The following is a 144,179-nucleotide window of genomic DNA, read 5'->3' on the forward strand; positions in this document are numbered from 1 at the left end:
AAATTGAATAATATGAAAATTAGTGGAATTTTGAAGTGGAATTTTCACCCATATATGTGTGCTTTTAAGATCCACCAATTGCCACTATTTATAGGCAAAGTAGCAATTAGGATGTGGACTTATATGGACACTAAACATGAATAATTATAAGACACATGAACAACATGAAGAGTGACACATGATTTTTGGGACACTAAACAATGGACGTCTATTTATTATTATAATATTTGTAATAATATTAAAGGTAACGATCATGGTGATTTATATTCTATTTCAACTTGTTCGTGTAGAATCGTATGAATCTTTTCCCCATATTTTGTTATTTTAGTTTAAATATGAATTAAAAAAATAATAATAAATGGATGACCAAGTTTATATGTAAAAAAAACTTATTTTTGTTTTTTTAGTACGGGTGGGGAATTCTTGTTTTTGTATGCACTAAAAATATTTGTAATATAATCATGTAGGATTCACATGACAAATACTTTAAAATTTAAAAACTAAAATAGATGCATAAAAAACCCAAAATTAGATTTATTGAAATGATAGACGCAAACTATTAAAAGATATATTAAATTAAACAACAATGAAATTTCACATATGAACAAATTTGCCTTTGAAAGAACTCAATACACTAAAACTTTTTGATCGATAATAGTCTTAATCAATAAAGTTACATTGTAGCTAAATTGATTCTAAAAACAAGGGTATTTTTATTTGTAAACAAAGGGTTAAATATTCTCAATAGTTTAAGCCTGATTTGGTAACCATCATTTAAAAAAAAAAATTAAGCATATTTTCTCTCCATATTTTACAATGATTTATATCTTTTTTAAATACAATTGTTGAATTCTTAAGCAAATTAAAAAAAAATAATAAATTAAAACTTTTTTTCTCAAAATTTGACTTAATTTTTTAAATCATTGGTAAAAGGTATATAACAGAGGTGAAAAAATGTCTATAAGCTTAGTTTTCAAAAACAAAAAACCAAAAACCAAATGGTTACCAAACGTGACATTAAATCATTATTAATTTTATTTTTTGAGAAAATATAGCTTCACATTGAATAATGCAATATTACCAAATATTCAAACACACAAACATATCGCACAAATTCAATATACTCTTTGTTAGCATAATTACTTTAAATCTATATTGAATAAATTAATACAAGGATCATTCATGCGAAATTGCCAAGAATAATTAACATACTGAATTCCATTCAGACATTGATGATAACTTCAAGGTGATGATAGATTTAAGATGACTATTGTCTTCCTCAACCAAAACTCCGAACGCAGTTAATGGAGTCACACTCTAGATGGGATTCAAGAAAGACTAATTGTTCATTGTTTTGGTTAAGGGTGTTAAAAAAAACTCGATAACCCGAAAAAATCAATCAACCCAACCCATGCGGTTTTGGTTGAGTTATCAATTCATTTGAGTTGGGTTGGGTTCAAATAAATGAAAATTTTATGGGTTGGGTTAGTTCATAGATTCACCTAATATAACCCAAACTAACCCAAATTTATTGTTAACTTTAAAATATGTTTTTTTATTACTCATAACACAATTATTTATACATATATTGATTTTAGTTTTATTTAATTTCAATTTTCAACAACTCTCAAAATTAGTTTCTTTGCACTTTAGAAAGAAAATTTTCATTATATAAATTGAAGTTGAGTTGTTAATCTTAATTCAATATATGAAATAATTAAATTAGATTTTTACATATTTATGTTTTGCTTTTTTTTTTAGATTTTTTTTTTAAATAAATGACCCGATTAATCCGAACCAACCCAACCCAAATATTTCATGGTTAGGTTGGGTTTGGTTCATTTTTTAATAAGGATTATTTGGATTGAAAAAATTTACAATCCGAACAATTGAATTGGGTCTGAAAAGTCTTTCAACCTAACCCACGAACACCCCTAGTTTTGGTATATAAGGGATCATAGCCAAGATTTCTTTGTATACTAGTTCTATTAGGATTCTCATTAAACTCTAATTAACTAGGAATGACTTCTATCCATTAAGTTCACACTCTAGAGCCTAATTAATTAGATCACATAATATGGTCAATTTAATAAAATAACCAATATGATAAAATACTAATCTATATAATCCATATTTTAATTATATGTATTATTATTTAAATACGTCTACGCTCTTAACCAGAAAACCAAATTTGTTTGTTAACAAAATCCATTTTTTCAATTGATGTATTAACGAATAATAAATTGATGATTTGATGATCTGTTAACCCTCAATTAACAAATTTGAACGTAATATGTTTTTTTTATTACAGAAATGATATTTTGGAAAAAGATAAGTTATTAAAAAATAATAATAATAAATCTCTAAAATGTGCTATCTATTTAAAAGATACCTCTAGTTGCAATATTGTTATCAACATTTCATAAATTTATAATATATATAAACAGGACTATAAAGGAAGAATATTTTTTCCTTCAAAAAAAATGGAGAATATTTTCTTTCCTTTTTTGTCCGAGCATTAATAGTATATGTCTATCTTTTGGTGATGGAATGTAATGTACTTTTGATGGGATATCTACTTTTCCTTTTGCACTTTTGTTGATGTGACATGATTATTCGAAAAGTGTTTGGCTCACCAACATGAGTTGAGTTGGTATAATATACTAACTCAATGTTTGGCCCAACAACTTAAAATATTGGTGGAGTTGAGTTGATATATTTTACCAACTCACCACAACTCTCCATTCTTCCAATGTTTTCAATGGCTCTACACATCGACCACTGTCAACGACTATCACTACCACACTTCGAGACCTAACTCCAGGCTCCGACAACCACCTCCGATGAAAACTTCAACAATTAATTTTGGGCTCCGACAACTACCTCCGATGAAAACTTCAATGATCAATTTTGGGCTCCGACAACCACCTCTGGCAACAAACTCCGATGACTAACTCCGACAACTACCTTCAATTGCAAATTTCGATTAAAATCACCTTCAATGACCACCTTCGAGCGAGCAACTCCGACAACCAACTCCGGATTTCGACAATCACCTTCGACGACAAAACTTCGGCAACCAATTCCAAATCACTTTCATGCAACCAACTTCGAGTTTCGACAACTACCTCCAACTAAACACTCCGATGAAAACCATCTTCGACGATAAACTTAGACGACTACCTTCACGTGATCAACTCCGACAACCAACTTCGGGTTCCAAAAACCATCTCCAACGACAAACTCCGGCGACCAACTCCAATACCACCTTCATGAGACCAACTTCAGGCTTCGACAACCACCTCCAACTACAAATTTTAGTGAAAATCATCTTCGATAATCAATTTCGACAACCACTTTCGATTATTATAAGATCGATGATGGTTAAAGTATGTTGTAGGGTTGTTGATTATATAAATAATAGTATTTTGTCTACATTAAGTGCAATATTTTCACGTAGAAATTTGTAAAATATATTTTTATTTAATTGATTTCATATATCAAATGAATGTTAATGATATTTGAAAAAGTATATATGTAATTGAATAGTATATAGCACATAACAAAAAAAAAAATACAAAACATTTTTGGCAAAAAAAAAATAGTGAAAATTGAGATTTGTTCTCTGACGATCTTCCAAATTTGGAGAAATTGAAAGTGAAGTTGTTGAAGAAATATGGTAGCATTCCATTGGTTGCTAAAATGATGGAGAAGATTTAATTAAGCAAAATTCATGACATAGTAAAAATACAGAGCAACAAGAAGAAGAAAAAAAGAGAAGATGACGATGATGAAATCCATGGAGAAATTAGGATTCAAAAGTTTTAATTTCTCTTTGATTTTTCATTTTATTTAACTATATTCTTGTAGTAAATATAGTGGGTTAATTGTTATTCATTATCACAAAAAAAAAAAAAAAAAAAAAAAAAAAAAAAAAGAGGGAGAGAAAAAGAAAGAGAGAAAGAAAGAAAGAAAAATTTTAAAAATTAGTTGGAAAAATTTTTAGTTCATATTTTTATTTAACACAAGGTTGGGTAGAATTATTGAATAAAAAAAATTCAAAACAAAAATAGACATAAAAATAGCCGATCATTTAGAGTTCAAAAAACTGTACAAAATACCCTAGACATATGAGCTTAACTATGCGCTCCAAACAAAGACATGTGAACTCACCAAATAATTATGCACTCCAATCACAGATATATGAACTACATAGATATATAAGCTCCACAGACATATGAACTCCAGAAATCACATCTCAACTCAGTGTCCCAAATAGCCCTAAGTATCTTTTAAGTCTAATAGGTGCACTTGATGTTGATGGTACGTGCTTGTTACGCAGAGGTGGTTACATATCGAATTGGTGTACTCATTCTATGGGTAATATCCATAAATAAACTTGTAAAATTTATATGAAAATTTGAAAGACCATAAAATTTGAAAAAATTACCAAAAGTGTCCATATAAAAAATGCAAACTAAACCATTTGGAGGGATTGATTCATCAATACATTTCCACGTGTTGTTTTCATGAACCTCTCCCCTTTTAATGTTTGGCTTCATTTTACCTAATTGTTTGTAATTTAAGAATTATAACACATGTGCTTTGCTATTGGAGTATCGAAGTTATGTGGTGATATTATATAATTAGTCATTATTGTTACATTCTTTAAAATAATTTTCATAGTCTTTTGAAGTTCACCGGAATGTAAGAAGTTCAAAAAGTTATCCGTAAGTATATTCTTTAACTTCCCTCCAAAATTCTATGTTCTTCATCGATTTATATAACTTAATATGCTTATATAGCCGGTGACAAAATTTATTTACTATGTATCTTTCTTATTTATTGAAATATCTTCATCTTCTTAAGTATATTTTGAGACTAACTTTATAATATTAAAAAAAGTTTGTTAGAATGTATTAATCAATCTAGATTTTGATGATATCTTGGAAAGGTACGGAAAAAAATTATAAGAGAATGACACAACGAAAACAAAGTTCTAGAACGATAAATATTTAGTAAGAAAATGAGAAAGTATTTAAATTAGAGAAAGAGGACAATTTAGAGAGAAAATAGATTATAATGATATAAAAAATTTAAGGAAAAAGTGTTAGGGAGAATAAACATATAGAATCTTGAATAATAAAAAAAAACTTATGAGCAAATTTTACAGAGGAAAATTAGTGACATAAGCTTAGTTTAAAATTTCAGTTGAAATTTTGGTATGGGAGGATTTCAATTTCGATGGAAATTTCAATTTTTTCTTAAGATTTATAGACTTCTCTTGATTATATAAATTCTACAGTTTTATACATCGATGTATAATTTCACCTCAAAATTAAATTGACGTAAGTTTTATCTTTTACCATCCAAAGCTTTTATTTTCAAGAAACTAAAATTGAGAAAAATAATAACATACATTTATTGTTAACTTCATTAAAATATTTTCACTTATTTTTTTACATCCTTTCACCTCAAAATTGAATTGATGTAAGTTTTGTTTTTTTTTTTACCATCTAAAGCTTTCATTTATAAGAAACCAAAATTGATAAAAATGACATATATTTATTTTAAATTTCATTCAAACATTTTTCTATTGAATTTTTCTATTATTTTATCTTTAAATTGAATTGATGTGAGTTTTGCTTCTTTTACCATCTAAAGTTTTCATTTCCAAGAAAAAAGATTAGAAAAAAAGTTGATATCATTTTGTAATTATTTTTCTATTTATTTTTTAAATTTATGCTCTTGCATTGACATTTACATAGATATTTACACTATAACTCTAAATATTGTCTTACTTTATAGAAACGATGAATAAAAATAGTCAATTTAGTCTAATTAGGTCACAATCAAAGTTTCACTAACTAATTATAACAATTTCCATAAAGTTTCCTCCACTACAAGAAATCGCACTTCTCCCGACGCCACAAGTCACCGGGAAAGGGTGGAAAATGCATCGGGGGATTCACTCCCAACGAAAGATGGATTGTCGGGAGAGCAACTCCCGACGCATAAAACGCATCGAGAGTTGTTCGAGAACTCCCGACGCATGAATAGGGCATCGATAATTCTCGAACTCTCGACGGTTTGTTTTATTCGTCGGGAGTTATGGGAACTCCCACCATGCTAAAATATGTGTGGGGAGTTCCTTCATTAGTTGAATATTGGCTTTTTAATTTTTTTAATTTATAAGTTGTAATTTTTTTAAAATTTGATCTGAATAACCTGTAAAACATCATTAACCAACTCAAACAAATTCACATATAAAGAAAATAAAGAAAACGAAGTCCATAGTAAATAAAGAAATGAAAAGTTACAATATTCTACAATAAAACAAAGTCAAAAGTTACAATATTCTACAATAAAACAAAATCGATACTAAATAAAAGAAATTTGTTTTTAGAAATACATGGAAGAAATAAAATGAAAACGACGTCAATAAATACAGAAAAGAAAACAACGTCTGGAACACAACATCTTCAACAATCGTCCAACCTCATCTTCGAACAGTATCCTACAATAAAACAAAAAATTCAAATGTCATAATCTTTAAATATCCATAACACGTTCAAACTTCATAAACAAAAACATCCACAAATGTCATAATCGTCCAACCAAACTTCATAAATAAACAATCTAAACCAAACTCATAAATAAGAACATAAAACTCAAACTTTTCCCCCAAAACAATCTAAATCGATCTCGATCCACCCTCCACAATAATTTGAACTTCATAAATATTCATAAACACACAAAAACTCCAAGTTCAACGACAAAACGAGTATAATCAAACTCTACCCACACCCCACGATAAATATGAAACCTCTCAAACATCAAAAAACACACAAAAACCTACAAATTCAACTCCAAAACGATTATAATCGAACTCTAGGCACCCCACAACATATTCAAACTCATAAACAAGAACGAACACACTTAAAACTCAAACTTTTTCCCCAAAATAATCTAAACCATTCTCGACCCACCTTCACAACACATTTGAATTTCATAAATATTCATAAACACACAAAAACTTCAAGATTAACGAACGAGAAAAACGAGTATAATCAAAATCTACCCACACCCATGATAAACACAAAACCTCTCAAACATCAAAAAACACACAAAAACCTACAAATTCAACTCCAGAACGATTACATCCGAACTCTACGCACCCCTGCAACATATTCAAACTAAAAAACAAGAACGAATACACATAAAACTCAAATTTTCTCCCCAAAACAATCCAAACCAATCTCGACCCACCACCCACAACACATTCAAACTTCATAAACATTCATCAACACACAAAAACTCCAAGTTCAACAACAAAACGAGAAAAATGAATAGAATCAAACTCTACCCACCTCCCACGCAAACATTGAACTCCAAAATTAAAAAAAAAAAAAAAAAAAAAACATAAAACCAACAAATTCAACTCCAAAACGATTATAACCAAACTCTACGCACCCCCACAACATATTCAAACTCATAAACAAGAACGAACACACATAAAACTCAAACTTTCTCCCTAAAACAATCTAAACCAATCTCGACCTACAACACATTTAAACCTCATAAACATTTATAAACACACAAAAACTCCAAGTTCAATGACAAAACGAGCAAAACGAGTATAATCAAACTTTACCCACCCCTCATGACAAACATGAAACCTCTCAAACATCAAAAAACACATAAAAACCTACAAATTCAACTCCAAAACATTAACAACTAAACTCTACCCACCCCCATAACATATTCAAAGTTCATAAACATTCATAAATACACAAAAACGACAAAACGACAAAAAGCACATCAAAATCCACTTGTTTCGCTACCATAACTGCAGGATAGCAAAAAATTCTTTATCATAAAGCTACTAAGACATAGCTACTTTACTATCATAACTGCAGGATAGCAACATATTGGACAACTAAATAATGAAGTAATCATACCTAATTTGATGGGCCTCCTCTCTGTGTTCGTATCATGTCTTCAATCATTTTTTTCATATCTTCCATTTGTCTTGCATGATCCTCTTTCATTTGTTTATGAACGTCTTCAAGTTCTTTAATCCTCGACTGAGACTGTTCGAAATTGGCTCTCAATTCCCTCACCTCCTTCTCCGTTCCTTGAGTAGATGAGGAACTCGATGAGCTGCTACCCCTTCTTGACTTAGGTTTAAGGCCCTAACCTAGGCCTTTTGAATATCTGGGTCGTCTACCCAAAACCGTCTCACAGATTTCATCCCCTGTTAGTGGTTGGGGACCTTCTGGAGTGGGGTTGGATTGTAATTTTAACATTTGATTATAGACATATTAATTAAATGTGTAAGTATGAGCGACTGAAATTAGAAATGAAAAACAACACGAAAGTAAAATAAAAATTGTTACATGTGCATTTTCAGTTGCCTCGTTCATGAACTTGCCATCTTTAGAGTGTGTGGTTGAACGGTAATTTGATTATAGGTCAACATGTCTTATTTCTCGACCTTTCTTTACCTGCAACTCTGCTTGAATTCGTAGGAACGACTTCAATCCGCTTACGTGGTTGAACGGTAATTTCTCTCTATTCTTCCTGTTCGTCTCCGATATTTCCTACATTTCATCAAAAAAAAAAAAATAACAAATATTCTATAATAGTAAATGCAGTAAATGATACATGCCCTAAATTATTCTAACTTGAAATGCTTCACTCTCGAAGTGGTCACACAAAAAATATCAGTCTTCTTGTTTATTTTAAGCCAACTAGGCAAATTGACACGTGCTTGCTGAGGATCTCCACATTTTCTGTAATGTCTGTGCAAATCTGCTCTAAATTCTTTGAAGGAGTTTTGCATTTTATGTTCTATAAAATGGTTAAGTCGTTGACTGGATAGATCAAGTACAAAATGAGGGTACAAAAGAATAAAGGAAGAATTAGCACATATGATGTTCATGACTCTCAGTCTACAATTGACTCTAAAAGAATAAACTTATAACTTACCAACAATTGACTCTTAGCCAATTCTATAAAGTCGTTTGGAGCCTCAACAAAAGTACGACATCATACTAGAAATGTAAATCTCACGACGACACCAATCGCAATACTAAATCATACCGAATGTTGAGAAATCGGCTTCGTCTCCCCCTCATTTATCACGATTGTAATTCTGCCATGTTTTTTTATGTATTTTTCTAACTCAATGTTCCGCGAATGCTCGCGTTTCCTCCTAGTGGATGCTAAGCTACTATCTGAGGAATAAAAAATTTAAAATAGTTTAGGATGTATTTCAGTTAATAGAATATATTTCAAAATATACTAACCTGAAGTGTCACCTACAGAAGATCCCATGTTGCCTAGATATATATCCTGCTCCTGAAATTCTTCATCAACCTCCTGTTGCCTATTAAAGGTTGACATCATATCTATACAAACATAAAAAAGACAAAACAATATTAAATTAATATGAAATACATGTAAACAGAAAAAGAGAATTGAGTAGATACATGATTACTCATCATCGTCATCTAAATCAAATTATTCATCAGCAGTTGAACTATTATTGAGAGATAATTGTTCTTAGTCATCGTTTCTGAAGTCATCATCGCCATGTTGAATAATTGGCCTTTCCACAACTATAGGATCAACGTCAACTCTGCATAAAGTAACCTCCTAAATGGTTTAATCCACTCGGACTCCACGGACAATTCTAGTAAATCTAGTTGTGTATTTTCAACATCATCCATTTCTGGTACATCTCATATTCACTTATATTGGACTACTTGAACAACTTTCCAATTGCTAATATATTTTATGTCATCAATGTAAAAGACTTGTTGTGCTTGAATAGCAAAGATGAAAGGCTCATCGACATACCAAAAAGCGTGATGTATTGATTGATTTGTACCCTAAATCCACATGTGTCCTATTACTTTTGTTGTTATCCGTGTCAAACCATCTACACTTGAACAAAAAAATACGTCTTCTGTTCGCATATTGGAAATCTAATACTTCGTCTACAACACCGTAGAAATTGTTATCCACACTTTCGTTCCCACTGATCTCTTCGGCCACTAGGACTCCACTATTTTGTGTAGCTCGACGAATATCACGCTCTACAGTGTGAAATCATATCCCATTAACAATGCATCCATTGTAAGAGCGCACCTCAGACGAAGGTCCCGTTGCAAGTGAAAAGAAATCATCAGAGATATCTTCTCTCTCGCGCCATGTAGAACCTGATAATTAATTATATATTAAAAATGACTATAAAAATGAATCATCTCTCAACTTTCAATACTATGTATACCTGAGATCTGAAACAATCGAAAAATTTGTATTGATGTCTTATATATAAGTCAGAGACACTTTGAGCTTTACGACGAATTAACCTCAAGTGTTGCCTAGAAAATTGATAATTTGAAAGTTATATCAAAGGATTTATCATAGAACTTAGAAATTTATAAAGTTTCAAATGTACTTGCAATAGTCTGTTATTTCTTTACAATTGTTGATAATGTCCCAATGTCCGTAAAGTTGACGCCCCTAATGATCGTATCCTCTGCCTAAATAATTCAATTCACCGAATATCTCATGTTCAAGAATGTTATCATCACTTCGTTCATCTCTATTGAATCTCGTTTCAATCCCACTTAGATATCGCGAGCAAAAGTTCCATGATTCATTCATTGCATATGCTTCTGCTGTCCCCTCGGGATGTGCTTTATTATGTACAAATTGTTTTAATGTTCATAAACTTCTTTCAATAGGATACATCCAACTATAACTGACTGGACCCACCACTTTGGTTTCATATGGTAGAAGAACTGCAAGATGTACCATTACATCGAAGAAGGCAGGCGGGAATATTTTCTCTAACTTACAAAGTATTTCTCTAATGTTTGCTTGTAGTCTGTTCAAATCACTTACACGTATTATTTTTGCAAATAAGTTGCAAAAGAAAGTACACAATTCAACAATAGCAGTGGATACATTCTTCAATAGGTATCAATGGAAAATGGCGCAATACCTTATGTGGTATTTTTTTACCTTTGCCATCATTAACTTTGTACCGAGACTCACCACAAACGAGACATTGTTGCAAATCTACAAATTCTTTCTAATACAATACACAATCATATTTGCACACATGAATCGACTCATAACTAGGGCCTAAATCACACAATTTTCGCTTAGCTTCATAAAAGGAAGTAAGTATAGTGGTGCCACCTGGAAATGCTACTTTTAACAATTTCAGCAACATGTCAAACGATTTGTTACTCCAGCCGTTGAGAATTTTGATATGCATCAACTTCACTAAAAATTTAACGACCCGACCCCCTAGGACTTAAGTTAGGCCGTTACTAAATATATGCGTGCATGGAACTTAAAACTGACACTCTTTTATGGTGAAGTAAATGCTAAATAAATAAGATAAGTGCAAAAGGCTTTCATTAAATTCAAATATTAAAAACAACAATAGGGTACCAATGATAATAAATAAGTCTGAAAACGATTCTTAACCGTAAGTTTCAAACATCAAAACTTAAAGTTAAGAAAAATATGAAAAGAACCTTCACATCTCATCCTCTCATTCCCATGTAGCCTCATTGAACTGATGATTCTAGTAGAGAACCTTCACAAGTACTATCTCCTTGCTGCTTAACAATTTTGCCTCTCTAGCGAGAATTTCTACAGGCTTCTCTTCATAACTCAAGTTCTCATTCAACCGTAATGGTTCATAGTCCACCACATGTGACGGATTTGTTATATACTTTCTCAGCATCGAAACATGGAAAACATTATGAACTAAAGGGAGTGACGGTGGCAATGGCAACTGATAAGCTACTGGGCCAATTCGCTCCAAGACTTTGAAAGGCCTGCTAAATCACCGACTCAACTTTCCTTTCCTTCCAAACCTCAAAACAACCCTCATAGGTGCCACCTTTAAGAACGCCATATCATCAGTTTCAAATTCTAGGTCCTTACGCCTAACATCAGCATAACTTTTCTGTCTGCTATGAGCTATTTGCATATGAGCTCAGATCTTTTGTAGTGCTTCATTCGTGGTTTGTACTAGCTCAGGCTCTAACAACTTTCTCTCATCTACCACATCCCAATATACAGGAGACCTGCAACTCTTCTCATATAGGGCTTCAAATGATGACATGCCGATGGTGGCCTAGAACAGTTATTATATGCGAAGTCCATTAAATGCAGGTGAGAGTTCCAACTCCCTGAAAACTCTATCGCACAGGCGCACAACATATCTTCCAATATCTAGTTCAAACATTCTATTTGGCCATCAGTCTATGGGTGAAAAGTTATACCAAAATCCAATCGAGTACCCAATGCTAACTGGAGACTCTTAAAAAAAACTAAATGTAAAACGAGGGTCGTCGTTTGACATAGCTGAAACTAGTACCAAAAGAGGTGTAACAACCCTTTCCATAAATAACTATGAAACTTAAGATGTAGAAAATCGACAACACTTTTACACGTCCAAGCTGAGAACTGTGAAAATGGTCATGAAATTAAGAAAGGCTTATATACTAAAAACATATATCTGAGATTACCATTCGGTCACAGGGAAAACTTCATATACGTACCAGAACAAATCTGGTCAACTGAAAACTGCTTCTACTCTAAAAGCACCAACTGTGATGTCTTTTTTAGGGTCTACATGTCTGAGAATAACTCTATCTAATTAAGTCTCACATTCATGAGAAACTCATCATGAGGCTACTGTCATGGGCTATAAAACTTGCTTGAGCAAATCCTCGTATTATTCTTTAGGTTTAAAACAATCACATATCATTACTTAGACCCTATAGTGGATGAGTCTAAAATTCCCTCTGAAAATTAGGTTTTGAAGTCCCTAGATGCTAAAGCATCAGTCAATTGATAACGTATTTCCATAACCTCGTAATAACCATAATTGATCCCTGAAGTTAGTTTTTACGATAAAACCTTTTTGGTTCATAAGTCCTAGCTTGGATTACTCGTACTCCTTAAAGGTAGTTAACTCATTGCCCATACAAGAGAAAACATACTATCTTATAATACTTCAAACCCACTTTTAGTAACTTCTTGTTATCAACTCAACTTTATTACCAAGTCTATCCCGTATACCAATGGTGATCTTGGACGATCCAACTTCCTTACTTTTATGCACCATTATTGTCTACCTCGTGGATTATTTTCCTTTTTCAACCAAATTGATGGTTTTGCTAGTTCATGTTTCCAACTTGCACACAGTCAAAATCCCTTAAATCTTACTAATGCCCTCAATGGTTTACCTCTTAACTGATAAAGCCTCAACATACCATAGCAATAGTTCTTAAACATCTTCTGTTACTAGTAACTCCTTTTTAGCTTATCCCTTCTCAACCTTTTATTTCAATAAAAGATTCTTGTGTTAACACAAAGTTTCATACCGATCACCTATGTAAGCTATTTTTCCATCAAACTCATATTGTCCCAAAGTTTCACATGATAATGAGATATACTTCTCTTATACCCAAAACAAATACCTTGTAACCCCTCGTATCAAGCCTCCGAATCATACTTAACTAAGAGTTTTGAATACATTAAGTTCCTTTCTCTTTCCAAAAAGTAAACTTCCTTGGATACTTCTCTCTCCTTCACACTCATCTTTGATAAAACTACTAAATTCAAAACACCTCCTTTTCTCTCTCTCTCTCTCTCTCTTTTTTCCTTTTTTTTTTTCCACTTTTCAAATGGAACATAATATCCTTACTAAATTATATTTTACTTAACTCCGCCATAAATCTTATCTCTCTCACTAGAATTTCCATCTTATAGAATTCTTCTTTGCCAATTTGCATACTTTTAAACTTCAAAAAATCTTTGTTTCTTCAAATTTGCCTAACTTGGATCTCTTCATCACAATAAGGCTCTGGGTTTAGTCTAGGTATACTCAAATAGTCCTTCAACCTAGACAAATAACACCTTGCTTTATCCCCTTTAAGTGCAAAGTCATGTCCAACTATTTTAACTTCCTTTAATGACATCAACTTACCTAAATATTCCAAAAGGATTCTTACACATATTTTACCTAGAACATCAAGTTCCTAGTATTACCAAGATGCTTATGACTTATTAATCATTTCCAAAGTTCCTCTCGAAACGTTTGGTCTAATATCTCAGAACCTTTAATAAATCTAGTCTCTTCTTTTTTTCCTTCTTATCCGTAAAACAACTTTTAACTTTATACTTGAGTACGTGGCCTGTGTGTTTACACTACTACCAATTGCACTAACCAACACAAAACATAACACTAGTCCTGGATGAATTCTTGCCTCGATAATTTTATTCCTGGGCTTAAATATATATATACATTGATTCCTAAACTGTCACAACTCCACATAGTTTCATCAATATTTAAGATCCCTGAACTGAGGTATGTGTATTTGTTTGTCTCTAACAGAATTTCCATGAGATAAACTAGTGCCAAGTGACCTCATAATTTACTCTATTTTATTTTTCTCCTTCTGTAGTGTCGTACCTGATAATCCTCTTATAATAATTTCTATCGGGTCACTGCTCTAGTATTAGAACATAACTGGTGTATTTAATCTGAACAAATATTTTAATGCATAACTATCATAATACTTTTAATTAATAAGACGTACCTGACGATGACGAGGATTCCATTCATGGGCCATAGGGACAATCTGGACTTACATTGTAAGTCAGTCTATAGAACCCAAAACATGGGCTCTGATACCAACTGTAACGACCCGACCCCCTAGGACTTAAGTTACACCGTTACTAAATACATGCGTGCATGGAACTTAAAACGACACTCTTTTATGGTGAAATAAATGTTAAATAAATAAGGTAAGTGCAAAAGACTTTAATTAAATTCAAATATTAAAAACAACAATAGAGTACCCATGGTAATAAATAAGTCTGAAAACGATTCTTAATAGTAAGTTTCAAACATCAAAACTGAAAGTTAAGAAAAACATGAAAAGAAATCTAAATCTCATGAGCGGAAGTGTAAAACTAGTCCCAATGACTCGATCACGAATTCCGTTTGTCCATCGTCAGTGCATCTCTACCTTTACCTAAAACAACATGAGAAAGAATGAGTATAAAATACTCAGTAAGTAACCCCACTACTAGGGTCAGGTTAGGCATTTATGTCCTCTAGATGCCTACCTTTAGTGGAACGTATAAACTGTCCTAGTCCTCATGGGACACATACATACATGAAAAATTGAGTTCTATCCTACTGTAGCTAAATATGCCCACTACCTCTGGTGAATCCCGAAGGAAACACAAACTGGTGAATCCCGAAGGAAATACAAACTGGTGAATCCCGAATGAAGCATAAACTAGTGAATCCCGAAGGAAACACAAACTGGTGAATCCTGAAGGAAACACAATATCTGGTGAATCCCGAAGGATACACAAACTGGTGAATCCCAAAGGAAACACAATATCAAGAAACACAAACCGATGAATCCTAAAGGAAACACAAATCTAGTGAACATTCTAACTAATCAGTAAAGTCACTATCACAATCTCGACATCACAATCTCAACATGGTTCTATAACATTCATATACATCTCATCATCATGATTCTACAATATATATATAAATTTCTTCATCACAGCTTTACAACATATATATGCATCTCATCCTCCTCAAATTCAGCAGGATCTCCAATAAAAATAATATACTCAAATCATACTAGTATTCAAACATCTCTATGCACAACTAGCCTTTTAAACTCTCATATCAGCAAGGCATACATAAACATCAAACTATCAATATATCCTTAGCAAGGAATACATAAACATCAAACTATCAATATATATATATATATATATATATATATATATATATATATATTATCCTTTCCTTTTCCTCTTCAAAAATCCGAATTTCAAAATTAAATCAATCTCCCCAGTTTAAATTAAATTTTCGACACTAACCTAAAAATCAAATTAATTCGGCACAAAACCCAAATTTTTCTTTAAACGAACTGAATTTCAAAAATTGACAAAAATGTCCTCAACTATTACAAAATTACTAATTTTAAATTATGAAAAACTCGGGATGTTACAAAAAAAGTTAAAGGACGAAAATTGCGAACAACCAGGATATAGTTCATTACGTGCTTTAGTCATTAAATCATCGAATAAGCTCATGGTATCTCTTTCTTGACCATTAGAGGTCATTTCATTCTCAAGCATTTCTTCATTTGCATCTTCGATTTCAATTGGAACTTGTAGATCATTTATAAGATTCAACATCTCATTTTCTTCGACAACATTACCCTTTATACTATCTACTTCAACATTCTGTATGAATGAGTTGTATAACTTTCAAAACCTCTATATAAGTTTATTGGCTCTCCATGATATACTCATTCACAGTATAAGGGAGATATTCCATATGTTAATAGATGTTGTTCCACGATATCTAATTTTTTCCAAATTGAATTCATACAATTCTTGCATGGACATCTTATTTGTCCAAAATCATTAGCATGAAACTTCGCCATATCTAGAAACTGGGATACTCCTTCTCTGATAACTTATTCCTTAGTTTAATCTATTTTTTTTTATTCATCCTTAAAAATAAATCTTTTCTGACCAACTTGAAATCCAAAACAATAACATGGATTAGAGAACAAAGTACAAAGTCTTTATTAAGCATGAATTTTGATTAATTCAATAAAAAATTCCAAGTTTGTTCGGATAATTTAAAATTTTAAATAATCTCTAATAGGTGATTTGACTTGTGTATACACAACATCTGTGGAATATAATTTATATCAAACATAACCCATTTTCTCATATATACCACATGTCAACTACCTCACAACATTCAAATCAAATAATAAACCTCATACTATAGGCAAAATTAACTAAGCATTAATTCAACCACCTCATCACACATTTCCACCAAAATAATGACATTGTGATATCCAATAAAACACTTCATATGCCTTAAATTCATTAATTATTCCTACCCTTTAGACTTTCCAAATCTCCAAACACTCCGTCCACGTTCTCTTTCTCATGAAAGATATATACACCCACATTTCCTACGACTCTTATATTCTAAGTTAAACTTGTTATGATCAAAACGCATCATAATATTTCCAACTCAATTTCAAAGTTCAACAATGCACCATAATTTTTCCTCCAACCACTGGCGCAAAACAATCAAAGCAAACTTTCAATCATAGTATGTATATTCAATAATAATAACAATAACAAAATTAATATGTATATTCAATAACAATAACAAAAACAAAATTAATATGCATATTCAATAACAATAACAATAACAATAACAATAACAAAATTAATAATTATATTCTATAACAATAACAATAAAAAAATAATATGTATATTCAATAACAATTACAATAACAAAATTAATATGTATATTCAAAACAATAACAAAATAAATATTAGATTTTGATTTTGATTATGCCACAAAAACAATCAAAGCACATATATTCAATAAACAAAACAACAAATGGAGCACTTTATCGGTGGCTACAGAGCAAGTTGAACGAGTTGCGGAACAGGTCGAACGGGCGACGGAGTTGAGCTGGTCGAACGAGTGGCGAAGTTGGTCGACGATGAGCTCAACAGCAGCTGCGAACGGCGTGAGGCGTGAGGCGCAAGCATGAGGCATTCAACGTTTTTAGTGAGGCGTGATGCATGAGGCGCGAAGGAAGAAAAAGAAGAAGACGAAGGAGTGTGCAGCGGGCGTTCGACATGCGGTGGGTGTTATGGATTTGAAGAAGAAGGAGTGTGCGTGCGGGCTAGGGTTGAAGGAGATGTTATATAATAGATATCTTAACGACGCACAATAGCTGTCGGGAGATCCATCGGAAACTCTCGACGAGTAAAAGTCGGGAGTTTGAGTAGTAGCCAATCATCAGGAGATTGTCTCGATGACTAGTATACAGCGTCGAGAGTTAGTTCTAACTCCCGACGCTTCTCTTATGTCGTCAGGAGAGACCCTATCTCTCGACGATTGTTCTCCCGATGACTTTTTTAGACGTCAGGAGAGCCTCTTTTTCTTGTAGTGCTCGATATTGATATTTCTATAGAACCGGGATCTCAATATTTCCAATTGACATTGATATTTCGAATCTTGAACATTAGACACAAAAATTTATGATAGACAAAAAGCATATACAAATATATAGGGTCAATTTTAATTTTAAAGTTATTTTTATAATAAAATGCATTGGAGACACCTTTTATATAGTTAAAAATGATTTATTTTACTAGCATTAAAGATTTATGATCTGAAGTAAGTTTATATATTACTTATTTATTACATGTATAAAATGTCATATATAGAATAAATACTATTTTTAAACTTCAAATTAAAACCTCAACACTCTAGTGTTTTAAATTACCATTCGAGCAATGATACATTGGAATATCAAACAAAAGGTTAACCTAAAATGGTGTTGTGGTACCCGAATTTCCACGATAGATCATTGTCACTATTCTAGGTCACATTCTAAATAATTGGTTAAAATGTTATTTTGATCCCTATAATTTAAAACTGGTTCAATTTAGTTCATGTACTTTTAAATGTTCAATTTTAGTCACTATACTTTTAGTATATATTAATTTTAATCCTGACTGTTATTTTTATTATAAATTTTTAAAAAATATTTTCATCCATTAACATTTTTACTATAAATTTTGAAAATATTTATACATATTGTATTTCCATGCATAAAAATCATCATTTTTATTTAACCAATTTCGATAATAAGTAACTTTGAGGGATTAGATTTAAAATTTATTAAAAGTGGAAGCATATAAACTAAATTTGAACATGCTCCAGAGTACAACCAAAATAGTATTTTAATCTAAATAATTTTAACTTCATAGTTTTGAAAACATTTATAAAAAGGTTATACAGTAACATTGCAACTTTGAAAATAACATGTGTGTTCAAAATAAACGACAGTTCTAGAATATAACTTATAATGTTGAGTAGAAAATCAAAGAAAAAGGAAAAAAAAAGAGAGAGATAAAATACTTTTTTGGTCCCCAAATTTTGTGTCTCATTTCCTTTCAATCCCAAAGTTTCAAAATATTATATATTTGATATTTAAGTTTTGAGTTTTGTTTTATTTTGATCCCAAGTAGATATACTCTATTAACCTCGTTTTTTCACTAAATGCTTTATGATTTAATGTTAATGTTTATTAATAAATATAAAAGAATTATAATAAATTAAGTTTCACTATTTTTCTCGAACACAGTTAAAATTAATTTACTTCATAATTATTTTAAATTATTAGTAATAGATATTAATGACACATATGAAAAGATGAATATTTAGTGAAAAATCATATAAAAAGTAAAAGAATTAAATGTGTAATATTTTGAAAGAGACTAACCCGAATTCTAGGACTAAGAAAATATTTTCGAAAAAAAAAAAGAAAAAAGAAAAAAAAGATAGAGATGTAAAACATGCAAAAATACAAAAGAAGAGGCATTATTATGTATTATTTAAGTTGGGTCCTCCACCTTGTTTGTTTTGCATACTATCTCTTTTCACTCTCTCTAGCCTCTCATTCTTCTTCTCCTCCATTTCTTTTCTTCACTGTTCTGAGTTCTTCCATCCATGGCAACTCAAGGTCAAGTTATCACCTGCAAAGGTACTCACTCCATATACACATTTCATTCTTCCTCTCTATGCTTCGCTTTTGATTCAATTACCTTTGTTTCTTTTTCAGCGGCGGTGGCCTGGGAACCCAATAAGCCATTGGTGATCGAGGATGTTCAGGTGGCTCCGCCGCAAGCCGGCGAGGTCCGTGTCAAGATCCTCTACACCGCTCTTTGTCACACTGATGCTTATACCTGGAGTGGCAAGGTTGTTCTTTCTCTTCTTTGATCTTCTAAATCTTTAATCGATTCAATTGTCTGTCGGTCATTGCATCGCGCCTCTTGTTTCCTCATTTCTGTACTGTTTTTGAATTATTCGTTGTGGGTTTTTGTTTTCGATATTTGATGTGTTCGTGATTTATAATAGTCCTTTTTATATTGGGTAGTGGAAGGGATTTGGATTCAGAATTCTCTTGTGCATTGATGATTGTTAGATTAGGAAATGCTAATCTCTGCGTGTAGTATTTCACTCGAGTTTGCAATGGATTGTGCAGTTGGATAAGGTTGATTTATTTATTTAAAGAAAAAAGTTGTGTGCTTATGATCCATCCTGTTCTTACTAATTTTCCTTTGTCTCTTTTGATAAATTAAATGTTGTCAACACCAGAGCTGGGAAGCTTCATGAGGATCCTGGTGAAATGGGATTGGGTCGCTAGCCATATGCTTTGGGGCATTTAGGATAACCGAAAAGTTTCCTCTTGAGAGGTCTCCTTTATATGGGGTTTTGTCTAATGACGACCTTTGCATATTCCTGATTTAACGATGAATGTTTTGAAGAAAATTTATAAACTTTGGAACTATAATTCCTTTCTAGTGATTCATTGTAATTGAAGTACAACATCAAGAGCCTAAAAAGTTAACTGTATCTCCTCAAATTCTCATTGCTTACATTGACCTAATCTGGTTTCTTTCTTACCCGAACCGTAGAAGGACACTTTGACTGCATTGCACGAACTAAGGTAGCCTTATACTTGAAGGGGGGGCAATTACCCAACCAAATTGAAGAAGGGAAACAAGTTTGTTTCAGTGATTCTATGCTTCAAGTGTGTAGAAACATCAGTTTGGGTAATAGACCTGCTTTTGAATTTTGTCAAGAATTTTTAAATCTCTTAGCAAGCATCCAAAACATTATTTTTGTTAAGAACTCTTCTGGTAATCGTGTTGAAATAATTTATCATATTGAACTAATGTATAACATATTCTTATTTGTTTTTCTTTTTTATTAATCTCTAAAAGAAGAAAATTTTTATTCTAGATATCCAATACCCAAACTCTCATTAAACAAAGGTCTTTGGAGACAACATCCCATTTGATAAGATAACAACCCACCTTCATTTGACTGGTATCCCTAATAGTCATGGCTAGAATCAGTTCTTTGCTTTGCTCACAGCCTTGGGAAAGATTAAGGCCAAAGACATATGTATAGAGCCTCCTTCTTTGTTCTTGACTCGAACTGAATCCTTCCTTTTGAAGGAGTGTTCGTGTTCTCTGGTAGGTTGGATTCTTTGTTGTTTTGTGCTTTATTTTGTGGGAAAGATATAGAACATTTTTTGGGTTTGATAGATAGTGGGAAGATATGTGGGCACATTTTAATGATTCACATTTGGCTTTTAAAATTTGAGGTGTTTAGTATAAAGGATCAACGAAATTTGATAAAATAGTGCTATTATTTTACAACTAAAAGTGAACCACTTTGATAATCAAGATTTCGTTTATTTATTTTGGATAAGTAACAATTACATTGATGGAATGTAATCCAAAAGAGGAGAGGGGGGGGGGGGGGGGGGGGGGTGGGTGTTGACGAAGCCCCAAACACTTCGATATTTAAGATGTCATTATTACAATATCTCTTCCTGGCCACGTAGAAACATATGACCTATGCGTCCTATGTGATAGAACTTTTTGCATATTTCTTTTCAATGTTGCGCTTTATTGTTATTATATTATTATTTTGTTTCCTGCACACGTAGAAACCCCTGCCTCTCAATATTAAATTCTGACTTTTCTGAGGTTCACCTCCTTTTTAGGACCCTGAAGGTCTCTTCCCCTGTATTCTTGGTCATGAGGCTGCAGGGTATGTGGCTTTTTTTTTTTGGGTACTCAGATCTAGATATTCTGATTGTTATTATTATACATACATACATACATACATATATATATATATATATAGTTATGTATGCATGTATATATAAATTTCATTGCTTAAGCGGCAATATGACACTCATGGGCAGGATAGTAGAGAGTGTTGGTGAAGGTGTGACTGAAGTTCAACCTGGAGACCATGTCATTCCTTGCTATCAAGCAGAATGTCGAGAATGCAAGTTTTGCAAATCAGGGAAAACAAACCTTTGTGGCAAAGTTCGTGCTGCCACTGGGGTGGGAGTGATGATGTCAGATCGTCAGAGTCGTTTCTCCATAAATGGAAAACCTATATATCACTTCATGGGCACGTCAACATTTAGTCAATACACTGTCGTTCATGATGTGAGTGTTGCAAAGATTGATCCCACAGCCCCTTTGGATAAAGTATGCCTTCTTGGATGTGGTGTTCCCACAGGTAGTGATCGGTTAAGCTTGCATCAATGTCTAGTACTTACTACTTTTGTAGTTGGACAATCTCTCCAGCCAACTTTTAAATACAAGACAAAATGACCAAAAAAAATAATAATAAAATAAAATAAATATAAATAAATAATAAAAAGGAGAAGAGAAGAGAAAAAGAACCCACCAACAAAACTGGCTTCTAGCAAGTATTTATTGTTTTTCCCTTCCGTATTCTTTTAAAATTCAAAATATTTTTCTAAAACAATAGAATGAGACTTGAGACAACATCATAACAAGCATATAAATTACACAAATTTCATTAATTTTCATACCATTTTAAAAAGATTATAATTATTATCATTCTAATCCATTTTGTCGAACATATCCTCTTGATGTTCATATTTTCTTTTCAAGGTATGAAAGCTACAATTTCTTTCAACTCGAGATGAAAATTATACAGATTTACTACCATTGGAAGAGTTTGCCAACTTTCTGTAACCAAAAGCAGGGGTCCCAGTACTTTTGTGTTGTTCAAGAAGTATAGCTCAACAAACTAAATTATGCTTCTCACGTGTGTTAAAAAAAAAAAAAAAATTATGCTTATTACATAAAAAGATGAGTTAGTGTTCCTTTTCTGTACAAACGATTAGTAAGCTGGCGCAGGAGCAACAAGCATTGCACGACTTGCAGGATTGATTGTTAGTTCTTTGGTTTCTCCGCCTTGCTGTGCTCTTCTTTTTAACCATGTATAGTTAGTTTATCTGTTGAGAGAATGGTTATCCTATAGCTACGGAAAATAGAGAGAAGAAATGGGACGAATTTAGAGAAAGAGATGTATTTGTTTGTTAACGTTTACATGTCAAGTGGTTTTCTATCCAAGGAAAAAGAAAGCAGCTGATGTTCAGTTTGCTTTTTGTTTTTCTGATTTTTCTTTTGAATGAGGGGGGAGCTATTCACGTAAAACAATATCTTTCAAACATAACCTTCTTTTCCCCCATAATTATTAAATACTGTGGCATGTGGTATTTTCAGGTCTTGGAGCTGTTTGGAACACTGCAAAAGTAGAGCCAGGGTCCAATGTTGCTATTTTTGGCCTGGGGACTGTAGGCCTCGCTGTAAGTTTCATATAAGACCTTCCTGTCCTTTTTTGACTGCCCTCTCTTTCCTCTAAATGGATCTCAAGTTGATTCTAATTTAGTGAGGATTTCTTCAGAGATTCAATGTTTGTCGCTGTCTTAAAATGGTTTTAAGGTGTAAAAGAGTTCCAAAACGAAACTTGATTTCTACCCTTGGAACTTGCACCTGGTTTTGTTAGAGGCTTGCATTTCACAAGAGGTATATGTGCCTCCACTGGAAGGCATTGAGACTTGTATTTTGAAGGTTAAAGGAAAATGAGCCTCATGTGATAGCTACAAAAATATTACGGACTGATATTTTGAAATATAAACGTTAATTAATGCATGTAGATATATAATACTAATACTACTACCACAGGTTAAGAATAAATGGAAAAGACTAGAATTATAGAATATGCTGATCCTATGTGTGGTACTGATTATGATGTTAAAAAATAGAATCGTTATAAAGAATGACAATGATAATGAGCTTTAAATGTTATTGATACTGTTATGTTGGGATTTTCCATTTTCCATTTTGTTTTTGTTTTTAGTGATATTTATTAGCTTTTGTCTATATCAAAGCTCATGCTTTGCCTCTCTAAGCAAAGCCAGACAGACAGCCTTTAGCCTCTAAAACGTTGGTATTTGCAGTGGTTTGATTTCTGCTAGCCATTTCTTCATGAACAAAGAAATATAGACCAATCCCTTTTATAGTTAAATGTTATTGATACTGTTATAATGGGGGTTTCCATTTTTTAATGAAATTTATTAGCTTTTTTCTATATATATATATATATATCAAAGCTTATGCTTTGCCTCTCTAAGCGAAGCCAGACGGCCATTAGCCTTCCAAAACATTGGTATTTGCAGTGGTTTGGTTTCTGCTAGCCATTTCTTTATAAACCAAGAAATATTACCCAATCCCTTTCATAGGTATATCCTTTTATCTTATCAACGAAATAGTTTGTTTGGTTAATAGCATCAAATTTCTTGTTGACATAAATTTTACAGGTGGCAGAAGGTGCCAAAGCAGCTGGTGCCTCGCGTATAATCGGCATTGATATTGACAGCAAAAAGTTTGAAATTGGTATACCTCGGTTTCTCACATTTTATGCTCTATTTCTTGAATTTATAATCCTAAGGATAGTCGTATAAAACATATCCTGATCTTTTGAGGTTTATGTTTTTGTTTTATTTTTTTCATTTAATTATGGTGTCATATTTTGTAATTGTTTTCGTGACTTCATTGTATTAACACAAGCATGAAAGAAGCGTGGTGAGTTTCTCCCTAGGGGGCAGGAGAGGGCACTGAGACTAAGGACCAATTAGGGATTTGATTTTAAACCGTTTTAAATTACTATTCTTTTTCTAACAATTTTAGCTTATTGCTTTGTAAATATAAATGTGTTCATTTATTTAAAATTTTCCTGCAGTCTTGATTAGATGAAAAGTTCCATGCATTTTCAAATAGCTTTATTAGTTATCAATTTTTTCATTGATGTGCATTTTCTTATATATGCTATTCTAGTTTATAAAGATAAATAGGGAGACAAGTTTTTTTTTTAAAAAAAGTGCGAGTATATGAGCACGCACAACAAGTTGTCTTTGGGGACTTACACATCTAAGAGTCTTTTCTTTTCATCTAAATTTTATAAATAAAAACATTTTTTAATATTATACTAAGTTAAATTTATTCTAAGAAGCATATACACTACACGCGACACGGACACGACATTGATACGCTGACAAGTCAATTTCTAAAAAAGTAGGACAGCACATTGGCCATTGGGACACTTTCTTAAAAAAAAATAATATATATGTACATATTTTGACATATTGTAAATATTATCTTTAAACATTCGAAAGCACATTCATACATTTCATGAAAAAGGCAACATCAAGGTTTTTGAACGTTTGAGGATGGAAGAGTAAGTCGTCGGTGAGTTTTGAGGATGCAAAAGTCAAAACCCCAAGATTTAGAGAAAAATAGGCCAACAAAGTCTTCCTCCCTTCCACCCTTTAATTATTATTATTTTTTTTTTATTTTTTTAAAAAAATTCAAATACCAATCGTGTTAAATTTGTATATTATTGAATAAATCAGAATAAATAATTAACCTTTTATAAAGTGAATAAATAGCCATCAATAGATCAATAAAGAAAAATACTATAAAGGAAATAATAATTAGGAATAAACTAATTTAGTAATAAACCCAATTTCCTTTTAACACCCTCCCTCAAACTCAAGGTAGTAGATTGGCAAACAACTTAAGATAACTTCTGAAACAAATCAACAGATCTAGGATGGAAATAGAAACCCATGAAGAACAAACACACAAAGTAGGTTGGATACAGAAACCCTCGAAGAACATAACCAAAAACTTATGGGCTAGAAACATAGATTCTCAAAGATCTATAATAAAACCTATGAAGAACTTCTGGGCTGAAAACAAAGATCCTCATAGAGATCTACAACAAAACCCACGAACGACTAATTTAGAAATGAAACATAAATCCAGAAATGCAAATTGAATCAAACTAAACCTAGCAAACCAGACTAATGATCTTAACCAAACTAAACTAGTCTGACTGAACCTGTTTGAAGAACTGAACCCAACGAAGTAAATCGAATCGGAATAAATTAACCAAAAACAAGTGACCGAACTGGATTCTAGACTGAATGGACCAGTTGACATACAACTGAATTGAATAGATGTGGAACGCACCTCTCGAACTGTGCGTGAAAGACAGGGGCTGCGAGAGGACAGTTGTGTGAGATTGGTCGGCAACCTGGCGCCGATAAACAACTGGGCAATGGCGTGAACAGAGCAGAACGATGACACAAGGCGGTGAGGACTGCACGATAGCTTGAAATCTGCAGGAAGCAGGAATAGAGGAACCCACAAGAATGGGATGACGGAACCTAAGAAGCACAGATACTTCTAATTGTGCAGAAAATCGATATCAGATACGGATACGTCCAGATACGTGGTAGATACGTGATTTGAAGTATCTGATTTATTTATTTATTTATTTTTTTATTTTTCCGATATGCGTATTTGCTTTCAGATACACGTATTTGCTTCCAGATACGTGAAGGGGATACGTGGGTCAATTTTCCTTTTCAAATTTAAGCCCAATCCACAACCCATTTTATTTTAGTGCATGTTTAGGAATGATTTTAAAATCATCAAAAATCACTTTTTTTTCAATTTTAAAATCACTTGAAAACACACTTTTAATTACTCAAAATTAACTTAGTTTTAAATTTTATACTTTTAAATGCAATTTTCATATCATCAAAATTAGTTTTGAAGAATTAAATGTGTTTCACGATGATTAAATGACAAAAGTGATTTCAACCATTTTAAAATCACCTCCAAACATAAAAGTCCACTTAAATTGAGTAATCAAAAAAAAAAAAAAAAATGATAAAACATAAAGAATTAAAAAAAATCAAAACGTAATTAAATCTTCGTTTTTCTCTTCTCTCTCACTATTTAAATTATGATTCACACCCCCTTCATCCTAAGCTTCATTCTTCAATCTTCATCTTCTACTTCTTTCCTACCGTCTACTCTAGTCGCTCAACAATCACTCGACGTTATGGGATTTTTTTTTCCGAGTTTTTACTCTCTTCTTGAATCTATTTTAATCTAACTTAAAATAAGTATTATAGCAATTTATATATATATATATATATATATATATATATATAATGTATCTTCGACGTATTCATATCTTAGTTTTTTAGAAATTAACGTATTGTCATATCGTATCATATCCGTATATGTGTTTGTGCTTTTTTGGACGGAACTAAGCGAGGGCAAGTGTTGCAACTTCACACGGCAGATTAGGGTTCGACAGAGCTATGTGTGGCGGACCTGTGGTCGTCAGGGCTACTGGCAACCGTGCGCAAGCGAACCTGGGCGACAAAGCGAGTGGAAACGAATGGCCCAAAGTTCTGGCTCAAACGGTCTGGATGCACTTATTTCGACGTCGACGGTTCTGGGTAAGGGAGGTTCAGATCGGAAGTGAAGGAGACAGATCTACACGTGGGTCTGCCTCCATTGATGGCTAGTCGGATCTATGGAGGCAGAGCTTAGAGTGGTGGCAGCAAGAGTTCAACGTTACACCCTAGTGCTTCGATACCATGTTAAATTTGTATATTATTGAATAAATCAGAGTACATAATCAACATTTTATAAAGTGAATAAATAGCCATCAATAAACCAATAAAGGAAAATACTATAAAGGAAATAATAATAAACTAATTTAGTAATAAGCCCTAATTTCCTTTTAATAAACATGTCCTAGCGTTTCAGAAAATAAACATAACAATAAAATAATATTGACATGCTATTTTGTGTGTCGGACATGAGTTGGGAGTGTGTCGGTGTCTGACACCAACACTTGACCATTTTGGGAGTGTTGGTGCTTTATTGTTGAAAATTCACATTTGAAGAAAAAATTCTCTCCCAATTATTATGCATTAATCCAATTGTTATTGTTTGGATATAGAGTTCTTAAGGGCGACCATCGGTCGGTCAGAGTTGGTTTTCCGACCAAATCGTCACTGAATCGGCTATGGTCAGTTTAGTAAATGTTCAAACGACCTCGATTATCAAAGAGTAAAAGTTGATCGATTTGGTCGGTTTTATTCTTTTTTTTATTCTTTTTTTAATTTTCCGATTAGGAATTTTCCCCAACCGACCCCTCTCTTTCTCCGATTGACCGACTTTGGTTTAGTCGGTCGACTCGATTTTTCGGTCTATCATGCTCACCCCTACTTCGTACTTCACATTTGCTTAGCATATTTATTTGAAATAACAGGTCCTTGTTATCTTGAAATGGGAATGAAATATAGAGTTAATACTGACATGAACGGTGGACGAGATGTGCCAATCTGTTCATCTCTGTTTTCTAGATTTATAAACTTTGTGAAACCTATTTACTTGAACATAACTTGGATTTTCTGATTGCTAAATCTTACTAAATGTTCTTAGCATATATGTCATTTGGAAATTGGACGGTTGTCTGTTTGCTTGATCTTTACTGTTTTATAATAAGGATATAAAATTATTAATGGAAAAAAATATGAAATCAAGCTTTCATCGAAACAAATAAAAGAATGGTATTTTTAGTTCATTTGGCTGGGATTCTTTTCATAGAAGTTTGTTTCGTGTGAAAATAAGAATCATTGGGCTTGAGAGGAACGTGGATTCTAGATCTTCTTGAAACTTCTTTGATCACTTTATCTTTTACTAGTCTCTCTCTTGGTGTAAATCATATTCTCCTTTCAATGCCTTTAAAATTTTATCTTATGTTTTCTATGGGGCAAGTGGAGGACCTTTTTGTGACTTCCTTGGCCTGGCGACTTGGTTTTTGTATATCATTCTCCTTCTTTTGCAACTTCATTCTATCAATGACTCCCCTGAAAGAAAATCTGCATTTTCTTTATTCTGTTTGATTTAAGTGGTAACTTTCCCTACCTTTTTTAACGCCTGACCGAATCTGCTGCTTTGGATACGAACACTGTTTCCGATGATTCTCGAGGGGGTATTGAAGTGTTGTTATGACATTATTTGTCGATACCTTGCAGCTAAGAAATTTGGAGCTAATGAATTTGTGAACCCAAAAGAACATGACAAACCAATTCAGCAGGTCATCATTGATCTCACCGATGGGGGTGTTGACTATAGTTTTGAGTGCATAGGGAATGTCAATGTGATGAGGTCTGCTCTGGAATGCTGCCACAAGGTAAGTGCTTATAACAGATTTCATTGACTTTATATATCATCGAAGTAGCTGTGAGCATGCCTGATTTTTTTGTGCATCTTCTTATCAGGGCTGGGGGCAATCCGTCATTGTGGGGGTTGCAGCATCTGGCCAGGAAATATCTACAAGGCCTTTCCAGTTAGTGACTGGTCGCGTCTGGAAAGGAACAGCTTTTGGTGGTTTCAAGAGTCGTTCTCAAGTGCCTTGGCTTGTTGAAAAGTACTTGAAGAAGGTATTTTTTAGATGTTATCTTGTAGCTTCATCGTTGACCATTTTGTTTTCAGTTATGTTATCTTTTCGAACAATAATCTGCTGTTCTTGTTTTCTTATCGCAGTTTCTAAAAACTTTCTTTGAATTTGGTTAAGATATTGAATATATTTTTAAGAACCAGCAAAGAAAACAAACTATTAGGAACAAACAATTTTCTAAAGGTTAAATTATAAGTTTGGTCCCTAAAACTCTTAGGAGTTGTTTGGGACGTTGGGTTGGTTGTTCTAGCCCGTGGGTTAGAATAGTTTGTAGGTATAATATAATAGTATGTGTTTCGGGTGTAGACTCTTTTAGTATGAGTAGGAAATAATTAACACTATAACAAAGATGGAAAGATGATGGGCAGGAAATAGTAAATATTAGAACATGCAGGAATTTGAAATAGTAATACTCTAATTAATTGTAGGGTATAATAATTAAAAATACCAACTATTATTATTGGAGCCTCAAACATGGAGTGGGCTATAATAGCCTACTCAACCTACTTGAAGTTGGGAGTTCAAATACTCCCTTTATTGTTGTGTCAATTTAAGTCATTTTTTGTCTATAATTTTCAATTTCATGTTTGATGGGTCTAACCTTTGTTTGTTTAGTTAAGCCTTACATTACCAAATAACAATGGTTGGGAAGCTTTTTATGTAATTCTTCACTTTAAAGGTTAACGTGGCTCGTTAACGTTAAAACGAACAAAGCTAATAATATTTTAATAGTTACAAAGCCATTAAGTTAGAACGAGCAGAGGTTACAAAAATCCAAAAGCTTTGAAACTTTTTAAAGTAAAAAGATCCTATCAAGACATGACTCCTAAAGTAGATCAAACTTGTAAAGAAATCCGAAACTTGGGTACCAAGGATTTTAGTTCTTCTAGTTCCAGGATGCTTACTACTATATCAATATCCATGCTTGCAGGAAATCAAAGTTGATGAATACGTAACCCACAATTTGACCCTGGAAGAGATCAACAAAGCCTTTGATCTGATGCATGGAGGCGATTGCCTTCGCTGTGTTCTTTCCGCCCATCCCTAAGCTCAAGCCCGAATTCGATCTCTTTTATGGAAGTTCCTAAAAATAATGCTGTTAGAAATCTATGATATTTTATAGGACCATATATGTAATGATTCATAATGTTTTAGCTTTACCCTGAAATTTGGTAAAAGAATTTAATTTTCTCTATGGTTCTAAACAGTATTGACATTTGAGCTAGGATGATAAATGTCTTGAATCATTTCATTGAAAGTCTACATAATATTAGTCTAGAGACCTTGGTGGATCTTTGAAGTTCTTTGGTTCTCTTAATGCTGCAAATTAGTTCCTCCATCACTTTCATTCTTTTAAAACTTTTTTCCTCACATGTGGAAAGAGGGTGGGCCAAGATTGTAACTACACAAGAGATATAATTATCACCTACAAACTAATATTGGGTACTTTTTCTTTTTAGGTAAAATTCAAATACATTTAAAGATGGTTTGAAACATGCCATGTGTGAGTCAGCCAATTAGTTAATGGCATGAAATATGAAAACAAAAACTACAGTATATAAATAGAAAGAAAAATGGCATTAAATGAAATGATAAAACAATTGATGACAAAAAAGACAACAAAATTCACTCAGAAGTCATAAAAGAAAAAAAAAAGTTAAAATTATTGTCAAGTTCCTTGTTAGTTTGAAGTTATTTATTATTGTTTCAAAAATCAAAATTGGTTTATTCAAGTAAGAAAAGATACAATATAAGCAAAGGAGGGACGACTAAAAATAAAAACTACATCAGTGATAAGAAGTTGATCAAGTAAATCATCAACTATCTTAAGGTAAATCAGTGGTAAACCTTATATACGAAGTAAATTACTTAGATATTTTTTTATTATATGTACCAATGAAATATCATAATTGATGTAACTTGTAACGACCCAAGTTTAGGAAGGAGACGTGAATGGACCACGATCATATTTGAAGAAAAGGGATCATGCGGACATAAAAGTATAGTTAAGAAAGACTTTGACATGAAAGTATGGTTAAGAAAAAATTAAAAGTTACTACTTATACCAACAAGGTATATTTTTCTTTTCGGTAGTTCAATCATAGGAACTCCAAAGTTAAGCATACTTAGCTTGACCTAATCTTATGTTAGGTGACCTCTTGAGAATTTATCTCTTATATGAAATGTAATGATGATGTACTTCATTTTAGATTGTTTGTTTCGACTTTTCAATATGTTTTCATTTGAGTTGAGCCACAATCTTTTTGCTACATTTGCAAGTTGCTTATTATTATAAAAGTTGTTATTTCAAGATGGTGATTTTGTTTGGTAAAATAATTAGTCTTACACGGAATTCAAATATAATGACCACAATTTAAATTAAAAATCCCATAACTTTCTTGAGATCAAAATGTAGGAGTCAAATAATTGTCTTGTGAGATTAATCAACAACCGCATATGTTATATACTGTTTGTTTTCATATATAAAATTTAAACTGAGTAATATTGGTTGCCAAAATTTATAAGCATTACGTTTGATATTTATTTACTTTGTCGCGATAAAGTATGATTGGACCATCCGTATAAATATAAAAGAGAATTAATGAAGCTTTTTTATTGATAAAATAATACTGAAATGTTTTAGTATAGTATTAAAAATATAGGTTTTTAATGTAATTAATTTACTAAAGATTCAAAAATATTTTTTCTATCTTTATCTATAATTGATATCTAAAAAATAAATTTTAAGTTTAAATAAGAAATTAAAAAAACTAAAATATTATATTATAATTTCATTTTCGGATACTTTATGCATTTTTAAATAAAAAAATAGTTTCCTAAGAAAAAACAGAGAGATAAGAAAATATACTTTATATGTGTAGACTTTTCTTTTGGAATACTATTGTATAGGATTAAATTTTATTATAAAGTGGTGTAAAATATAAATGACCATAAAGAAAAGTATATATAGTCAAAATGAGCATAGCTCAACTGTCATGGTACTTTAATTATCAGCCTCAAAATTAGAGGTTACTTTTATTTTTTATTTTGTAGGAGCGACAGATTCAAATGTCCGATCTTTTAGTATGAATGCACATTCTTTCAACCAACTAAGTTATGCAATAAAAATCAAAACATCGTAGAAGTAAAAAATTCATGAAAGTCAACAGCTTTGATTGTCCTTTAATCCCAATAAGTAGAAAAATAACTTATAAACATTGACTAAATATTTTTGTTTCCATATAATAAAAAGATAGGTTGAGGAGCATATGACTTCTCTAAATTTCAAGTAGATTTATATCAATTATTCGAGATGCACATAAATTTATTCAAATATTCAAATATATTGTAATTTTGTTATTTTCATGAAACACGAGTATTTATCTGCCTTGAGTATATTGATTACATGTATAAAATTATAAGATATATGCGAAGGTTTTAATTAGATAACTCAATTAATAAGTGTTTGATAACTCAATTAATAAGTGTTAAAAATTTGGGAAAATATGCGTGCAATTGAAGGGTTATACAAAAAGTTAAGCAAACAAAAATAACCACTGTAGAATCATACTTTTTTAAATTGCAAAAAGTTACACCAAATATCATTGATTTAATAACTCAACTTTGCATCTCAAATACAGATTTTCTAACTCCATGCTAAACAACTCTGTATTCCAAACATAAATTTTTTAATATAGATATATTAATTCTAGATTTCAAAACTCAATCCAGTACCTTAAAAAGTAGGTTCGGGAAGAAAACGAGTAGGAATTTTTTTAGAGGATTTGGAGATTTGAAGGGTATGGTGGACATGGGAGGGTGGTGTTATGTTGCTCACATCCCAAGTTTGTATTAAAAGTAAAACTTTCCACATCTTTCGAAAAAAAATGTTAAAGAGGCAAAAAACAAGAGGCAAAAAGCATAAGCAATGTTTGAATGAACGAATTTCAAAGCAATTATGCATGTGCCTCTCTACTTCCACTTAGGAGTTTATTGCGCTCCCTCCCCCTATTCTATATTATCTTTTTCTATATACTTAATATAAATTTTTCAACTTTCGATCATTTTAGTTTCTAAATTTTCATAACGTCAATTTTAAATTGACTATTTTTTATATTTTTATTCATGAAAATTATAGTCAATTTCGATAAAAAGACTAAATTTAAGATTTATTAATAAAAATGGAGATTATAATCATTTCATTTCACAAAACTACTTGACTAACATAAAATATTTAATCATCTAAAAATGCAATAAGCATGAAAGTAAAATAAAAACTTAGATTAAGACTATATTAGTTGATGTACTTTTAAGACTCGTTCAATTTTGATCATTATACTTAATTTAGTTCTTGTACTTTCTATAAATATTTAATTTAATCACTACTATATTGATTTTTATTTAAAGCATTTTCATTATATATTTTGAAAACATATTCACATATTGGATTTCTATAGAATGAAAGTTATTATTATTTAATGAATTTCGATAAAAATGATCTTTGAGAGAATAAATTTATGATTTATTGAAAGTACAAAGATTAAAATTGAACATTTGATAAAGCATGGATCAAATTGAAGGGGCTATAGTAATCAGGCCAAAGTATTTGCATATATAACATAATGTAAAAGAATTGACTGATGTAACAAAATTTAGAATTGGTTCTTGGAGTCCACCAATGGGTAAACTATATCGCTAATAGAGATTTATCACTAATGGAAGTCTATCAGCGAAGTCTATCATTAATAGATTTTATTATATATGAAATTATTAAAAATATTGTTAAACACTTAATTATTAACTTAAAAAAGTGCTAACCATTAAAATTATCTCAAAATTAAATAAAATTCAAAATACAATATCCAAAATGATATTTTAACGTCCTACCTTTTAGTTATCTCGGAGTCAAAGTTTATTCATTGCATCTCAACTTTGTATGTATTTTATTTTATTTTATTTTATTTTATTAACATACAAAATGTGGGAATTTTTTTTTAAAAAAAGTGGGAAAGTTAAAAGGAGCAAAGTGTATGAATGTATCTTATTTTGAAGTTGACTTGATTGTTATTCACTTTTGAAAGGAATCTACTTTTTGAATACTAAAATGTACCATCATAGTTCAACCATACACTAAAGTTAGCAAATATTCAGAGAACCAATATCAATTTATATCTCTAAATTTTCGGGTTGTATTTATTAAATAATTAAATTAATAATTATATCCATTTGAATTTTAAATTTTGTAAGCGTATCAATTCATAATCTCTTTCAAATTTTTTCGTTCAACCAATATCATGTGAAGCTTATAATTTGAGTAAGTTAAACTCCTAATTTCTTAAATCAGTTAGTTTAAATCCTTCATTGTAATTAGTTTTGAAAATCATCCTACGTGTGCAAATTTCTTCAAATATCAGTTTTACCAAAGGAAGGATTAGAGTAAAATGTATATATAGACAATTCTCAAAGGAAAATTTGAATAAGAGTCTAAATTAATTCAAGGTTTAATTTACACCCTCCATTATAAGAGAATATAATGGAGGGTGTAAATTGATACACTTACAAAACTTTGGGATTTAAATTGTATTGGTTCAAGTTTAAATTAATACGACTTTTGAAGTTTAAGGATATAAATGGATATTTTTCATAATAGTAATAATAAAAAATTTGTAAATAATTGTATTAATTTAAACCCTAAATTAATAATTGTTTCAATTATTTAGACATTGAATTTTTGTAAATGCACTTTTACGCTCTTCATAACGTTTTGTTTGGAAAAACATCATGTGATACTTAAGTTTGTATTAATAATTAAACCCCTAAAATTTTCCAAGTGAATCAATTTAAATTTTCAGTTAAAACTTGAGTTGAGAATCGTCTATGCATCAATGCTAATTGTCTTTTTTTTTTTTCTTTTTAAAATCGATATTCCAATAAACCAACACACATGTGGAAATTGATATATGGATGATTTTCAAAAATAATAATAACGAAGCCTAATTTAAAACACTTATTAAAATTTAGAAATTTAATTATGACATAATTTATATGCTTCACACGATATTTTTTTTGAATGAAATCTAGAAGGGATGTAAGTTAATATATTTAAAAAAGTTCATTATTTAAAATATTAGTTCAATTTTAATTTATACTACTTCCAAAATTAAGAGTATAGATTGACATTCTCCTAACCTATAATAGGTTTTTTAATTTTTTAAGTTCATTATATTCTAATTTTTTAATTTTATATTTATTAGGTTTTTGTTGTTTAATAATAAAGCTCGTCAAAATGATCATAGCTCAACTGACATAATATTTATACTATGAACCTCGAAGTTGGAGTTAATTTGAAAAACTTTTTAATATGTGGGCATTTTTAAAAAATATTACATTAAAAATGCTTTCAATAAATTTTATGGGATAATATTTAAAGCAATTCTATTAATTACAAATATCTTTTCTTCCTTGTTATCACGTATTATAAAGATTTTTGGGAAATTTCAAAAACCACCCCTCGCGTATGGCAGTAACTATAATTACACCCTCAAATTTTCAGTTGCAAAAATTTGATCTCCAAATTTCTAAAAACTATTAAAATTGGACCATCGAACTTATAATAATGGTATAAATTGAACCTATAAATGATAAAAATTAAGCCCTCAAATTTATGCAATTATGTAAGTATGAAGGTCCAATTTTAACACTTATATGAGTTTAAGGGCTTAATTTTTAAAATTGAAGGTCTAAGGATATAATTATAACTACTACCATACTTTAGGGTTGTTTTTTTAATTTGCCCAAACTTTTTTATTATAACCTTAAGGTTGTTTTCTTCTAAAAGAAAAAAATATATATTTTTATTATGAATATTATAATAGAAAATAGATGCACATTGCTTAGTGTCCTAAAGCCCATATGTCACCGTTTATATTGTTCATATGTCATGTAGTTATTCATGTTTTGTGTTCACGTAAGTCCACATCTTATTTGTCACTTTGTCTATAAATAGTAGCATTTGGTATATCTGAAAAACATACCTACATTGATGAGAATTCCACTTCCACTAATTTTCATATTATCAAATTTCTTGATTTTGGTTATTTTATGTTTTAGTTATTTTATTTTATAATTTTAGTTATTATTTATTTATTATTATTATATAAAAATATTATTATATTATATTTTTCATATCCGTGTGCTTATTATCAAGTCGAAATCTTGCATTTGCAAAATTACTTAAAGAGCACATTTTCTTGATGATACAATTAAGACCATTTGTCTTAATAATGCCGGTGAATTGACATCCCAAGCTTTTGATCATTATTGTATGTCAATTATGATAAGTGTTGAACATCCTGTAGCTTATGTTCATACACAAAATGATTTAACAGAATTATCTATAAAACGTTTACAATTAGTTGCAAGACCATTACTTTTGAGAGATAAGATTCTTTCATCTGTATGGGAACATGCTATTTTGCATGCAGCGTCACTTGTACGCATTAGGCCAGTAGTTTATTATAAGTACTCACCATTATTATTAGCTTATGGTCATGAGCCAAATATTTCCCATCTGAGAATTTTTGGATGTGCAGTATATGTTTCAATTGCTCCACCACAACTCACTAAGATGGGTTCTGAAAGGAGGTTATGAATATATGTTAGATATGATTCCCCATAAATTATTAAATATCTTGAGCCCCTGACGAGTGATGTATTTACTACACAATTTGCTAATTGTCATTTTAATGAGACAAATTTTCCAACATTAGGAAGAGGAATTAAGAAGTTGGGAAAAAAATTACATGGAATGCATCTTTATTGTCTCATTTACATCCCATATAGATCAATGTGAACTTGAAGTTCAGAAAATAATTCATTTGCAAAATATAGCAAATTACTAGATGGATTTATAGATGCAAAGAAAGTAACTAAGTCACATATACCAACTGCAAATGTTCCATAAAAAATTGATATCTCAATACAACAAATTGTCACAAATGAGTCTGGAACACACCAGAAGCATGGTAGACTAGTGGGTTCCAAAGATAAAAATTCTCGAAAACGAAAAATAATTAATAGTGAAAAAGACTAGGTTGAGGATGTAAATACCCATAAAAAAATCATCGACATGACTAGTGAGGAAGGTAAAATACCTAAAGATAATAATAAAATTTCAAAAACTATGTCATGACAGGAAAAAGATGGAATCGAACTAATGTAATCATTGACAATATTTTTGTGTATAATGTTGCTCTTGATATTATTTCTGAAAATGAGGATTTTGAACCAAAATCTGTTGAAGAATGTCGACATAGAAAAGATTGGTTTCAGTGGAAATAAGTAATCAAGACAGAATTAAACTCACTTTCAAAATATTGGATTTTTTGACATGTAGTTTGAACACCAGAAGGTGTTAAGTCTGTGGGATACAAATAGATATTTGTGAGGAAAATAAATGAAAATAGTGAGGTCACAAGATATAAAGCAAGAATAGTTGCACAATGTTTTTCACAAAGACCTGGTATTAATTTTGAGGAGACGTATTCTCCGGTGGTGGATGCAATTACATTAAGATATTTAATTGGCTTGATTGTGTATAAAAGTCTGGATATGTATATTATGGATGTAACCACAACATATTTATATGGATCTCTTGATAATGATATTTATAAGAGAATCCCATAAGAATTTAAGGTACCTGAAACATATACATCAAATTCTCGAGAATGGTATTCAGTAAAGTTACAGAGATCACTATATGGATTGAAACAATCAGGACAAATATGGTACAATTGCCCGAGTGGATATTTATTGAAAGAAGGATATCAAAATAATCCAATATGTTCGTGTGTTTTTATAAAGAAATCACAATAAGGATTTGCTATTATAACTGTATATGTTGATGACTTGAATATAATTGGAACTCTTGAAGAGATTTCAAAGGCAATAGAATATCTTAAAAAAGAATTTGAGGTGAAAGACATCAGACAAACAAAATCTTGCTTTGGTTTACAAATTAAGCATTTAGTAGATGGAATATTTCATCAGACAACTTATACATGAAAAATTTTGAAAAGATTTTATATGGACAAAGCACATCTATTAAATATTCCAATGGAAGCCCGTTCATTGGATATAAAGAAAGATATATTTCGACCTCGAGAAGATAATGAAAAACTTCTTGGTCATGAAGTACCATATCTTAGTACAATTTGTGCACTTATGTATTTTGCTAATAATACAAGACCAAATATTGCATTTTCAGTAAATTTATTAATTAGATATAGTTCTTCTCCTACAAAAGAACATTGGAACGGAATTAAGCATATACTCCGTTATCTCCGATGAACAATCGACATGAGTTTGTTTTATTCAAATAAATCAATTTTTGATCTAGTTGGTTATGCAGATTCTGGATATTTATCTGATCCATACAAAGCTAGATCTCAAATATGTTATCTGTTCACATGTGGAGGAACTGCTATATCATGACCATTGGTGAAACAGACTATAACGGTCACCTCCTCAAATCATGCTGAAATTTTTGCAATTGGCGAGGCTAGTCAATAATGTGTATGGCTAAGGTCAATGACTCAACATATTCGTGAAATGTGTAACTTGGCTTCTAATAGAAATCTTCCAACAATATTATACGAAGACAACACAGCTTGCATAACCCAGATCAAAAGATGATATATTAAAGGAGAAAGAACAAAGCATATTTCATCGAAGCTTTTCTACACTCATGATCTTGAAGAAAATGACGACTACCAGTGTACAACAAATTTGTTTGAAGGATAGCCTGACAGACTTATTTACAAATGTACTACCAACCGCAACTTTTGAAAAATTGGTGCACGATATTGGAATGTGGCGACTTAGAGATCTTAAGTGATGTTTTCATGAGGGGAAGTAAATATATTGTATTTTTTTAGGAGTATGTATTATATGAAATATGTACTCTTTTTCATTCATTAGGGTTTTTCCCATTGAGTTTTTATTAGTAAGGTTTTAACGAGACATATTTCATATATATATATGGGCATCGAAAGGGGAGTATTATGAATATCATAATAAAAAAATAGATGTCTATTGCTTATTGTCCCAAATATCATGTGTCACCATTCATGTTATCCATGTGTCATGTAGTTATTCATGTTTGGTGTTTATGTAAGTCCACATCCTACTTGTCACTTCGCCTTGTGGCATTTGGTGGATCTTAAGAACAAACCTACATTGGTGAGAATTCCACTTCCACTAATTTTCATATATCCAATTTCATAATTTTGGTTATTTTATGTTTTAGTTATTTTATTTTATAATTTTAGTTTTTATTTATTTATTTATTATTATATTACATTTTTCATATTCTTATTCTTGTTGTGCTCTTCAATTTTATAATGATATTTCAATTGTTTGTTCGAAAATAGGTTTTATATTCTTTTTAAAAATTTTAGCTTTTCAAATTTGACGGTAGAAGTAATGGTTTTTGTTTAAATTTCATTGTAAAAAGAAAAGAAAAGAAATAAAGAAGGTTTGAAACTTATTTATTTCATTTTGAGTAGTTTTCTGAACCAAATTTTGAAACCTAGTTTAAAATGTCAACGTGTCACTTTGATGAATATGTCGATGTTAATAGATATTTTTAAAGAAAATTATGTAAATTAATTAATAAACATTTTATACTTTTTTAAACGAGTTAAAACCTTCCTTATTTATATTATATTCACATTAACGACATATTATTGTATATTTCTCATATTTCATGAACTCTTTTTACAAATAATAAAAATGTTAATTCATCTCTTGGACTAAGAAGCACAGATACGATATGTTAGACATATTTAAATAATAATATGTTTAATTAATGTATGGGCTGTGAATTAATAATTTATTTTATTGGGTTATTTTATTAGATTGGACCCTATTATGTGATTTAATTATAATTAAGGCCCTAGATTAGTATGGACTGAATGGGTAGAAGTCTATTCCTAGTTAATTGGGGTTTAATGGGAACCCTAATTGAACTAGTATATAAAGAGACCTTAGGGCTATGATACCCAATATACCAAAACAATAAGCACTCAGTTTTTCTTTAATCTCATCTAAAGAGATCCCCTCATTCGGAGTTTTGGTTGAGAAGACCATAGTTATCTATCATCGTCTTGAAGCTATCATCCTAGCGTTTATCTACTCAATATAGATATTAAGAATTTATGCTAATAGGATACGGATATAGGATATAGATACGATACAACAATAAAAGATTGAAGAATGAAGTTGAGGATGAAGGAGGTGTGAATCATGATTTAGATAGTGAAAAAGAAGAAAAGAATGAAGATTTAAATATGTTTCGAGTTTTTTAAGAAAAAAACCTTTTATGTTTTGATTATTTATTGTTTTTATCAATTTCAATCTATTTTGTTCTAGATTGTTAGATTGAAGTGGACTTTTAAATAAAATAGGTTGAGGGTTGGACTTAAATTTGAGGAAAAAAATGACCCAACTCTCAATTCATGTATTTAGAAGCAGATACACGTATCTTAAAATTAAAAATTAATAAAAAAAATTATATATCAAATCACGTATTAGATACGTATTTAGAGATATTCATATCTATCCATATCTGATATCGATTTTCAACACAATTAGAAATATCTGTACTTCTTAGTCGTGAAAAATGTCCATGAAAATCTCAAGCACGTGGACAAAAATGTAACATCATATACTTTGAGATGCATGAAATGAATTTTGAGTTTATTAATATAATTTACCAAATTTACTTCACATAAACCAGTTGGGAAAAAAAACAATAATTGCTTGGAGATGACGTGTGAAATAAGAAACGATTGCAATAGTCTTGGAAACAGCGGATTCCCACCTGGAGAAGTGGAGATCCAACGGTGGACATCGAACCGTAACGGCCGCGCCAAAATCAACGGCGAAAAACTGAAAAGCCTTTTGGAAAGTGGGGGCCACGTGGGCCCAGAATTTCCGACAGGTAGAAATTGTAGTCTTTCATCAAAACGACACGTCGGTTTTCTCACAATCCAAAAACAAAGTAAAATCAAACCTCTTTTCTCTCTTATTGGAAGTTAACACTGTTTCCTTTGGATCCCACTCTAAATTTACAAAAACATTAATTAATTATTTCTCCATTATTATTTCTTATACTTTTTTTTAATACCATTATTTCTCATACACTAAAATCATTTATAATTATTGTTTCATCATTCTCTGTTTTTTGGAAAAGTCATTACTATTTACTTCTCATTTAATATCACTATTTATCATTTAATGTGCCAAATAGCAATTTTTTAAAAAAGTTTTTACACATGTTTTGATGTTGTGTTTGACTATATGGATTTTAAGTTCTATAAATTATAGAGATGAACCTAATTCAATCCATATAAAATTTGTTTTATTGAACTTAAAAGTTAGATATTTAATTATTTTATTGTATTAGTTGTATAAAAGAAAATCACTTTAAAACAACTTATTATTTCCGCATAGTTTTGTAATAAACACTAATGCACTAACAATCATCTCAATTATTTAAAAAAAAAAAAAAAAAAAACCCATTCTACGAAGGTGAAGGTTAAGATTTTTTCCCTTAATTACTTTTTTTTTTGTTTTTATCTATGTGAAAATATACAAATTATTTAATAGCTAGATACGAAAGTTTTAGTTAAATTACAAATATTGTTATTCAACTTTAAAATTTGTATCTATGTTGATCCATGAATTTTTGAAAATGTTTAAAGACTTTGAAAAAGTTCTCCAACTTCCAACTTTGTGTCTAATGGATCTTAACTTGTTAGAAATTTTTAAAATTAATTGATTATAAGATATAAAATTCAATTAATTATAATACTTTAATCAATTGAACCAAGTTTATTTTAGATTGTTTTCAAACATAAGAAAGTGAATCAAAATATTTATAAATATAGCAAAATTTCATATTAGAATAGAATAGACTATCTGTGTTGATATAAATAGTAGTCCATCACTGTCATATTTTATTATTATTTATAAATATTTTCAACAATTTTATGATTTAAAATAAATTTCCCTTCATTTTAGCATTGTCATAATTATTTGCATCAATATTTTTCATATACGGTAAAAATATCGACAAAATGTAAAAAAAGAAAAAGGAAAAAAGTCAACAAAATATCAGTAAATCAATTAATTTAAAAGGTGTGAATCTGACATTGATGCTTAAAATCTAAATTAGTTTTGATTATGAAAAATAATTAAAATATTAATGGGAGAATTCCAATAGGATTATATATATATATATATAAATGTTTAGAACCTGAAGGTGCGCTCTCTCTCTTAACATAAAACTTCCTTTCTCTGTTTCCTATTTTTGCTGAATTTCATTTTCCATCTCTCAGCACCAACTTCCTAACTTAACATTCATTCATTCATCAGGTGATGTCTGCCATTGCCACCATTTTTTCCCTTTGATTTCTCTTCCTTCTTTCTCTGCATTTTCTTTCCCATTTCTTCCATTTTCATGTTATCAATCATCGTTTTCACTTCTGCAAATCCACCGGATTCATAAAATGCTTGATTTGCTTCTCTCATTCCACCCCCTTTAGCTTCTTGTATGTGTTTTTCTTTCCCCCCTTAACAATTTTTGCATTCTGTTCTCTGTTTTCATTCATTTTGCTATCAGGGGATTCGTGGGTTTTCTGCATGGAAACATTCACGTCATGATGGAGTAGGGGTGGATTTTTGGGGATGTTTCAGCTTATTTGCGACTTGGGGTTTGGTTAAATCGAGGGATAAACGTGTTTGATTGTACAATTGGGTTTTCTTTTTCTTCTTTAAATGTGGGTATGGTTGTTTTTTATAATTGTATGTCTCTGAAATCAGTGGGAGATTGAGAATGTGATGATGGGGAGAGGTGTTGAACGATGATAAATTGGTGCAATGAGCGTAAAAGATGAATTGATTTTTTGAGAATGGAGATTAAGGAAGATGGTGAATTGGCGGACGAGCGGCCTCCGTCGCCAATCTGGGTGTTGCAACAATTCTCGGAGGAGGCGTTTAGGGTGGCTGGTGAAGCTCTAAATAGCGTCTATCATGGTGGAACCGGGTTACAGGAAATGGGAATTGGACATCGACGTGCTCGAAGTGAAGTTCTAAGCGCCAAACACAGAAGAACCAACAGTTTCCAGAGGTTGAAATCCCATATGCAGAAAGCTTGGGGATGGGGGAGAGATACGCGGGATGAAGATTATGCCTTCTATAGTTTCGATCCTGAGATCTTGGCAAATCAAAAACGTCAGTGGTATCAGTTTCACTCCAAATCTCTGGTATCTAATTGACTCCATATTTCTGTATTCTTTCTACAACTTGGGTTTGTTCCAGGTTTCCAAACAAAAGCTGGATATGTTTGTTTTTTTGAAACAGAAAAAGTGATTGTGTTTTTGAATGCACGTTTTGCATATGAGGTTCTCTGGCCTCTGGTTTATGTTATATTATACTGATGCAATATCCTGCCTTATTTCAGAAATTAGGCTCCTCTTGGACTGTAGTTTTTCAATGCTCTCAAATATTTCCTATATCCACATGGCTTGTATTAGTCTGTAAATTAGTTAGACATGAAAATATATTGGACTTACTGGCTGTTCTGCTTTTTTGTTGTTTATGGAATTTCCTTATATCCATGTACGAATATGATTAGTTTGGATTAGAGTTAAATTGGGTGTTTGACAGTAAATTACTCAGAGGAGACTGCCACAATGTGGCAGCTTTGCACCATTGGATCTATTAGAGAGAAATTGCAAGAGTATCTCGAATTTATATCCCATGTTTATTAGGAGACATGTATATTGTCGAATACATATCTCACGGTTATGGCGAAGCAACTACGTGGCGGTTTCATTGAATAACTTTTCGTGTTTGATGTTGTTACAGTTAAGTAGAACAAAATGAGTTGGTAGTTTGGTTTGAGATGAAACTCATAAGATAAGAAATGTATAACTATCCAGTTTTATGTGGACAAGGAGAACTGGTGCTCCAGCAGGCATATTTTGTGATATAAAACAACAGTGTCGGATAATTGCATGGTCTTTTTAATTTCAATGAGCTTGGCTGATCAGGTTTTGTTGAGCTAAATGTATCTACCATAGTTAGATAGGAAGAAAAAGATTTGCTACACTGAATTTTAATATGTTCCTATTTTATAGGACCATGTATACCAGGAGCCCACCTCTCTCTTTGAACACTTCATTATTGCTGGGCTCCATCCGGATACTAACCTTGAGATTGTGGAGGATGCATTTGCTAAAAGGAAAAAATGGGAGTTACAAAGGAAAAATTCTGAGATGATAGATGCCAAAATGGTAGAGCATAGAGGGCCATCAGTTCCCCTGCTGGAACCTCAGGTTAACTCTTTATCTGGATCAGTAGTTTGTTAGAACTCTAATATTTGTATTGTAGAATGATCCAATATGTAGTGAGTTAATTCTTCGTGCCTTTGTTATTTCTATGAAGGATAGATATTTGAGATGCTTCTTTTAGGTTATGTTTATGCCTACCGATAGTTTAGTTTGCTTAAGAAATTTACTTGCATAAAATTTGGGATGAAGATCTTGCAGACTAATTGGGTCTGATATCTCGTTTCATGTTTATTCTTGGCATCTTCCTAAAGCAATGCAGTTGACAAGTTAGTCAACTATTGCGTTCTTGCATTTGTTGTTTACATATTGATGAAATTGCGGTTGTGCTTGCATCAACAGATACTTTTTAAGTATCCACCTGGGAAGAGGCTGCCAATGCGGATGAAGGATTTGTCTGCCTTTTGTTTTCCTGCAGGTGTTAAGGTGAGCTATTATCCATCAGCCATGATGTGTTAAGGAAGGTTAGGCTGGTTGACTATTATCCATTATTTATGATATTGCTTTTCTTTTATCCATTTGTGTAAATCAAAATCTAGGAAACCAGATTGAGTATATTTGCAAGTGTCAAATTTGACCTCTCTATCACCAACATGCTCCATGTCATTTATATGTTGATCAACGTTTGAATATGAAATAAGCTATTTGTTCACCAATCAATTGTTAAATGTGAATAAACTATTGTTGTGGTGTGTTGCAGATGTGGGTTATGATAATTTTTCCTTTGGGGATTTATATCATTGATGAAATTCTTGAATGGGAAAATAGTATTTGATGACAATTATTTATTGAAATAAATTAATGGTTTCATTAAGTTATCATCTTTGTCGCTGCTTATTTTGTGGATTATTGTGCATTAGTTAGTAGTTTACATTTATGGTGCTTTTAACTTCTCAATGATGTCATCTTACGAATCATAATGGCCTTAGATGTTTACTATAGACTTGGTTGTTTTAGTTTGTTCTATTTTCAGGTAATGTATCTTTACCGCTAGAACATAATTTCACACATTGACTCTAATAATGCAGGCACAATTGATGGAGAGGACTCCATCACTCAGTGATCTGAATGAAATTGTTTATGGTCAGGTATCTGGTACCAATATTAATGTATTTTGTGATGCCGACTTTGCGATTACTCCATCTAGATTTCTCTCTGGTTCTAGACAAGATTTATCCTCTGAACATGGAATTATATTTGTAAGATATCAACGCTAAGAAAATGACAACCAGTTTTATTTTCATAACCTAAAGTTAGATGGGTAACATTTGAACAGTTGACTGGGTCTTTTGTGTTGGATGAATATTTTAAAATCATCTTCTGCATTATCCTTTTCATATATGGCAGCATATGTTAATATATATTTTAACCTTTATCATTCTGCTCAGAATGGTAGCTGTTTGTAAGTTCGTAATCTGTCCAAGTGAATCAACACTTAAACACATATATATGCAAATGGAACCACATTTAAAATTCATGATAACCGGGTTATTTATTATAAAGTCCCTTGTGGTAGCAGTCCTCTGAGTTTACTTCGTTTGTAGCTCTAAGCAGTAATAGAGTATGTTTTATTATAAAAAGATGAAAGGAAAAAAAACCTTTGGAAATCGGAATTTGGAGGATGGATTCGCTAGACTGTTGCCACCCTTGAAATTAGGATATTATTAACCATTGATTCAGAGAGGAAAAAGAAAGGCTGTTGGCAAAGTTTTTCCCTTTCTTTTCCTTCCTAGTTGAGGATATTTTATCCTCCTTTGATCAGTAAATGTATCATACTTCATTTATTAGTAAGCATTTAATTTACCGTTTAGTTTCCAAAAATCAAATGATGCTAGCCTCTTCTATTGTCACAGGCACATTTGAAAAGAGATGATTTGGCATTTATTTTTTCCCTTAAGGTAAATTTCGTGATTGCTTCTTCAGCTCATTTTGTCACCAGATATGTGTCTAAGTCAACCTATGGACGTTTTATTTTAGATTTTTCTTTGATGGCCTTGGCTTTTAATGCAAGACCGTGAGTCATGAGTAATACAAGATTCACACACCTTTTTATTTATGGTTGAGGAGTTTACAAGTCTATGATAAGATGTGTAGTCAAGAATTACTACTTGGAAGTTTCTTTTATCTTTTTACTCACTTCCATATGTTTAGTTTGTAGAAGAAATGGAAAGGTGGCTGAAGCTACTTTCTTTTCCTTCAGGTTGCCAACAATTCGACTCTTTATGGTGTATGCTTACACGTGCAAGAAATTGTTCAGAGGCCACCTGGTCTCCTAGGAATCTCAACTTCTGTTTCTCATTCTCCTGGAGTAAGCAGCCGTTTTTTGGTTTCTGCACCTCGCTGCTATTGTCTGTTAACAAGAGTACCTTTCTTTGAGTTACACTTTGAGATGTTGAACAGGTCATTTGTAATTTTTTTTCTCTGAGCTACACTCAGATTCATGATAGAACAAACCTTTTGGGATCTAAATAACTCAACCTTTTTTGTTATGGTCTGCAGTATTATAGCCCAGGAACGTTTGAATCGAGTAACTCAGTTTATTAGTGAAATTTCTCTCATTGATTATGTGCCATCAGTGTCAAAGTCGAATCATAATGAGAATGTTGACTCTCCTGAAAGGAATTCCTCCAGTGATTGGATGACGTCAGCAATACCTATCCACTGTGCAGTGGCCCTTACTGCTGCTGCTGCAGGAATTATATCTGATGGTGAGATCTTAAACTCTTCAGTGAAGACGTGCGAACCTCGATCCCCTGAAAGTGGTACAGCCAGTGATGCTTCAGAAGTGAGTCAAGTAAGGAAAACCAAAATGATCGATTAAAATTTCCTTTACAATGTTTTGAGCCTGCAAGAAAATTCTCATCGTACCAATGTATTCTATTGTAAGAACACTTCTAAGAGATGTCAATTAATAGTAGGGTGTGTATGGTTCCTTATATATGTATCATTTGGTGATTGCTGAGGCTATAACTGTTTTCAATTTTTTGACTAGATGGAAAGAACTAATGGAAGTTGCGAGAGTGGTCACCTCTGCTCAGAGATGTCTTTCTCATCAAGGCATCGCCCATTAGAGCGCCTGGGGAGTTCTGAATCCTTATTCAGGTGGTGGATTTACCCTGATATCTAATATGCTTATATATTGTTAATACTAGACACCTTTGGCCCAGTACCAATTTCAGTGATATCAAATCATATGGCAGTCCAGCTAGAAGTATGGTTTCAGAAGATGAAGATGATGATCTTTTTCCAAATTGCGAAAAGGAATTTGGTGATGACTCGATAATGGAATGGGCTAGGGTTAGTTAATTTTGATTGCTAATTTTCCTTCAATGACTAATTTCTTTCTATATTATCATTGATCTAATCATTTGCTTAATGGTTTTATTATGATAGGAGAATAAGTATGATGTGCTGCAAATAGTCTGCGGATATCATTCTCTTCCTGTTCCTGAAAGGGGATGTGAATTACTATTTCAACCTCTAGAACATTTGCAATCTATTCAATATAGAAGACCTGCCATTGCATCACTTGGATTTTGTGAAAGTTATCTAGACTTATTGAACCCTGTTGAGGTATTTCTCTTGTTGCTCATTGTTCTTAGGGTGTGTTTCACGTCACTTTAAGGAGTGAAATATTTGATAGGTCAAAGCAAAGTTGGCTACAGCTGAAGAAACTCTTGCTCTGTCAATATGGACAACGGCCACTTTATGCCGAGCTCTCTCTCTTGAAACTGTGAGCACAATGCTTTTCACTTGATTCTGCAGGTCAAAAAATTTTGCTCTTATATTAATTTCAGAATGAATTCTTGCAACTCCCTTGTAGATTTCCGTTAATTCAATTAACTTACTCAAGTAGATGGTTTTGTCAGTTTATATTGTTCTCTCATTTTCCCTACTCATAAAATGCTTCGTTGTCACTTCATTTTTACAATGTTTTAACCATATGACGTGAGTTTTCCCCGCAATAGTTATTTCTCATAAAGATTTCTTTATTTGGAACTTGAAGCAATAGAGATCCACAGCTTCTTGACAACTAAAAATAAAAACAGAAGTGCTTCTCAATTTTGGTTGAAGTATATTTATTGCAAGCTTTTGCATATTCTTCTTTCATGAACGTGAGTTTTTTTTTCCCCCTTTTTTCCCCCCTCTAAATCAGGTAGGTATAATAAGCAATTGATACCATACTTTGGTAGTGAGTGTATAAATCTGATCACAGTGTCTTTTCAGGTTTTGCAATTGGTTGCAGGGATTTTGCTAGAAAAACAAGTGATAGTAGTGTGTCCAAACCTGGTAAATTAGTCCTTTCTTTTTTGGTTCACTTATATTCTCATGCTTAACTTTTTGTATTTAACTCTTCATTATTCTGACTACTTTAAACCTTTTTATTTGATTTGATTTTCATTGTGTATATCAATTAATGCAGGGTCTGCTTTCAGCTACAGTGTTATCCTTTGTTCCTTTGATTTGTCCTTTCCAATGGCAAAGTTTATTACTTCCGGTGAGTTCATTGATCAATCTTCAATTTTTATTCATTTGAACTACCTTGAACATTAATAACAACAACCAAGTGCATTCTTTTCACAAATCAGAGATTTTTATATGGTTATGAAAATGGCCTAATCATTTCACCTTGATTTAGAGAATTGAAATTCTTTTAGTTAAAACTTAAAAGCTTATTTGAGATTAAGAAAGTCTTTTGATTGGTAAATCCATTCGTTCTGCTTCTTGTTGTCAAAAGTAACTTGAAACTTGCCACCACTGTTTGAATCAGTATTTTGAAAGCAAGCCTAGGCAAATACACATGCACGCAAGGGTTTGAAGTGAAGTGCATGTGGCATGTGCTCCTCTGTGCCTTGAAGCCTTAGAATTTTCATTATTTTTATTTTGCACAATACTATCTTCTTCGATATATATAAAAATCTCCGGCTTAAGGCTTAGAGGGTTATTGCACTTTAGTTGTCTCATGTTTTTAAAAACATTACTTTCTGAAGCAAAAGAGTAAGTTATGTTTGCCTCTCCATGCAACACAGTGGTTATTTCTGGAAAGCCTATTCTGAAGTAATTGATACTCTTTTTTCTTATGCATCCTATGTAATAGTTCACATTCATAGTACTAGTTCTAAAACTCAAAAACAGGGGCATGGATAGTATTTTAATTGAAGCTTCACTGTTCTTGCAAATTTCTAAGAGGAATGCAGTACTTGTTTATTATTTTATTATGTTTTGATTGATAGAAAACTAGAACTTGCATGAATTATGCTCATCTCGATAATTTTCAGGTTCTACCAGGAAGAATGTATGATCTCCTTGATGCCCCCGTTCCCTTTATTGTGAGTCTTTGATTTTCTTTTATCTAAATTCTTGCTGACGTTTAATTCAAACTTCTTTTAGGGCCTCCTATTTCTAGCTGATTAGAGGCAGTTCATTTCGAAAATAATGGAATATTTTATTTCAAACCAAAACATCACCTTGATACAATAAACTGTATGTTTAAATATCTATTAAATGGAATCGGATTTGTACTTCTAATGGAAAAAATATATATATTTTAATGGAAATAACAACATGCAATTCTCTTATTAGTACTTTTCATTGAGAAGTATTGTTTCCTAAATTTATTGATCCTAAAATTTAGATGCCCTTTCTGTAGATGATCGTGAGATTTAAGTATGAAATTGAAAGTTCATTAATCTAGAAGTTCGAGCAAATCAGTCAAATTTTGTTAATGAATCCAAATTATTTCTTAATGACGGCTTCCCCTTTTGATAATTTTGCAGGTTGGTACACTAAATAGACCAACTGATGTAAAGATGAAGACGTCTAATCTAGTTGTTGTTGATGTACTTAAGGATCAGGTTAGCTGGAATTTTGCCTATCCTTTTGTTTTTCCACTATATTTATGTATGAATCAGGTTCTAAAGACCATTTTTATTCTTCCTTTGTTTTTATTTTTATTATTTTAATAACAGAAAAAAAAGGCTATACTAAACAATGACCCAACTGAGATGGTCCCACAATTATGAGAACAAGCTCAACTTGTTAAGCCTTAAAACCAAAGGAAACTTACAAAATATGTTAGCCGTAAATCCTCCAGATGGTCAAAATTGTTAAGCTTCATGACTTATTTGAGCATAGTGTTAGATAATATAATATTAAATTTATCTTTATCCATCAGCTTAAATATTGAGGTCAATCGGTGATTTAACATAGTATTGGAGCAAGTGGTCTATGAGACCCTATGTTCAAACCCTTACAATATTATTTCCTCCCCAATTAATATTGATTTCCACTTATTGGGTTTTTGGGTCTTCTGCATATTTTAAGCCCACAAGTGAAGGGGAGTGTTAGATAATATAATATTAAATTTACCTTCACCCATCAACGTATGCTTTTGGATCAATCGGTGATTTAATACATAGTTATGGAAAACAGTTTCAAAGGCACAAAAAACTGTTTCCTAAACAGATTTTCAAACAATCCTTGTTGGTTTGGTTTCTGATGTTGCTTTACCAACAAATATAAAATTTTCCGTTTTGGTTTGTTTCCCTACTCCTTCAAGATAATAGAATTGTCGGTATTCAATTTTTTGCTCATTCAGGTTAAAACATGTACCTTACCAACACTTCCACGACACAGAGAGCTAGCCTCCGAACTAGGCCCCGTCCACGCTAAATTGGCTAACAAAAGTTCAATAGCCAAAAAGCATCCTGTATATAGGTGCAATGAATCTCAGGTTATTATAGATTGTTGTATTCTAGTAGACTTGGCAATTTAATTTTTCTTCTACTCCCATGCCTTCTGCTTCTACTCAACACTCAGATGTAACTTTGATTTGCAGACTGAATGTGCCGCTCAGTTTTTGAATGTCATGAGGCAATACATGGAGTCATTGTGTTCAAATCTTAGATCTCATACAATAACTAGTGTCCAATCAAATAACGACAGGGTCAGCGAATCTACATTCTGTTTTACTTTCCGTATCGAATGTCCCATAATCAACCAGTCTCTGACATGGCCGATAACTATGAAACTTAGCTCTTTATGTTTATGATTTCAGGTTTCTTTACTTCTTAAGGATAGCTTTATTGATTCCTTTTCTTTTAAGGACCGACCATTTGTTAAGGTGATTTCCACTTCTCAGCTTGATTTCTTAGTCATTTCTATTATATACCTTTAGCTGAATCATATTTTTAATATGTTACAACTATCTTTCTATTGGGTCAGGTTAATAAAAGATCTTCCTAAAGGTGGCAAAAGTAGATTTTTTTTTTCTTTCTGTTTTTAAAAAGTGCTTAGTAACAAAAATCATTTAAAGTATTTCTTGGTCAAACAGCTGGGCCAGAAAAGGTTCACTTTTTCTTTGTGCTCCTAAACATAGCCTAAATCAATTAAAGAAATCCAACTTGAATCAAAATGGGTGCCTCTATATTGATTGCTATGTGGCACAATAAATTTGTGCTTTGGTCATTGTTCCTGTTAATTCTTTATGAGTTCTACTTTACTGGGAGCTAACAATGTGCATTGGAATCTGCTTCATTCTGTATTCTCTATTCTGAAATGAGCTGGATGCAACAGCTATAATCTAGTTCTCAATATCTTGCGAGAAACCGAGGCCGAAAAACATTGGGGCATCGTTTTAGCCTAGGATATTCAAGATTTGTACGATTGGGGTAAAGGGATTCGGACCACATACCTTGTGGTTTTTACACACGAGTATGCCAATTGAGTTGGGCTCGGTTTGGCAGATTTGTTTGATATTTGAAGCCAAAGAATTGAAAATGTGGTATTCTGTGGCAATGATCTGATGATTTGGTTGGTGAACTTTGCAGCTATTAGTAGATACACAGCTTTTCAGTGTTCTTTCGGACTCTCGATTATCGAGCTTCGAAAATGGCTTCTGTGAAGTTAATGTTTCAACAACTCCAATGACAGAACTAGAAGTACACAAGGTGCAGATGAAGAAACCCTGAGGGTTTTCTTTAGAGCCATTAACGAGGATAACTACTGATTGCTGAAGTGTTTTTAGCCAAATCAGTTTTGTAACATAACATTAATAGTAATACTGAAAATATCCCAAGTTTTTTAGTGAGGATATACATATGTAAGGATGTGAAAAATTCATGTAAATGTTGGTTACATCAATTCAACAATAAACAAGTTGTTGCAGATACTGATTGTTCTAATAAACGAGCAAAATTTCATGGGGCTAATTTGTCTTTTTCAATTTTTATTTGTCCTTTTATTGTTTGAATTATATTATAGTAAGATATCAAAATAAATCTTAAGATTAATTATAATTAGAAACTATTCCTAATATATGTGAGGTATATTTACATTTTTTAGTATATTCGTAAACACACGAAAAAATAAATCATGATATGTGCAATCTATGTTTATAGAGGTTGACTCGTACCAAGTGTTTGAACTTCTACATGTGTTTGAATCCGATAGTGAAATAATTCCAACAATTTGTAATGGTTAGTAATAGTTTAATTAATGTAGAAATTAATTAGCAAATAACCATTACAAGACTTTAGCTCTATATAACCAAGAGAGTCTGTGACATTGAAAATACACCGAAACACTCTAAATTCACCCATATTTAATATTTTACAAATATGGTAAAACATCAAATATGGATTTCTAATGATTTTTAATTTCATATTTGCCCTGTGGCGGGGAGGTGGATTGGTGGTTGACCGGAGATGATGTGGAGAGTGCTAGTTGGTGAAAGAGAGATGTTGGGAGAAAGAAAAATAGAGAAAGAGAAAAACGTGGCGATTGGCGATTGGATTTGCGGCAGTCAACGGAGGTAAGTGGCAAGGAGGTGAAGCGGTGGTCGGCAGTAGATGATGTGGAGGAGTGTTGGTTGGTGAAAGAGAGAAAAGAGAGATGGGGGAGGGGTCTATTGCCAAAGAAGCTCAGTTTTTTTAATAAAAAAAAATCTAAATATATCATTACAAAGTATAACAACTCTTCATTATCAAGTTTATCGACAGTATATCAATCAAGTGTATCAGTAGTATATCAGTCAAGTGTATCAGCATTATAAAAAAGTGCATCATTATCAAGTTTATCGGCAATATATCAGTCAAGTGTATCAATTTTATCAACAGTATAAACAAGTGAATGATTGACAAATTTATAAGCATTTTATTAGTCAAGTACATCATGATCAAGTATATAAGTCAAGTATATCAAGTTTATCAACAATATAAATGAGTGCATGATTGACAAGTATATTGAGTACATCAGTCAAGTTCATCATTATCAAGTATATCATCAAGTGTATCATCAAATGTATCAAGTGTATATGAATAGTGTATCAAGTTTATATCAGTAGTAAGAACATCTTCGACATTTTACATCTTTTATATGTGAATGGGGCTTTGTCTTTATTGGGGTTTGTACCCTAAAGCCTCGTGTCCTGTAGTTTGTAAATAACTTTGTATGAACACTTGTGATATATAATATATATGATATTTACTTCTTAACTTTGCACATTTAGATGTTTTTTGTTTTACCACAAACCAATAGGGTTGTCTTTATGTAACTTAAGCATGTATGTAGTGACATACAAGTGGATCATGTCTTAAGTGACAACCAAAATAGTCTGTAGTATATGGATATAGAAGGGAAACCTTATCCTAGTAACACTACGGACGCGGCCCACTTTGTGAAAATGTTACAAATGTTGTGACTTGTCATAGATGGTTTGATCTTGATCATTCGTGTAGTGGACATGCGAGCAGGGGCATCATATACAAAGAGTTTGTATAAGACCTGACCTCGAAGTGTTAATGTCTTGTCATATAACTCCGTTCATGACTGAGACTTCACTTCACTAGGATGACCATAGGTAACATGCCCTAAAACCTGAGTGAGTTGGGAATTCCTGTCATTGAGGGCGGTCCTTTGATTTGCATAGGTGCGAGTGGACAGAGCGCCGATTCAAACCTACCATTTTGGGGATCCGTCTGATTTGGGAGCTGGGAACTCAACTTCATAAGATAGAGTTCATTTCTTCCCCAAAGCAGGGGTAAGTAGATAGATTGCTCTCTTAAGGGCTGATCCCGAGACTTGAACGATGTGGTGCTACGCACCTTCTCATGGCCCGAGAGGTGTTCACACACAGTAGGACTATGTTGTATTATTCATTAGAGGGATTAGTGGTACTTAAAGAGGAATATGTAATTACAGGGGCAAAACGGTAAATTGGCATGCTGTAATTACTGTTGGATTTTATGTCCTAAAAACTCGTAGTTTGTAAAATGATAAACATTTTCTATTATCAATATACTTGTTATGGATCTCATAAATTGTTTGAAAGTCTAAATCTAATAAATTAAGACCCATGACTATTGTATGAGTACTTGAACTTTATGTGGAAACATAAGAGTGGATCGGGTTCGAGTAAATAGTCAAAATTATCTATGGTACATGAATGAGGTTGGGTACCTTATTCTGGTAACACCATTGGATGCGACCTACCCTATAGTTGTTACAAAGAGTTGTAGTGCTACATACGATGTGATCCTAATTCATACATGTTATGACATGAGTAGGGGCGTCCTATGCAATGAGTTTGCATAAGATCAGGACCAAGAAATAAGTCACTCTTACTTTATAATGTTGTTTACTGTTTAAGATTGACTATTTCACCTTAATGACCTAGGTAACTCGATCTTAATCCTGAGCTAACTATGAACTCCTGTTTATTCGAGATTGCCCTTAAATTTGCATAGTTGAGGGTTGGCTCAACAGTGTCGGCTCAATAAGACTCCTATTTCAGGGGTAAGACTGAATAGATAGCTGGGGACATAGGGTGCAAGACGGAGTTCACACCTACCCGGTTTAGGGATAGGAGAAAGGTTGTTCTCTCAAGTATTGAATCCATGTCTTGAATAAGGGACCCCACACTCTCACTGTGCTGAGAGAGTTTGGTTTGGTGATTGGATCACAAACCAGTTGTTCATTAGAGGATCAGTAGGAACTTAAGGAATAAGACGTAATCTCGAGGGTAAAACAGATATTTGACCCAACCGTTATTATGAACAACTTATGAAGGGTCGACTTGCTGATTATGGTTAAATCATGTGGACATAATATATCTACAGTGAGGGGAGTGCAACTATGGGCTTTAGTGGAATGACCCATTAATTAACGAATGGAGATTAATCTGGTCTAATGAGTTTAGCCAGTTAATCTCGGATCGTTGGAGCTCATGATCTATAGGTCTGTGAGGTTCCCCTACTAGCTCGTAATGGACTAGCTCTAGAATAGCGTGATAAGTTAATTTGAAACGTTCAAATTAGAGTTAAGGGAATTAGTAATTATATGAGATATAATTATGTTTAATTTTAGAATTAAACGGAATAGGATAATTTATATATTTAAATATGATTTAAATATATAAAGATGGATATGTGTTAAAATTAATTTAATATCTGATATTAAATTAATTAAGTTTTATTTAATAATTAATTTATGAAATTAATTCTTTTTTCATTTTAAAAATAAAATAGATTTTTTAAATCAAATTTTGTTTTTTAGATAAAATTGAAAAAGGAAAAGAAAACCAAAAACACAAAAAGGAAAAATGGGTTTTTCCATTATCCATCTTTGAAGTAGCTCACACATGAAGCAAACATTTGCCTTGTCTTCTTCAAGCATGAGCTGCAACTCATGCAACTCTTCTGTTTGCATGTTGATCTGCAATATAATGAGAAGATTGGAGTGAAAATCGGGCATGCAATCTACATAATTTTGAGAGAAAATTCGGTTTGAAGAATGGTTCTTCAACAAGGTTGCTGCAGTGAGCTTTTCTCCTTCATCCCTTGATTCAAGCTTGTTTTGAGTTCCACAACTCAATCTAGAGCACCAAGAGAATAATGGGGAAGATCTTGAGGTGGTCTACAACAAGATATGGAGAAGATAGCAACTGAAGATGGAGTTTTGAAGAAGTTCTACAAGAGGTATGTCTTGAAACCCATTTTTCTGCAGAAGCATGCTTTATATTATGTCAAAATTAGTGAATTTGAATGCTTAGATGATCCTTGTGCTTCCGCTGCTGTTGATATAATCCTACAATTACGAGCATCTGTGAAAGGTCATCGTACTGATGATTGGTTATATCCAATGGACATAGAAATATATCTATGGCAATAAGAGTTCAACTGTTGGTCTTTAGTGAAATGTTTGGCAGTTAACGAATGATGGATATCATGACTAAAAAGTTTAGTCAACTATTCACATACCGTTGGAGCTTCGAGCCATAGGTTCATAAGGTCCCCTAGGTAGCTTGGATATAAGTTGAGAGTCAATTTTTGGGTCAATTTGAAATGTTCAAATTGACAAGAGGGAGTTCGATTATATATGATATAATTGAACGAGTTAATTAAATATAATATGATTAACTTTATGTATGAGATACATTAATTTGGAAGAAATTGGATATAAATATGATTTATATCTAGTAGAGGAAAATATTATAATTAATATATGATATTATATGTTATGAATATGATGAGATCACATTCATTAGACGGTTATAAAGGAAATGGGATGGCGTCTCTTCTGTTCTAATAACGGAATAGTGTATTGAAAGATCACTTTGAGATGCATAAATAGCTAATAGTGTGTTAAGCATGAGATGCGCGGACATTGTGTTAAAGAGTGTGTCATCGCTTAGAAAATCAGTGCCTATATGATAGTGCCTACACGATCGCTTACATATATGATATTTCTAAGCGCTTGCTTACCGATTACACCTTCGCGCGCTATTTACTAAATGATTGTTTATCTTTTCTTAAGCGATCGTTTAGCTCCCGATATTTACTAAACAATCGTATAGACGATCGCTCACTCTTCTCCTACACGATCGTTTAGACGATCGCTTACTTTTTCCTACACTACTGTATACTTCACCTAAACGATCAAGTATCTTGTTTATGCGATAGACGACCTCATCTCCCACTTGCTTGATCGTTGTATACGGTCTCTCTTCCTTCTTCCCTCTATCAAATCCGAACAAACCCCACACTTTGGATTCTCACTCCAAGAATATTGAGGGCTCTGAGTGGTGGTGTCATCTTCGTTTCCTTCTGTTCAAGTAGTGATTGTTCGAGGTAGACGGTTGGGTTTTAGACTCGCTGTGAAGAAGAAATCTTCAACTGGTATGATCTCTTGATCTCTTTAGCATTATGAATGCATATTAGTATGTTTGAATGTATATGTGGTAATTTTATCACAATGAATTGGAAAGATTCGCTTCCACTCGTAAGTACTCTGATTTAGAGTTCCTTCAGTTTTTGCTATTTTTGCAAAAAAAAACAAAAAAACAAAAACAAAAACAAACAAACAAACATGTAGGTTATGGGCCTAATTTATGTATTTTGTTGTGTCCTTTTTATGAGTGCCCCAAAAAAAATCATAATACATATACAATGTATATTTACATATTCCAATATAGTTGTAAAAACACAAAATAAATAAATAAATAAACCATGGTATTTGCGATGTATATTCGATTTTTTTTTTTTTTTTTTTTGTCTAAGTGATACCAACAGTATAAACGAGTGCATGATTGACAAGTATATTGAGTACATCAGTCAAGCTCATTATTATCAAGTATATCATTAGGTGTATATGAATAAGGTATCAAGTTTATATCAGTAATGAGGGCATTTGCGACATTTTACATCTTTTATATATGGATTGGGTTTTATTTTTTCTATTTTTGCAACAAAAAAAAAAAAAAACATGTGGGCTATGGGCCTAATTTGTATATCTTGTTTTGTCCTTTTTGCAAGTGTAAAAAAAAAAATACATAATACATATGCAATGTATATTTACATTTTCTCGTATAGTTGTAAAACACAAAAATAAATAAATAAATTATGGTATTTACAATGTATATACTTTTCTTTTCTTTTTTGTCTAAGCGATGTATCTACCTTGTTTTCCCATTCGAAGTTTATCGTTGATTCTTATTTTCATTTTTGGAGGGAACGATTTTCAAAATTTTGGAATAGCTTTTCTTAATTGTGTAGGTATTGGAAAGATCATCGTTTTGGTAAGTTTATAACCACAGGTGATGTGATTGAACTTCTCTTATATGCATTTTTGTTTAAATCCTAATTTAATCCCAAAACTTTGAATCTTAATCTATTATAGTCTTTAAACTTTTAAAAACGTTCATTTTAGTTCCTAAATTTTTAAAAATGTGTTTATTCTAGTCCATACTATTAAAATTATGTTAACTCTTCAATAGAATTTTGGAGGAGCTTATATTTTTGGATGACTATGCTTTAGATGTATTGAGCAAGATGAAGGTGAAGTAAAATGTCAACAACTAACACACCAAAATACCAAAATTTTGAACTTAAAATGTTTTTTAAATTCTTCCGCTTTACTACCTAATTCAAAATTGAAACTTTAAATTTTTTTAGCGTAACTAACTTATTTGGTAACCTAATTATCCAAAAATATAAATCATGTTGTTAAAGAGTTAACAAAATCTTAATATAGCAAGGACTAAAAGAAGCACTTTTTAAATATTCAGGGACTAAAACAAACAATTTAAAAAGTTTAGGAACCAAAATAAACAATATTCGAAGTTTGGAGTCTAAAACATATATTTTTTAAAATATAGGGACCAAAATAGAACATTGTTCAAAGTTTAGGAACCAAAATAAAATTTAAACCTATATTTTATAAAAGAAATGATCGATAAGAAGGGCTTAAAAACTAAATTGTGTTGCATGTAAAAAAAAAAAAAAGTGTAATTGAGTCTTATTTAAAATATACGTATAAGACTCAAATCGAGTATAGCTCAATTGACATTCGAATGTGCTGAAAACCACTCTGTTTTTAAAAACCCTAATTATAAGTTAGTAGGATTTGATTTAGGCATGTGATTATGTTTAAACGTAGTTTTGGTTAGTTTAGCCATTCTGGAAAAGAATAATACAATTGACCTTCATATTTTTATCCAGTAGCCCTACAAAACCCGATCCGACTCGGAAAAGGGGAATTTCGCTCCTTTTAGTTTCTTGGGCTCATCGTCTTCTTCCCCAAATTCTCTGATCTTGTTCACTCTCCTGTTAATTTCAGATCGATTGTGTTGGAAATAGGCAAAGAAATATGCCTCAGAGACACTCGAAGAACAATAACGATTTAGCCTTCTTCACCTATGATGAGAAGCGGAAGCTCGGCTACGGAACCCAGAAAGAGAGACTCGGGAAGGACTCCATCAAACCTTTCGATGTCTGTTGCTTATGCTTGAAACCCTTCATCGACCCCATGTGCTGCCAAAAGGGTCACACCTTTTGTAAACAATGCATTCTTGAGTGCCTTTTGGCTCAGAAGAAGGATAATCAGAGGTATGTTACGTTTGTAAATATTGTATGATTACATTTTATTGCTTTTTTTTTTTTTTTTTTTTTTGTATCTCTCTACCTAAATTTGAAGCAGTTGTTTAAAAATGTACGAAGATGTGAAGGGCGAGTGGTTTAGATCCTTGTAAACTCGTTGTTAGTGTGCCATAGTGGAGAATTTTCAATTTCTTTATGTAGTTGGATAATGATCGAATTATAGTCGTTTTTATTGCCTTTTTCTGAGTTATTGAGTTGTCTGCTTCAGTTTGCTGTGTTGGTTTTTGAAGAATCTGTGATTGATTTGGTCTCCAAAAAGTGAAATTTTGATCTTAATTTGTGGTCAAGTCACTGGGATCATTATAAGTAACTGTTAAGGAAATGAGATGTTGCTAATCACCATGCCCTGACCTAGTGCCCAATTGACTGGGATCATGATAAAATAGGATCTGGAGATAATGGGTTTAAGTTCTGTGGCCAACTACGAGTTACCTTGGCAACCAAGTGTAGTAGCGCTGGCTTTAGTGGTCCTTTGGGTTGAACTTACAATCTCGAGGCTTAATATTTTTAAAGATGGTCGAAGGTTGTTGCATTTGTTGGGTGTTCTTCTTCCTTCAGAATTTTGTGGGTATGCTCTCAAGCTTAGATCGCATTCAAGTTTTCTGTTAAAGCTTTGGTTTGTAAGAGCTCAAGGTCTTTACAAATTACAGGATAAGCTTCTTCATTGGATTGCTCATTTTGGTTTAATACGGGTTCAAACCTCTTGATATTAGATCTGGATTGATTTTATTTCCCCTACGAGCTCAAGGTCTTTACAAATTACAGGATAAGCTTCTTCATTGGATTGCTCATTTTGGTTTAATACGGGTTCAAATCTCTTGATATTAGATCTGGATTGATTTTATTTCCCCTAAGTCATTTTCTTCTCTATGTACTTGTTTTGAAAATTTTTTGCTTTTGGTTTCCTTGTACTTTGAGCATTAGTCTCTTTTCATTATTTTTTTTTCAAAGAAAAAAACACAAATGTAGTAGCACTGGCAGTTGTTTCGAGCAAGAGATGTTACTAGTTTATGTTTTTGACGTTATGTTTTATAATGATGTGTGAGAAATTGATAGACCAAATGTAAATTTTCATTTTCCATAAGCCACTTCATTCTCTTATACTCTACCTTTCTAGTTATTAGCTGAAAAGTATTTGATACAATTGACAATAGAAGTTTTCGGTATATTGAAGATTTAAGAATGTTTTGTGGAATGTGCAGGTTGTAATTCCCTTAATGAGTTCTACTTTCATGAGGTTTTACCGAAAGCTTATAAACAAAGAAACATGAATCTAGTAAAAAAAAAAAAAAATGTTCTAGTATTGATTGACATATGCTGGGAAATTTAGTTTCACAACTAGCTGTCTGTCTGAGTATGAGGCTTTTAATTGATAGTAAATATTAGACTCGCTAATGTAATAGGATGCTTAGAACATTGTAAGAAGGCATGTTCTAAATTCGAGAAACACTATGGAACAGTGTAGTAGGATGTACATTTTCCCTTTCTGGTGCTTATGCAGTTGGGCCCTTTTGTTAAACAAATTCGTCATGAATACCCTTCATGGCCCTCATGAGCATGTTTTGTTAACCCTGCAGGAAGCTTGCTGCATATACTGCTCAACAAAAGCAAGAGAAGGAAGAAGCAGAAGAGAAACTAATGCAGCAGAAAGCTAGAGAACTTGATGCATTCGATCAACAAAACCATGGTGCTGTACCACAATACAACGATCGAAACCAAAGTCGGGACAAGAATGGTTTCCATGGGGCAAATAGTGTAAAGGTTACTTCTTATGAAGAAGAAGCACTCCGAACCATGAAGGCATTTTGGCTGCCTTCAGCTACACCAGAAGCTCCTGTTAAAGCAGGAGCCCCTTCAAGCAGTACATTCTGTCCAGAAGGAAATGAGAAACTTAAGCTAAAGTCCCTTTTTCCTATACATTTCACAGAGGACAATAGTGAGCAGAAGAAATCAAAATCTTATGATGTTACATACATATGCCCTAGTTGTAAGGTTACTCTAACAAACACAATGTCTCTTGTGGCCTTAACTACATGTGGCCATGTCTTCTGTAAGAAATGTGCTGATAAGTTTATGGCAGTGGACAAAGTTTGTCTTGTGTGCAACAAGGGATGTAAAGTAAGGGATTTGGTGAACTTGGAGAAAGGAGGCACAGGGTTTGCTGGCCATGGGGATTCACTTGAAGCAAGAGATTTCAAGCATTTAGGAAGTGGTTCTGGTTTGGGGCTGGTGAGGCCTGCCATGAAGACTTAAGACCCATCTTTGATTAGGAAATTAAAACCACTTGTCTGATCTACTTCATGATTGTAATTTTCTTCCATGATCCTTTCTGCCTTTTTTACTTAACTAATTAGTATGTGGTCTTGTAAAATGGAAATATCAACAAGAATCTTTAAAAATGATTTATCCAAGGCTTATAAAGCTATCTCTTTCTCTCTCTCTCTCTCTCTTTTCCGCCTATGCCTTACTACTTAATAATGTTTAGGTCAGATTGGTTGTTTAGAAGGGCATGTTTGAAGAATTTTATTTTCATTAATATTTTTTCTTTTTCTGGACTTCAACTGTTGTGAGTGTAGGGATTGAGACCTCTGGACGTTTTCTTTGAATTATTGACAATAAGAATAAATAGATGAATTAACGCAACTTGACTAAGTAAAACTAATATTAGTCTTATGTACTGATAAAACTCGAATATTGACATTCTTTACTAACTCATCTTATTATATATCATTACTATTACATATTTTATCATCGATCAAGTTGTGTCCCATATTTAATTATTGGTCTTAGACTTTAGATTTCTCATCGTCCTTCTCTATCAATCCCTATTAGATGATATGGTTCGGGTGGTTGAGCTTCTTGTTTAAGATCTCTATTCTATTATTTGGAAGATAAAAATTTTTCTCGGGAGCTCAGTCGAATACTATGGTTTTCTTTTGCCCTATTGTTGTAGTTTGTGTTGGTGTCATGAGGAATCACTTGCTCATCTCTTTGTGCACCGTTCTTTTGCTTCCCAGTTTTGACACATTCTTTTGGAGGCTTTTGGCTGGTCTCAAATATGCTCTAATCATATTTTTTATATTTTGGGTCTTTTCCGGTGGGTCATCCTGTTGGTGGTACTAAAAGATTGATGTAGTTGGCCCTTACACGTGCTTTCTTTTGGACCATTTGGTGTGAGCGCAAGTGTCGTATTTTTAAGGATTCTTACTCCTCTTTCGATAGATTTATAGGTATGGTTTGGTCCACTGTTTTTTATTGGTGCAAGGAGAAACACCCTTTTAATCATTTTAGTTTATCTTATTCGATTTCAATTGAAAATGCTTCTCGTAAATTGTCTGATGGCTTTTTCCCTATTTCATTAACCAATGAAATGTTTCTTATTTATTTAAAAAAAAAAAAAGAAAAAAGAAAAAAGAAAAACTAATAAAATATCACAGACAAAATGTTATTCAAAATCAAAAAATAATATCAAACGGATGGAAATAATTATAAGGAGTATTAACAAATGCTAAGACTAGAAACATCATTACCTACTCAGTCAAAATTAAGCATACGAAGTAAAATTTTCACCTTTATATATAAATAAAAGTTCAAAGGGAAGATTGAGCCTTACCATGTACAGTCTTGCAGAAATAATACAAGGGAAATTATTTTTAAAATATATTACTAAATATGTTTTTGCTCAATATATATTTCTTTATCTACATGAATGTTTTCACTTTGTTATGAACATTAAAGCAGTAACTAACTACAAGCAAAGAAGATATATTTTACTTTGATCACAGTAAAAACTCATAGTTGTTTTTAATTTTTGTATGGCAAAGTAAAATGAAGTGAATTATGAAAAGAAATTCTAATTTGATATTCAAAATTACATAGAGATAAAATGATATTACTTTCATTGAGAGTCGGACTCAAGACCTCCCGCTTACTAAACGCTAACCAACTGAGCTATAAAAGCTTTGATGACCACATTTAAATTTTTATTCAAATCCTCCTTAACAGTGCACAATTCTCCTTAAGAAATATTTAAATCTAACCTCAAAAAAAAAAAAATTGTGAAAAAAACAAAAAAAACAAATAATTATCAAACAATGCTAAGATTTTTTATCAATATCTTGGCTAACGAATAAACTTAAATGTTATTAGTTTTTTTTTGTGTGTTTTAAACATTTTATGAAAGTTTCATATACTTGACCCAATAAAGAAGAATTAAATGTGTTGATGGAAATACGGAGGTTCTAATTTTGTGGAAATCTCGAGAAATTTTATGGAAATTATTGTTAATTAATTAATGAAACTTTGATTCTGACTTTTTATTTATTATTATTTTTTTGAGAAATAGAGAAAATCAAATTTTTAAACCTAGATTTCGATCGAAATTTTCCGCTATGGTTGCAATTGTACAAAGGAAAGCTCTCAATGCTTGCAAAAGTCATATCACTCTCAATATTAAAAGAGTAAAGAAAAATAGATTTTCAAAACTGGGGATTGAAGATATTAATTTGGTTATGGAAAATTGATAACTATGAAATTAGTTTCTTCTCTTTTGACTTTTCTGCTATGAGATTTTTTGCATATTTTTCTAGAGATTGATGTAGCCATTATTTTTATGCATTGATTTATAGATATTATCTTATTAGTTTCATTTATTTTATTAATCTATTTATGCATTTAATATTTGTTTCATAGTTTAAAAAGATAGTTCGGTAGAGACAATAGTAAATTGTGCATATTATTATAAAACAATTGGTTGTCAACATTGATATTATCAATTTACTAACTTGTATAGTTATAATTAGTTGGTAAAATCAGCCTTATTTGTTTAATTTACTTGCACTAATATGCTCTCCCATCTTGAATTAATTTGATTATCTAAATAAATTAAGCCAATGAGTGGAAATCTAATTTAGAGAATGATACACTCCTCACGCTAACAAAATATATCATGACAAGCAATGATTAAACTATCGATATTTCAATTTTACATATATGTCGATAAAATATCGATATCAACAAATATTTCTGTAAGTAAAAAAATTAGAAAATTTGTTTAGATTAATAATTAAGTTGTTTTTACAATCCAACTAAGTTATGAATATATTGTTATTAATATTTATATTCATATTGAATTAGATATACGATTTTTTTTTTTACGAGCATTTTAAAAAGATACCATTAATATCGAAATTAAACCATTTGATTTATTGATATATCAATGGATATGTCGCCATATCCAAACCACCAGCAACTATCACTCTCAAAGCAAGCTTTTTTACATATAAAAATCATGCTTAGGGGTATACAAATTATGGCTAACACAAAACAGATCCATATATCAAATATTTTGAAGTGAATATGAACCTAATAATTCAATAGATAATACACCCATTATCATTTCAAAGGTCGATGTTCAATCTTCACTTTTACAATTTTAAACTAAAAAGAATTACTAAGGTAAACTCAGTTTAGTGATAATTAGTAAATTTTTTCATGCTAGGCTCAATTCAAGAGGCTTGGCTAAAAATAATGCTGACTAATTCAAATATTTAGACAAAATCTATGTGAAAAAAAAATACTATGACAAAGCCAATTCTAACCAACATACCAAAAATAGGATGCAGTCCATTCTTAACATATTGAGTCATTGCCATCCAATTTTTTCTAATTACTCTTAAGAAAAATTTGTTTTCTTTTGTCTTTTTATTCAATAGCATGGACATTTAGAATTCTCACTTCTTTTTTCTTTTTAATTCAAGTTGGCAAGTTAATACGAAATTATAAAATATTGAAGTTCAAATAAAGACATCACTTTTTTCAATAATTTGTAACGGTAGAAATTGGAATCTTTAAGAATCTATTTGGTCAGGAATCCAAATTCTATTCTATGTTTTTTAATTCACTGAATTCTGTAAATATGTGTTTGACAGACAATCTAAATTCTATTTTTAAAAAATTTATTCGGATTTTGTGATCCAAATTGTGCAAATTCTGAAAACAACATTTTTATGTTTTCATTTTATCCAAATTATAAACTCAATTCATGTTTTAAAAAAATTATAATATGTATTATGTAATATATTGTAAATTATATAATATTACAAAATAATAATTATGTAATTTGTTTAAACATAAATCATATTAAAGATAAATTAATAATACTTTATTGTCAACTAAATATTAGTGGATAACTACAATTAGTTTTTATAAATATATCATATTTTAAATAATTGTTTAAACTAGAATTAAATTTATGAATCTACTATCAAACACATATCTAAAAACATGACATACAACTATATTTCATTGAATCCTTTGTTTTTAAATTCTTAAGTCCTAATTTTTTTTATGGAGGTTGTATTTATTTATTATTTTAAATTCCACAATATGTAGGAGGTAGATTCGAACCTCCAACCACTTAATTGATTAGAAATATTTACTTTAACAACGAGTCAAATTATATCACAAGTCAGCAAGTCAAGACTATAATGTACACACCTTTCTCTATTAGAAGCAATGTAAATGATAAGAAAATTGAATAAATTCAAATTAGTAATTTCTATAAAATGATACCTAAAATAGAAAAAAAGAAACAGTAAATTTCAAAAGTTGGTAATTTTTTTTTTCATTAAGTCAATAAATGGTATCCAAAATCAAATGGCAAAGGCCAAGTTAGGTAGGAAGAGATGAGAGAGAATTTTGATTCATTTTAAAGGGGAAAAAAAGAAGCCAAGTAAATAAAAACATGTCACATAAATGAAAATTGAGCTTAAAATAATTAATATCTCATTAATTCATTTGTACAGTTAGCATTTTACTAAGGTTACTGATGATGGGCCAAAAACTATTTACAACATTCTTTTTAATTCATGACCTAAAGGCATCATTTATCCTCTTTTTTTTTTTAATAATACTCAATATTTTAAGCCAAAAAGTCATTAAAAACCTTAATTTTTATTTTTAATAAATAACTTAAATTTTAAGTATTTTAAGAAAAATGATAAAAAATACAAAAAAAAAATCACACAAAATGGAGTACATTTGATTTGATCATATGATTTTCCAAAACATAACTCAAATGTTCACTTTTTGTTAAAAAGAAAAAAAAAGGCTAGGGTAAAAAAAAAGTAAAATTAAGACCACGTTTGGTAACTATTTTGATTTTTTAAAATTAAGTTTATTTCCTTTCCATTTCTTATAATGATTTGCATCTTTTTTTACTACAATTGTTGAATTCTTAGTTAAATTTAAAAAACAAAAACAAATCTTTAAAAACTATTTTTTTTCTTTAGTTTTCAAAATCTGACTTAGTTTTCTAACTTATTGGTAAAAGGTAGATAACAAAGAAAAAAATTAGATATAAAAATAGTGTCTCTATACTTAATTTTTCAAAAATAAAAAGCAACCGACAACTTGGCAAATTAGGCCTAAATAATAAATAAATAACAATATTAATATTTTCTTTTGGTACAATACCGTACAATTTTAAAAAAAAGTAGTTGAGAAAAATAAAAGATTGGTGGTGTGGACATCAACTTTATTTAGCTTTGGTAGTTAGGAACTTCATAAATAGCATCTTCAAACCATTTTTATGCTCGCTGACTTTAAATTTGGTTAGGGTTCAAATAATTTTATATATATATTCCTCTTTGTTTAAAGTTTGATTTCTTTGTATGGATTAATTTTTGAGTTTTTAATATTTTTCTTTTAAAATTGTTATTATATTTGCCTTTATTTAAAGTTTACAATAAATATCATAGATATTTGATCAGCATCTTAAATTTTATGAGATTTTAGTTATTAGTCGTTGTATATAAATTTACATATTTTTCATTAAAAATAAAAAAAATAATATAACCCAACAACCTTGGGTTGGGTTAGAAACTTTATTTGGATCATTTGGGTTGTTAATCAAATCAACCCGAATTTTTGGGTTGGTCCGAAAAATACCCTCAACCCAATCCAACCCAACCCAACCCATATACACCCCTAAATTTTATTTTTCATATATTTATATAATCTCTCATTTTTAAAATTTTAAATTTAACGAATATTCCCTATGTTTTAAACTTTTTTCCAATATTCATTTTAGTTTTCATCCTAATCTTTTTGGTTAAAGTATGATTTTGGTCCTTATCCTTGCATTCAATTTTATTATAGTCATTTTTTTAATTATCTAATTTTAATTTTAAAATTTAGTCACTCAACTATTGTTTTAAAGAAAAAATTTAAATTTAGTCCTTTAAAATTGATTTGTGTAATAATTTAAATAAGATGTGGTACAAGGGTATTGGACTAAATAAACTAGATCCAAAACTTAGATGGTAGAAAAAGAAGTTTTTTCACAAAATTTAAAAGACACTTGCAAGAATAATATATATATATATATATATATATACTTAAATTTATAAATTTAGCAACAATATTTCAAAATTTACAAATATAGCAAAAAAGGAACAATAATATCATATTTCTATTTTTTATTATTTCATTTTTACCCTTATTGGTGTATCAATCGACTAATATACCAACATAAAGTATGTAAGTTATACAATGATATACCAAAATTATCATTCATAAATCATATTTATCAGTCGAGAAGTGGTAATTCATTTACTATTATTCGTGAACTTAATTTCAACTATTATTCTTCTGTTATAGAATATTCTTTTTCTAGTACATTATAATCAGCTTATAATAGCTCAACCCGTTATGTTAGTAGCCATTTTGAATTAATGTTGATAAATTATTGATACATCAGTGTTATACTTTAAATTCAATTTTGAACCTGTGTTCATATATAATTGATACACCTGAACAAATTTATTTTTATGAAGTACCGATATACTAATATGACATACAAATGTTTTTTATACTTGAAACAATTTTTGAGTCAATGTCGATATAATACTAATACACCCATATTATAATTAAAATTTTATTAAGAATAAATGTTGATATAATATTGATACACTAATGATGTATTTGAAATTAATTTTTTATGAGTATTGATACAATATTTATAAACTAATCTATACTTTAAATGAATTTTGAATAAGTACCTAATTACAACTACTAATGCACTAATAATATACATACTTGAAATTAGATTTTAAAAGTATTGATATACTACTGATACACCAATACAATACTTAAAATGGATTTATATCATGAGTGATATACTATTGATATACTAAGAATGTACATAAAATTAATTTTTAATAATTATTGATATACTATTGCTACATCTATGTTACAATTTAAATAAAATTTGAATAAGTGTTGATAAATTATTGATACACCAAATGCTTAATATTGCATTTTCAGCTTATTATGATATATCATCGATATACTAATGATCTACTTGCAAATTATTTTGCATTAGTACTAATATACAATTAAAAGTCTAATGTTAACTTTAGGTATGATTCTAAATTATATATTTGATATTTGATATATCAATAATATTATTGATATGTATTTTTTTTTTCTAAAGCAGTTATATAAGTCAATTAGTATACGACATATGAAATATTTGTTATATAATTGATATACCAAATTAAATATCACTTATATACCGTTAAAATCATATAAAAAGTTTGAAAATAAAACAAATTAACTAATATAATTTACATATGGTATAACACTTGACAAAATGAATGTATTTAACATATACTATCAACATTAAAATTGGACTAATTGAATGAAAATAACTCTATATCAACACGAAACAAAAGATACAAATAATTTTATCATAATCGAACAAACATCATTGACCATAATACAATTAAAGTCATGATATATTAGTTGTATAAATAATATTCTTTAAATAAAGTTTATCAATTAATTGATATACCTAACATAATGTATATCAGTTGACTGATATACCAAAATATAAAATGGATTGTTTGGAACACTGGGATAATATAGGATGTCTGGAGTTCTGATGTCTAGAGAGTTCTGATATTTATGTTTGGGATGCAAAGTTTATATGTCAGTGTTATCTAGTTTATTTTTTTGTATAATAAAATAATTTGCCTATATGAACACTATTTCTTTTAACCTTATAATTCAATTATTGTATCAATTCAATTTTTGTATTCAATTATTGTTTTTTAAATAATTATTTATTATTGTTGTTTTAAAAAATCCAATCAAAATTTTAGATTAATCGTAAATAGTCAACGAAATACCAACATTTAAAATTACGAAATTTAATTCTAAGCCAGGGATGGACGTACCAACGTTTTTTTGTAAAATATTTTCCACTTTTTAATACTATATATATATGTGTGTGTGTGTGTGAATTTTGAAAAGAGTCTTCAAAAGTAAGTCAAATAAAAAATAAAAATAAACGAGTGAAAGTAGTATTTATAAATTTAATTTTTAAAAAGATTGAAAACTAAAAGGTTATGAATGATCAGTTAAATATTTTAGTGAGGCATTTAAAAAAAAACAAGTTTTTGCTTCTGTTTGATTTTAGGGATTTCGTTGAGTTTTTTCTCATATATATTCAAGAATGAGTTTTCTATTAGGTTATATAATGGGTTTTTGAATAATAGATTTTGCATATTGATGTTGTATATGAAGAGTTTTTTTTTTTTTTTTTTGTGAAAAAATTGTGTACAAATATTTAATGCAAAATATTGTGATTCTTTTAATAGGTATTATACATATAAATAATAATATATTAAGCATATAAAAATGAAAACTTAAATGACATAATTTATAGATAATAAATTATTAATAAACTCTATCACATGACACTGAAGGAAAAAATGATGTATGTAAATTGAAGGTAAAAAATGGATGCATAGAACTAATTGAAATACCATGGTTTCTTAATAAAATATAATGGATATAGTGAAAAAAAATCACACCCGAAGTATAATGAAATAAACTCGAGAAAATAACAAAGAAATAAAAACGTTAGTGGGCCATAAGAATGGAGGAGAGAGTGACGATCGGGTATGAGAAGGGAGGAGACGTAAGAAGTGGGAGGTGGAGAAGCCGAGAGAGTTGTTAAATGGGGATTACTATGCACATGTTGAAGGAAATGAAAATGAGAAATAGTATATCAGTGGACTAAACGGTGATATTTATATGATCTCCCTAGATAGGATATTGGGCCTTAAACAAGTTCAAAGTATGTTAGATATACCTATTGATACACAAATCAGGGTAGAATCGTAAAAATTAAAAAAAAATCGAAAAGCAAGTTTTATATATATATGTGTATATATTTGCTATATTTTCAATTTTAAAAAAATTATTTATAAATAGCTTTATGTTTTTTCCCCTATCCATTACAATTTCCCAAGTTTAAATATCTAATTATATTTTACGATTATTTTTGTTTACTATTATGATTACGGAAAGGTACGTGGGGCTTAGTGTAGTAAATACACATCCTTTTCCCAAATTTTAGTTTTCTTTAGATTCAAAGCGTGCCCTTTTCTTTCACCGTCAAATTCAAATAAAGACAATAGCAAGCATTAAGGTGCAATAATAACTATTTTTAAAATTTCAAACCAAATTAAGTGCGATTACTTTAAATTAATTCGATGTATTATTTAATAACTATTTTTTTACATAATTATTTATTATTTAATAATTATTAAAATATTCAATCAGTGTTGCTACAAATTAATTGTGGCATTGACTTAATCCTCTATAACAATTATGAATCTTCAATTGTTAGAGAGAAGAATCGTGTCAATTAGGGTTTGAGCTAAGCTCGATCGGATCGTATAGTTTTTTTCTATTATAATCATAAATATTGAATTAATTATTTAAAACCAACGTGATATTACATTATAATTTTCTGTCAAAAAAAGGGTAAAATAATCAAATTCACATTATATAATAGTAATTCAGGCAACTATATTTTGTAACTTATCGCATTAAGGATGATTATATGTATTGTAATCCTAACGCAATGACCATCTTTATCACGATTTTTATTTCTCAGAGTTTATTGTGTTTTTAGGCTAGATAGTCATCTCTAATGCAATACGTTATAAAATGTGTTATGAAGATTGTGATAGAGATTACCATCACATTAAAGCTACGGTAAACATGGTCATCCCTAACATGATAAGGTATAAAAATGCGATAGCATGTTGTGAAAATGTTATATTTCATATAATTATGGAGAATGGATCATCAATCACAAATGTGATCCGAAAAGATCCTTCGTTTAAAAAAAAAAAAATCATCTATAAAGCACAAACACAGATATGACTACACGATACGGATACGTCAATTTCTAAAAAATTAAGATACGGATACGTCTAAGGATGCGTCATTTTTTTTAATATATATTTCTAAAAAACAAGGATACTGATACATTGAAGATGCATTTTCTTTTTCTTTAAAAATTTCTAGGATATAGATAAATTTAGGATATAGATAAATTTAGCATACAAGTTAATAACAATAGCACAAAATAAAATACAGACATTGAAATACAATTTAAAAAAAACAATATCTAAGATGTTGAAGTACAATAGCTAATAAAATGCAATAAAAAAGTGACTCATATTGCAAAGAAGAAGAAGATTGGAGGGAGAAGTATGAAGATAAACGAATAACTTCTTTATTGAATTGCTGAAGATATCCAAATTGTTTATATTTTGGTGGACTTTGTGGAAACTCAAATGTGAATATGAAGATTAGATGACTCTAGTCTAGGGTAGTGAGCTTTTTAAATAGATTACCTAGTTTTAGATTAGAAAAGATTAGATGAGTTACTTGTCTTTTTTCTTTAAAAAAAATACGCGTAGAAATAAATACATCAAATCGCGTGTCAGATACGTATTTGGAAAGTATGTGAAAGTATCGGTATCCAATACGTATCTGATACTGATTCTTTGCCTCACATAAAATATTTGTGCTTCATAGAAAATCACCAAAGCATTTCAGGAGTAAAATAGGAATAAATAAAAGAGAAAATCAAATCGTCATTTTAATAGTTTAAATTATTTGCTATATTGATAGATAATGAGCTAGTTTTTTTTCATTTAATACAATTTCCCTAGTAATTATATGTATGCTAATTGCTGCATATATTATTCACAATACATTTCAATAATTTTTTGAATTCTTTTTAGAATAATTTCAAAAGTGACAGAATTGATATCTATTATTGATAATATATTTTAAAATTTATTGAAATCTACCCAGTAATTTTCGTTAGTTATTGTGAATAATGAAACTTATATTTCCTACTCATTTTTTAAATTGGCCAAAAAATAATTCTATCAATTATTGGCATGAATTATTTTGGACTAATTTAAAATTGCAAAACGGAAATGTACTAAATTTTATATCATTATTAATATCTACCGACCAAAGTTTTGGTTTTTGCAAATAATGACATTAATTACCATGTACCCAATATTTATTATATATATATATATTAAAAAAACACGTTAAAATAATTCTGTTATTGGTCGCAATTGTGTTATTAAAAACGACATAATAATTAAAGATTTCTACCAAATTTTATATTTGCTAAAGGAAACGAAATACAGTGTTTAAGTTTTTTCTTTCAATATCTAAAGTGAACGGATTTAAATTCCTATCCTCTTGACATATATAAAATAAATTAAATAAAAAAAAATCAGTTCGATAACATTTGGAGTGAGAGATTCTTGTCTGTTTGATCCGAAGAATGTGCCAAAATTAGTTGAGTTATAATCAAATTGGGATAAAGTTCACCCACATCAATTATATTAGAGTTCAAAGTTATGTTTGATAACCATTTCGTTTTTCGTTTTTTGTTTTTAGAAATAAAGCCTATTTTCTCACATTTTTGTCTAATGATTTGCATTTTTTTTTAAGTTTAAAGGTTAGATGTTTATCCAAATTTTAAAAACAAAACACAAATTTTCAAAAGCTATTTTTTTTTTAAAAAAAAAAAAATGATTTGATTTATGAAAACATGGATAACAGGGAAAAAATTAATTTTGTCATGTTTCACCTGTCATCTAAGTGGGTGTGACCAATGTCCAAACAAAATATATTAATTGAATATAATTTAGTGAACCATATATCAACTTTTAGTGACTGTTCTATACAAAAAACAATTTGAAATTTCTTTGAAGATAAAAGTTGATAATTCAAATAATAATAATGATAATAATAAGCAATAGATTTATAATTGTTTTGTATATTTTACCTAAAATTTAACCATGAAATTTCAATAGGCATACAAAATGGTATAGCGATATTAATAAAGAAATTAGCACAAAAGAAAAGGAGATAATCACATAGAACAAAACAGTTTTAATTAAGAAAGTACGAAGATGAACGTTTTTTTTATTATTTCTCTGCTCACTCGTTCACTATACTCACTTTCTCTTCCACACTCTAGTTATTTATAATGTATGAGATCTTTGAAGTTCCAAGCAACAGAATTTTTCAAGTTCTTTTTAGATCTACTAATTAGAAACATGTGCGTAAGGAAATGAAATTTATATATATATAAAGTTGAAATAGGAGTTTTAATAATATAAAACACAATAAAATAAATTTGAATTTGAGTACCTAATGAGTGAAGAATTGCAAAGAATGATATCTTCTCCCACACATACAAAATAATGGAATTTATATGTGATCTTGAATCAAATATTAAAAAGAAAAAACCTTTATTTTATATTTATGATTTATTTATCTCCAACTAAAAGAGAAATAAAAAGATATATGTATTTTAGATCCACGTGAATGATATTATTAATTTTTAATGATAAATTTTCAAATCAAATATTAAAGATAAATTTAATTTACGTGAATCATAAGTTTTTTTTTTTTAATGATTTATCGTATGACCAATTACTAAAAAAAGACAAAAAGAGAAATCAAATATTTCTCCTTATAGCTCCTTTTAGATATTATAGATAACTAGATATTTCTACGAGTATAACTTGATCTAAAAGAAATTTCTAAAACTTTTTGGATTTTAAAAAATACCTAAGATATTTCTAGATACTTATTGTAAGACGTTGTAACATAGTTTTAGAGAATTAGTACAATTAATATATTTACCATATATTTTAGATACTTTCAAGAATCTTCTAGAATAGTTAACTATAGTCGAATATAATTTATTAAAAAAATAAAAATGGATGTAATTTGTTGATATCCTTGCAAATGTTCTTAAAAGAAGAAAAGAATCTTGATTGGTAGAAGAGAACCAAAAAAAAAAACCCTATCTTTTGTCTTCAATTGATCCACATTCCTTTCGTGGGAAAATTGGGCATTTTTTTAAGAATCTTTTTTTAGGGAAAAAAATAAAAAGAAAAAGAAAAAGAAAAAGTATGTCAAGTCTATTTTAATATTATCATTCAAACCACCAAAAGTCGGAGAGAGATTAAATTTTAGTCAATTTCCAAAACTTCAACCGAACTTCAATTTTCAACAAAGGCGTGCATTGCAAAATTCAAGAAAAATATAATTATGGGAAAACAAAAGGAAATAATAATGATTACAAAATTATTTTTTTATTAATTATTTTATTTGTAATTAAAGTCGTTCATTTTAAATTAGAAAAAATGAATTAAAAAAAAAAAGAGACAACATTTCAACGCTCAGTCTCAATCTAGTTGTTTAAACCATAAATTTAATCCTAAAAATTTAGTAATATTTATTTAATCTATAAGTTTATAGAGTTTTTATATTAAAGAAACTTCAATTGCTAGTAGTAATGATTTACTGTACGTGTTTATGAACTTAATAGTTTAGGTTTTATTTTTATTTTTTTAAAAAAATTTAGTGTGAATGTTGAAAATTCATTTATTTTTATTAATTGCAAATCACGCTAACTACTTACAAAGTAAATTCATCTTTATTGTTTCAAAAGTCTCAATAAACACCTAAACTTGATAAGTCGCCTTTTATATGGATTATATTCATACAATACATTCATTTAATGTGTAATCACTTACACACATATCATCAATATACACCTAAACTCGAAGAGTCGTCTTCAAAGATTGAAGAGTATTAATGGACACCTAAACCCGAATAGTCATATTTTCTACATGTATCACATTCGTACATGAATGGATAAACCAATTCAATAACCATTTGCATCTAATGAATTATGTCTCGTCGACATAAGAATGCAACTCTGTTCTCCTAATACACTCAACAAATACCAAATGAAGAGTACTCGTATCCTAAATATAGAAGGGTGAAGTAGTCATTCACTAAAAATATAGAGATAAAAAGGAAGGTAAAAATTCTTCCTTATTGTCTTTTTTTAATATAGTATAGATAATTAGGGATGAAATGTTAGCCATGCCATGCCCATTACATTAGTATATTTGTTTGTCTATTATGTTAAACTATTTTTTTTATAATGAATATGTTGTGATACCAATTAAGATTAAATGAAATTATTCTTCAAAATTTATGGATGGTTTTAGAAAATTATAATCTAATATTGAACAAATGCAAATGTGGTGACACACAATTTCTACATAAAATGCCTAAAAATAAGGGTTATATTACACTAATGTCAACTTTATTTTTCCACTAATGTCAGTGGCTATTTACAATTTAGGTATTGCCTGCCACACAATATACACACACATATATATATAATTCTCTCTCCTTCATGCATATATTCTCTTCTCCATGCATATTCTCTTTCCCTCATGCATATATTCTCTCTTCCCCATGATTCATGGACATTTCTTCCTCCTTCATTTCTTTTCTCATTCTCTTTCCCTCTCTTTTCTCCTTCCGATGGTGTGAGTTACAAGAAAGAGACAGATGACGTGGGTCGAGTGAAGGAATCTCGACATGAGGAGATCCTTGAGCGGAAGCGGATCGTCCAAATTCTATTGATTATTAAATACAAAATTTACAGTAAACATACAAATAGATACGCATTCAAAGTTAAATTACAACATGTTTTTACAAAGAAAACAGGTTCTAAGAAACCTCACCTTTGAAGAATCTTTCTTCAAGTAATCCCTCGTACTAGCCACAAATACTTCGTGGATCTCCTTCTTCATGCACGGACACCACCAGTCGAGAACCCTCTGTATTTATCTGCTTGTCCCTACATCGAGGGAGTGAATTTCGTCTTGTGTAACTGAGTTCCCAACTCTCCAATCAGACGAATCCCCAAAAATGGTAGAATTGTTGAGTTGACAATCTGGCCACTCCCACCCATATAAATCAAATGACCGCCTTCATGAGCAGGAGTTCACAACTCACTCAGGATTTAGGTCATGTCACCTATGGTCATCCTAGTGAAATGTACGTCTCTATTATTAACGGCGTTATATAAAGAGACTAATCATTTCGTGGTCTAGTCTCATACAAACTCTTTGTATAGGATACCCCCGCTCGCATGTCTCCACATGAATGATCAAGATCCGATCATTTGTAGCACTTTACAACACTTGTAACACCTACAAAGTGGGTCGTATCCGTAGTGCCATTAGGGTAAGGTACCCAACCTTATTCATCTACTACAAACCATTTAGGTTATTATTTAAACAAGATTCACTCATATATTCTACATACTTGTTTAAATTACATGAAATAACCTCAGATCTTAGTTTATTGGATTGAGTATATGCTTATAAAATAACACTTATTTTATTAACATCAATATGTTTATACAGAGTTTACAAACTACGAGATTACAAGGAGATTTAGAACACTATTCCCAATAGCGAGTAGATCTGATGACGAGAGACGACCGACGTGGGATGAACTGACGGCGCGACATGAGATGATATGAACGACGTGGGATGAATCGACGGTGTAGACAACATTTGGCAAATTGACGGCAAAAGGGTGAGCAGGTTTGATCGACGACATGACGGGACGAGCAAATTTGATCGACAACGACGGGGCGAGTAGATCCAGTTGACGACATAGGGAGAGAGATCTGTTGCGGCCATAGTTGAAGAAGAAGAATATATGAAGATGGAGGGTTATGTGTTATAAACCCCAATATAAAGATGGAGAGATGAAGATGAATTTTGTTCGTGTTGCCTATATAGATCCGCCGCACTATGACAGAGGAGAACTTTTTTTTAAACCCTAAATATATATATATGTTATAAACATCTCCAAGTCAATATGTATTCCTTTATTTGATGTATGCGAATTCTATATTGGGCTATATACCTTTGTTTATCTGATTTATGCTGCGATTTATGTTGAACATTAAGTCAATATGTGATTTATATACCATGAGATAATTGATAAAGAAATTCGATTAAACAATATATACTTTTAATTTTGTATATTGTATTATCTACTCTTAACTTTGAATATTGTAAAATCTACTCTTAATTTTATATATGCTCCAAGGTATATTGACATACATATCAGAACATTGGAGGAATATATTACCGTCATAAGTGATACCTAAGTATATACATAAATACCTAATATATAAACCAAATAAACAATGAAATATATTACATTAAAACAAATAATACTCAAAATAAACAAGGGTATATATCATATGATATTAAAACCCAAACATGAAAAACAAAGAGACGCTAGAAACCGTGAAATGAAAATAAAATAAAGTATTTTCTCTTTCAAATTGAAAATAATATATATATATATATATATATATAATTCTTTTTCTCTCTCCAAATAAAAATTAAAAAAACCATAGTAAATTCATTTTCCCTCCATAATAAATGTATTTATCTCTTGATTATTAAGGAACTTTGAAAATAGGAGAATAAAGATGACTCACTAATAAAAAAAAACATAATTACACAATTATATAAGATGAAAAACGAAATAAAAAAAGAAAAAAGAAAAAAGGCAATTTGTTATAAAAAAAAAAAATACTAAAAACCTTTATTGAGAAAATTCAAAATTAAAGACATTTTTTAAAATATATCTCCAAAAATGATTTTTTTTAATCCAAAAATCCCTTTTGAGATACACTATATATTATTTCATTATAATATATAGTAAAACTTGTAAACAAAACAAAATTATTCTGACATGTGAATTGGGGATTTAGTATTTGTGGGTACAAATAAACGGATCTTTAATATTAATATTATTGTTTTCAAAACTTATTAGAGAAATATTGTTGTTTTGGGAGTTCGAGGCTAGAAGTCGAGGGTTGAGGATTCGACTAATGAAGAGGTCGAACTTTGAGAACTCGACAAACAAAGAAAAACTTGGAAACAAGGGTATGTCGAAACTTCAACCCTCGACAAGGAAAAGGAAATCTCGCTAGTTTTACATAAGTCGAAACTTCAACCATCGACAAGGAAGATAAGTGGGTGAAGCAGATTGTAAGAGAGAGCGAAATTGTAAGAGAGAGCAAGATTGTGAGATTGCAAGTGAGATTGTAGGAGAGAGCGAGATTGCAAGCGAGATTGTAGGATGGGACAATCTCCAACGTCTATGGAATGTATGCGTCTCGCTCTCTCCTACATTCTCGTTCTCTCTCACAATCTCGCTCTCTCCTACAATCTCGCTCTCAATCTCGCTCTCTCTCACAATCTCGCTCTCAATCTCGCTTTCTCTTACAATCTCGCTCTCTCAATCTCGTTCTCTCTTACAATATCGTTCTCAATCTCGCTTTCAATCTCGCTCTCTCTTACAATTCAAAATTTTGTTATTGTTGTTATTTTTTCATTAATGATTACTAGCTTTTTTTCTCATTGGTCATGTGTATATATATATATATATATATATATATATTTCTACTGGAAAGTAAATAAATTTATTGTATATTCATTTTTTTATTATAAAGTTGTACATTATTCTTCTAATTAAGTTGTATATTATTCTTCTAATTGAGAACAAATATTTTTTTAATTGAGAAATAAATATTTTTTTTTCAGATCATGGCTTTAAACCCAGGACCTGTTGATCCCGATGTTGATCCCGATGTTTTGTACGACAGTCCATTCATCGATCATTGTTGTATGGCGAGATCGTACTACTGGAGAAATATTTTGCAGGCGTCGAAAGACAGTTCTCCAACGCATTATCCCGCTCCACCCACGAATACTACCGCTACTGCGCACATCTGGATTCTATGGGGTTGCCATATTAGGATTTATTCAGTTGGACTGGCATCTGATCACAGCCTTGGTCGAGAGATGGAGGCTCAGATGCATACATTACATATGTCTGTTGGAGAGTGCACTATCACTCTACAAGACATAGAAGTGTTGTTGGGGTTACCTGTTGACGGTGAGCCAGTCACCGGAGTGATGTACGATGACTGGTTAGAAGTTTGTCAACTGTACCTCGGTGCGATCCCACCTACCGACAAGATTAAAGGATCGAGGTTAAGTTTAATATGGTTAGGAACACAATTTCATGAGCTTATAGATGGTGGAAGTCTGTTTTCAGATAAATCAAGTCATTTTGTTCATTTGATGTTCCTGCCGCTGTTAGCTAACCTCCATGATGCGGGGTGGTATTCGTGGGGTGGAGTATGCTTGGCATGGTTGTATAGACAACTATGCAAAGCAACAAGACCTGAGGTTCGAGAGATAGCTGAGCCTCTCATACTTTTGCAACTATGGGCTTGGGAGCGATTTCCAACAATGGTTCCACAGCTACAACATGTTAATGACGCTCAATTGGTTGGACGAGCCTACGGTTCTCGGTATGTTGTTTTAATTCAATTTAATTTTTATATCACTGATTTAGTTAATTTAAATTATAAATTATCAATTTAAAAATTTAGGTGGAGAGACAAATTTTGTGTGACTAGGACAGCCACACATGTAGTCAGCTAGTATAGATACATGTTTGATCTGCTTTAACTTGAACAGGTACATTAGACTAAACCTAATTGATTATTTTATACACATTTTTATTGTATTTGTCTTTAATATTCTTTAATATAATATTTTGTGTTTCAGGTTATTTGGGAGCCATACAAAATTATTATGTATAATTTGCCTAATTTTTGTATGAATGGTCAAAACATATGGCAGACGATGAGTCCTCTCATATGTTTTCACATTGGTGAGTGGCATCTTCCTGACAGGGTGATGAGACAATTCGTTTTCAGCAGGATATCCCATCGCCTTGTAATACTGAACCCGTACTGCATGATATTGACCTAAGGATTGGAGATTGGTCCGAAAAAATTGCACATTTGGTAGTGCGATGGCACTATCGTGCAAGGTTTATTGCAGTGGGGTTTCTCTTGAACAGTTTGACACAGATGTCACTCCAGAATATATTCATTGGTATAATAATATCACAAGGCGCTACGTCACTCGTCCGAGAGCAGCTGTGGGTCATCTGGTAAATGAATATTATCTAATTATTTTTAATTTAAATTTATTTTAAATATTGTCTAATTGTTTTATAATTCACAGAGATTGAACAATCGTTGACTCCGTGAGGTTGCGAATGATCCGAACCAGGTTCTTGCTATATGTAGTGACAACCAAAGCTATATGGAGGAAATTCATTATATATACGATATACCTATTGTTCCTCCACCAGCTCCTAGACGTAGAGGACTTGTTCGGGAAGAGGATGAGTTTGATGAGGTTGCACATAATGTGGAAGAGTTGTCCCCTATGATGCAGACGCAGAGTCGAACTGATTAGTCCAATGATGATGATGCCAGCATTTGGTTCAGGACATTATGACTCAGAGGCTGGTCCTTCGTCTTTATATGTGTATGGACATGGTCGGGGTCGTGGAGAGCATAATGAATATTTATATTATGAAGCAACATCAAGAAGAACCCGAGCAACCTCAAGTTCGAAGTCGACGACGACAACCAGCTCGAAATCGACGACGTCCGGCTTATGGGACACATTGATTTTTGTAATTATTTTTATATAAATGAGATATTTAATTTACATTTTTTTTATTTTTATGAGATATTATTTTTTTAATTTATTCTTTTTATATATTATGAATAGTAATTATTTTGATATAGAAGCTTTTAAATGTCACTTACATAAATAATAACATCAGATAGTCTAAATTTAAAAAGTTAGGTTAAAAAAAACTTCAATAGTCAAATTTACATATTTTAGATAATAATTTTGGGACATAATAAATCAAATCAACACGCAAAACCTTCACATGCAAATCTATAAATAAGATTGTATTATTGATATAAAGAACAGAAATTTTAATCACAGTAGTGAGGTCAATAGTTTAAAAGATTTTACAATAAGGATCTTGGATTCCTTTTGTACATTTGGTATCAAGATTATGATGGAGTTTTTTTTTCTTTTTTTTTTTTTAAAAAAAAAAATTATAAATAATAAAAAAATATTTTTAGAAATTGTTTTTATAAAATGGAAAATTAAAAAAAAAAAAAGAAAGGAAGAAAGAAAGAAGAAGGTGGAATGTGTAATAACTAAAAAAAGAAAAAAAAGGAAAATTTGTACGGATATCTCGCTCTCGGTCAAAATCTCGATCTCGCTCTCGCTCTCGCTCTCAAACTCTCGCTCTCTCTCTTACTCTTCCCTCTTTCGTTCTCTCCCAATACAAAATTATTTTTAACACATCAAATAATTATGAGTGTTATGAGAAAGGTCTCCGGAATGGAGAATGTCTTTCGGAGAATGATAATTAAACAGACTCAATAATAATGTTAGGACAAGGTCGAGGGTTCAAAGTTCGACGTGCAAAAGTAAAGGGAAAGGGGAAGGTCGAGGGTTCAAAATTCGACCCATCTAGGTCGAATTTTCAACCCTCGACTTATTTAAAAAAAAAACAATATTTTTACAAATAGTTTGAAAACAACAATATTTTTCTAAATAGTTTCTAAAAGGATAATATCTTTTTAATTTTCCCCAAATAAACAGACAAAAATTTAACCATCTTGAAAATTCCAAATTTCAACTTATTTAAGTAATGTGAAAAGGAGAAAAAACGAGAGAAAAATGAGAATTGGCTTTGAAAGTGATAAAGTAGAGAAGATAGGCCACAAGTACAGGAAGGCTCATAAATTTGTTTTGAAGACAAAGTCCAAAATCCATAAACCTACGGTGATAAAAATGTACCTTTGTCGGTAAATTTATTTTAAGATTATCGTTTCCTACTAGAAATCAAAATGAATTCAAACGATTAATATCAAAATTTGGTACCAACGATAAATTTGTAAATTTAAGAGAGAATCAAATAAATGTCCCATAAATAAAGAAGCTCGTATCTGTATGATACTTGACCATTAACATTTTGATGATCAAGTCGGTTATCGTTTAGAGAGAGTTAGAGAGCATAGAAGTGTGAATGTATTTCATGGCACCTCAAATGTCAAGAGTCCTCTTGATTATATAAAAATAGGGTTTCGTAACAATTATTCGCTAACCAATTCTTCGGACTATTAATCAAGCCGTTACTAACCGTTGTAAATCGTCGGGTATATTTCATTAGTGACCCAAGCACGTGCAAAAGTGTAACACTTAGACACATAATCTTTACTTTCATAGAGTCGACTTCTACAAGCTTTATGGTTGTCCCTATGGGGTCGGTTTCCATACTTAGCGAAATAAACTTATGACTTCATGACCGATCTTATGAGCCTCCATACTTAGCCAAATAACTTTGGTTGATGGCCGACCCTATAGGTCGGTCTTCATACTTAGCCAAATAAGTATTTACTTTTTCATCCACGACACAATACCAAACTCAATCAAAATCGAAATGTTATTTATTTGATGTTTATATACAGTCAATCGTTTGAAATTAGAATTAGTGTAACTCATGGATGTTGATTAAATGATCATAAATTAGAACAAGATTTAGAAACAATGCAATTATATAATGAATAACTAAACTGCCAATATAACTTTCATAACTCAATAATTAGTAATGAAAAATTGCTATTTGTTTTATAGTGATATTTCTTATTTTAATAATTTTTTTAGAAAGTTTCTTATTCTAGTGATTTGTACTAAAATTGATTTAGTAATACTAATAAATAATAGCTAATTAAAAAAATGTATGAATTAAACAAATATTAACATAATTGTATTTAGCAATAATGAATTTTATTTGGTAATAATAAATGATTACTAATTAAAATAAAACCACATCAGCCAGGATAGAGTAACCATTCCTATTAGAAAAATATAAATAAGTTTTATTTGTATATGCCATCCAATAAATTTTTTTTGACAAATTATAATAAATTATCACTTATTTAAATTAAATAGAAACTTCAATTTTAAAAAAATGTTGTGGATTTCAATTTACATATGATAGAAAAAAAAATAAAAATTTAAAGTAATCAATGAAAATGTAATGGAGCTCACATAACAAGGAATAATAATGAAATTAATGAAGAATATAGTCGGGAATAAGGATTTTCAAAAAAAAAAATTGACAAAAAAAAAAATAAGGATTCTGAAATTGGTAATATGTCTACCAATTAATCTCGTTATTGTATTTTTAGTAGACATGATCAATGGAAAGTTTTAATCTTATTCCTATATTCTCATTCGATATAAGTAAATAGAGATCCAAAAAATTGTAAGGTAGGAGTTGAAAAATAGGACTTGTGAATCCTAACTCTTTGTTCGATCGAGTTGATGGGTTTCACTACTAAAAAAAACATCAATTTTATATGTTATCAATTCCTTACATTGTGAGTCCTAAACGTTCACAACTTTCTAAACTTTTTAACTTTTTACTTCTCATTATTTTATTTTTTACCTCAAACATCCCCTAAAATAATTAAAATCAAGATAGCTCAAATTTGACCACATGTATCAATTTTCATCTTTATTTTTTTTATTCTTTTTATAGCAAACCAAACAATAATTGAGAGACACCCACTATAGACATCTCTCTTTCAGCAAGATGAATGATCCTCACAGAAAAACCTTCCCTACTTGGAGCATCTGAATGATGTGCAAACACCTATGTGGAAGTGGATTGTGGTCCATTTTATTTTATTTCATTTTATTTATATAAAAACGTAAAATTCAGAGAATGGAAACAATGATATATGCATTCAAATTATAACATGTTTCTACAAAGAAGAGAGAAAATTAGAGATTAAAATAGACTTATTATTGAGGACCAATCACTTCATGAAATCCTCTCCCGTCACGAACTGTTCGAATGAATTCCTTGTTCCACGAACTCACGAATACCCAATAAAAACACAGCAACCCAAATTGGACACCACCACCGGATTACCTTGGTATTCTTTATAAGGTGAAAATCCACGAGAATTTGTGGTCTTCGTGATAGTTTTGGCAGGGAGGGAAGAGAGAATTTTTTTAGAGAAAATTTGCAACGCAACCAAAAATTGAGGGAAAACCCTTCTGATCTCTGCGTGAACAAGGAAAAAGACATATATCTAAAAAAACTGTCCACTTCCACGATATATTGAGAGAAGACGGGGGAGGGAAGTTATTTCCATAACTCCCTCCTTGTAATTAATTTAAAATTAAAAAACTTAAAAATAAATTATATATATAATACTATATGTTATATCTAATATAACATATAAACTATAGTTTATACTATATCATATAATATAACCTATAGTTTGATGTTCTCTCATTTGACATTCTTTAATATGAATCAAGTTCATATTAAATTTAACCTATAATATTTATATGAATCACATTCATATGATCTATATTTGAATTAAATTCAAATATTTATTTTCTCTCAAATAAAACTTTATATTATAATGTATCAAATATATTATATTAATTATATTATAAATAATTAGTTCTCTCAATTAATTTGAACAGTTCAAATTAATCCAAAATTAATTGGATTCTCATTAATCTCAGTTGAGCTACCGAGAGGGGAGCTTATAGAGCTATAGATTGAAGCTTCAATGGTATTTGATTAATCAATTAAACTCTTTAATTAAATTAACAAATTTCCATTAACTGCTGATCACTCTACTAAGACCGAGAACTGCACTCTTCGCACTGCAAAAATATTTTTGTGTCAATTGGATATGACCAATCAACGGTGCTTTGATCCTTCACAAATTACTCGTAAGTACAGTTGAACCAAAATTACCGTTTTGCCCCTATAGTTACATCTAACTCCTTAAGTACAACTGATCGATCTAATGAATAATAAGTCATAGTTCAACTATGACCAAACCTCTCTCAGCCCAGGAAAGGGTGTGATGCCACATTGTTCAAGTCTCGAAATCAGCCTTTCAAGGAGCAATTTCTCTACTTTCCCTATCAGTAAGGAAAAGGGTGAATTCCTTCTTGTGAAGCTACGTTCCCAGCTCCCCAATTAGACGAATCTCCAAAATAGAAGGCATATTAAGTCGGCGATATAGGTCACTCTCACCTATACAAATTAAAGGATCATCTTTAGTGGCAGGAGTTCACAACTTACTAAGGATTCAGGTCAAGTCACCTATGGTCGTCCTAGTAAAATGTAAGTATCTTTTATCAACGGTGTTATAGTGAGACTGTTCATTTCGTGGTCCGGTCTTATACCAACTTTTTGTATAAAACACCCTTGCTTACATGTCTCTACATGAATAATCATAATCAAATCATATGTAGCACTTTACAACAATTGTAATAACTACAAAATGGATCGTATTCGTAGTGTCACTTGGACAAGGTACCCAATCTTATCCATCTACTACAGACTGTTTAGGTTATCACTTAAACACGATCCACTTGTATGTCTCTACATACATGTTTAAATTACAAAAGATAACATTGGATCTTAGTTTATTGGTTTTGTGGGTTAATGCTATTAAATTTCAAATAAAATGTCTATGTTTAAATTACAGAAGATAACCTTGGATTTTAGTTTATTGATTTTGTGGGTTAATGCTATTAAGTGTCAAATAAAATATCTTAGATTATATTAGATAAATAAATTGTCTGTACCATACAATACAACTATAAGACCCACAAGATTTAGGGCATCAACCTCAACAACATCAAGAACTTCCAAAGCTAAAGCATGCACCACCAAATTTCGATCTCAATAAATATGCAGGGACTGATAAGTCTGAAGCTCATTGAGAAGAGTAGTCAAATTATATTCTATCTTGTTCATCATCGCGTTCGTGCGAAACTGTAAGAAGCTTCAGAAAGACTCTAGAATAAAACTGACTTGACTTTTCCCATCTATGACAACTTCGTTTACTTCTGCCACATTGAAATGGACCATTATGTCCAGGACATGTTCTATAACAGAGATCCCTTCTTTCATACTGCAGTTATAAACGTATTTGATGACATCATGTCTAAGGGAGAAAGATAGACATCCCCCCACAAGGATTTCATAATCTCCTTCGCGGTATGTATGTCATCATGTTTCTTAGCCAAGACATCAGATATGTTGGTAAGAATATAGGCTCTGGCTTTTTCATTTTCCCTTGTCCACTTGTCATATGCTTCCCGAACAATTTGATTTGCGTTTGAGCTGGGGTTTAGAGGACACTATTAAGTTAAAACGAACCTCAGATCATCAATTACCAATATTGTATTCAGGTTTGATTTTCATGTAGCGTAATTGTCCCCATGAAGTTTCTCGGAAGCCAATAATTGTACTAATGAGCTAGTCATGCTAAAAGTATAAACAAATTCTATTAATGAATTGCTTTTAAATCCAATCAAATTTTAGCAAAAGTAATAATATACCGAAATTTCATTATTTATGTGCAACGATATTTTAGTGAGTCAGAATATATGCTACCGAGAGGCAATCAAATACTTCTTCACTGAAGCAAAACATTCTTCATTAAATACTAATTCAAGAATAACGCTTATTCCTATAGTTCTTTACTTATCGTTTTTTGTCAAGGACTTACTAACACTTAGTAACTCTTGTAAGTGTAACCCTCCATTTTCAGACCCCAGAGGTCGGCCCTAACAATGCTACCGAATTGAAAAGTCAAGGTTGGGAATCAACCTAAGAAATCCAATCCATTTCTGGAATTTGAGTTGTTTCGAATCCCATGTTACAACCCTCCGAGGGGATAGCCACCGTAAAACAACTAGCTTATGTTGCCTAAAAATAATAATTAGACGCAACATAGGAATCTCACGGTCCAAACTAATGGAAGAGACCGCATGATACATTGACACACATCCTTCGCCCACTTACTATGAACTACTTCCCCTATTCACCTTGCTATTGACTTATGCAAACACTTTTCGAATGACGGTCACTCCCAAGTGACACGAAGCGAGCATGAATCTCACAGTGTGAACTCTTAGGGACATGAGAGCTAAGAACAGCATATCGTATATGTTATTAATCCCACTGAAGTGTTCTATTTTTTTTGGGTAAATATTTACTTGGGTATATTCTAACAATAAGATAACCTAAGTCTAGGTGATTTTTCCAAGTATAACATTTATACTTGGATTTAACCTACGATGTCTAGGTGATGACCCAATTTTAAAACCATATATCGCTCAGGCATGCTCATAAAATCGGTTTAACAATACTCGATAACCGGCTAAAATTCCCAAGTAGCAGGTGTTCTATAAACCGTTAACTTAAGTACATCCAGCCTTAAACAAGATTTTAGCTCGGGTGAGTTTGTAACCAATGTTTTACAAGATAATGACCTATTTTAACTATTAAAACAAGTTGTTATTTGTTAACCTTAGGTGAGCATGCATCTTATCTTTGTTATGCATTTTAAATGTCTAATCCATTTTTATAATAATTTATAAAATATAGACATACTTTCAATCCATAATATTCATAAAACATTTCATAATTTTAATATAACACTTTATATTAAAACATGAAACCCTAACACATGCATACCATATATTATAACCATTTATAACATACTTTCAATGCATGCTACATACTTCCTATGGTGGAATTTGAAATCTACATGACATACATATGCACATACAAGATCTATTTAATTATAACATACATTCATAATGCATAAATAATTAAACACATTGATATAGACCAGTTTTGACATCCTAAGCAAGCAAACAACCTAAATTATTATAATACTAATTAAAAAAATAGCCTCCAAAAGCCTTTAGACTTCACAAACCGATCAGAACCGAACCTGAACCACCAGAACCAGACCTCCAGGGCTCCAAAATAGGCTGAATCGACCTAAAACTAGTTGAACCGGACCTTATTGACTTAAACCGGCTGAATCGATCCATTTGTGCTCGTGCCTTCTGGGCTAGAATGAATAGCGTTGCAATAACACATGCTTTTGCTTCTTTTCTGGTTTGTTTGAAGAATAGAGTTGCAACACTCCAAAAGTAGCATTACAACGTTGCAAGGTAGTATCTTCTTCTACTGCAACCAGCTGCTGAGCTAAAATTAAACGGGCTAAAATTAACATGAATTGAGTGCTTAAATCATGCTCTAATACCAATTGATGGTGTTGACATTTAACATGCGTAAGCAATTAGGATCTTAAGCACTCTAATTCCACCAATTTAAGCAAATAAACAAGCATGTTCAATAAGAGAATATAGGGTTTTGAAGTTATACCTTTGAAGAACTCCCAAAATCTTCAAATTCAGCTCGAATCTTCACTCCAAATACTTGTAGACCACCACTTGATCTTCCTTACTATTATTTAGGACCTTAGATTGGATTGTGGGATCCAAAATGAGCTGTAATTGAAAGAAATTTTGGAGAAAATTTTAGGTGTTTTTGAAGAATAAGAGAGAACCCTTCTCTCTCTAAAAAACCAGCTTGCATGTAAAAAACCTAGTAAATTCAACTGATCATTGCTTCTTTTAATAAACAACAACGTGCAAGATCAATTTCTTAAGAAATTGACACCAAGAAGACATGCAATTTGAGTGAAAAGTGAGTTGGTCAAGGTTAGAAAAACCCCTAACTTGATTTTTCAATTTTTCTAAATTGATTTTAACATTAAAATCAATTAAATTTGAAATCACAAATTTCAAAAAATAAAACTAAATTAATTCAATAGTTAATTTTAAATAATATTTATTCCAATAATTAATTTTAAATAAATAATTAAATTGATTTAATATCAAATATTAAATTAATAAAACACCAATTCTTAATATGAATCTCTATTCATGCAATTAATATTTAAATCATATTTAAATGTTATCCAACTCTCTAAATTCATTTAATTTGATAATTTAAGTGTTTAAATCATATCACATATAATTTGAATTTTAAAATTTCAAATTCTCTCATCGCGCTATAAGGTTTAGTCCGTTTATGAGCTAGTAGGGAACCTAATGGACCTACATATCATGGGCTCTAACGGTCTGAGATTAACCGGCTAAACTTTTTAACCTAATTAAGCAACATTCGTTAACTACTGGGTCACTCCACTAAAGCCCAATAGTTGCACTCCTTTTACTGTAGATATATTTTGTCCCTTCAATATAACCATAATCAGTAAGTCAACCCTTCATAGGTTGTTTGTAAAAATGGTTGGCTCAAAAGCTATTTTACCTCCGAGATTACATATTGCTCCTTAAGTCCCACTAATCCTCTAATTGGTTTGTGATCCAATCACCAAACTGAGTCTCTCTCGGGCCAATGAGAGGGTGAGACCCCTTGTTCAAGACCTAGAGTTAGCACTTAAGGGAACAACCTTTCTACTATCCCTAAAAGTGGGTAGGAGTGAATTTCTTCTTGCACCCTATGTCTCCAACTATCTATCTGATCTTACCCCTGAAATGGGGAATTTATTGAGCCAGTGCTGTTGAGCCAACCTTCACCCATGCAAATCTAAGTATAATCTTGAATAAACATGAGTTCATAGTTAGTTCAAGATTAAGGTCAAGTTAGCTAGGTTATCGCTTTGAAATAGTCAGTCTTATACAGTAAACAACGTTATAAAGTAAGAGTGACTTATTTCTCGGTCCGGTCTTATACAAACTCTTTGCATTATATGGATAAGACTGGGTACCTTATTCTGGAGACACTATTGAATGTAGTTCACTTTGTATTAAGCACAAACGATGTGATCCCGAATCGTTCATGTAGAGACATGTGAGTGAGAACATCCTATGCAAAGAGTTTGTATAAGACCATTTTGGCTATCTATTCGAACTTGATCTATTTTTATGTCTCCACATAAAATTCAAGTACTCATGTAATATCAGAGATCTTAGTTTATTGGATTTAGATTATTTCTATAACGAAATGAGCAATTCATACACTCAATAACAACTTTACTAAATAAACCTCAATAACATCTTTATAGATAACAGAATAAATTTATTATTTACAAACAATGAGTTTTAGGATATAAAATCCAACAGCTATATCACAAGACAATCTTTCCTAATTCGTAGACGATAGGACCCATATTGTCAAAGATGGGACAAGGTCCTTCACTAAACACGTCCCTCTGCCACCTTCCTGTCTGGACACTTCATATGACACTTGAGTCCCAGACCATGAGAAGAAGGAACGTCGAACAAACTCTTGAGTAGACTCAATTAGTATTGGAAGAAGAGATACCACCTTACCATTAAACACAACCTAATCAACTCACCTTAGCGTCTCTATCAGCAGATTATGAACGAAACCACTTGAAATCATCAACCAATACTTCTTACCAAAAAGACCAAAAATCAACATTAAGAGAAAGAGCCAAGTGTCCAAATTTTCATCTTAAGCTTTCAACTTCTATCCAGATGCATACTTTGATTAAGATGTTGTAATATTTTAAATTAAACTTGAATGTTAATCACAGGTAGTTATGGAAAGTACTACACTTAGATTTTTGTGAAAGTTTGTGAATTATGAAAATTTTCATGGAATGTTAATCTTTTGCATCAATCTGACATAATTTGTGCAAATATTTCATTTGTGAAACGAGCAACTTTTACTTCACTTTTTGTGAAAAATAGTGGATTTAACTAAAATTAAAAGTGGAAAAAAAAAACGAATATATACTTCAACTTTGGATTCAATTGTAATTGACTTTAGAGTTAAACTATTTATATATATTGAATAGGTAATATTATTATACAACAACAAGAGAGATAGTACAGTTCGGGATCAAGGCACCAAAGCAAAATAAGCACTTATAAAGATGCACACCGACGAAAAGACAGAATCAACAAGGAGGACAATACAAGTAGAAAACAAAACAATCAGAAGAACAAAAACACCCCACAATTTGGGGACCGCAGAAATTGACATACAAAGATAAAGTATCCAAACAAAGAACAAATAAAACCAACAAACTAGTTAAGTCTATGAAGATCAATCCGTCACGAAGTAGCATGTACACGAACCATAGAGATAATTAGCTGAAACACAGTAGACGCCAAATAAAATAATTGATTTAAAGTGAAAATATTCATATAATTTTAGCAAATTTAAGTTTAGAACGGTAATTAAAAATATTTAATATCATTATTGGATTGTGGGAACTAAATAGTGAAGAGATTTATTTATTTATTTAATCTTTTCCATGTATTATTAAATTTAGTTGTTACTATGAAGTTGGAAAGTGTTAAGAGGGAATTTCAATGCTATCACTTATAAGTTTTATATTTGTTTCCTTAAGTTTGTTTTTATTTATTTATTATTTTTTGTTTCTGTTTATTTTACATTAAATAATTTTGTCTTGTTTGAAAAATTCAGCCAATATGGAATGACCCTTCTAGGCTTTTTGACAGTTAGTTTCTCGTCTTTAGTATCTTCAAGCCATATTATGCTTTTATTTATTTACTTCTATTATTTTTTTTATTTTATTCTTTTATTTTCCTCCACAAATTTTTTAAATCCTCTTTATCATGCTGGTTTTTCTTTTTTAGCATTTTTATTATAATATTATTGGTTTTCTAGCATGTTCTAATTTTTTAAATCGATGTATCATTTTCATTTATGATTATGACCGTTAGAAAAAAAAAATCAAATAATTAAAATGTTACCAAAGTTAACCTTACATTTATGAACTCAAAGTTAAAATGTTGCATATATGTTTCTTTTTAAATTTTATTTTATTAACGTCATGTGGTTGAAGAACCAAAATTATGAACTCAAAGTTAATAGTATAAGTTTAATGTAATTGAGATGTGCTAACATTTTAAAACATTATGTTGGTAATCGGTGTATGACATCCATATAATTACTTGATTTAGAATATTACATCAATTAAAGTAATATAATAAACATATTATTATTTTTTAAAAATACATTATTATCCTTTTATTTAAAAAAAAAAAAAACGACATTCGCTTTTTGGATCAGTGTTTTTTTTAGTTAATTTTTTAACAAATTTGTTGGGTAATAATTTGGATTCTTCAATAGTTCAATGGCTAATGCCTTTTTTTCCATATTAAAGGATTCTAAATAAATGATCATACATTTACGTTGGTTTGATAACAATTTCCATTTTTAGTTATCTATTTTTAAAATTTGTGTTGGTTTCTCACTTCTCATACTATGAATTTTTTTCCTTTTTTCTTTTTTCTTTTTTTTTTTGTAAAAACACTTAATTGTTATTTAATTTCTAAACATACAAAACAAAATTTTGGAAAAAACAAAATTTTGAAAACTATTTTTTTTAGATTTTTATAATATTAATAGAGAGTATATAACAACATGAATAAATTTATAGGTAAAAATAGTATTCAAGAATGGATAGTTTTCAAATTTGGAGATTTTAAAAAATAAACAAATGAGGGAAACTACTTACATAAAATAGCAAAATTTGATCTTATTTGATAGAGGTTAATAGAAGTCTATTATTGAAATTATCGATATTTTTTTGTTATTTTTATAAATAGTTTGACATTTTTTCTATTTGTAAAGTTTTCCTTTCGAATTAGGTCCTAACCATTATTTTTAAACAAATTGAATTACTATAAGAAGATTTTTTTTTTAATTATAAAAACTAATATCCATTTTTCTTAAACTAGAATCTAGATTATAATAAATGCACCAAACTTTAACAATATTCATTTTCTTAATGATTGGACATTTATCCATTTACCAAAAAAAATAATAACAATAACGGTAATTGATTGAATTACTATACGAAGAGATTTTCTAAAAAAAATATAATATCCCTCTTTTCTTAATATGGACCATATTTTACGGCAATAAATGCTACAATGAATCAAAATATTACCATAATAAAAATTATTTTAAATAAAAAAATTATTAAAAATATTTATAAATAATAGCTGCGATATTTTACTATATCGATAAATATTTTGATTATTTATCTATATTTCAAAACAACCTTAGGCGCATCCACCTATTAAAATATATAGTAAAATTTTAAATAAAAAAAAAACCACTAATATTTTTTCCCCATTTTTTAGACTTGTGTTTAGCATTAAACTATTAAATAATATAAAAATTTTAATTTTGATTTTGTAATTTCTATTAGGCAAAGCTACATTTTTTTTAATTTTTATTTTAACAATTATGTTGGAGGGGGTTGTACATAATTGTCCATAGATAATAGGGATGTCTATGTGGTGAAGTGGAATCATAGATGACTTTCCTACTCTTTGTTTTTGGTCCTCATTTCATTCCTTATTCCCATAAAATTTTTTACGAAGATTGGAGCATGAATTTCCCACGAGATATTTACGGGGCTCAGGTTATCCGCAAGAACTTTTTCCTATTTAGACAGTTAGAATTTAAAGAGAAACTATTAAATATTCTAATAAAAAAAAATAATTACCCACCAAATTATTCATATATAATCTAAATTTCTAATTCAAACATATCCATTTTAACATTAATTCAGACATATTCAATATCTTGACCACTAAACAATAAAACTTAAAATATGAATATAATATTTATATAATAAAACTAAATAACATAATATTAAATTACTATAATAAATATAACAAAAGAGGCTAACAGGATAGGGGTGGGAATGTATTCCCCATCCTTGTCCCCGTTTAGCTTTCGGAGATTTTTTCCCCACTCTCTCTCATTCTCAACTTAAATGAATAATGAGTGGGTCACCATCGGGACTCGTCTCTTGCATGGGAAGTGGACATCTCTGATTGATAATATATATTTATGTCAGTTAAGTTATGTTCATGTTGGCTAAGTTACACAATCACAAAGAATAATAGAGATTGTTATCTCGATCAATATAAAAACAGGAGGGTAGATATGACTTTTTGAGAGTTGAAAAAAAGAAGAATAGAAAAGTAATATAAAAAGTGAGCTAGTTGAGGACATAGTTTGGTATATTTGCAAGGCAAAAGAGAAACGAGAGAGAGAGGGGAGAGAGTTTGGTCATAAAATTGTTTAGGAATGTGAAAAGGAAATAAGAAAGTGGAAAGGGACAATTTGAAGGATATGTGGACCAAATACTATGGGTTTCCCAATTTTTACATTAAACAACAAACAACAATGACTTGGACACACCTCACTCAACCCTCTTGATTATTATTATTTTTATTCTCCATTTTATTATCTATTCTTATTCTTATTATTATTTTACAATCTTAAATCTAAATCTAAATCTTTGCCCTTTTCAACCACAAGAATGACAAGATTAATGAATTTCTTCACCTTTTTTTTTTTTTAAAAAAAAAAAAAAATTAAAAAAACACATAATTATTTTGGTGAGATGTATTCACCAACCTATGGTCTTTGTTTATAAACACATATCATTGCAACTTTATGATAATTTCAAAACCATTCATTTCATTCTAGCATGACATTTGAGAAAAACAAGACAAAATGAAGGAGTGTTGTGTTTGGTTTTTCATATATATATATATATATAAGCACAGTCAATTTTATACCAATGTTAAATTAAATATTTAGTTTTGAATTTTCATGCTCATGTCATATATATTCTCAACAAATTCATTACTTTATAAACCTTAACGAATATATTATACATAAAATTAAATTATGTATCTAATAAGACATTGAACTTTTAATATTATGTTTAATATGTTCGTTAATTTTTAAAAATGTCAATTTGATCAATGATCAATTAAACAGAAAATTGAAAGGTCAAATATTTATTAGATACAATATCAAACGTTTAAATAGTTATTAAATATGTTTTTAAAATTTAGAAGCCTTTGAAAATCTTTTCAAATTTCAAAGTTGGGATTAAAATTATAACTTAATCTCCGTACAATCAAGAGTAAATTATAAAGCACCATTTGAGTCCCAACTTTGAAATTTCATTTCATTTTAGCATTTACCTTAATATGTTTAAATTTAATGATGTATTTTTAATAAATCTTAAAATTGGCCATGAAATATAAATTATATTAAATTAGATAAATAATAATAATAATAATTTATATGTAATAAAGAGAATGTAATTTTTTTTTTTGAAAAAATCAACAATAGACCAACAATGAGACTATTTTTAAGAGTAGAGTACATGAACTAAATTTAATTGAAATTATAGAAAATAAAATAAAATAAGTTCGAAATAAATCTTGATATTGGATTTTCTCATTTCATATATTTAAAAAAAAAAAATTACCCTAAAAAGAATTAAAAAGAGAATCATAATGGAGATCGAGGATGGACCATAAATGTAATGGAAAACAAAAGGGGAGATGGAAAGGCAGCAAAAAAAAAGGTTTATATAATGACATATATATATTTATTTTTTTAAAAAAAAAGGAAAGAAGAAGACGATAAATGATAATGGCATCAGATTCAGAGTGAGAAATGTAATGGAATGAAAAATCCACCAATTTTGGTTCGTGGAGTGATGACCTATTAACCGACCTAGCTAGCACGCACCGGCTTCTTCCATTCTCATTCCTAATTTCTTAAATTCTCAATTCTCAAATGTGTAAGGGATTATACTTTTGAAGCAAAAATTTTGTTTGTTTTTTTCTCTGTGATTCCTCCATTTTTCCCAACTGGGAACCTTTCTTTTTTCGCAGTGATCTTCGTTCCCGTGGCAGAGAGGGCAGAAACACATGTAAGAGAAGGAGGAGGAGATTACAGAACACAACAAAATCAAACAATGTGCTTCAACAGAGACGAAATTTGAGTGATTTTTGGTTCTTAGTAACGCCATTGATAAATTTGATAAAACCCAACAGCAAAATCCGGCTGGATTTGAGTTTCCCCAAATATCTCTCTCTTTCTATGTTGCTTTCACTGTTTCTCTTCCTGGGTAGTTTGTTTTTGTATTAAACCCCAACCCCATTTCCTTAAATCCTCGCTTTTCATCTTTCTAGTTTTCAATTCTTAGCGAGAGAACAAGGGAGAGTGCTGTCCCTCTCTCTCTCTCTCTCTTTTCTCCTTTCTCTCTGCCCCCTTTTGCTTTTTCTTTATTTGTTTGGATCCTACTCATCGTCATCATCGTTTTTAATTCATTTATTTCGTTTTGAGATTTGGTTGTTATACGTTATATCTATACCCCCTCTCTTGTTTCATTTCTGGATTCATCAGTGGTGAATTAATTGGTGTTGTGAGACTAGAGGGGCGGCTGGGATTTTGGTGGAACTGGGTTTGGTTTGGTTTGGTTTCTTTTGTTCTGTTCATCTTCATCAGTAATCAACATAGTTACATCTCGCCAAGGCAGGTGGGTAAGTTTTATTTTCTACTTCCGGTCATGGGTCGTCTTCTTTTTTGATTTTTCATCTCCCCTTTTGTCCATTCCCCATTTCGCTACAGACAGAAACACTGTGTTTCAGCGCAAAGCGTCGCTCTATTTCTCTGTCTCTCTTCGACTTTCGTGTTAACAAAAAAAAAAAATCCATTTGTTGGTTTGTGCTATGTGTCTGCAGGTTGTCTACCGAAATACTCATTAGGTGTCTACAAGAAACCCAGATGGTGAAATGCTCATCTTCTTAACAGGGTTTTATTTCTCTCACTTAACTCGCCGCCGACTCACTGTTTTGAATCGCTTTCCATCTCGCAATCAATGATGGGTGTTGCCCATTTATTGAATACAAGCCAAGCTTTGTCATCTGATGTACGATCGTCTAATACCTTGTCGGAAGCTTTTGGAACATTGCCAATTTTGGAGCTCGTATCAATTTGCTTAAATCTAGCACTTTTTATCTTATTCTTGTTTGTTGTCTTGGCGAAGCGGATATATGTGTTTGTTGGTCGCCTTGGCTTCGTTAAGGATGATGAATCTGGTGCAAATGCAAGTCCAATTCGGCGCAGCGGGGATGGTGAAATTCATGATGTTGACGTCGGGGTCAGTTTCAAAATGTCGGTTTCATGTTGTTTCTATGTGTTGTTTGTGCAAGTTTTGGTATTAGGTTTCGATGTCATTAGTTCAATTAGAGAGTCTGTTAGAGGGAAGGAGGATGAAGATTGGTCCATTGTTTGCTTGCCGGCTGCTCAAGTTTTGTCTTGGTTTCTATTGGGTTTTTTGGCTCTGCATTGCAAATTCAAGGCTTCTGAGAAATTTCCGTTGTTGTTGAGGCTCTGGTGGTTAGTGTCCTTTGTTATTTGTCTGTGTGCTTTCTATGTTGATGGAAGAGAATTGTTTCTACATGGTCTGAATTACCTGCGCTCTCATGTTGTTGCAAATTTTGCTGCAACTCCTGCTTTAGCTTTCCTGTCTTTTGTTGCTGTTAGGGGGGTTACTGGTATAAAAGTTTATAGGAACCCTGATCTTCAAGAGCCTTTGCTTCTTGAGGAAGAACCTGGATGTCTCAAGGTCACCCCTTACAGCGAAGCCGGGCTCTTTAGTATAATTACACTTTCTTGGCTGAACCCTCTTCTCTCAATTGGTGCGAAAAGACCACTTGAACTGAAGGACATCCCCCTTCTTGCACCAAAAGATCGATCTAAGAACAATTATAAGATTTTGAACTCAAACTGGGAAAAATTGAAAGCAGACAATCCTTCGAAACAGCCTTCTCTTGCTTGGGCCATTCTGAAGTCCTTCTGGAAGGAGGCAGCTTGTAATGCCATCTTTGCTGGCCTGAATACTTTAGTTTCATATGTTGGCCCTTATATGATTAGCTACTTTGTTGATTACTTGGGGGGGAAAGAGACTTTCCCCCATGAAGGATACATTTTGGCTGGAACATTCTTCATAGCAAAGCTTGTGGAGACTCTGACAGCTAGACAGTGGTATCTTGGGGTTGACATCTTGGGTATGCATGTGAGATCGGCTCTCACAGCATTAGTATATCGGAAAGGCCTTCGGCTTTCCAGCTCTGCTAAACAGAGTCATACCAGTGGAGAGATCGTGAACTACATGGCTGTTGATGTGCAAAGGGTTGGGGATTACTCATGGTATCTCCATGATGCTTGGATGCTCCCTATGCAAATCATTCTTGCTCTAGCTATTTTGTATAAGAACGTTGGAATTGCTTCTATTGCAACATTGATTGCAACCATTGTCTCCATTATTGTTACCATTCCAATAGCTAGAATACAAGAGGATTATCAAGATAAACTGATGGCTGCCAAGGATGATAGGATGAGAAAAACGTCTGAGTGTTTAAGAAGCATGAGGATTCTGAAGCTGCAAGCTTGGGAAGTCAGGTATAAAGATAAGTTGGAGGAGATGCGGGGTGTGGAGTTCAAGTGGCTTAGGAAAGCTCTTTATTCCCAAGCCTTCATTACTTTCATTTTCTGGAGTTCCCCGATATTTGTCTCTGTTGTTACTTTTGCCACCTGCATATTGTTGGGGGGTCAACTTACTGCAGGCAGTGTTCTTTCGGCACTAGCCACTTTTAGAATCCTCCAAGAACCACTTAGGAATTTTCCCGACCTGGTGTCAATGATGGCCCAGACAAAAGTTTCTCTAGACCGTATTTCTGGACTGCTGCTGGAGGAAGAGTTGCAGGAAGATGCAACTATTGTCCTACCTCGAGGCACACCAAATGCAGCTGTAGAGATCAAAGATGGCCTCTTCTCCTGGGACACTTCTTCTCCAAGGCCAACTTTATCAGGAATACAAGTGAGAGTGGAGAAAGGGATGCGTGTTGCTGTTTGTGGTGTTGTTGGTTCTGGGAAATCAAGCTTCCTATCTTGCATCCTAGGGGAGATACCAAAAATCATGGGGGAAGTGAGTCTTCTAGAATTTCACTCTTAATTTCATATTTCTATATAAAAATTTTCACCCACTTTTTTCCATGTTCTTCCCTTTTTTGATATTGGAGATGTTACTAGTTTCTTGAGTACTTTTTTCTCTGCTCACAGGTAAGATTATGTGGTACTTCTGCATATGTGCCTCAATCACCTTGGATACAATCTGGAAACATAGAAGAAAATATTCTTTTTGGAAGTCCTCTTGACAAACCAAGATACAAGAATGCTATTCATGCTTGTTCACTGAAGAAGGATTTGGAGAATCTCCCACATGGAGATCAAACAATAATTGGTGATCGGGGAATAAACCTTAGTGGAGGTCAAAAGCAACGTGTTCAGCTTGCCAGGGCACTATATCAAGATGCGGATATTTATTTACTTGATGACCCCTTCAGTGCTGTTGATATACACACTGCCCTAGACTTGTTTAAGGTTATACTTTGTATATTATTTATGACATTCCGTATTTTTCTTAGGTTTTTGATTGTATGGTTACTTATATAATGGCAACATGTCGTGCAGGAATACATAATGACGGCACTAGCAGACAAAACTGTCATTTTTGTTACACATCAAATTGAGTTTTTGCCCGCTGTTGATTTGATATTGGTATGGACTGTTCCTCATATTCTATGCAATTGTTGTTTTGGAGAGTCCTGCTCTGGAATTTCTTGCACATATTTTTGGAGTTTTTTCTTTTTCTGCCGCCAATCTATATTTGTAAATTGATTGAAATTGGTCTGGTGTTCTGACTTCTGTGATATTATGACGTGCTTGCTCTGTTTTCTTCTTTTCCTGTGATATTATGACGTGCTTGCTCTGTTTTCTTCTTTTCCTCTTTCTTTCATCCACTTCATGTTTAAGTCTTTCTGAGCATTTTGCCTTAACCTATGGAAAAGAAGCTCTAGCCTCTCTCTCTGGCAAGAAACAGTTTTTTATGTTATAGGTGAAAAGCAGAAAAGAGTAGTGGAGACACCCACTCAGACGTCTAGTGCAATTTTAAAAAATGACTCTGATGATGTTTGTGATAAAAAATCATAATTACAGAAAAGAGTTTGTGATAAAAAATCATAATTACAGAAAATCGAACTGTGACACGATCTTAAGTTAAAAATAGAAGTGAGAATTCGATGAATACTGTAAAAAGTTATATTGAATTCTTGTTGAAGTGTTTGATTAGCCGTACTTGGGAATGATAATTTAGAGCCTAAGATACAAATGGATAACGTCAATCTCACATCCAGTCTCTTCTAAAGAGCATATTGCCTTTTGCTCCACAACACCTTTTTATTCTGTACACACATTTCATGTAAATATTTTTCAGTACGAGGGGGGGAACACTAAAAAGAAGTTGAACTCAGTGGGGGTTAGTATGAGGTTGAAAACATATGTTTGAAGGAATTCCTTTGAACTTTAGGTATTGATGTGCCCCAAGCTTTGAATTGTGATGGAAAAAGTAGCAGGAACGGATCATTAAATTGAAGTTGCCCAGTGATGCTCTCTCTCTCTCTCTCTCTCTCCATGTAGATGGTTCTAGGGTGACGTTTAGTGAACTAGTATTCAGATTTCAACTCAATTTTGCACTCCAGTATGGTCTTATATTCATGCAATTGTGATGTCTCCTATATCTTTTCATTTTGTTCCCTAAAAAAGAAAAGAAGTATTCAGCAATAACTCTGTATTAATGGGATTACAGTGAGTAATGATATTACACTTCTCTCTCTCGGTCATTCCTTTTCCATCCATCCAGGTTATCAAAGAAGGCCGCATTATACAGGCAGGAAAATATGATGATCTTTTACAAGCAGGAACGGACTTCAACACATTGGTAACTGCTCATCACGAAGCTATTGAAGCTATGGATATTCCCAGCCATTCATCTGAAGAATCAGATGAAACTATGTCTGCAGATGAATCTCCTAATCTTGGTAAAAAGGGTGATCTTGTTGGAAATAGCGTCGACAACTTAGCCAAGGAAGTGCAAGAATGTATATCCGCAGCAGAGCAGAAGGCAATCAAGGAGAAAAAGAAGGCAAAACGTAGTAGGAAAAGACAGCTTGTACAAGAAGAGGAAAGGGTAAGAGGCCGGGTCAGCATGAAGGTCTACTTGTCATACATGGCTGCAGCATATAAAGGCTTTTTAATTCCTCTCATAATTGTTGCACAAGCATTATTTCAATTCCTACAGATTGCAAGCAACTGGTGGATGGCATGGGCAAATCCCCAAACTGAAGGGGACCAACCTAAAGTGACTCCCATGATCCTCCTTGTGGTCTACATGGCACTTGCTTTTGGAAGCTCTTGGTTTGTATTTGTTAGGGCTATACTGGTTGCTATGTTTGGTCTTGCGGCTGCACAAAAATTGTTTGTCAAGATGCTTACATCTATTTTTCGTGCACCCATGTCATTCTTTGACTCGACACCGGCAGGACGGATCTTGAATCGCGTAAGTTTCTCTTTCTAAGAGACAGATGCCCAGTCGATTTAATCATGTTATTTACATAGATATTTATTTTTTCTTTCAACTTTGAATTATTTTATTACTTTTGGCCTTATAGGTGTCCATTGATCAAAGTGTTGTGGATCTTGATATTCCTTTTCGACTTGGTGGGTTTGCTTCAACGACAATTCAACTTATTGGTATTGTTGGTGTTATGACAGAAGTTACCTGGCAAGTCTTGCTTTTAGTCATTCCCATGGCTATTGTTTGTTTGTGGATGCAGGTGAGTACTGGTTACACGTTCCCCCTTATAAGGAAATAAAATAAATTTTCCTATCGCTTTTACTATGTCCTCTTGAAAGGCATCGATTGGTGCAAAAGTATTATGTAATTGTATTGCGCTGGTTTTAGGATATACAAATTCCCCCCGGCCAAAAAAATAAAAAAACTACTTTATCCATTTTTATTTATTATTCTTTTGTCAGTCTGTTTACGACACTTCTTTCTATCATCATAGAAGGGGGAGAGATACAAAGATGGAGCTTCAGAAGTTTATTCAAAAAGGAAAAGAGATATTAAATGTGATGAAAAGAAGCATTCTTGAATTTTAAAGAATCCCAATTACAAGAAATGAAATCTGTTTGCCATGCTAGCAAAAGAAGAAATAAGATCTACTTGTTCATTACTTTTTTTTACTCCAAAATCGTGTGGCCATCTTGGCTAGTACTTCTTGTGCATCATGTAGAATTTCCAGTCTCGTTCCACCATTTCTTTTTGATAAAATGGCATATATATTCATGTGAAGGGGGGAGACTTAGAAAAAACTGATTGTGGGAATAAGGAATGTCTAAGATTCCAAAAGGGCGCTCCAGTTAGTAATAATTGGAGAGGGACTAACTACAAAAATTTCCTTTTAAATAACTCTTCACTTGGTCTTCTAGTATTAATAAAAAAGTTCAGTTTCCATATTTTGATTAATGGTGTTGAGGGCGTGTGGCCTTATTACTTTATGATGCAGAAATACTACATGGCTTCATCAAGGGAGCTTGTTCGCATTGTTAGCATTCAGAAATCTCCAGTTATTAATCTTTTTGGCGAGTCAATTGCTGGAGCAGCGACCATACGAGGGTTTGGACAGGAAAAACGGTTTATGAAGAGAAATCTTTATCTTCTTGATTGTTACTCTCGCCCATTCTTCTGCAGTCTTGCCGCTATTGAGTGGCTCTGTCTTCGTATGGAATTGCTCTCCACCTTCGTCTTTGCTTTCTGTATGGTTTTGCTAGTCAGCTTCCCGCATGGAAGCATTGACCCAAGTATGTCAAAGTCTCGTCTATATCATTTAATAATGGCTTAGAGAAAGAGAGAGTTTGCCAATTTTACCATATCATTTAATTACGTCATGTTCTCTTCTAGATTCATTGCTTTTGGTATGCTGGGTGTTTTTACATTGCTATGGAGTCATTGGTCCTGCAAAATAGTGATTTGAAGTGGCCTGACTTAAGCTGGGGAGGATGTGGTTTCGATTGAATTGATGTTTAATTCGTTCAGCAATGAACCTAGACAATTTCAATTATATATACACATCCAATCTAGTTTCGTCTAGTGTTGTGATTAATACATGTTTTGAAATTCTGAACTAGAAATTTGCATGTAAAATTATCATTTCAATTTTATCTGTCAGTTATAGTGAGATGCCTCAAGCATACCATTTTGTTTTCTTCTTCAAGGTTACCATATGGACCTTGAATCTTGACTGTGTAAAATGGTTAGAAATAGACAAGATTTCTGGAAGTACATTTGTCTCAGTGACCAGTAACCAACAACTAAAACTGTCTAGTGCTGCAGATTAAAAAGAAACTGGCTTGGCATAATTTATCAACCTCTGTTTTTTGTTTGTATAGGCATGGCTGGCCTTGCGGTAACATATGGTCTGAATCTGAATGCTCGCCTGTCACGGTGGATACTTAGCTTTTGCAAGCTCGAAAACAAAATTATATCTATTGAAAGGATTTATCAGTATAGCCAAATTCCAAGTGAGGCACCAATACTTATTGAGGACTCTCGTCCTCCTTCAACGTGGCCTGAGAATGGAACTATTGAGCTTACTGAGCTAAAGGTAGTGATTGACCTACAATATTGTCGATTTTTTTGTGTGTGTGTGTGTGTTTAAGTGTGGTATTCTTAAGGTTCAAGATTTAATGTCATTATCATCCTGAGTCCCAAGTGTTATTTTTCTATTTGCTTATTTATCATTGAAAGCTTCGTTCCACTTCCATGTTTCATTGGCGATCAAATACAACTATGAATTGACAGAATTGTTTTCTTTCAATTTTACGAACTCCTCATTTTCATTTTCAAGGTTCGATACAAGGAGAATCTTCCTTTGGTGCTCCGCGGTATAACTTGCTGCTTTCCCGGTGGAAAGAAGATTGGGATTGTTGGTAGGACTGGAAGTGGTAAATCTACTTTGATCCAGGCGCTATTCCGATTGGTTGAACCATCGAGTGGAAGGATAGTTATCGACAATATTGATATTGCTACAATTGGCCTTCATGACCTCCGTAGCCGTCTTAGTATCATACCTCAGGATCCCACTTTATTTGAAGGCACAATTAGGGGCAATCTTGATCCCCTTGAAGAGCATTCTGATCATGAAATTTGGCAGGTTTGATATCTCTCTCAAATTCCCACTTCACTGTATTGTCTACCAAAATTGCTATAGTAGTAATTCTGTTTGTAACCGAAAGAACAAAACAAGTTCCCACCTTTATCATTTAAAATAAGAGAAGTCTATTGGATTGATTGGTGATCAAAGGGAGCAAAAAATGTAAAGCCGAAGTATTAGGTGGCACCAATATCCATTAGTGAGCAGATACTAGTTTTTTTTGTTTTTTTGTTTTTGTTTTTTTGGTTTTTTTTTTTTTTAAGAAAAAGATACAAAACTTTTCATTTAAGGGAATGAAAGAGACTAGTGCTCTAAGATATAGAAGATTGCTACAAAACGTAGCGTAAAAAGAAACTACAAAGGACTTAGGACGTAAACCGACGGGGTCATGAAATTAAAGCATAATAAACTAAGAGCTTAAATAAGAGACATAAAACAAGAAATAAAAACTTAGAGAGGCTTGATAAATGCTGGCCAATTGCAGTAGATATCCTGAATGGAATGCTCATCAAATTTCTTGGAATGAGCAGATACTAGTAGTAATGTGTTTTTCGTGGTCTTTCTGAAAAGACGACCTGTATTTGTTGAATGTTTTAATACTCTTCCGTAAAATGAAATGGGTTTCCTGATTTGTTTTTGACATTGTTCAGACGCTGGATAAGTCCCAGCTAGGACAGATGATTCGTGAAAAGGAGCAAAAACTCGATACACCAGGTATTTAACTAGCAGATATGGAATCTTTCCCATTCTCTCGTCGGCTGTGCCTGACATGTTTGGTTGCTGATGGTATCCTCTTTACAATGAACTTGCAGTGCTCGAAAATGGAGATAACTGGAGTGTAGGGCAGAGGCAACTCGTAGCATTGGGTCGTGCACTATTGAGACAAGCCAGAATACTTGTTCTCGATGAAGCCACCGCATCAGTCGACATGGCAACAGATAATCTTATCCAGAAGGTTATTAGAACAGAGTTCAGAGACTGCACCGTATGCACGATTGCACATAGAATTCCAACTGTAGTTGACAGTGATCTGGTTTTGGTACTAAGCGACGGTGAGTACTGCTCGTAACCAAAAGCCAAAATGTAGACCTTACATTAGTACGAACTGACCAAAGAACAATCTCCCATTTCACATGTTTAGTTAGATAATCAACTGAGATCTATATTTGGATGTGGTTTGCAGGTAGAATTGCAGAGTTCGATACCCCGGCACGACTATTAGAGGATAAGTCATCCATGTTCCTCAAATTAGTGACGGAGTATTCCACGAGATAAAATGGCATACCAAACGTTTTTGTTGAGATGGGATGCCTGAAAACGTCTGTCTCAGCAGATGCACAAGGTTGAAGGGCGCCATAACGACTATTGTTCGATGAGCTGCATCTGCATTCGGCAACACCAGCAAAATGAAGGATTGAATAATAAAGAGTGGAGATGGGAGCAGGAGGGGTGAGTCAAAGAAGGTGTAAATTCAAAGGGAGGTTCTTGTTTTTATGGAATGATTCATGGTTAGGGGAATTAGGATGAAGAATAAATCAAACCCATGTATGCCAAAAACAATAATTAACACGAAAAAAAATGAGAGCGGCCATGGTTTTTCCGGTAATGTAATGGTTGTTTTAGATGGGGGCTAATTTGTAGAGTTGAGTTAGCCAAATGTCATTTCTCAGGTTCTAGTGAAGGAAAATAACAGTGCTCTAGATTTTGGTATTGGACTTTTCTTTTTTTTTCCCTTTCTTTGAAAAAGAAGCAAAGCAAGCGTTTGAAATTACTTTTTCTCAAGTTCTATTTCCTATTTTCTTACACCCTGGTTTATTGAGTTTAGCATGTCGGTGAGGGAATTAAACTTCTGATAGTCGATAAGCATATATTTAAACTAATTAAGTTATGTTCTGGTTGATAATTTTGTTTACTGTCTTACCTTGACTATGAAGGTTATGCTTCGGATGAATAAGGAGTTGGAGAAATTTTTAATTTGGGTGAATGAATCAGTGATTGAGTGGATCTCTTGTTATCACTTACTCTCTAGTACACCACTGGAATGATTGGGGAAATATACAGCATGTATCTATTTAAAGGATATGATTCTCTCTTTTATTTGAAAACTTCAAGGATATAACTTGACAAATGTGGGAGGTGGGTTATTCCTTTTTACTAATTAATCATAAATATATATATATATTTTTAGTGTTTAAGTTTTGAGTTTGAATTCAATTTAGTCCATTGGTTTCGAAATATTATAATTTTATTCTTGAAGTTTGAGTTTTGTTTTTATTTGATCTATAAATTTCAATCTTGATATTTTATTTTCAGTCTTTAATTAATTTGAAAGAAATAAAAGAATCATAATTATAACTAATTAAGTTTTGTGATGAAATAAAAGCAATATCAACAACAAAATAAAATAATGAAAGCAAGACAAGAGAGAAAAGTAGAAGAGAGGAAGTAGAGAGTTAATATTGAAATCAATTTTGGTGTGTCTTACAAGGCACCATACACCGCTATAAATAGAATCTAATAGAGGGTACATGTTACACCATGAAATTCAATGGGATGTTTATGATAATTGATAACATATGTAGGTTATGGATATCTAATAGATATCTACATTAAATAATATATTATAATAAATATTACATTTATAATACTTCCCCTTAGATATTCATATTATATAAGATAAATGTATCATTAAAATTCTACTAGGAAAAAATCTAATGGGAAAAATCTTAGTGAAGGGAAAATAGTACCTTATTTTATATACTTTAGTGACTGTCTCATTAAAAGTCTTATTAGGAAAATCTAGTGGGACAAAATCACAGTATAAGGAAAAAGAGTATAACAAAGAGTATAACACATTTACTCTTCCTCACGAAAACATCACTTGATACTCTTGGTTGTCGCATACAAATATCATGTGTTAACTTCTCAGATATTGTTGCAGGTAACCCCTTTGAAGTCTCCCTAGTCATCTTTTGAAGAATTTCATTGAATAGTGATGTTGGTACTTTATGCTTTATCATTTTGATATAGGAACACTATTGGCTAGCCTCGTACATCATCAAGGTTTTAACATGATTAAAGTAGTTGTTATGATCTGCTTCATAAACTGCTATTATACAAAAATTCTTCTCTATGTACTAAGTAACTGTTTAAGATTTAGTTTTTATGGGTTAAATAAGTAATCTACATCTTCACAATCAACTAGATCACAATTAGATTTATGCAAATAAAATAAATCCATGTAAACTAGTTCTCAAATAAAAACATAACATATGTCTAACTCTATTCCAATATCTTTCTTTGGAGAAATATTACATTTATGCTACGACAGGTAATGTATAAACTAATAAAGATATAAGTGCACTTATTTTCCAAAAATTATGATTCTTCGGGACCTAAAGTTCTTCATTATCTTTCTGACATCAGATGATATAAAATTTTCACACCAAGTGAATGAACCATCATAGGAGTGTTCAATGGTGGAGCTAGTCCATATAAGATCTTATATGTATAAATTGATGCAATTACATCTGCTTTATGCTTTATTTGCAATTTAAGACAAAACTTATCATCTCAATTTTTTTTTAAGAAATTCTATTTGCCTTTGAAATTTCTTCAGGAGTTTGTGTTAATTTCTTTATCATAGCATATGGACAAATAGGGATTATTTTTTATACCTTCATATCAACAAATATTTAATAAAAAGATTATATAACATTCTTTAGGAATGTTTTATAAGAATCTCTATGATATATATATATATATATATATATATATATATGTATATTGAAGGTTTGGAAAACCGAAGTGAAAGCGCTAAAGGCATCGTGACTCTGATTTCAATTTTACAGAACAATATAAAATACAAAGAAGACGGAAACATAGCGATAAACATTCAAATGTACTAAATACTTTTACATAAAACAAAGAGAGAAACTAAGGGGAGAGTAACACTGACTATTGAAGATTAATTAATCTTCGCATGTCCTCTCGGTACTGCTCGAACACAACGAACAAACTCTCCAATTACAACAATACCCAAGATCCAATGTGGACATCACCACAATGAAACCTCAATATTCTCAATAGGGTGAGAATCGACGAGAGGGGTGAGCTTCGTTTTAAATTTTGGAAGGAGAGGGAGAGTTTTTTTTAATTTCAGAGTGAAGATGCAGAGAGTTCTCACTATAAGTTCTGTAGGGAGCAAATCCTTCTGTGAAGAAGGAAAAGAAGATGAAAAAAAACCACACTTTCCCTCTCTGCCTGTATCACGATAAATGAGAGAAGTAGGGTGGGGAGTTATGTTAACTCCCTCCCCAAATATAGATTAATTTAAATTCAAATAATTTAAATTAACAAAAATACATATACATATTAACTACTTTAATATATATGTATAATAAACCTTATGTTATATCAAATAAAACATATAACCTATAGTTTATATTATATCACATATAATATAACCCATAGTTATATATATATGAATCATATTCATATAATTAATATTTGAATCAAATTCAAATATTTATTTCCTCTCAAATAAAATTTTATATTATAATGTATCATATACATTGTATTAATTATATCATATATAATTAATTTTCTCAATTAATTTGGACTATTTAAATTAATCCAAAATTAATTTTATTCTCATTTATCCCAAGTGAGCTACCAAGAGGACCTTGTGGACCTATAGATTGAAGCTCCAACGGTATTTGATTAATTAATTAAACTCTTTAATTAAATTAACTAATTTTCATTAACTGCCGGTCATTCTACTAAAGACCGACAGTTACACTCTTCACACTACAGATATATTTTCGTATCTATTGGATATAACCAACCAATAGTGCGTTTTTCCTTCACAAATTTCTCGTAAGTACAACTGGGCCAAAATTACCGTTTTACTCATGTAGTTACATCTAACTCCTTAAGTATCACTGATCATAGTCCAACTATGACCAAACCCTTCTCGGACCAGAAGAGGGTGTGACAACACATTGTTCAAGCCCTGGAATTAGTCCTTAAGGGAGCAATTTCTCTACTTAATCTGACTATAGAGAATGAACGAATTCCTTCTTGTGTAGCTATATTCCCAACCACCCAATCAGACGAATCTCCAAAATGGTAGGCATATTGAGTCAGCGAAATTGACCACTCTCACCCATGCAGATCAAAGGACTGCCTTCATTGGCAGGAGTTCATAACTCACTTAAGATTCAAATCAAGTCACTTATGGTCATCCTGGTGAAATGTAAGTCTCTTCTATCAATGGTGTTATATGGAGAGACTATTCATTTCATTGTCTGGTCTTCTGCAAACTCGTTGTATAGAATACCCCCGCTCACATGTTTCTATATGAATGATCAAGATCAGATTATTTGTACCACTTTACAATAATGATAACAACTACAAAATGGGTCATATTCGTAGTGTCTCAGGATAAGGTACCGAGCCTTATCTATCTACTACAGACCGTTTAGATTATCACTTAAACATGATTTATCTGTATGTCTCCATATACATGTGTAAGTTATAGAAGATAACCTTGGATCTTAGTTTATTGGTTTTGTTGGTTAATGCTACTAAATGTCAAATAAAATACCTTTTATTTTATTAAGTAAGTAAATTGTTTGTATAGTATAATTACAAACTACAAGACTCACGAGATTCAAGACATCAACCCCAATAATCTCTCACTTGTTCTAAAGCTAGTGTGGTGTACATCATAAAAGTCAAACTATTACAACAGTACACAAAAACAAGAAATTAGGGCATATAATACGTGCCCAATACAAAATCTCTTACTTACCCTAGATTAGATGTAGCCTATCTTGTAGACCCATACTCTCTAGGTGATCCTCAAACACCTTAGTCATGAGAACCTTTGTAAATAGATCAACAACGTTGTGCGTTGAAGCTATCTGTATGACGATCACGTCCCCTCGATGCACAATCTCTTTTATTAGATGATACTTGTGCTCAATGTGCTTCTTTGTGACTTCTGGGCTCCCTAGAATTAACCACAACACCGCTATTTTCACAATATAAGGTGATGGACTTTGAAATGTCTGCAATAACTTCCAGATCAGTCCAGAATTTCATTAGCCAGACAGCCTCATTGGCAACTTCACAAGCTGCTACATATTTCCCCTCCATGGTGGAGTTAGCAATGCATTCTTGCTTGGTGCTTCTCCATACTATAACCCCTCCATTAAGAGTAAACACTGATCTTGAAGTGGATTTCCTATAAATCAGAGTTAATGCATGCAAGGATCAAATCCTTGGACCCATACTGTAACGATCCAACTTTTTATTATATTTTTAGGATGCTACTATATGCATGCATAGGCTTGACAATAAATTTCTCGAAGAAAAACTAAATAAAAGAAATAAAATTTTTATTTCATTAAATAAAGCAATAATAAAATTCCAAAAACACCGTTCGGGATACCCCTGACTCAAATTTAGAATAAATTGAGCAAATAAACGAATAAAAAAATGAATAAATGAAATAACCAAGAGTTGTAAAATGCTAGACTCCCTAACTAGATACTATCAAATAAATCATAAGTGCGGAAGCGATATTATGTCTCAATGGCCGGGTCATGGATCCCTCCTGCCATTCGTCAGTCTATCTTTACCTTTATTTGAAAAACATGAGGAGAAAAGGATGAGTATCTAAATATACCCAGTAAGCGACCCACTATTGGGCCTTCTAGGTGAACTGTTAGCCTTCCTATTAGGACTCAAGTGCACAATATGCATCGTAGGCATAAGCATAAGGGGCAAACTCAAAGGCACGCTTTCACAGATAGTGACCCTGGGGTGATGCTATCATAAACATAAATGGTGACCCCAAGGGAACGCTGTAACATAGGGATAAGGTGTGAACCCGAAGATTCACAACATATGATGTGCATATTCCGATAAAAACACTAATAGTCACTATCAGTCTCACATAGGCATAAGTATACAATCAAAGTCTTAAACCATTCTTAAGATTCAGAGCAGTCTCACAATTCATCCATTAATCAAACACTACAACAATACATAATATCAAAATTCCATGGCGTAAACATAAGCTTCCATACTCCCCTTCAACAGTCCAACAAACAGGACATAATATTTCAACCCAACATAGGAACCAATTCTTAACATATAATTGGGTTTGAAGGCAAACTGGCAGTAGGTATCTGTTGGGTTGTAGGTCCTAAAACTCACTGTTTGTAGAGTTAATAATTTTCTATTATCAATAAAGATGTTATTTAACATTTCTTCAATAAAGTTGTTCTTGAATTTGTAAATTGCACTTGTAAAGATTAAATCTAATAAACTAAGATCAATGGCTATTATATGAATACTTATACTTTATGTGGAGACATAAAAGTGGATTAGGTTCGAGTAAAAGTCAAAATGATCTATAGTATATGAATAAGGTTGGGTGCCTTATTCTGGTAACACTATCGGATGCGACCTACTCTATAGTTGTTACAATTTGTTGTAAGGTGTTACAAATGAAGTGATCCTGATTCGTTCATGTATTGACATGAGAAGTGGGGGCGTCCTATGCAATGAATTTGCGTAAGATCGGACCAAGAAATAAGTCACTCTTATTTTATAATGTTGTTTATTGTTTAAGACCAACTATTTCGCTTAGATGACCTAGGTAACTCGATCTTAATCCTGAGCTAACTATGAACTCCTGTTTATTCAGGATTATCCTTTGAACTGCATAGGGCGAGGTTCCTTGTAGCATGCAGCAACTAGTTGTAAGAAAGAGGGGGGGAGGAGAGTCAAAAGACCTCTAGCTCATAGTTCAATTGGTGAGAGTAGTCTAACATCACTGCTCAATAAGCCTCCTATTTTAGGGATAAGATCGGATAGATAGCTGGGGACATAGTTCTGCAAGATGAAATTCACGCTTACTCGATTTAAAGGATAAGAGAAGGGTTGTTCTCTTAAGTGTTGAATCCAGGTCTTGAACAAGGGGTCCCACCCTCTCATTGGCTCGAGAGGGATCTGGTTTAGTAACTTGATCACAAACCAATTGTTCATTAGAGGATCAATGGAACTTAAGGAACAAGACGTAATTTCGGGAGTAAAAAAATATTTAACTCAACTGTCATTACAAACAACCTGTGAAGGGTCAACTTACTGATTATGATTAAATCAAGTGGACACAAATATATCTACAGTGAGAAGAGTGCAACTATCGAGCTATAGTGGAGTGACTCGATAGTTAACAAATATTGATTAATTCGGTCTAAAGAGTTTTAGCCAATTAATCTCAAATCGTTGGAGCTCATGATCTTTAGGTTCATAAGATTCTTCTACTAGTTCGTAAAACATGAACACCTTGAACTAGTAAATTGAGTGAATTTGGAATGATATCATTTGAAGTGTTCAAATTGAATTTCAATTTGAAATGTTCAAATTGAATTTAGAGTTTGAATTTGAATAGTTCAAATTCAAATTAGAGTTTGTATAATTATATTCGATATAATTAATCAACGTTTTATTTATCGAAATTAAACGAAATTAGAGAGTTTATAATATTTAAGTGTCGTTTTAAATATTAATTTCATGAATATGACTCATGTTTAAAATTTGGTGTATGATTAATTTAATATTTGATATTAAATTATTATTTAATTAATTAAAATCAAATTAATTTTCATTTTGATTCAACTTGAGAAATTGGATTTTTGAATTTAATGAATTTAGAATTAATTAAATTAGATTTTAGTTAATTTTAGAATTAATTAAAATTAGAAATTGAAAATGAAAATTGAAATTAATTCAATTTAATTGAGTTAGTGGAATTATCCACAATTTGGTGGATTGATTCCTAATTCAACACCTAGCCACAACTTACAAGTGAAAATTGAAGTGGCATTGACCAATGCCTCGGTGCTTGCATGAAGACAATACATAAAACTCTAAAAAAATTGTTGATGAAGAGGCAAGGGTTGCTAAAAAATCAGTTTTCTATAGAGAAAATGTTCTTCACCTGAAACCCATTCTATTCCCTTCATAAATTCACTTCAATCTTGAGTTCCACCACTCAAATTCATGGCTGAGAATAGTAAAAAAGATCTCTTGGTGGTTCGCTGAAGATTTGGAGTTGAGAATTCGTGAGGAGCAGCTTGGATTGGAGGAATTCTTCAAAGGTATGTGTTTCTTGAAACCATCTTAATACCCTATGAATATGCTTATCTTGATGTCAAAATTAAGGAATTAGAATGTCTAATGATCATGTTTTTCTTCCGCTACCTATTTCTGTATTCCAATATTTCGTATCAGAGCATTATTTAAGTATTCAATTCGAGTTAATTTTGGCTTGGTGGTTATTTTTCATAAGTTATATGAAAATGATGAACTGATATGGTTTTTCTGAGTTCTGACATTGTTTTCTCTTCAATTATGTTGTAATTCTTGTAATTGGCTCTCGATTGATGGGCCTGTACTTAAATGTCTTTAATTCGATTGGAGTCATTAGAGTTACAATTAGGTTGTAATTAAAGAAAGAAGTGAAGAAGGTCGAGCAGTAGAAATAGTTTTTTCAGCTACTGCTCAATACTCGATGCACGATGCCATACTCGATGATACTCAATGGCATTTTTGTGAAATACTCGATACACGATGCCATACTTGATGGCACATAATTGATGACATTTTGGCAAATACTTGATGCATGATGCCATACTCGATGGTGCTCGATGGCACATACTCGATGGTATTTTGATAAATACTCAATACACGATGCCATACGATGGTACTCGATGGTATTTTGATTAATACTCGATGCATGATGCTATACTCGATGGTATTTTGGTAAATATTCGATGCACAATGCCATACTCGATGGTCGATGGCATTTACTCAATAGTATTTTGTGAGATACTCAATGCTCGATCGTACTCGATGTCATACTTGATGCATGTTGGCATACTTAATACTCATACTCGATGGCATACTCGATGCTTGATGTCATACTCGATGCATGATGACATACTTGATGCTTATAGTCGATGGCATACTCGATGCTCGATGGCTTACTCGATGCTTGTTGGCATGCCTGATGGTACTCGATAGTTTTTTGCTCGATTCAACCCAATTTTGAGCATTGAAGGTCCGGTTTGAGAGGTTCGGGTCTGGTTCAAGGTGGTTCAAGCGGTCCAGAAGTGTTTTGGAGTCAGTTTTGGTTATTATTGTAATAATTAGATCTTTGTTTGCTTGAGAATACCAAAACTAAACCACATCTGTTTGTGTTTACTTATTTATGCATGTGATGTATGTTATAATTAAACAAATCTTGTATGTACATATAGTATGCCATGTAGATTTAAAATCCCACCATAGAAAGCATGTTACATGCATTGAAAATAAGTTATAAGATGTTATAATATATAGTATGCATGTTTAGGGTTTCAATTATTTTTATATAAATGTTATATTAAATCATGAGATATTTGATGTATGTTATGGATGCAAAAGCATGTCTAAAGTTTTACAAGTTGTTATAAAATTGGATTAAAAATTAAAATTTATAACAAAAATAAGTTGCATACTCACGTATGTTAACCACTTGTTTTAATAGTTAAAGTAGGTCGTTATCTTATAAAACTTTGGTTACAAATTCAACTGATATATAATCCTGTCTAAGGTTGGGGGTATTTAAAATGGCGGTCTACGTAACACCTTCTACCTAAGAATTATGGCCGAATACTTGAGCGTTGTTAACTAGTTTTATGAGCAATACGTGAGCGATGTGAGGTTTTAAAATTGGTTCATCACCTAGACATCGTAGGTTAAATCCAAATATAAATGTTATACTTGGATAAACACCTAGACTTAGGTTGTTTAATTAGCCGGAACAAACTTGAGTAAAAGTATACCAAAACATTTAGAATACTTCAGTGGGAGATTTAATAATATATTCGATATATCATTTTTAGCTCTCACGTCCCCAAGAGTTCACATCGTGAGATCTATGCTCGGCTTCGTATCGCTTTTACCGCGACTGCTCCATTTGGAAAGTGTTTGCATGGGTCAATAACAAGGTGAATGGGGAAAGTAGTTCATAGTAAGTTGTGAAGGAAATGTGTCAACTTATCCTACGGTCTCCTTCATTAGTTTGAACCGTGAGATTCCTATGTTGTGCCTGCTGTTGTATTTAGGCGACACTAACTAGTCGTTAACCACGACGATCCTTTTGGAGGGTTATAACATAGGATTCGGAACAACCCAAGGTTCAGAAATGAATAGGGTCTTATAGTTCCGTCTTGAACATTGTCTTCCAATTCGGGGCATGTTTATATCATTCTATAAGATCTGAAAATAGCGGGTTACACTCACAGAATTACTAAGTGTTAGTAGTTCTTGACAAAAAAATGGTAGATAAATGACTGTCGTAATATGAGTTATTCTGGAGATGGTATTTAGTCAAGAATGTCTTGCTTTAGTGAAGGAGAATTTGACTGCCCCTCGGTAGCACTTATTCTGACTTACTATAGTATCGTTGCAAATAAATAATGATTATGTATACACTATTACTTTTTGCTAAAACATAATTTGGATTTAGTTGCAACTTACTAATAAGAATATGTTTGAAATTTCAGCCTGTCGTATTCTTCTAAAAATACTCGCTTCCGCTTTAGTTAATGGTAATAACAATTCAACATGCAAATTAATAGAAAACGATGATTCAAAACAAGTTTTAACAGAGGATTGTCCTCTATCTTCCAACTCATCTAAAGTTCTAAACAATATGGATGAGAACGCAAGATTCGAATGACAGAGTAAATGCGATTTACTAGTGATGAAAACATGCTTAGTGGAAAACGATAAAAAAAACCTGGATAATAGATTCAGGTACCGCTAATCATATATGTATTTTTTCTAAGGAAACAAGTTCTTGGAGACAACTTATAGAAGGCGAAGCGACCTTTAAGGTAGGGACTGGAGATGTTGTTTCAACTAAAGCAGTGGGAGATATGAAGTTATTTGTAGGAGATATGTACGTTCTACTTGAAAATGTATATTACATTCTTTCTATGAAAAGAAATTTAATATCCATCTCATGTTTGCTAGAACGAAATTACAAATTTTTTTTTTTTTTTGAAAATATTGAAGTGTTCATTACTTCGAAATATATTAATATTTATTCTGCAAAATTAGAAAATAACATGTACATGTTAAAATTGATTGAGATAAAAGTCATTTTGAACATGGAGATGTCTAAAACAGTTGAGACTCAAAATAAGAAAAGGAAAGTTTCTCCAAATGACTATCTTTAGCACTTGAGACTTCGTCACATCAATCTCAACAGGATTGAGAGATTGGTGAAGAGCGGTCATCTAAATCAGTTAGAAGACAGTTCATTACCGTCGTGTGAATCTTGTCTTGAGGATAAAATGATTAAAAGATCTTTTTCTGGAAAAGGTCTTAGAGCCAAAGAACCCTTAGAGCTGGAATATTCAAATCTTTGTGGTCCGATGAATGCTAAATCTAGAGGAGGGTATGAATATTTCATTAGCTTTGTTGATGATTATTTAGTATGACTACATTTACCTAATACATCATAAGTCTGATACACTTGAAAAGTTCAAGGAATATAAGGTAGAGGTTGAGAATCAATTAGGTAAAAAGCTCAAAACATTTCGATCAGGTTGAGGTGGTGAGTATATGGACTTGATATTCTAAGGCTATTTGATAGAACACGGAATCCAATTACAACCCACAACACCTGACACACCTCAACAAAATGGTGTGGCAGAAAGAAGATGTTAGACATGGTTCATTCTATGATGGGTCATACTCAGTTGCCAAGTTCTTTTTGGGACACGCAGTTGAGACTGCGGTGTACATATTGAACATGGTTCCCTCGAAAAGTGTTTCTGAAGCACCTTACAAGCTATAGAGAGGACGTAAAGGTAGTTTATGTTACTTCAGAATCTGAGGATACCCAGCACATATGTTGGTGCAAAATCCTACGAAGTTGGAACGTTGTTCAAAGATATGCCTATTTATAGGTTACTCTAAAGAGACAAAAGGTGGTTTCTTTTATGAAGATAATGTATTTGTATCGACAAATGCAACTTTCCTAAAAGAACACCACATCAAGAATAACCGACCTCGCAGTAGGCTAGTAATAGGTGAAATGACCAGAGAAACCATAGATGCATCGACAAGAGTTGTTGATCGAGCAGGTCCATCAACAAGAGTTGTCTATAAACTGGTACTTCACATCTTTCTCAAGAGTTGAAAGTGCCTCGATGTAGTGGAAGGGTTGTACAATAACCTGACTGATATATGGATTTAACTGAAACTCAAGTCATCATACTAGATGATGGCTTAGAGGATCCATTAACTTTTAAACAAGCAATGGAAGATGTGGATAAGGACTAGTGGATTAAAGCCATGGACCTTGAAATGGAGTCAATATACTTCAATTTAGTTTGGGATCTTGTAGATCAACCAGAAAAGGTAAAACCCATCGGTTGCAAGTGGATCTACAAGAGAAAACGAGACGAAGCTGGAAAGGTACAGACCTACAAAACTAGGCTTGTGACAAAAGGGTTTACTTAAATTATTATTTAATTAATTAAAATCAAATTATGGATTCAATTTGAGAAATTGAATTTTTGAATTTAATTAATTTAGAATTGATTAAATTATATTTTAGTTAATTTTGGAATTAATTAAAATTAGAAATTGAAAATGAAAATTGAAATTAATTCAATTTAATTGAGTCAGTGGAATTATCCACAATTTGGTGGATTAATTCCTAATTCAACACCTAGCCACAACTTGCAAGTGAAAATTGAAGTGGCATTGACCAACGCCTCAGTGCTTGCATGAAGATGATACATAAAACTCTAAAAAATTGTTGATGAAGAGGGGAGGTTTGCTAAAAAATCAGTTTTCTGCAGAGAAAATGTTCTTCACCTGAAAGCCATTCTATTCCCTTCACAAATTCACTTCAATCTTGAGTTCCACCACTCAAATTCAAGGCTGAGAATAGTAGAGAAGATCTCTTGGTAGTTCACTGAAGATTTGGAGTTGATAATTCGTGAGGAATAACTTGGATTGGAAGAATTCTTCAAAGGTATATGTTTCTTGAAACATCTCAATACCCTATGAATATGCTTATCTTGATGTGGAAATTAAGGAATTAAAATGCTTAATGATTATGTTTTTCTTTCGCTGCCTATTTCTATATTCCAACAAAGTGCGACTGGAACTGGTGTTGGATCAATGATGCACGGACGTGGACGATTGGAGGCGAGACCGATGGCTAAACTTCTCTGACGGCATGGGCAACGTGTGAACGAAAGAAGAAAAAACCGGGGGGGGGGGGGGGGGGGGGGGAGGTCATACGACTGATAGGGGAAGAAGAGAAAAAGAATTTCCTTTTAATTTTTTCCTTGCACGTATAACAAGGCCACTTTAACCCTAATTTAAATCTCCTTTTCCAAACAAACCCTAATTCCCCCAATTAAACTAAATAAACCTTTTTATTTTCCTTCTCTCTTTTCCCCCCCTTAAAACCCCTTAATTTTTTCATTAAATTAAATAACATACAACAAGATAAATCCAAAAAAAAAAAAAAAAAAAAAAAAACTTAATTCCAAGTCTCCAAATCACTTATCACATATTTTTTAAATCCAAAATAAAATTCAATATTTTTTCAACATCAAAATCCTCAATTAACTCAAGATAAAACAAATTGAATTTACCTTAAAAATTTTGGTACATCAAATTCTTCCTTCCTTAAGAAACTTTTGTCCTCGAAAGTTCTAGTCCTAGAAAAGTCTTGGGTACTGGTCCTCATCTTTTCCTCTCGCTTCCAATTTTCCTCCTCAAACTAATGATTCTTCCATAAAACTTTCACTAGTGCTACCTCATAGTTACACAGAACTTTCACTTCTTGAGCTAGGATTTGGATAGGCTTCTCCTCATAACTTAGTTTTTCATTTGGTTGTAAGGGCTCGAAGTCCACCACGTGGGATGGATTTGTCACATACTTCCTTAGTATGGAGACATGAAAAATATTATGCACCACAGAGAGAGATGGTGGTAAGGCCAACTGATAAACCATAGAGCCAATTCGCTCCAAGACCTTTGACGACCCAACAAAACACAGACTTAGCTTATCATTCCTTCCAAACCTCAGAACATCTTTGATAGGTGCTATTTTCAGGAATTCTTTATCACTTTCCTTGAACTTAAAATCTTTACGCCTAACATTGGATAACTTTTCTGCCTACTCCGCACCGTTAGCATTCGAGCCCTAATATTTTGCATGGCTTCATTTGTCATCTCCACTAGCTTAGTTTCCACCAACTTTCTTTTACCAACCTCATCCTAACAAACAGGAGACTTGCAACCCTTACTGTACAGAGCTTCAAATGGCGACATGCCAATGGTAGCCTGATAACGGTTATTATATGCAAACTCTACCAAATACAAGTGAGAGTCCCACCTCTCTGAAAACTCCAACGCATAAGGGCACAATATATCCTCTGACATCTGGTTCAAGTGCCCTGTTTTCCCATCTGTCTGGGGGTGGAAGGCTGTACTGAAGTTCAACCGTGTCCTCAATGCTACCTGGAGGCTCTTCCAAAAACTGGAGGTAAAACGATGGTCTTTGTCGAATACAATCGACATTGGCACACCATGTAATCTTATTACTCCTTCATGTACAATTGAGTTCACTTGTTCACCGAATACGTGGGCTTCTCTTGAATGAAACGCCACCTTAGTGAGTCTGTCCTTACAACCCATATCATTGAAAAACCTTTCACTGTCCTGGGCAAACCCATAATGAAATTCATGGACGCATTCTCCCATTTCCATTATGATACATTCAATGGTTGTAATAAACTCGTTGGTTTCTACCTCGGGGCTTTCACCTACTAACGGACTAAAATTTTCTAACATAATAAGTTATCTCCTATTTCATATTGAACACCAGTAATACTACTTCAAATCTTGATATATCTTGGTACTGTCAGGATGTATCGAGAACGGGGAGCTATGAGCTTCTGCCAACAATTCGCTCTTAGGGCCATTATCTGTAGGTATGCATAAACGTCCTTGATACAGAAGACCATGATCCAAGGACATTGAAAATTCACTATCTTTATGTTTTAGCCCGAAGGGTTCATAGCCTGAGGTCAGGAAGCAAAAAGTTTTCAAGCTGAATCGATTTATTTATGGATTGAAACAGACATCCAGATCTTGGAACATTATATTTAATATAGTGATCAAATCAAAATGTTGATGAACCTTGTATCTGTTAGGATTGGTGTCCTAGTTCTCCCAGAGTCTCGTAGTTTGTGATCTATACACATTATTATGAATAAAATAAAAGTTATTTTATTTGGAATTTTCTCATATCCAATAAAAAAAGCTCCATGGTTATTGTATGTAAACTTAAACATGTATATGAGATATACAAGTGAATCATGCCTTAAGTGATAACCTAAATAGGTCTGTAGTATAAGGATTAAGAAGAGATACCTGATCTTGGTGACACTATGGATACGACTCGCTTTGTAGAGGTTTGCAAATGTTGTGAACTACTACAGATGGTAGATCATGACCATTCATGTGAAGACATGCGAGCGAGGGTGTCCTATACAAAGAGCTTGTATAAGACTGGACCACGAGATGACTAGTCTTTGTATGTAGCCGTTGATACTGAAGACTTACATCTCACCTAAACGACCATAGGTGACATGACCTCAATCCTGAGTGTTTTAGGAACTCCTCCCTTTGAGGGCAATCCTTTGATTAGTATGGGTGAGAGTGGCTAGATTGCCAACTCAACATGTCTACCTTTTTGGGGTCTTGTCTGATTTAGGAGCTGGGAACTTAATACACAAGATGAAATTCACTTCTTTCCCGAAGCAAGGATAAGTAGGAAGATTGCTCCCTTAAGGGCTGATTCTGGGGCTTGAACATAGTGGCCACAACTTCTCTTTGGAAGAGAGGACTTAGTCATAGTAGGACTATGACTTATGTTCATTAGAGAATTCAGTGGTACTTAAGGAGTTAGATGTAACTACAGGGGCATAACGATTATTGGCCAAGTTGTACTTACGAGCCATCTGTGAAGGGTTGTCACATTATTGATTAGTTAAGATGGACACATAACATATCTGTGGTAAGGAGAGTTCAGCTGTCGGTCTTTAGTGGAGTGCTTGGCAGTTAACAGATGGTGGATCCCATGACTAAAGAGTTTAGTCAGCTATTCACATACTGTTGGAGCTTTGAGCTACAAGTGCATAAGATCTCCTTGGTAGCTCAATGGATTCAAATTGAGAATCAGTTCTTGGTGTTGATTTGAAATGTTCAAATTGACAAGAGGTAATTTGATTATATATGATATGATCGGTATGGTGTATGAAAATAGATCAAGTGGAGGATTAATGTAAATGAGATTTACATTAAGTATCATGAAATAGAAAAAGAGCTATGATTTATATGTTTCATGAGATGAAATATTAAAACTATAGGTTATAAATATAGTATGGTAAGTTGGTTATTATATATATTTATAATAATATTAATTATTGGATAATTATCTATTTTTCTGTAATAACCAATTGAGTGGGAGGTTATTGGTGATTTCTTGATAACCATGAGATAAAAAGGAAAAATGTTTTTCTAAATTTAGAAGTTGTTGCAAGAGTTTTTTCACTCTAAAAAATTACTCATGGTTGGTTGTCAAGTGAATTAGATTTACTAAACGACAACTAAAGAGAGACTAGATGATCGTGGAGTGACTCTACACGATATTCACTCAACTGGCGATAGCTAAATGATCGCGGAGCTTCTTCTAAACGATTGGGCATCGTCTTATTCGATAGACCTTTGTCATCTCCCACTTGTTCAATCGTTTACACGATTGTTCTTCCTCCAGTCTCATCTTCAAACCAAGTCCACATAGAGCTCACACGTCTGAATTCTCACACCGAGAATACCAAGGTAGCCATTTTGGTGGTGTCGTACTCAACTCGACATAGTTCGAGATTTTTGGAGTCTGTTCATGGTGTTCGTGATCTTGGAGATCGCTATGTTCAAGTTTGCTGTAGTTGTGTTGTGTTGTGGTTGTAGTGTACGAGCGTTCGTGTGTTGCAGTCTTGTTGATTGATTGAGCGTCCATGATCGAGGGTGTTTGAAGATGAATCTTCAAAGGTATGATAATCTTTCCTTTGATCTTATTAAAAGCATGCTGTAATTTCGTGCTTGTGCATAGCCTGTATATTTCCGTTTCTTGATTATAATTGTTAAGCTAAGACATTTATAAACATATTTATAGAAGGAAGTGTCTCGAAATAAGGTCTAAAATGACGAGTAATCTGAGCTTCAAATGATTTATGAAAAGTTGTTTGACATGTTTTTTGGCTTAAACCCTAAATGTTTATGCTAATGTTTTAAGCATGAGATGTATGTTCATATACAATGAAATTTAGAACGATCATTCCGTTGCTCCTGGAAATCCTTATGTCTGATTTCCTTTAGTATCTATAAGAAAATCATCAACAGGTGAAGTAGCTTTCTTAGTATTTTGTGTGGATGATATTCTACTTATAGAAAATGATGTAGGGTACCTTACTGACATTAAAGATTGTCTAGTAGCCCAATTCCAAATGAAATATTTGGGAGAGGCACAGTATGTACTTGGGAGCTAAGGATTGATCCTTATAAGGACACACCGACTTTGATTTTTGAACTGATAAGGATTCTAGGAAATCCACTTTAGGATCAGTGTTTACCCTGAACGGAGGAGCTGTAGTATGGCATCCATCAAGCAAGGATGCATTGTAGATTCCATTATGGAAGCTAAGTATGTAGCTTATTGTGAAGCAACAAAGGAAAAAGTTTGGCTCAGGAAGTTCCTAAGCGATTTGGAAGTAGTTCCAAATGTGGACTTACCCATCACATTATACTGTGACAATAGTAGGGCAGTAGCGAACTCTAAAGAACCTCGCAGTCACAAACGAGAAAAGCATATTGAGAGGAAGTATCATTTGATAGGGAATATTGTGCAATGAGGACTTACCCATCACATTTTACTGTGAGTTTGTATATAGACTGGACTAAGAAATAGTCATTTTTCTTTATAACGATTGTTTACTGTTAAAACTGACTATTTCATACTTATGTAATTTAGGATAGCTCGATCTTAATCCTAAGCTAGCTATGAACTCTTGTATATTCGGGATTATCCTTTGATCTTCATGGGTGAGGGTAGTCCAACAACACTGCTTAATAAGCCTTCCATTTTGGGGATAAGACCAGATGGATAGTTGGGAACATAGCCCTTCAAGATGGAATTCACTTCTATCCATTTTAGGGTTAGAAGATAGGTTGTTCTCTTAAGTGCTAATTCCAGGTCTTGAACAATCGAAGCCATGTCTTCTCATGATTGAGAAGGACATGATTTATAAGTAGTATTATGAATCAAAATTGTTCATTGGAAGGTCAGTGGGAACTTAAGGAACAAGATGTATTTACAGGGTAAAACAGTAATTTTGACCTAGTTGTAATTACGAACAACCTGTGAAGGATCCACTTATTGATTATGGTTTATATGGAAGAAATGTATCTACAGTGAGGAGAGTGCAACTATCGAGCTACAGTGGTGTGTCTCGATAGTTAATGAATAGTAATTAATTCGATTAAAGAGTTTTAACGAATTAATTACAGATCATTGGAGTTCATGATTTGTAAGTTCATTAGGTCCCTCTACTAGCTCATTAAATTGGAATAACGAATTGAATATTGATGTATGAAATTAGGGTTATGAATTTGAAATGTTCAAAATCAAATTTTAGGGGTTTTCGATTGATTGTATATGATACAATTATAAACGTTTAATTTAATTGAAATTAAACGAAAATGGAAAATCAATTAATATTTAAATTATGATTTAAATAAAATTGATTTATTGGTGATATTGATATTTTATTAATTTAATATTTAGATATTAAATTAATTTTTTAATTAAAAGTTTAATTTAAAATAGTTTTATTTAAATTAATTAATTTTGAATTAATTTTCTAAAACTAATTTAAAATAAATAAATAAAAATGATTTTTGAAATCATTTTAGGTTAGTGGATTTTTCCAATTTTTGGGAAAAATCCACTATCCACATTATGTTGGATAGTCACCAAAATCCATTTTCAGTTGATGATGATCTTCAAGTTGGAGCTTCTCTTCATGCAACTATGTATATTTGAATGAATTCTACCTATATATAGAAGCTCCATGCATGAAGAATAAAGAAGGAATATGAGTTATACTTGCTGAAGTGATAACCTAAAAACCCTACATACCTCTCACTTGTTCTTCATCAATTCAACTTGATTTAGTGTTTCCACCACACGTTCCAACTTGAGCATAGTAGAGAAGATCTCGGTGGTAGTGCCTTTATCTTGTGGATTTCAGCTGAATTTGTGAAGGAAATCTTCAAAGATATTATGTGTTTCAACCCTTCTTCTGAATATCATATGAACAACATGCTTAAAACTCAAATCAAATGTAGTTCAAGTGCCTATTGATTCTGTGCATGATATATCATTATTTCAATCTAGAGAATCTAGGTCTACGAGACATGTACATCGTATAATCTACGACAAGTGGAATATGTGTAATGGGTATATGAATGCCCTAGTTTATTGTATTTATTTACCATAATCCCGCATTTTGGATTATGATATCATGTACAACTTGCTGACTAAAGTTTTAGTCCAAGTTGGAATTTGTTAGGTTTTATGTCCTAAAACTCGTAGATAGTAAATGCTATTAATTGACCGTTATCAATAAAGAGTTATAGATGTTAATTCAACAAATGTTATTGTGTTGTTTTCTATTTTGTCCTTGTTTTCTATTTTGTCTTAATAACTCTAAATCCAATAAATTAACATCCAAGCTGCCTTTTGAGTCTTGAACTGTATATGGAGACATACATGGATCATTGTTCAGGATACGACCTAAAGGGTCTATAGTATAGGGATAAGGCTGGGTACATCATCCTGGTGACACTATGGATATGATCCACTTTGCATTTGATGCAAACGTAATAATCCAATGCATTCGTGTAGGTAACACGCGAGTGGGGTTATCCTATGCATTGAGTTTGCATAAGATAGGATCGTGAAATATTAACCACTAGATGTAACATCGTTGACTAGTTAGGTTCCTATTTTAATAGGATGACCTAGGCAACTTCTTAATCCTGAGTATATTATGAACTCCTATTCAAGAGGGATTGTCCTTTGATTTGTATGGGTGAGGGTGGCCAGTTCGCCAACTCAATATGCCTACCATTTTGGGGACAAGACCAAGTGGGGAGCTAGAAACATAATAATACAGGATGGAATTCACTCCTTCCCGTCTTCAGGGTAAGTAGATGAGTGTTCCCTTAAGTGGCGTCTCCGGGACTTGAACAAAACATCTACCCTCTATTTGGCCTAAAAGGGGTTTATGTTTATTGGTTGGACCATAAACTAGCTATTCATTAGTGGAGCACTGGTATTTAAGAAGTCAGAGGTAACCCAAAGGTAATACGATAATTTGACCTAGTTGGAGTAATGAACACTCATGAAGGACTAATTTTCTGCTATTGGTCTATATTCGTGGACACGGAAATATATCTGTAGTGAGAAGAGTGCAACTGTAGGATTTTAGTGAAGTGTACCCACAGTTAACGAATATTGAACTTAGTTAATGAGTTTAGCCAATTAATTTCATATCGTTAGAGCTTTTGATCTGTAGGTTCACCAGGTACTCTTGTTAGCTCACTAAAGGATATTAAAGAGGGATGATTCAAATTGTTCAAATAAATTTGAGAAAATTGTATATTAATATGATTAATATGTAATTGATTATGGATGTGATCTATAATTCAAATTAAGATGGAAAGAAACATTTAAATGAGACTCAAATAATTAATTCAAGTAAATTAGATTTATAAAAAGATGAACTAATAAAGAGGTGTTGCACATGTACATATGATGTTTATTATAATTAAATATATATATATATATACACGTTAAATTATATTTAATGTATACATAGTTATCTAATTAATGTGCTAATTAATTAAATAAATATTATTTAATTAATTGTGCACAAGGAAAAATCGGAAAAAGACTAGGAAAAGGAGTTGACCCTTCTCTATAAAGTATTCCTTATGGCCCTTTTGGGGACACACAAAACATACAATAGAATTACAAGCATTCATTGTATAATTTTTTTTCCTAAGCAAGAAATCTTCTCTACTCTCCCAAAAAAATTTCTTCCTCACTATCTTCCAATAGTTGGATACCACCTATCCTTCTATTGGAATCCTTGAGAATAATAAGGTTACTCTCGTGATCGTATTTGAGTTTGTTCGAGAAAACTTTCGTGTTCAAGATCGTTGGAGGAGACGTTCGTTAGAACATCAAGAAGATTGTTCTTAGAGCTTAGGAATCTACAAAGGTGAGTATGGTTATAACCTTTCCCTACATCATGCTATTTACATGTTGTTTCTACGTTTATTCTGTTTTTGTTTATTGTTTTGTTTATGTAAAATTGATTCACGAGATGTAAGACATTCACACGCTTTTGCTCTGGGATTCAATCTCAACAGTCTCATGTTTAACTCATTATAGGTGAAGAAGTTTTTCAAACTCTTATCATCAGTGAAAATTTGAATCTTCTCCCCATACAAATAGTGCCTTCAGATTTTCAAGACAAAAACCACTGCTGCTAGTTCTAAGTCATGAGTAGGATAGTTTCGCTCATGGTTCTTCAACTGGCAGGAGGCATAGGCAATCACTTTACCGTGTTGCATAACCATACAACCCAACCCTTTCTTAGAAGCATCATTGTAAATTACAAGACTTTTGGAGCCCTTTGGTACTATAAGAACTGATGCAGAAACTAACTTCTGCTTGAGGTTTTGGAAGCTGTCCTTACAGGCTTTGCTTCAAACAAACGAAGCTCCTTGCCTGGTCAACTGAGTCAGAGGGGTGGCTATGCGGGAGAAATTCTCTACAAATCGACGATAATAACTAGCCAACCCTAGGAAACTGTGCACCTCACTGACTGTCGTAGGATAGGGCCAACTCGTAACCGTCTCAATATTTGCTGGGTCCATAGAAACTCTGTCCTTTGATACCACGTGGCCAAGAAAGAACACCTTACGAAGCCAGAACACACTTTGAGAATTTAGCATACAACTTATTCTCCTTCAAAGTTCCTAGGACATTCCGAAGATGCTCCTCGTGCTCTGCTTCTGTCTTGGAATAGATTAAAATATCACCGATGAAAACAATTATAAGGTGTCAAGGAAATCCCCAAACACTCTGTTCATCAAGTCCATGAACACTGCTGGAGTGTTGGTCAAACCAAACGACATTACAATGAAGTCCATATCTAGAATAGAATGCAATCTTAGGGATATCTTAATTCATAATTTCAGATGAGATGGGAGATAGAAGACAATCCTCTGTTAAAACTCTTTTGGTATAATCAACCACTAGTAATTTGTTTGTTGATTTGATTTTACTGTTATGTACATCGGAAGACAGTATTCTAGAATTCGACATGCTGATAAAATTCAAACAAATTCTAATTAGCAAATTGTAACTAAATCCAAAATCAAGTTTTAGCGAAATGTAATAATGTACCCATAACCATTATTTATTTGCAAGGAGATTTTAATGAGTTAGAATATGTGCTACTGTAGGGCAGTAAGATATTCCTTCACTAAAAGCAAATAATTTTGACCAAACACTATCCCCGTAATAACTCTTATTCCCATAGTCGTTTAGTTATCGTTTCGGTCAAGATCTTTACTAACAACTTAGTAATTCTTGTAAGTGTGACCCGCCATTTTCAGATTTTATAGAACGGTATGAATTTGCCTCTGAAATAGAAGACAATATCTAAGACGAAACTATAAAACCCTATTCATTTTACTGAAGCCTGAGTTGTTTCGAATCCTATGTTACAACCCTCCGCAGGGATCGCCGTGGTTAACGATTAGCTAGTGCTACATAAAAACGACAGTAGACGCAACATAGGAATCTCACAGTTCAAACTAATGGAGGAAACCGTAGGACAATGTTAACACATTTCCTTCACCCACTTACTATGAACCACTTCCCTCATTCACCTTGTTATTGACCCATGCAAACACTTTCTGTATGAAGCAGTCGAGATAACATCAACAAGAAGCCGAGCATGGATCTCATGGTGTGAACTCTTGAAGACGTGAGAGCTAATAACTATATATCAAATATATTGTTAATCTTCCACTGAAGTGTTCTATTTTGGGTAGATTTATACTTAGGTTCTTTTCCGGCTAATAAAACAATCCTAAGTCTATGTAGTTTATCCAAGTATAACTCTTATAATTGGATTTTAACCTACGATGTCTAGGTGATAAACCATTTTATTACCTCATATCACTCACATATGCTTATAAAACTGGTTACCAACGCTTAATTATTTGGTCATAATCCCCAGGTCGGAGGTGTTTCATAAGCTGTCAACTTAAGTACCCCCAACCTTAGACAGAATTATATACCGGTTGAGTTTGTAACCTAGATTTTATAAGTTTTAACAATTAAAACAGGTGGTCAACCTACGTGAGCATGCAACTGTTGTTTATGGATTTTAAATATCTAACCCAATTTTATAACAACTTATAAAGCTTTAGACATGCTAAACATCCATAATATACATGAGGCATTCAACATTTAATATAACATTTATATTAAATACTAGAAACCCTAACATGCATACTATATATTATAACAATTATAACATACTTTCAATGTATGTAACATGCTTCCTATGGTGGGATTTTTAATCTAAATGACATACTATATGCACATACAAGATTTATTTAATTATAAAATACATCAAATGCATAAATAATTAAATACAGACTGATATGGTTTTAGTTTTGGCAAAAAACAAGCAAACAAAACCTAATTATTACAAAAACAGCTTCCAAACTGCTCCCGGACTACTTGAATCGCTTCAAAACGAACTCAAGTAGCTTGAACCGGACCCGAACCGTCTGAACCGGACCAGCCAAGAACCATTTAAAGCTGAACGAATCAGACCACAAAAGAACCGGTCGAACCGGTAGCCCTTGCACATGTTCAACATCTCACTAAGTCTCATCGTTTAGCAATGACGACCATCATCTAGCATTTTTCCAGATCATTTAGTAAATCCTTGATTTTTTAGTAGAGCAAAAGGTAAACGATCATTTAATGCCATCAGCTTTCAACGCATCGCCTAGCTGCCACACGAAGGTATGTGATCGCGTAGTGCTATCACATAGAAACTCGTTCCATCGCCTAGCTTCTTCATAGTGGTAAACGATTGTGTAGTGCTATCGCATAACAACTCAACACATCGTTTAGCTACCGATCTAAGATAAACGATCGTAGTAAGCGATCGCTCAAGGCTATTGTATAGCTTTTCATCGAATCGCTTAACACCATCGTCTAGCATTGCATGTCATCGTTTTAGTATCTGTCGTAGCTAAACGATCGCTTAGCTCCATCTTATAGCATCATCATGTCGTTCAACATCATAGGTAAGCGATTTGTTTAGTTCCATTGCATAGAAACTTCAACGCATCACTTAGCACTTCGTCTACACGATTGCTTAGCTCCGTATCTAAACGACCGCTCAGCGCTTTCGCATAACACTTCATCGCATCGCTTAGTACGCATCATTGCTAAGCGATTGTATAGTACCATCGTATAGTAAATTCAACGTATCGTTTATTTCTCACGCCAAAGCTAAAGGATCGATTAATGCTATCGTATAGCAAATTGGATGCATCGTTTAACTCTCGTAGGTACACGATCGTCTAGAGTTCAACATCACAACGACTAGCGCCCATTGCTATATGATCGTCTAGCTTTTCTTCACATCGTGTAGCGTTTGGAGCTAGACGATCGTTTAGCAACTGGAACCACAACGACAATAAGAACAGAGGCTGATTTTCTGGAACTACAACTATGCCTCTTTGCTTGTTTCTTCGATTTACAGCTTAATTTCAACTCTAATGACTCCAAATAAATTACAGACTCTTGGGAACACATTAAAGCTCATCAAGAAAGATCCAATTACAAATTTAAATGAGAAATTAAAGAGAATTAAATAGCCAAAACTCAGAAAACCATATTTGTACCAGTTTTATATTTCTCATATAAAACACCCATGAAACCAAAATTAAATCGAATTGAATGCTTATTTGATGCTTTGATACCAATTGTAGGATTGTATCAACAGTAGCGAAAGCACAAGAATCATCTAAGCATTCAAATTAACTAATTTTGGCATAATATAAAGCATGCTTCTGTAGAAAAATGGGTTTCAAGACATACCTCTTGTAGAACTTCTTCAAAGCTCATTCTCCAGCTGCAATCTTCTACATATCTTGTTGTAGACCACCTCAAGATCTTCTCCACTATTATCTTGGTGCTTTAGATTGAGTTTTGGGACTCAAAACAAGCTTGAATCGAGGGATGAAGGAGAAAAGCTCACTGCAGTAACCTTGTTGAAGAACCTTTCTTCAAACCAGTTTCTCTCTCAAAACTCTTTTGATTGCATGCCCGATTTTCAATCCAATCTCTTCATTATATTGCAGATCAACATGTAAAGAGAAGAGCTGCATGAGTTGCAACTCGTGCTTGGAGAAGACAAAGGCAAGACAATGCAATATGTGTGAGCTAGTTAGGTGATGGATAATGGAAAAATCCATTTTTCCATTTTGTGTTTTTGTTTTTTTTTTTTTTCAATTTTATCTCAAAATAAAAAATTTGATTTAAAAAAAGCTATTTTTATTTTAAAAATAAAAATTTAATTAATTTCATAAATTAATTATTAAATAAAACTTAATTAATTTAATATCAAATATTAAATTAATTTTAACACATATCCATCTTTATATATTTAAATCATATTTAAATATATAAATTCTCCTATTCCGTTTAATTCTAAAATTAAACATATAATTATACCTCATATAATTACTAATTCCCTTAATTCTAATTTGAACGTTTCAAATTAACTTATCACGTTATTCTAGAGCTAGTTCGTTACGAGCTAATAGGGGGACCTCGCGGACCTACAGATCATGGGCTCCAACGATCCAAGATTAATTGGCTAAACTCATTAGACTAATTAATCCCTATTCGTTAACTAATGGTTATTCCACTAAAGCCCATAGTTGCACTCCCCTCACTATAGATATATTATGTCCACATGATTTAACCATAATCAGCAAGTCGACCCTTCACAGGTTGTTCATAATAACGGCTGGGTCAAATATCTGTTTTACCTTGAGATTATATCTTATTCCTCAAGTCCCTACTGATCCTCTAATGAACAACTGGTTTGCGATCCAATCACCAAACCAAACTCTCTCAGTCCAGTGAGAGGGTGGGGCCTCTTGTTCAAGACTTGGATTCAGTACTTGAGAGAATAAACTTTATCCTATCTCTAAATCGGGTAGGCGTGAACTCCATCTTGCAAGGTTGTGTCCCCAACTATTCATCCGGTCTTATCCCCAAAATGGTAAGCTTATTGAGCAGTGCTGTTAGACTACTCTCACCATTTGCAGATCAAAGGATAATCCCGAACAAACAAGAGTTCATAGCTAGCTTAGGATTAAGATCGAGTTAACCTAGGTTATATAGGTGCAATAGTCAGTCTTAAACAGTAAACAACGTTATAAAGTAAGAGTGACTTATTTCTTGGTCCTAATCTTATGCAAACTCATTGCATAGAACGCCTCCATTCCTCATGTCATAACATGTACAAATTAGGATCACATCGTATGTAGCACTTTACAACTCTTTGTAACAACTACAAAGTAGGCCGCATCCAGTTGTATTACCAGAATAAGGTACCCAACTTCATTCATGTATTGTAGATCATTTTGACTATTTACTCGATTTCGATCCACTCTCATGTCTCCACCTAAAGTTCAAGTACTCATACAATAGTCATGGGTCTTAGTTTATTGGATTTAGACTTTCGTACAATTTATGAAATCAATAACAAGTATATTGATTATAGAAAATGTTTTATCATTTTACAAACTGCGAGTTTTTAGGACATAAAACCCAACAATTCTATACGAAGGAGATTGTATAAGACCGAACAGTGAAATGTTTAGTCTCGTTGTATAACATCATTTATAATAGAGACTTTCATTTCACTAAGATGACCATAGGTAACATGACCTTAATCCTGAGTCAGTTGTGAACTTCTGCTTATGAGGGCGGTCCTTTGATTTGTATGGGTGAGAGTGGCCAGATCGCCGACTCAACAAGCCTACCATTTTGGCGATTCTTCTTATTGGGGAGCTGAGAACTCAGATACACTAGATGAAATTCTCTCATTCCTTGAAGCAGGAGTAAGTAGATAAATTGCTCCCTTCATGGCTAATTTCAGGTCTTGAACAATGTGGCACCATACCCTTTCCTGGCCCGAGAGGGGTTTAGTCATAGTGGGACTATAATCTATTGTTTATTAAAGGGATCAGTGGTACTTAAGGAGTTAGATGTAACTATAAGGGGAAAACGGTAATTTGGCCTAGCTGTACTTACGAGCAATTTGTGAAGGGTCATCGTACTGTTGATTGGTTATATCTAATGGACACAGAAATATATCTATAGTGCGAAGAGATCAATTGTCGATCTTTAATGGAGTGCCCGACAATTAATAGATGGTGGATAATGTGATTAAAGAGTTTATTTAATTATTCACGTACGGTTGGAGCTTCAAACTACAGGTCTATAAGGTCCCCTTGGTAGCTCAAGATTCATAGTTGTTAAATTTGATATTGTTGGATTTTATGTCCTAAAACTCGTAGTTTGTAAATTAATAAACATATTCTGTTTTGTTTTTCGATAAAGTTGTTATTGAAATTGTAATCTTGAATCCAATAAACTAAAGTCCTGAGGCTATTTAATGTAGTTTGAACTTTATGTAGTGAGATAAAGGTGAATCAAGTTTAAATATATAGCCAAAATGGTCTATAGTATATGAATAAGGTTGGACACCTTGTTCTGAGGACACCATGATGCAGCCCACTTTGTAGTTTGTACAAACAATGTGATCCTTAATCATTCATATAGAGATATGTGAGTGGGGGCATTCTATGCAATGAGTTTGCATAAGACTGAATCATGAAACAGTCATTTTTTACGTTCTAAATGCCGTTTTATGTATAAAACTGACTATTTCGTTAATTGATGACTTAGGTAACTTAATCTTAATCCTGAGCTAACTATGAACTCATGTTCACTCGGAATTATCCTTAGATCTACATAAATGAGGGTAGCTCATCATCGCTGGCCCAATAAGCCTCCCATTTCAGGGGTAAGATCAGGTGGATAGCTGGGAACATAGGGTGCAAGACGGAATTCACTCCTACCCGTTATAGGGATAGTAGATAGGTTGTTCCCTTTAGTATTGAATCCAAGTCTTGAACAAGGGGCCCCACCCTCTCCTTGGCCCGAGAGGGGTTCGGTTTATAGGTTGGACCTTAAACCAATTGTTCATTAGAGGATCAGTGGAACTTAAGGAACAAGATGTAGTCTTGGGGGTAAAACGGTTTTTATGACCCAGCCGAGATTACGAACAACCTGTGAAGGATTAGCTTACTAATCATGGTTATATCAAATGGACACAAATATATCTATAGTGAGGGGAGTGCAACTACGGGACTATAGTGGAATGACCCGTTAGTTAACGAATGTTGATTAGCTCCGTCTAAAGAGTTTAGCCAGCTAATCTCGGATCGTTGGAGCCCATGATCTATAGGTCCATTAGGTTCCCCTACTAGCTCATATGGAATAAACTTAGAACAGTATGATAGAATAATTCGAATTGTTCGAATTAGGTGAAGAGAGAGAAACCGACAAGTATATGTGATATAATGGTCGGTTTTTCAGTTTAGAGATACAACTTTAATATTTAAATGTGATTTAAATATCAAGAATATAAATTTGTTCATATTCGGAAGCTCGAAAATAATGGAACTGGTCAAAGATGTAAAAAGTCAAAGAGTTGACTTTTGACTTTGAAAAGTCAAACTTTGACCGACCTTATATTCAAATGTGATTTGAATTTCGAGAAAATGAATGCGGAGTCATGATCTTGAGGTCAAAATCAGTCAACATGGAAAAAAATCATAAAAAGTCAAAATGTTGACTTTTTGGTCAAAGATTTACTTTGACCAAATGACTATTTTTCCCTTTGACTATAGTTGGTGAGAAAATCCAAACTTTTGTTGGATAATTCTACTAACAAAATAGTGGGCTAGGGGTTGGCTTATAGTGGAGACATTAAGCCCATTAAGATAGTGGATTATAGGTGTTGGATTTTTATGGATTTGGTTCATGCAATTGTTACATGATTTTTTTCTATAAATTGGGTTTTTCAATTTGGTTGAAAAAATTTTGGCCATTTTTGCAAAAAAAAAAAATTCTAAATTTTGGCTGGAAAAATCATTTTCTTGAGTGAAGTCTAAAACCCAAACCTAACCCAAATTTCCATCTCTTTCTCTCTCTCGGTTTTCTTCATCTACTAAGTCCCACAACTCGGTTCTGAGTCTAGAGGATAGTAGGCCAACTCTAGTGGTGGTCCAAAAGAGTTCGGTCGAGATTCAACGAGGAAAAGCGTTTTTCGGGAGCTTCAAAGGTAAGTTAATTTACTGTTTTCCCTTCAAATTACATGCTATTTTCTTTTAAAGTAAAAGCAATTATAGTGTAATTAGGTCTTAATTCCGCTGCGTATGTCTCGTGTTCCATCATATATAAATATAATTTATATTAAATGCCATAAAATAGAGAAAAGGAACTATAGTTTATATTGTATACGACACAATATTAAAACTATAGGTTATAAATATACTACGATAAGTTGGTTATCATATTTCTTTATTAATTATTTGATGATTACCCCCTTTTTCTCTCTAACCACCTTAGTGGGAAGTTAAGTGGTTTTTGTGGTTTTTGGGATAAATAAAATAAGATTTTATTTTTCCTAACAAAAAAAAAAAAAAAGTTCTACATGTTTTGTAAGACATTCTATATGAATAACTCAGAGACTATACGATAGCCTCATCGCCTACATGATTAAAGAAAACTTTGCTGTGCAATGCTTGTTCTTCCTTGAATTGTCTTCCTCCTCCAAATTCCAAACACCCTCCTAATCAAAATGGTCAGAGCCCACCACTCCTGGGTTCTCACCCTGAGAATACCAAGGTCACCAAGTGGTAGTGTCCTTCCTCCTTTGGTTCGTGATCTGTTTGCTGTTTGATCGAGGAGAGTTTGTTATTCGAGGAGTTCGAGTTAGTTTGAGGGATTAACGCGAAGAAGAGTTCTTCAAAGGTATAATCTCTTGAACTTTGTTTCTTATTAGAAAGCGTGTTGTAATTTATGTTATGATGCATAATCTGTACTATTCTACTGTAAATGCTTTGTTTCAATCAAAATGGGATTTGGACGATCTGCTTCTGCTCAAAGGTTCCCTGTAAAACGAGTTCCTTCAAGACCACCCTAGACGAAACTCTGGTTCTAGCTCCTCTGAACTTAAAACTAACTCCCACAGGCAGACTAAACACCATTTCTTTGCAAAAACAATCTATGATGGCGTGGTTGGCAACTAACTAATACATGCCTAGAATAACATCGAAATCTGCCATATTTAAGACTAACAAAGTCATATCTAACATATGCTCTGCTATTACAAGCTGACATGCTTTTACTCTTTGCGTCATATAAATAACATCTCCAGATGGAGTAGAAACTGACAATACATAATGCATCGACTCTAATTCTATACTAGCATACTTCACAAACACAAACGATATGAACGAATGCGTTGAACCTGAGTCATATAATACATAAGCATAATGCCCTAAAATGGGAACTGTACCTATCACCACTGAGTATGATTTATCTGCCTCATGTTAAGTCATAGGATAAACTCGGCCTTGTTGTTGCTGCCAACTTGAACTCCCATGCTATGAATTTTGGGGCTGACCCTTACGACCTCCAAAACTATACTAGGGCATTGGTTAACTGTATATCCTTCTTGGTTACACCTGAAGCAACAGACAACGCGGAATGACGCTTTTCACACAATTTACACACGAGCCTATCCCTTTTGACTCCTCCTAAATTAACAACTTGTTGCTTGATGTGTTCTAGCGGTCTTTCTGTGTTCTGGCCCTTCGCGGAGGCTTCGATGCTCTCTAATCAACTTTCCTCTTCTACCTTGAGGTGGGTTATACTGCCTAAGATTTAAAAAATTCAGACTCTAATGGGCAGCCTACTCGTGCTGTTGTGAAAGGCTACTTGCATAGGTAGTTGGCTCCAATGCCTGTACGATGCCCCACACTCCATCTCGAAGCCCTTGAATAAACCTCTTGACCAAAACTTGGTAACGGGAAATTAGAAGTCAAATTATTCAACTAAAATCCCTTGGACGCAATATGCGATGCATGTTCTTAAGATATGCGTTAATAGTCATGCGTCGATGGTCATGCGTTGGAATGATAATGCGTTAACGAATGTATGCGATGACCACGCGTTCTGTCACAAGTTTTCTTGCGCTCACGCCAAGTATAACGCGAACGCAAGTTTCTCGGGTGATCCGAGGTCGAACTCAGGGACTTGTAGCAAAATGAATGTGGTAATGTGCATGCGGTAGTTTAAATAAAAGAATATTGGAGGGGTTGCTAAACTAATTCTACTCCTACTCCTAACTAACAGACAACGCAATGAGAATCAGCATGAGAGGTAGAGACACGACAACTCTTGACATGAAACAAATGAATGGAAAAGATAGATAAAATGCGAAGATGTTTTCATTGCAACCCTTAAGAGTGACCGCAAAGGCAACCTTAGCCAATACAAGCCATGCAATCATGCTACACACACGTGAACCTAACTCTAGGACGTATGCGGTGGATCTGCGATAATGCCGAGAAGCCTATGCCTGCCTAGACCTCCATAACCCGCTCACTAACTCTCGCCGTATGAGCGTGCTAGCCGCATACCACCTTATTCTACTTCCTGGATGTATGCAATATCTTATCTGTAGGGCGCATATGCTGTGTGATAGCAAATGGAGCTTATCCCTAAGTTCCCCATTTTTACCTATGCATTCCAATCCGCTCTTTCGAACCTTAGATTTGGGTTTTAGACTACTCTCCCAAGTATGCCTAAATGATGAATGAAGCGCTCATAGAATAAGGTAACCGCATGAACTTTGCTGACCTAAGATTGTTCCTATCCTTAGTGAACAATGACTTACATTGCTTAATGCGACCAACTACTTACCCTCCCGGGCAGTTGATTGTTGTTGACTTTACTCATAGACAAGCATTGCGTTAGGCCTATAAGACAGGCGTTGCCGCAACTTCACACTAAGCAAATAAGGTTACTCTCACACTCACGCAACGCATACCTCTCGGTAGGTTGCTACATGCTTCATATCCCTAATCTACATGACTAAGTATGCGATACCCAAGCAATCTCACTAAGTGTTCCAATGAAAGTAAAGATACTAAGCAAAGAAGATGGAGATGGAGTCGAAGGAGACAGAGAAATGCATTGAAAATAAATTGTATTAATTCCTTAATCACAAAATGTCATACAATACAATATAAGAAAAAAAAAGAAAATGAAATGACCGACTAGAATCAAAGACTTGCTTCCAGCGGATGTGCATCAAGGCTGCTAGTGGGATGGACGGTAGAGCTGACTCTCCAGAGATCTAGCTCTGGTTGAAGGCTCCAGTCCTCACTTGGAATGGATAAAGGAGGTGAAGGACTCTGAAGCATCTTTTCACGCATTTTGTCTGGATCGTAGGGAAAACCCTGGATTGCAGGGATAATCCCTGAACAAGTTGGAATTCTGCTCAGCGGCTTCTATTTATAGAGCTTGGATCGTCGACAGTATCGATGGACTGTTCTGATTCTGTCATTCGACGCATTAGTCATTTTTTGAACCTCTACCACTAACAGCGTGGTAGGTGAAATGTTAGCATCAACTTATGATTTTCTCAAGGTAGATGCGTTGATGCGTTCATTCCTGATCCCATTAGTATGCGTTATCGGTAGCCACAATCATTCAATGACCGCATTCGCTTAATACCGCAACTCTACACGATGACCGCAATCGCTTAACGAGCGCAACTCCCATGCGATGGACGCATACGGCAACATCCATGCAATGACAAAAACTCCCATGCGATGGATGTTCTGATTCTGATTACCGCAACATCCATGCGTTGATTGACGCCTTCGCCTTTGCGATGGAGAATTTCTCCGCATGCGATCGTCTATATGGTGGTCCGGTTTTCGCGTTTGCGTCCACTTCCTGTATTAGATACAAAAATAGAACATTGAACGCATAATAACGGGTTAGCCGAGATTCATTATGTTGATCGACGCAAGCTCACTTTTTCGTGAATTCCTAGCATAATTGTCGTATATTCTACTTAACAACCTTCATAATTCTAAGTAAAAGGCCTAAGATGACATGCATTTCTGCATGCCATCACACCCCCAAACTTAAAATCATGCTTGTCCTCAAGCATGCGTTATACTCAAGAAATTCTGACTCACCTTCTTGCTTTCCTTTGCGATGACCAACTTCTCAGAATATAATTTACACACCTCTGACCATCACCGCAATGCTCTCCTCCACTTTGGCCACTTCTTCAAAAAGATCTTTTCTAAGTTTAAATCCATTAAGCCTTTGCTCAAAAACTTTTTATTCATTCACCACAACTTTGCATTTAGCTTTTGAGAATGCGTTCGTTCAAAATACTTCAAAAATTTGCGATGACTTATTCAAATGCGGCGTTGAACCTGGTTATGCCCTTCGTTTTGGCTTACCCCCACGTGTGTCATGCGGCCATCCAACTTCGATTGCATTCCATATTCAATTCAACTCTTGTCTCGTTTGATTTGGCTTGCGTAGAACAGAGGAGTTGTGCTTATGCACTGATCCTGGCGACTTGCCTTCGTTTTGGCTTACCCCCACGTGTGTCATGCGGACATCCAACTTCGAGCAAGTGCCTTTCACAGCTTAACTCTTATCAACATGTCTTTTAGTTGCCCTACCACGGCCTTCATAACGACATTTCCAATTGCTACAACCATGGTTGTGTACTTTGCCAGGATCTTTGAAGGTATCAATTCTTGCAGGGGCACAGTCGAATTTCAAGTCCCATTTCTTACTCTAACTTTTGCCATGATGAGCCAGAGGGGTCCATAGGTGGTGGGAGGTCCTCCTGTGCATGCGAGTCCTACTCTTTTACAACATTCTTACCTCAAACGACTCTTGATCTTGTTTGTGGTGCCATCTTCTGAAAACCACATAATCAGCTTTCTCAAAAACTCTAACAAGAAACTTGTCAGAGTGCATCCATAATTTAGGTAAAGTTTGGTGCATACAATCCTAAGGATTTTTTTAAAAAAATTAAGGGACATACTTGGTAATGAAAAAACTCCATTTGGGGCCAATGGGACAATCTGGACTTACCTAATAAGTCAATCTATAGGACCTAAAAACTTAGCGCTCTGATACCAACTATAACAACCCAACTTTCTATTATATTTCTAGGACGCTACTATATGCATGCATAGGTTTGACAATAAATTTCTCAAAGAATAATTAAATAAAAGAAATAAAACTTTTATTTCATTAAATAAAGCTCAATAATAAAATCCTGAAAACACCATCCAGGTGCCCTAACTCAAATATAGAATAAATTGAGCAAATAAACGAATCAACAAATGAATAAATGAAATAACCATGAGTTGTAAAATGCTAGAATTCTAAACCAAATCCTATCAAATAAAACATAAGTGTGGAAGCGATATTATGTCCCAATGACCGGGTCATGGATCCCTCCTGTCATTCGCAGGTCTATCTTTACGTTTACCTGAAAACATGAAAAGAAAAGGATGAGTACATAAATATACCCAATAAGCGACCCACTACTAGACCCCCTAGGTGAGTTGTTAGCCTTCCTATCGGGACTAAGTCACAATACACATCGTAGGCATGGGCATAAATATAAGCATAAGAGGCGAACTCGAAGGCACGCTTTCATAAATAGTGACCTCGGAGGGAAATCATCATAAACATAAATGGTGACCCCAAGGGAACACTGTAATATAGGCATAAAGTGTGAACTTGAAGACTCAATGATAAAAACACTAACAGTTACTATCAGTCTCACATAGACATAAGCATACAATCAAAGTCTTAAATCATGCTTAAGGTTCAGAATAGTCTCACAATTCATCCATCAATCAAACACTGCAACAATATATAATATCGAAATTCCATGATGTAAACATAAGCTTCCTTACTCCCCTCCAATAGTCCAACAAACATGACATAATATTTCAACCAACATACAAACCAATTTTTAACACATACTTGGATTCGAGGACAAACCGGTAGTAGGTAACTTACTTCACAAATCTAGTGCAAAATAATTCAATTCAAGCAATAAGCTCTCCCCTTAAGTGCAACCAAGAACATAAATACATAGCAATTTAGTATTTAGCTTCACATTCACTTTTCTTAAACTACAAGTCCATCACACTACCCCCAACTGCTTACCCAATCGTCGCCAAAAACACAATGACCCCGCTGGACAGCCTGCTCTCGTTCTCTTAGAACTCCGATCACAAATGAGGCTCAACACCGAGTAGCAGCGACAACAAAAGACTTGGAGCGGACGGCCTGGCACGAACGAGTGGCGAATAAGACTGGCGAGCGTAGCTTGAACGGTTGGGCGACGTGCGGGGCAGATGTGGATGATCGAAGGTCACGCGATTGGATCTAGCGTGGGATCGACAACGCGCAGACGTGGACGGTTGAAGGCGAGATTGGTGGCTGAACTTCTCTGGCGGCGTGGGCGTCATGTGAGTGAAAGGAGAAAAAACTAGGGGGCAGGGGAGGGGGTGGGCGGTCGTACGACTGAAGGGGAGGAAGAGAAGAAAAAGAATTTCCTTTTAATTTTTTCCTTAGCACGCATAACGATGCCACTTCAACCCTAATTAATTATAAATCACCTTTTCCAAACAAACCCTAATTCCTCCGATTAAACCAAGTAAAATTTTTTTTTCCTTCTCTTTTTGTTTCTCCTTACAATCCCTTAATTCCCTCATTAAATTAAATAACCCATAACAAGATAAACCTAAAAAATTAACCTAATTCCAAGTCTCCAAATCACTTATCACATATTTTTAAATCCAAAATAAAATTTAGTTTTTTTTCTAACATCAAAATCCTCAATTAACCCAAGATAAAATAAATTTAATTTACCTTAAAAAATTTGGGACGTCACACATACACAAGCATGTAGTCCCTCATTCTCCGAAATTACATGAGGATGGTTTAACGACAGTCCAGTGATTTAATCCTGGATTAGACTGATATCTACTGACTATCTCCACTGCATAATAGATGTTAGGTTTAGTACATATCATCACATACATCAGGCTGCCAATAGCGGATGCATAGAGGATATGTCTCATCTTCTTAACTTCTTGAGATGTCTTAGGACACTATTCCTTAGAAAAAGCAACTTAATGCCTAAAAGGGAGCAAACCTCTCTTCGAGTTTTGCATCGAATACTTGACATGCATCTTGTCAATATATGGTGCCTTAAACAACACTAGTGATTTGTTCTTTCGATCCCTAAAGATCTGAATGCCCAGAACAAATTGTGCTTCTCCCAAATCTTTCATTTGGAATTGGGCCGCCAATCACTGTTTTATGTTAGTTAGTAAACCTTCATCATTACCAATAAGTAGGATATCGTCTACGTACAACACTAAGAAAGTTATTGCACCGTTGATAATTTTCTTGTAGACACAAGACTCATCAACATTTTGGTCAAAGCCATAAGATTTAATCATAGTATCAAACCTTATATTCTAAAATCGAGAAGCTTGTTTCAGTCCATAAATGGACCGATTGAGCTTGCAAACCTTTTACTCTTGACCTTGGGTTATGAATCCCTCGGGTTGCTGCATATAGATGGTCTTCTTAAGATTTTCATTAAAAAAGCAGTCTTGACATCCATTTGCCAAATCTCATAGTCATAATATTCGATAACAAATAGGAGTATTTGGATAGACTTTAACATGGAAATAGATGAGAAAGTCTTCTGATAGTCACCTCCCTCAACTTAGGTATAACCCTTTGCCACACCTAGCCTTAAAGGTTTGCACCTTACCATCAACACCCATTTTTCTCTTGTAGATCCATTTGCAACCTATAGGTACCCCATCAGGTTGATCTACAAGATCCCAGACCGAATTGAATCACAGACTTCATTTCAAGATCAATATCTTTGATCCATTCCTCTTTGTCAACATCCTCCATTACCTTCTTATAGGAAAATAAATCCTCAATGTCACCATCAGATATGAGGGCTAGGGTTTATGTTAAACCCACATAATGAATAGGCGAGTTCACAACCCTTCCACTACGTCGAGGCTCCCTCAACGATTGATGTGGATGTGACCTACTAGATGAACCAACATCAGCAACTTTTGTTGGCATACTTTACTCTTCAACAACTCTTGTTGAAGATTCAGTAGTTTCGCTGGAAAATTCATTCAATACCATCTTACTGCGCAATTTCTACTCCCTACTGTGGTTCTCTTCTAAAAATGTAGTGTTTGCTGATACAAAAACTTTATTATCTTTAGGATCATAGAAGAAACCACCCCTCGTTCCTTTAGAGTAGCCTACAAATAGGCATAATTTTGAATGAGGTTCCAATTTCTTAGGATTAGCCTTAAGTACGTGTGTTGGACAAACCCAAATTCTAAAATGGCA

At 32.6% G+C, this 144,179-nt stretch overlaps 4 protein-coding genes and 1 long non-coding RNA gene across 9 annotated transcripts; 4 read left to right on the forward strand and 1 right to left on the reverse strand.

Moving 5' to 3' along the window:
• The first annotated feature begins 19,442 nt into the window (after positions 1-19,442).
• Positions 19,443-30,668, forward strand: HOT5 (GroES-like zinc-binding dehydrogenase family protein). Its single transcript, XM_039020410.2, has 9 exons — positions 19,443-19,673; positions 19,752-19,888; positions 21,708-21,754; positions 21,912-22,237; positions 23,257-23,339; positions 24,354-24,429; positions 28,944-29,101; positions 29,190-29,351; positions 30,300-30,668. The coding sequence occupies exons 1-9, from the start codon at positions 19,640-19,642 to the stop codon at positions 30,414-30,416; spliced, it is 1,140 nt and encodes a 379-aa protein (XP_038876338.1). The 5' UTR covers positions 19,443-19,639; the 3' UTR covers positions 30,417-30,668.
• A 12,020-nt stretch (positions 30,669-42,688) lies between these two features.
• Positions 42,689-52,991, forward strand: LOC120068424 (DENN (AEX-3) domain-containing protein). 4 transcript variants are annotated; one of them, XM_039020188.2, is made up of 20 exons: positions 42,689-42,805; positions 43,053-43,695; positions 44,572-44,769; positions 45,124-45,207; positions 45,810-45,869; positions 46,635-46,679; positions 46,982-47,181; positions 47,281-47,575; positions 47,774-47,883; positions 47,982-48,078; positions 48,175-48,354; positions 48,425-48,514; positions 49,009-49,071; positions 49,205-49,279; positions 50,061-50,111; positions 50,559-50,636; positions 51,380-51,514; positions 51,620-51,727; positions 51,839-51,904; positions 52,611-52,991. In XM_039020188.2, the coding sequence occupies exons 2-20, from the start codon at positions 43,342-43,344 to the stop codon at positions 52,749-52,751; spliced, it is 2,430 nt and encodes an 809-aa protein (XP_038876116.1). In that variant the 5' UTR covers positions 42,689-42,805; positions 43,053-43,341; the 3' UTR covers positions 52,752-52,991. The 4 variants fall into 4 exon arrangements, 3 of the variants coding, with proteins under 3 accessions (XP_038876116.1, XP_090164325.1, XP_038876118.1); XR_005479201.2 differs by having other exon boundaries at positions 42,695-42,805; positions 51,380-51,498; XM_090308199.1 differs by having other exon boundaries at positions 42,695-42,805; positions 43,053-43,670.
• Positions 52,992-59,693: 6,702 nt separating this feature from the next.
• LOC120068583 (E3 ubiquitin-protein ligase CSU1-like) lies at positions 59,694-62,652 on the forward strand. The gene is made up of 2 exons (XM_039020398.2): positions 59,694-60,164; positions 61,793-62,652. Exons 1-2 carry the CDS (start codon positions 59,926-59,928, stop codon positions 62,466-62,468), a joined length of 915 nt encoding a protein of 304 aa, XP_038876326.1. The 5' UTR covers positions 59,694-59,925; the 3' UTR covers positions 62,469-62,652.
• A 34,090-nt stretch (positions 62,653-96,742) lies between these two features.
• Positions 96,743-107,012, forward strand: ABCC5 (multidrug resistance-associated protein 5). Of its 2 annotated transcripts, none has more exons than XM_039018813.2 (13): positions 96,743-96,918; positions 97,013-97,659; positions 97,865-100,113; positions 100,248-100,568; positions 100,659-100,745; positions 101,887-102,582; positions 102,695-102,859; positions 103,595-103,889; positions 104,478-104,692; positions 104,936-105,241; positions 105,892-105,955; positions 106,054-106,293; positions 106,425-107,012. In XM_039018813.2, exons 3-13 carry the CDS (start codon positions 98,002-98,004, stop codon positions 106,514-106,516), a joined length of 4,593 nt encoding a protein of 1,530 aa, XP_038874741.2. In that variant the 5' UTR covers positions 96,743-96,918; positions 97,013-97,659; positions 97,865-98,001; the 3' UTR covers positions 106,517-107,012. The 2 variants fall into 2 exon arrangements, with proteins under 2 accessions (XP_038874741.2, XP_090164628.1); XM_090308502.1 differs by having other exon boundaries at positions 96,748-96,918; positions 97,013-97,663.
• A 33,980-nt stretch (positions 107,013-140,992) lies between these two features.
• LOC150032222 (uncharacterized) lies at positions 140,993-142,387 on the reverse strand. Its single transcript, XR_016525453.1, has 2 exons — positions 141,948-142,387; positions 140,993-141,258 (listed from the first exon to the last, which is right to left on the reverse strand). It is a non-coding gene; the product is annotated as an uncharacterized LOC150032222 (long non-coding RNA).
• Positions 142,388-144,179: the final 1,792 nt, after the last annotated feature.

This window comes from Benincasa hispida, chromosome 12 (assembly GCF_027475165.1).
Source record: "Benincasa hispida cultivar pf3 chromosome 12, pf3_genome.v1.1, whole genome shotgun sequence".
In the NCBI taxonomy this organism is placed as follows: Eukaryota; Viridiplantae; Streptophyta; class Magnoliopsida; order Cucurbitales; family Cucurbitaceae; genus Benincasa; species Benincasa hispida.

What these genes read in the sequence shown, in the direction of transcription:
- HOT5 (XM_039020410.2), top strand. Translation starts at nt 19,640, where the DNA reads ATGGCAACTCAAGGTCAAGTTATCACCTGCAAAG. An exon ending in CTTATACCTGGAGTGGCAAG is followed by an intron (nt 19,889 to 21,707) that starts GTTGTTCTTTCT and finishes CCTCCTTTTTAG; the next exon opens with GACCCTGAAGGTCTCTTCCC. An exon ending in TGGGGACTGTAGGCCTCGCT is followed by an intron (nt 23,340 to 24,353) that starts GTAAGTTTCATA and finishes TAAATTTTACAG; the next exon opens with GTGGCAGAAGGTGCCAAAGC.
- LOC120068424 (XM_039020188.2), top strand. Translation starts at nt 43,342, where the DNA reads ATGGAGATTAAGGAAGATGGTGAATTGGCGGACGAGCGGCCTCCGTCG. An exon ending in CATTTATTTTTTCCCTTAAG is followed by an intron (nt 46,680 to 46,981) that starts GTAAATTTCGTG and finishes CTTTTCCTTCAG; the next exon opens with GTTGCCAACAATTCGACTCT. An exon ending in AGTTCTGAATCCTTATTCAG is followed by an intron (nt 47,884 to 47,981) that starts GTGGTGGATTTA and finishes ATCATATGGCAG; the next exon opens with TCCAGCTAGAAGTATGGTTT.
- LOC120068583 (XM_039020398.2), top strand. Translation starts at nt 59,926, where the DNA reads ATGCCTCAGAGACACTCGAAGAACAATAACGATTTAGCCTTCTTCACC. An exon ending in CAGAAGAAGGATAATCAGAG is followed by an intron (nt 60,165 to 61,792) that starts GTATGTTACGTT and finishes TTAACCCTGCAG; the next exon opens with GAAGCTTGCTGCATATACTG.
- ABCC5 (XM_039018813.2), top strand. Translation starts at nt 98,002, where the DNA reads ATGATGGGTGTTGCCCATTTATTGAATACAAGCCAAGCTTTGTCATCT. An exon ending in TTGAGCTTACTGAGCTAAAG is followed by an intron (nt 104,693 to 104,935) that starts GTAGTGATTGAC and finishes TTCATTTTCAAG; the next exon opens with GTTCGATACAAGGAGAATCT. An exon ending in GGTTTTGGTACTAAGCGACG is followed by an intron (nt 106,294 to 106,424) that starts GTGAGTACTGCT and finishes TGTGGTTTGCAG; the next exon opens with GTAGAATTGCAGAGTTCGAT.